General features: G+C 41.3%; 2 protein-coding genes and 1 long non-coding RNA gene across 12 annotated transcripts; all 3 read right to left on the bottom strand.

Moving 5' to 3' along the window:
* Positions 1-18,545: 18,545 nt before the first annotated feature.
* Positions 18,546-53,046, bottom strand: HTRA1 (HtrA serine peptidase 1). Its single transcript, XM_075155235.1, has 9 exons — positions 52,570-53,046; positions 36,057-36,156; positions 35,518-35,722; positions 25,143-25,337; positions 24,414-24,446; positions 22,996-23,110; positions 22,814-22,871; positions 21,848-21,943; positions 18,546-19,269 (listed from the first exon to the last, which is right to left on the bottom strand). The coding sequence occupies exons 1-9, from the start codon at positions 53,030-53,032 to the stop codon at positions 19,101-19,103; spliced, it is 1,434 nt and encodes a 477-aa protein (XP_075011336.1). The 5' UTR covers positions 53,033-53,046; the 3' UTR covers positions 18,546-19,100.
* Positions 53,047-54,574: 1,528 nt separating this feature from the next.
* Positions 54,575-64,130, bottom strand: LOC142084461 (uncharacterized). Its single transcript, XR_012674376.1, has 5 exons — positions 63,693-64,130; positions 58,746-58,882; positions 58,065-58,167; positions 55,382-55,505; positions 54,575-54,831 (listed from the first exon to the last, which is right to left on the bottom strand). It is a non-coding gene; the product is annotated as an uncharacterized LOC142084461 (long non-coding RNA).
* A 202-nt stretch (positions 64,131-64,332) lies between these two features.
* On the bottom strand, positions 64,333-103,091 carry PLEKHA1 (pleckstrin homology domain containing A1). 10 transcript variants are annotated; one of them, XM_075155230.1, is made up of 15 exons: positions 102,901-103,091; positions 102,525-102,636; positions 89,648-89,758; positions 87,157-87,317; positions 84,490-84,546; positions 83,012-83,057; positions 80,876-80,973; positions 78,091-78,222; positions 76,282-76,425; positions 75,648-75,716; positions 72,387-72,451; positions 71,489-71,552; positions 70,176-70,265; positions 68,970-69,040; positions 64,333-66,851 (listed from the first exon to the last, which is right to left on the bottom strand). In XM_075155230.1, exons 4-15 carry the CDS (start codon positions 87,295-87,297, stop codon positions 66,626-66,628), a joined length of 1,203 nt encoding a protein of 400 aa, XP_075011331.1. In that variant the 5' UTR covers positions 87,298-87,317; positions 89,648-89,758; positions 102,525-102,636; positions 102,901-103,091; the 3' UTR covers positions 64,333-66,625. The 10 variants fall into 10 exon arrangements, with proteins under 10 accessions (XP_075011331.1, XP_075011332.1, XP_075011326.1 ...); XM_075155231.1 differs by lacking the exon at positions 89,648-89,758; XM_075155225.1 differs by lacking the exon at positions 68,970-69,040 and having other exon boundaries at positions 102,901-103,089.
* Positions 103,092-109,647: the final 6,556 nt, after the last annotated feature.

The raw sequence follows: 109,647 nt of genomic DNA, 5'->3' as shown, positions 1-109,647 counted from the left end.
TTGAACACGCCTCCGACACACACCTAACTGTGGCCAACGAGGGCCACTTTTTGAAAGCATCCCGATAATCCACAGTGGTCTTCAGTGGTGGGAGGAATGAAAAACACAATCTTTGAACACGTCCTCAAAACAGTTTTTTTTTAGGTAAACAAGTGGTCATTTATTGGTTGCCCAGAGAGGTTGTGTGTGCTGTCCCTGGAAACATCCAGGGTTACATCGGAGAGGGCTCTGAGCCATCTTCTAGGCGGTGATGTCTCTGCTCATTCAGGAGGGTTCGAGTAGATGACCGTTAAAGGTCCCTGCCAACCCAAACTATTCTATGATCCTATGATCCTATGTTTCTATGATTCTTCTTGTAAATGGCTGCTTTTAGTGAGTGACTAAATTTGACAATGCAAGTGATGATAAACAAATTCAGATGAGGTAAGTTTTCCCTAGAGAGATGCATCTTTTGGGACACGGTGCAAGCCACCTTGGAGCTTTGCTCTCTCCAGGTTTGCGTGCCACACGCTCAAGAGCCCCAAGGGCCTGACTGGCAGACCAATGCCCTGCCCTGGGGCGTGTGCTTCACAGCACCATGCTCATACCTGTCCCACCTGCCTCCGGGCAGCTTCAGACCCCCCAGCTGGGATATTAACTAGCACAGTCCAAAAGTAACGCATGGACAGAAAACAAGGAAAATGCAGACACCTCTGAAGATGACCTCTCCCACATCCATAAATTTCACTTGAGGCAACTCTTTTACAAATGAAAAACAAAGCAGCGGTGAGGAACTTGTTTCTAAGGGGACATACTCGTTCCACGTGGTGACTACCACAACAGCAGACTGAGACTCACAGCTTTGGACAAGAGAGACGAGAGGTGTGGTGGAGATTTGTTGAAAAAGGAGTTTTAAGAAAAGGGTGTGGTGCGTATTTTGCCCACTGACATGCGTCCACTGGGATATAGAGGCATCCCTTCCTCTAGGACATTAGTGGATTACTAGATTACATTAGGAATCACTTTTTAAAACTTCTTTATTTATCTGCTAAGGACAAAACTTTGCTATTAATATTTGCTGTACTTCCCTGTCTTACCACTCTTGGGATTATGAAAATCAAGGGACAGAGCCTACGCATTGTATGCATGCATAACAGCGACAGTAATTAATTTAGCTCTGAAAATATATAGATAGATACATATATATTGGGGCGGAACAAATGATGGTTGACCTGACTCTCAGAAATGGTCTTTTGCATTTTGTTTTTCTCTTTGCTCTGATGACATACGTGTTGTTCTTTGCTGTGTGATTTGTCAGATAAATGCAAGACTATTTCCTGCACTAGCTCAGGTCAGGCAGGACTTTGGGTAGCCACAGCAAGTCTTGAAAAGCTCCGAGGATGGGGATGCCCCGGCCTCTGCGGTCGAGCTAGGTAGAACGTATGTGTCATGTTGAAAGATTTAACTGAAGTTTAAGGTAGCTCCCTTCTGTCAAACTCAAGTGAACGCGGCTAATGTGTTCAAAAGACGAGGGGAGGGCAGTGCCCCGCCGTACGGTCAGTCTGCCTGAGGGAACCTCTTACAAAGCATCGTACAAGCGTCACAGCAAAGTGCGCTCTTGTACCTACAACCGTGGCGCAAGGTCTCTGGGAAATGCGAGGCAATTAGTGGTGCCATATTCCACAAGGGCTTGGTAGTCTCCCAAAATTAGCTTTTCAATTAATAAAAGACTGTAAACAGATACAACGGAGGGCAAATCTGCCATCTAGCAAACTGATCTTTCATACGTGCACGTTTGGATTAATGTTCTGTTAGACTAAAGAGAGTAGTTTGGATTTTTGACTAGTATTTGAATTTTCTGTGGTAATTCTTAGTGTGTATGTGGTAGCAATAATGGAGAGAAGGTGCTGTGTGCATTGCACAGGCTTACTGTCTTCATAATCAAAAGAAACAGTCAAAGTTTACAGAAACACATGACAGGAATTAGATTAGGGAAAATTAGGATAATATAAAATTACAGTAATTCCTATTATATTCTAATAATTACAATAATAATAGGAACAGGGACATGTGCCATACTTTTTTTATCTAAGGCACTCTGATATTAAACACCAATTTGTTCGTTGTAACTATATACTTAATCAAATACAAAATGGTTCGAAGAGCACCTCACACTTTTTAAAATAAACATGCATTTAATCTAGAAAATACATATTAGTCTTTAACTTCATTACCCCAATACAAAGATTCAGAAAATTATATCATTGCCTTTACAATATATTAATTTGAACTAGCCTCTTTACAAAAAATGTTGAGAACAAAAATTTAAATTCATTAAGCAGTTTTAATAAAAGCTTTTCAATTAATGGGTATAACGATCGATTTGCTCAGGTTACAGGTTTGACCTGCTCATGGTTTTTGAAAGAGCTAAGCCGTGCTGCTAAAACCTCTTTTACTGCTAAATCTCAACATTAGCCTGATGTGAAATATAGCTATGAAGGTGATCAGAAGTGAGACTTTACCTGCATCCACCTGAATTGGAAGACTTATCATCATTATCATCCAAGACAAGATCATGGTGGCAGCCATCTCCTTGGAGCTCCTGATACAGGAGGGCACCAGAATTTATAGGCAGAGACACTAAAGGGTGTAGCTCAGCAGACCAGTCTGTCCCTTCAGTAAGTCAATACCAAGGAGTTACTTCCCTAGCTTCAATGACGATATGTTTGATTTGTTACCCAACACTTATAGCTTCCTGGTTCTACAAGAAGACAGCACCTGACATCTTCCTCAGAGAAGGTAGAGATCAAAAGTGGTTGCAATGGCTGCTATTTTTCCATCCTGTCCCTCCTTCAGCTGTGAAGTTCTATTGCTGTCACAAACCTAACATGTCCCTTTCTCGGGTTTGAGTCATATCTGAGCCAAAGTTCCTTTTTAAGTCTGTGTAGCAGAGCTTTCCTGCAGATGTGGAAGGGTAAGAGCGTGGTGGGAAACAATCGAGGGGCTTATGGAGATCCTTCTGACTGGCCTGGACTCCCTCCGGGAGACACAGCCACCAGCTGCTGGGAGGGCATCACCCAGAGACAACCGTCATGTCGCCTGTCCCTTAAAGTTGTGAGGGTACAGTTTCAGGGACTGAGTCAAATATCACACATAACTTACTGTCATGTATTTCTCAAATATTAGTTACGCATTAGTTAACTTTCCGGAGGTAGAAGAGTTTTGAACTAGGACGCTGAGCTGCCTTGCATTCTCCTAGACTACTCCTACGAGTACATCTGTCCCACTAGATGTCCCATAAAAATGCAGTAGAAAGTGAGTACATTCATCTTTCTGATCTCCCCTGTTCATCCTTTACTGGGATATATCTTTACCATGGTAGCAAGACTCAGACAGTACGTTGAAGCTCTGCAAGTCATCTACTGCAAATCTGAAACCATCAAAGCAATCTTTTGACTTTTGTCACAAACTCAAGTCAAAATTCAGTGGCCGTACACTGTTAAACTGTGCAAACCTTCCCAGAGAACAAGGAGTTTAAGCCCTTGACACAGTCCTCCCTCAGGGATTTACAACGTATTTAAGATGACAGATAAATAATGGGATCCAATGGAAGTCTACAATGGATTTTTACAAAGAAAAACTAAATTTCAGATCATTGTCAGGTTTGAGTGGATCTGAGTGCCCATCAAAGAAACTGCATTTGCACAGCACTGCAAAATTTGGCAACACTTAAACAGTATACAAAACCCCGGAATCACAGAAAGATTTAGCCTGGAAGGGGCCTCTGGAGGCTCTCTGGTCCAACCCCCAAGTCAAAGAGGCGTTATCTTCAAAGTTCAACCAAGTGGCTCAGGGTCTTAGTTATTCTTGTAACACAGAATTCCACATTTTTTTTTCCTAGACAAACTGTGCAAAAACTTTTAATTGATAAAGATTTGACATGGTGGTTGTTCCTGCTGCTAGATTTAGTTAGGTTTGGATTCATTACTGATTGGTAATCATATTCCTTCTCAGGAACTCAGAAATGTGTTTCTTGTGCCTCATGAAACATAGAACACAACTGTCCTGACCCAGAACCGCCAGCACCCAAACTCAACCTAATACAGCAGAGGAGAGTCAGAAGACGACCAAGGGGAGAAAGGAAGCACAAACTCCGTAGTGGGAAGGGAAAAAAAGAAAGGGTTACTTTGTTAGACATGCAAACAGTTCACTGACTCTGTAAACATGGGTAGTCTTCTCTTATCATGGTTTTGCAAGCCAGATGGAAGAAGTGGTCTTTCGGAGGGATTGAAGGAAGTAAGGGAGGTGGCTTGGTAAACAGGATGGGACAGCTGTTGCATACCTGGAGAGATGAAAGAAAAGCAAAACCAGATTAAAAACATTGAAAACTCAACAAAAGCTGTTAATATTTGAATGGAAAAGGAGAACACGTGAGACAACTCCAAAGATTAAGTCTGAGGCAAGCTCAGACTGGCTGGTCCACACAGGCCCCAAAAGTTGCAATGGCAAGCATCACCGTACGGCCATCCTGCTTGGGGACTGGCATTCACTGCCTGAGCCCAGTGTCTCAGTTCTTCTGTCCCTAGATAAAAAGAAAACAAGTGTGGTGGATTGACCTTGGCTGGATTGACCCAAGACACCCACCCAGCCCCTCTCTCATTCCTCCTCCTCTACAGGACAGGAGGAGAAAATAAGGTGAAAAAGCTCATGGGTCGAGGTAAGGACAGGGAAACCACTTACCAGTTATTGTCACAGGGAAAACAGACTCAGCTTGGGGAAAAAGAATTTAATTTATTGCTAATTAAAATAGATTTGGATAGTGAGAAACACAGACAAATTAAAACAACACCTCCCCATTTTCTCAGGCTCAGCTTCATTCCTTCATTCCCGACTCCTCTACCTCCCCTCTCCCCGGGTGGCGCAGGGGGGATAGGGGGAAGGGGGAGGCTGCGGTGACACCATAGCACTTTGTTTCTGTCCCTCTGTCCTCCTCACTCTTTTCCCCTGCTCCAGCGTGGGTCCTTCCCACAGGCTGCAGTCCTTCAGGATTAGCCTGCTCCAGCATGGCCTCTCCATGGCCACAGCTCCTTCAGGAAATGTCCCCTTGCTCCAGCACAAGGCCCTCCATGGTCTACTGGGCAATCTCAGCTCCGGCACCTGGAGCACCTCCTCCCCCTCCATCTTCTCTGACCTTGGTGTTCGCAGGGCTGTTCCTCACACTTTTCCCCCCCTGAGTCCTCATTCCCTGGGGGGTGTTTTGCTCTTTCTTAAATATGTTTTCCCAGAAGTGCCACCAGCATGGCTGGGCTATGCCCTGAGGTGGGGGCTGTTGCAGGGCCGGCTGGAACATGCCAAAGCACCAGAGACGCCGGGTCAGAGATCAAGACGCTAGCTGGCACAGGACGAAACCACTCCTTCCGTTTAATGTGCTGGATTGCATTTGCTCCATTTGTAGCGGTCGCTACATGATACTGCAGAAAAAAAATCCAAAGAGCCAGTGGCAAAACCAGTCCTTTGGTATTGACCTGTCTTTTGCACAAAACAACCTTTCTTCCCAGCAGGTAGGATGGCTGATGGGGGGGGCTTCTTTGTTGACTCTTGGCTCATTTTGCCAGAACTGGAACTTGTTGAGGGTGTGTGCAAACATTAGCTTCAGTTTGGATCCATGCTTGCTTTAAAAGTCAGCTATGCGATAAAATGTTTGCCTTTTGGGTGGGAGAAAGGATGTAAGTTGTTGACACTTTTTTATTAATTATTATTATTGATCAGTTCCCACTAACTCCTTTAAATTCAACTGATACCATAATTTCTATTGCAGCGTCAAATGGGGGCATCCCTAGCATGGGGCAGAAAGGACGTCCCAATCACTCAGCCCAAGCTGAGAGAGCCTCCATGGCACACACCTTCCCCTGATCCCCGTCCTCTCTCCCATTTGTTCGCTCTCCTTGTACCTCTGTCTAAAGCTTTGTTTACACAAGTGTTACCAAAGCAAATTGCAAGGCCGGAATGGTTTTGTTGCATAATGAAATCAAGCTTTATGATTAAGCTATGTTTGCTTGGAACAGTGAAGATGATTAATTAATTCAGTCAGCAACTGGAGACAGCCATGCAGCTTGACCATGGGAATACTGGCTTCTCTCCTCGTACAGAGGCCTCCTGCCACCCCTCCGCCACACTTGCTTCCAGTAATAGCCGTTTCTTGGTGACCGTTAAGGAACAAATGTGTACAAGTAAGGTGGTGCATCTGACAATTTGTAAACAATAGAATATGGTGTCAAATTGACTTTCCTTGTAGAAGACTTGCTTGCACTCCTCAGTTCCCGTCCTCCCCGGCTGCTTTGTTCAGCTGTACAGCCCTTTAGCTCATACTCCACAGCTTCCCTCAGCACCACTTCTGCAAGCTTGTTCTTCAGTTCACCCCGTTTTTCACGTTACACAGCTCTGGCTGTGTTCGCTATGGATGTCTAGAGCCCACACGCAACTAGAACAGAGCTGATGGAAGATCTTACTTGATTGCAATGTACCAGCAACAGAGAAGTCACAGCTGTGGGCAACTGCATAGACACTGCAGTCCCCACCACATGGCTATGTGGGGCTACCACTCCTCTTACTCACCCTCTTTCTCTTGGTTTACTGTTCCTTTCCCAGCCCTTTTCTTCTCTGCTCCATTGCTGGCTCCTCCTTCCCCAAGAAGAATGGCATTTAGATCCACAGTAATAGCTCAGAAGAGGGCTCTGCAGGAGAGCCGCGAGTGTTTGGCCAGGACCCGTGCCTGGTGTGGCACAGCTGAGAGTATCCAAGTAAGCAGGTGAGGACAGCTCTTTGTGAGAGCCAAGAGCTACGTGAGGAAATAATTGTACTGATCTTGTAATACTCAGGATCTACAACATGTTCCTGAACAGTAACCGTATCCCTGGCTGGACTGAATATTTTTGAAAAATGGGAAGAAAGAAGGCTCATCACAAATTCAGGTCAAATTCAGCAAATATTTCAGCTCACGATTTCATGTGAGCAAAATGCTAAAGTGTAAAAAATTTCTGTTCTGTACCTGCCATAATGAAATGTTTCAAATAAAGTTGTTGGAAATTGACCCAATCTATTTTTTAAAGCTTGAAGAACCTGAGAGCAAAACTACACTGTTCTTTTGAGGCAGTGTAAGATTGCAACTGAAGAATTTATTATTCACCAGCTCTGCTATTATTTAACTGCTTGCCCGTGCCTGAAAGAGGTGTTGAACTGTTGAGGAAGAGAGGGCACTTGGGATTATCTGGGAAAGGTACTCGGCAGATGGTCATAAAAGACACAAAACTTGTGCCTAGTCTTCATTTTGTGTTCCTGTTGGTTGCCCCTCATCTGCTCCCAGCTCCTCTCCCTCTCCCGGACCTCCACTGACTCCAACCTACCCCGGCTAACGAACACCGACCTCTTCTTCGCACCCAAGAGTTACGCAAGCTCATTGCCACATCTGCATGCAACAAGATCTGTTTACCAAAGGTCTGTATGAGATAACAGAAATCAAACGCTTTTACCTTACAGTGAGGGGACATTTTGCAGAGCAGGAACTGTTTGATCCCTGTTTACTTGCTGATAATAAACACCCCAACGTATCATACAGCGTGTCAGAGCACGAGTTACCCCTTATGTGAACATACACTCTTCACTCCTTAAACCAACACACTCAGCCCTGCAGCTGGTAAAGACAGATAAAGGCTCAATGGCAAAGGAAAAATAAATGAAAAATATAATCTCAGAAAATATCCTTGTCACTATGCAGTCTGTATACCTAAGGCTTACATAAACAGTTATGGGAACAGAGACAGTAACGCGACCTGGAGCAGGGACGAGGACTGAGGCTTGCACGCTTTTAAGCAGCCTTCAGCCACTGCTAAAAAGCTGCTCCTCAGCCTGCAGTTCTTTGTGTCTGGCACCATGCAGGAAGAAGCACAGAGACCTCTCCTACCCTGGCCAACCAATAGTCAAGTGTTTTCTGGGTTGAGATAGATGGATTTGACCCCTTCTCACCTTGGGCATCTCCTTGCTGAACAGATTAACTCTTAAGCCATTTGAAGATGGGAACCACCCATGCTCAGAGGGAAAATGGCTTCTACTTTCCCATCTGCAAGCAGCTTCATCCAGTCACAGCACATAGGGCACTCGCTGAGATCACCCACCATTTCAGACCCCTTAGGCAGGTGCTAAACGTCTGATTCCCAAAAACCAAATTTAAGTGCCTCCAAGGTTGGTGGCAACAGATGCCAGCAACAGATAGGGAAGGGCGCTTCAGCTTCCATCCATCTAAGATCTCCCTTGAATCTTGCCTTGTGCTTTTTGAAGAAACTTGATCTAATACCCGACAAAACAGCAGTTGGAAAGGGCGAGCAGTAGCTTGCAGAAGAGGGATGGGTCTCTTATTGTTTGCTGAACACAGAAAGGAAAATAATTAGTAGAATGATCCATTAAACCACAATCCCATAAAATTTCATTGAAAGGTAAAAATGTTACCATAAACTTAAGGGTAACCAGAAGCATTTGACAGATGTCACAGCTTGAAATTTCACATTTTCTTGTAACCGAGAACCCCAAAACCAATTTTGGTGCTAACGTTCACAACCTGTCATGAATTGCTTCACCCCAAAATTGCAAAACATTTTGTTTTGTTATTAAATAAAGCTTAATGTTGCTTTGACACAAATATTGACAATGTTCCCACATTGTTTATGCAGCGGGAGAGAAACTAACAGTGCTATATATTACTAACGCATTCTTTTGTCTATACAGTTTGGCCAACTTCCTAAACAATCCATCCCACCTAGTTTTGAATTCAGGGCAACAGTTTCTTGAAATCAGCTGGGCTGAGCTGGTCACTGCTAGTTCTAAACTTAGCAGTTATGCCTCCTTTTCTCAATATGACTTGTGATTGCATCAAATACTTCTGCCATCCTGACAAAATAAATAAGCCCACAGCCAGACAAAAAGTCAAAGCCAAGGGCATTTCTATTAAAAAGGAGAAAGACTGTGCCCATAAAGACATTTAAAAGAAAAAAAGGAAACCACAAAAATATGCTTCATGAGGGGAACGGCTGTTTGACCAGCACAAACACGACTGCATTCTGCAGTTGTGTCCTTCTTCATTATTCTGTTTTCCAAAATACCGCATAGTACTTGCCGAGTGTCCTCCAGCCTCCTGAGTACTCAGAGCAATATTTGGAGGCAAAATTGACTTCCAACACCAAATGCGAGAAACTCGGACATGTAAGGCTGCACCCTGGGAGTCTCCCACTCAGCGAAGCCCAAGCACTTACCAAAGCCACGAATGATCAACAGCGCCCAAATACAGGTCCCTGCTCTGAAGGACCAGCCCCTGGTAGCGATGCTCTCGGTGGAGACAGCCCCAGAGCCCCAGCTCTCCTTACCCCTGCACTGCCCTTCTGCAGGAGGTTTGGGATCAGATCAAGGCAATTTTCTCTGCCTTGGGTTTCTGTGCCACTTCCCATTCCTTGTTCTTCAGAGTCACTGCGCAGTGTCTGGGAATAATTTTCCGTGGCCTTTGTTTTAAATAAATTTATTATATTTCTTTGCTGAAGCAGACTCTCCTGGAAGCACAATTTCCGTGCTGTGGCTGAGGGTTGGCAAGGGTCTGATTCAGAAACAGAAAATCCCCTAAAGCAGATCCCAACCCCATTCCCTGCAGGGCAGCAGCTATGAGAATCGCAAACACCATTTTACAAAAAACATGCAGGCAGCATATCACAATAATGAGGTGCCAGGCAAAACTCAGAGGCAAAATTCTCCCAGAAAACCCTATTTCTTACCAACACCCAGCCCTGCCTGACCCTTCGAATAGGACTTTGCGTCCCAGGGGAACTCCAGGGTGGTGCCACCCCACTCGTTGCACCAGCCGTCAACCCAGTATCATGCTGACCTACTTCACTTTCAATGACACCTGCAACAACAGGGCACCTTCACCAAGTTCCCATTCAGGATCTACCACAGAATGGCTCAAACAACATAAAAAGGAAAAAAAAAAAGTCATAATATGATGCATTTTTGTAAATACAAGGCTGTCCGACTCCTGCAAAGCCCACCCCAGACTATACGTCTTGGTGCCTTTCTGAGCAATGCCCACTTCTGTAGAAGAACCTATATACTCTTGACCTGGACATCAGTTCATCTTGGAAAGACTGATTTAACCCTTCTGAGTTCTTGTTGCCTGTGAGATATGCAGGCAAAGAAAACAGACTCAAGAAAATGAATTGCCATAAAACAAATTTTCACGTAGGCATCCTGACATCCAGAAGCTAACCTCGTTTGGTAGGTTGCTTGAGTTGTTTTACTGTAATGAGTGCAAATTTCAAGTTTTAGTAGCAGCAGCATAGTTAACATAATACAAGGGGCAGATGTAATTTTGACCAAAGGGGTTTGCACAGGCAATTATCATATTTGAATGTAATAATTAATGGTTGATTCTAAATAACAGGATTTACAATTACATAAAATAAGTGGTTAATAGCATGTTATAGCTATTTGATGGTTATATGAAAATTATGTAAAGATTTCCCTACAGTAACATCTGGATATCATGACACCTAGATCAAGACAGATGATAAAATAAATAACCCTTTCAATTTTAGCAACAAACCTTCTACCACGTGATTTCTGTTTAAGCAAGCCTAGCACTTCTGTGATAAAGATGAGAAGGTACATAGCCTTGTTCAATCTTCAGTTTATCTGACGGCCAACAACAGCGTGGTGTAGCTGCAGCTGCAGGGGAAAGCCCGTTACGTATAAAGATTTTCTAATATGGGAGATTGTGTGCGATGCCCTAATTTGCGAGGGAAACAGCTGAAGAAAAAGTGAGTCAGAGATACAAGAGACCAGTTCAATCAGCACAGACCGCCTGCAGAAGTACCTAAGAGCAGACAGACTACCAAGAAAGAAAACTATCCCACCAGAAAACATGTTATTTGCAGTAATATGGGTAGTATACTTTTTTATATATTAGTATACTGTATGTAATTTAATATGGAAGCTATGTAGAACTGAGCAGTAAACATAAGATTCTTTGATAATGTTTTACTGCTGAGATGATGTGAACTATGAGAAGTGAGACACAAAGGCCTCTGTTCTCATGAGATCACACGTAAAATAAGGTGTGCAATATCTCTTCTTGAAAATGGATTAATAATTTACTGAAAAAAAAAATTGTAAATTGTATTATGCATTCATCAACTTACTACTACATACCCACATTGCATCAAAACAATACCGCTAAATATTTAACATAAACAAGGTAAGTCTAGTTGGATGGTGCCAACGATCAGTGGGCACGGTGCCACAGATACACGGGGTACACGAGCGCTGTGAGCCAGCACAGCAGCTCCCGGAGAGGGGAACCGGGTGCCAAAACTGGGCTGGAATTTCAAACCCTCACAGACTGAAGCCAGAATTAAAGAATAAATATTATCCTATACAAAAATCACTCCACTGCTAGCCACAGACAAATGAATTTTCAGCCTCTCCTGAGTTGCTAGAAGGTGCAGGCGGACCATTGCGCGTGGCTGCACTTCATCCATATGGCTGCAAGTGATGCCCCTTGGCCAGGCACTTCACTTCAAGAAGGATTTGAATCAACTGAAAGGAGCCCAGTAATGAGGACAGGTGTAGAAAATGTGAACTGAGATTTAAAAAAAATTAAAATAATTGCTGAGGACAATTGTCCTCCATCTTCAGAGGAAAAAAGCCCAGAGGGGGGATGCGATAGCAATCTTCAAATATACAGTCGGTTGCTGGAAAGAGGAAGCAGACCACATGCGATGTCCATGCTGATAGCAGACAGGGTAAGTAGTAAAGCTTTTCAGTAAAAACCTGAAGGATTATTCAGTGTCAGGAAAAAAAACCTAACTGTACAGCTGATGGGAGTCGGCAAATTTATGGAAACCTCAGACAGGATTGATTCAAGTGCAAATGACTGGACTGTGCACAGGAGATGCATCACCTCTCCAGCCACGTGTGCCATGGAGATATTGCGTGTGGTTGGAGGAATATCCCTTGTGACTTGTCAGGCAACAGCCCTGAAGTTGTTCTGCTGTACACAACCGAGCTGGCGACATGAGGCTCCAAATGAGATAAAATGGCAAGGGATTTAAAGCTGCTCCCACTTCCTATCTTGAGTTGTAGCAAGAGAGGAGCTGCAGTATCTAGCATTTCTAGTAACAAATCACACAATGAACATCTGCAGCACGGGATTTGATTTGATCTTACTCTGCGTGTTCCCCCAGAACAGAAACAGTGTTGAGCAGAGAGCTTTGGTAGGCTACCTTTTAACAAAAAAAAAAAAAAAGAAAAAAAAAAGTACTCTGTTCTGCAGGCAATAAAGCAATTTGAGCAGAGGAAGCCTTTGTGCATGGTGGCAAGGTTTGCAGTGTCCCTCAGTGCTCGCAGGAAGCCGTTGCACAGGCTGGAACCGATCCCAGTAGAGCTCTTCCTTCTGCACAGCGCTCCTGCCTTCTCTCGTGAAGAGCTTTTTTGTTAAAGAAACGAAAAAAACCACTTAGCTGAGGATAAATAAAAGCAAAACTAATAGATTGCAAGAAAGAAATAAGATGCACCTCATAGCTTCAGTGTACTGTTATTCTTTACATAAGTCTGTATATGTAATGGTGACGTTTACGTGGCAGTAAACCCTTCTCTGTTACATCAATAAAATGTTCATCTCCCGCTAACCATGCTGGTGAAAGGCAGCATTCTTTTGCCAATGACTAGGTGTTCCCCTCTTCAAAAGGAAGGTTTCCTTTCAAGATCCCAGCCTCCAATTCGGACGAGATGTACCCCCTCAACCTCAGATGACGACTAACCCTGCTGCTTACTTTCACCAGCCCCATCTCATAAGCGGCCGGAGCAACGCTGCGATTGTGCTGGCACAACCACATTCCGCAATTCAAATTGCAGTTGAGCTCTCAGCCTCCCCTGGCCTCACCGGCACCCTTCTTTTCAAGCAAGATACTGTCTCTGACCATGCTTTCCGATTCAGATGTGAGGAAGCGTCCTCATTCTCCAGTTAATTACAGGTGTGTTTTATTACAGGGTTGTTTTGCACCAGAGGGTGCCAGCTAGAGCTTCTTTTCTGTTATATTTGCCTGTTTCTGGTTGACTTGCAGGTTTGGTTTGTTTTTTTTTTTTTCCTATAGGAGCAAAGCTGTACAGGATTTTAAACCAGTCACAGCATCCTGAAACTTTCTAGGTTTCCAATCCAGACCGTCAACCCTCTTTCCTTGCCAGACACGTGAACTTACCCAAGACGCAGACAAAACCCACTCTCTCCTTGCCAGACCTGCCCAGTCCCTCAGAAAGTTGGAATCAACTCTGTTACGAGAACAACTTGCAGCTCCTTCTTTCTGAACACTCAGTTCAGGCTTCCATGGACATCTGCTCTTCCCCCTGCATCACCTGCGAGCACTCACCCCGGCTCAGCACCGCTGTACACAGCACCAGCAGAAAGGGCAACCTCCAGACACAGCATGTGCAGCTTCCACAGAGATGGTGGTGAGTGTTTAAGCTTCAATTCGCCCCCTCGTGGACTTACCTGACCAGAGGTTCTTAGAAATACCTAGAGGTTCTTAGAAATCTCCTGGAGATGAGCCCCATGGGCTGCTGCTCCTCTCTCAGCTTTGGCAAATGGGGACAGCCAGGCGGACACAGCAAGACCCCACAGCTACCGCACAGACACAGCCTAAATCACAGCTTGCTCCATCAATAACACCTCACACCTGTATTTTCCTCTGCAGAGCAGTGATCTGCACCATTAGCTCCAGTTTAGAGGGGAAAGGGAGGCTACGCTTCCACTGGAAGCCGCCACAGCCCATGAACGGGAGTCACACAGCCCCACGTGTGCCACCTGCCCCAAAAACTCAACAGGGACAAGCAGGACGATGCAAAACTTCGCTTCTCACGCAAGCGCTGCAAAAGAATCGTCAGCTGGGAAAGGTCTCAGTTCGCAAGTTTACCTTGGAGTTCAAAAGAAAATGGGATTAATTAGTCCTAAGTAATGGGGCTTAAACTCTGCCCGCTACGGGGCTTCAAATGAAAGCAACTGAGCACATAAGAAAAATGCAAAGTCCAGGACCAGATTCAGTGCTATGAGAAGCCTGTTTAATAGCAGTTAAAAGTGTAAACCTAAGAAAAAAAGCAGTGAAAGTGAATTGAAATTATGAAAGGAATGGAATGGAGGAAGAGAAGGAAGACTGGTCTGGTTTTAATAGGAAGATGGACCAACTGCTTTAATTATTCAGGGAAGGTAGTTTTATGTATTTGTACATGAGTCTTTGAATAGAAAATCCTTTCTGTACTAAAAAAAAACAGAAAAAATTAACTGACGTGCTTTTCCATAACCACTTTTCATCTCGATCGGCTTCGAAAAAATTTCTATTTATCAGAGACATCCATAGGAAGTTGCTGTGTGGAAGATCTGGACCCTTTGAGCCCTGTCTGCGCAGTGAGTCCAGCAGCAACGGGTGCAGCTGAACCAAGCAGCTGCCATCGCGCAGCGCCCTACGCCCACCGGCTGCCGTCACACGCTCCGTTTCCCTCAGATATCCACATTGCAAGCTTTCTGAAAATCACTGTGCTCTTTGCATAAACACTGAACAGAAAAGGAATGAACAGAACAAATATTTAATTTTCCTCTCCAGCACGTTATGCAGTATTTCCAAGCTACTAAAGTTAATTCTTTACCAAATTCAGTAAATTTGACTCCCATGCTTTAGCTCTGACTCATTTTCTCTCTAATCAATTCCTAATTATTATCCACTTTCCCAGAGAGTTTATGGGGACGGATATTGCAGTACCATGACTACTAAACAAAACCATGAAAATTGGAGGAAAACTTTCCAGAAAATGCTGATTAAATTGAAAAGCTGCTCTGGTAGCCTTCTTCCTCACTTCCTCCGTCCAATTAGTCGAATTACATATGCACTGGTTTTAGCAGTAATTTTGTGCGATAAGTAACACTTAACAGATCAAGTTATTTTGCATGTTCACAGCGTGACAGTGCAAAGAGGCTAAACTGGATTAATTCCTGGGGCCCAGTGGGTCCAGCCCTGCCTTCCCAGCATCTTGCACAAGAGCATGGAGTTTGGGGGTTGAGGGGAACAAAACAGATGGAGTGTGTCAGACACCTGTACAGCACAGCGGGACACACAGTGTAGGATGTACAGACGTACAGCGTACAGACACTAAGAATGTAAAATCAGAGAATGACGATGCCCTTCAGATTATGAGTCATGCTACCAACCCCTTCGCCTCCGCATGACTTTATCCGACACTGGTTGAATTTTGGGATCTGGGAGGTTGCCAGGCTGAGGTTTGCACCCTAAAGTCACGGGTACAGCAAGATGAGGCAGACCTTTAGCCATCACTTCTCTGCCTGGCTCCTTTCTGTCTCTTGGGGATGTTTCTCTCTCTCGGTGTGAAGAAAGCCTCACAACAGCTCCCTGACATTTAACTTCAAAGTCTGACTTAACATCAGTCAGATGTTTCCTTTCCAGTCATCAGCAGTGCTAACGAGGAGGGAGTTAGCGCAAAGGGAGGGGGGGAACTGAGTAAAGGATGCCAAGTCACATCCTTATTTTCTAGCTGGAAGAGGAAACGGCGTGAAATAATACGGGAATTTAGGAACAGCAGGAATAATCTCAAATATAATTCAATCAAGGAGATCCCTGGAACCTCCAATGAACATTTCTTCATTATCACTCTAAGGATGAAAAGGACTCCTGCAGTGACCTACCATCGCATGTACGTAAATACTCAGTGGCACTCCTCATTCACTGCTCTGGGTTGGTGACTGCTAACTTCTTGATCACCGCTATTTCTCCTGGATATTTGATATTTGCAACTACAGTTTTAATCACCTCTACAGTATTTTGCTGATACACAATAAGAACATGTATATAATCTAATGTCCTACTAGATGTGTCTCTCACTGTAATTTGGAAAGATGTAGTTTTAAAAACGTCCTCAACTTCCTTAACATAAATACAAAAGAGTTATGGGGAAGGATGGAGGAAAAAAAAAAAAGAAAAAGAAAAAAAAGTCCTCTGGTATTGAAACCACAGGACTTTGCTGCTTGGCATACAAGCCACAGAAACCAGACAATTGTTAGTCATGATCATTTCTTTTACAGCTCAAGACATTTCCCTCATGGAATAAGTGAACTAGCTTTTCAAAACTACCTCTGAGGGTAGCCACACGTAGCCATCTACTCGGCATCACATACGCAGCAACTCCAGTTTCCATTTCAGACATTCCAAAATACCGAAAATCAAGCCAGAATGTCCAATTTCCCTGATTTAGCGTCCAACACTTGCTAAAATTTCCAGGAAACTGATAGTTATACAAACTGTGCCAAAGCTATTCTGTACAAAGTATTTTCAATTGCACTTTGGAAAGAACTGTGCATTGAAGCAACAAATAATAAAAACCATTCCAAATCTACAACCCAATAATACATCAAAAATACATGCTAATTAAATGCATTAAAGACAAACTCTGCTTCTGTGTCTCTGCTTATCAGTAATCTTATTTTAAATGCTTCATTTAGAGACAATTTTGATTGTAAGAAACCATTTGGGCAGCTGCAAACATGGTTGGATACTAGAAGAGTAAATTCTACACATTTTTCAGGATATGCACGTGGTTCTGGATATCTGATGCAAAGTAATTAATTATAAATAAAAAAGGTAAATCAGAAAACCACTTTCAAATCTATGACGGACAAGGACTGGCGGCAGTAAGAGACCATCTCGCATCCCACTAGATGGAGCTACGGGCCTTGACTAAACAGCTTAGAAAGCTGGTCAAATATTTCACTAATCCCAGTGGTGAAAGAAAACCCTTTACAGCAGTCAAGTTCATTTGCCTCTTTCCTATCGCACCTGCAAACCCGAGCCGCTGTCCTGCGGCAGTTATGCCTCACAGCAGTATCTATGTAAAGCACAGGCATAAAGATGTGCTGTGCTAGGGACTTCATTGCTAAGCCCAAAGCGGCTAGCTAGAAACCAAGGCAAAAAAAAATAATTAATGGTTTTGCATATGAAGAGACCACAACAACAAACAACAGGAAGAAAGAGAATCAACCAGCTCTGTAAATTATGCAACTACTTGTTTGGAAATAAAAAGGCAGATGAAAAATAACTTCTGTTTTAAACACAATTTCCTGGCTTCGGGAATTTAGCTTAATTTTTGCTAGCTGGGTTAGGTGCAGAAGCAGAAAAGGTAGGTGAGATTTTTTAATTCATTTTTGCCAAGAGCTGTATGTCACCACACCATGCACTCCACAGGGCATGGATGGTCTGCAAAATATAATATCACTTCAACAGAAAGCTGAAGTGTTAACCAACGTCGGTAAGATGAACTTGCAGTGCAAATATACTACAAAGCAACTCGGCAAGATCATTCTACTTTGCATCTTTCATGCTAGAAAGTATTGTAGACCTTCAGCACTTGGCACCATAATATCTTGGCAGATTTTCAGACAGGTGATTTAGCACAGCGACGGAACAAGTAAATCAGCAATGAGGTGTTCAGTCATGTCAAGTGTCAATACACTGTATGACTGTGTAAATTTATAGTGATTCCAGGTGAGTAAGCTTTTTTTTTCCCAGGATTTACAGAGGCTCCCCAAACTGGGACAAGCTGGCTGAAACAGAACTGAAATGCAGCTGGTGGGAGAAGGAGCACTGTCAGGGATCCGGGTCTAGAGCATTTCTTGCTGTAATTGTGTGGAATACAGCCCTTTCTTTAAAAAATCATAAACTGCCAGCTACCCAGCTGAAGAGTTTTGCTAAGAAGCAGTTTCCAAAAGAAGAGCATGTTTAGGAATGACAGTCACCAAAGCTTGAATATAGCCCTCGGATTTGTTCTCTGAGATACATATTTCAACAGAGGAAAAGAAAAGCTGCTTAGCCTATTGTTTACCCAACGAGCAATTACACTGTAATTACATTTGGTTGATTGTTCTACTTCACAGTAAGACAATCCCATTCACTACCCAAGCTTCAAGGGCATCCATAAATATATGTATAAAGATTAGTCTCTATGTTAGAGGAATGCTCGATATCTCAGTCAAAACCAGGTCCTATCATACCCACACCAGCACTCAAGATTGTGACTAAAACAGCCTGTTTGAAAGAACTTGAGGCCAGATCTACCAGAGTTACAAACATCCTAATATCTGAACTAGAATGATATAGGATCTGTCAGCCACAATATGACAATTTCTATAGTGGGCAAACAGATTTCAAGCATTGGTAAAGCTGTAATTAAAACAATAAGGACAATGTATTAACACCTGAAAAACAGGCAATCTGCGATAGCCAACATGACAAATTCGAGCCAGCCATGCTAAGAAAAGCAGATGCACAAGAGCGCAAATACAAGCACATACTGAAAAATAAGTGCTTCGGTTTACGATGATAAAGAGGAGACCATCAGGACGTCCTTCCAGGCAGATGTGCTGTTCAAAGCAAAACACCCCACAAGAGGAAGTAAAATGAATCACTCACAAAAAGTAGTTCTGTTGAATTCTTTTAATAACACTAGGAAAAATATCATAGTATTAAAGTCCTGCACGGGGTCCTCAAAAGGTTATTTTGGTCGGGATTTCTTTGTGTTTATAAACCGAACTTTTTTTTCCCAATTGTGTTTTCTTTTAAACCAACTACTCCTTTACAATGGTATTTCCAGTTAAAACACAGCTAACCTATAAATACCTGAATACCACAACACACATTGTGTGCGTAGGTTTTGTGTAAATCTTAGCGGAAATAATGGTAAATCTATTCAACACAGGGAAGCAAACATCGATTTGTTAAGCGGGGAATGTAACAGCCGGTAAAAGAATACATTGCATACATAATACAGAAGGAAAAAAATTATCATCTGGAGTATGTGAAATTACACTGATTTTGTACCTTAAATCTATTAGAAGTTACTCTGTTGGCCAATACTAATCCACTGAACAAGCAGAATGTTGGTCAGAAGTCTAACGTTTCCTGTACCAGCACAGAGAGAATATAAGCAGTCCAACGCTGTTAAAAGAAAACATGAAATCCAGCTCATGTTTCTGGTTAGGGATCGATTTCTTCAGGAACTACTGTTAACATAACATCTTCGTTGCCCCTGCGTACAACCATGTTCAACGTACTGTCCTTTTTAATAATGTCACTGACATCACTGGCTGAACTTATCGACTGTCCATTGATGCTTATAATCACATCGTTGTCCTTCAGGCCACCACTGAAAATACAAAGCAGTAACGTATTATTATAATTGCCGTTTTATTATCTTTACAATATTGTTTAAAAAAAAAAAAAAAAAGATTGCTGGATTTTTCCTATTTCCCACCCAACGGCAGTTGCACAGAGACGCAGCGGGCGTGCAAAAAGCAATCAGAATTTACGAAGCAGTGAAGATCACAATACAATGCAGAAGCCTCAGAAAGCGGATGGAGGTACAAGTTTGATGAATCCCATATTTCATTGACTTCAAAGGAATTCACTATTGCAAATAAAATAGTGCAGTAATTCTGCAATAAGGCTCCGAGATGTCGATTCGGTAGAAGAGACAGAGGCATATTTTTCTTTTAAAATAATTGCAACAAGGCAATTTAGAGGGGAAATCTTCCAAGCTTATATTCATGTATACATAGCAAAGCAATCTGAGTGGCACTGTGTGTTAACACATGAGGAATTTCAGTCCCGGATCCGTGCTGTTCTCCATGCATAGCTTATTGCAGCCACTTCACCTTACCTTCGTGTTTTAAACTTAGGCAGAGTAACACAGGCAGCGATCTAGCCCAGTCACCAAAAATGCCTGCGTGTCCTTCCCCTTGCCCGCCTGCCCATAGCCCCCAGAACCCCTTCTCCTGACCTCAGCACCACACGCAAACTGAAAACAAAACCTTCCCGACTCAAAGCAAGACGGGGCAGAACCGGAGCCGGCACCGCAAGGCTGCCCTGCCCGGGGCCGCGGGTCTCTCCCCCAGCTGGCTGAGACTGCTGCCGGGACCGAGAATCGGGGTGGTGAGGGATACCATCGACCACAATGTCTTGCCCGGTCTTGCACAACGATCTGGCTCCAAGTTATGGAAATATTAACCAAGTAACCAGATCAGACATGATTCAGCCCTTCAGCATAATCCTTCTTCACAAAACCACAGAGCAGTCATCGGCCTCTTCCGCCCGCAGAAAACGCCTTACATGAGCGTCTCCTGCAAGCAGGACGCCTTGGCCAACGTTTGCAACAAATCTGGTTGCCCATTGAAGGCATGGCTGAAAACATTTTCATGGGATAAACCACTCCGGATTATCTTGGTCTCTCACGCAGCCTCTCCTCTCGACTCATACCCAGGACAGGTCGCTGCAGAACTGCTCCGATCCCCTACGCAGCAGGTCTACGCAACGCGCCTTGGAGAGATCAGCAGAATGGGGAAATCCATAGGCAAGGGGACTGGGAGCGGGGGAGCCAGAGCAAACATGGGCTGCATTTTAATTGCCAGGCCAGCCTTCGGGTGAAGCGTCCTGATTTGAGTTTGCCTTCAAGTTACAGGGCTACATTGCCTCACATTTCTTCTACCTCTCTGATGTCCTTCTCCCACTCTCTGCTAACTATGATCCGTACTCCTATAACGATTCTTCTGCACCTTCAGATCGGACCTGCATGTCGAGGCAGCAAGTTCAGTGCCACAATGGAGCAGCCACATTATTCCTACGCTAACTGCACTTTAATTTCACATTACAGACATACACCCGTATTCTGCATGAACAGCGCTGCCAACAAGAATTATCTACACAAAGCAGCAATAACTTGGAAAGCAAGCCAGACAGCTAACACTGTATATGTCTTACAGTGGCATCAAAACTGTAACAAAAAGATATCATCCAACCATCCTCGCAGTCTCCCCAAGAAATAACATATGCCTGCTCCAAGCAGCTTTCTGCCCACACACCTCCAGTGCTACTTACACCTTTCTTGCCACAAAGATTTACTCTTCTCTTAAATGATCTCTAATTTCAGAAAATGAATAAAGTTTCCTGTTTTCTACCCTGGATTACTACGCGGTTTTGTATTAACCAAACTCTGAAGGGAAAGTGTCTCCAGCAAGAGCCAGTCAGACCAGTGCCGGTGACCACAGACCAGATGCCGTACTTCAGCCAGGCATCTCGTGAAGTGTGGTACCAACCAGCAGGTGAGGTTCTGAGCAAATACTGAGTAATACGAAGAAAAAGACCAGCTGGCCAAAACCAAAAGCTCTTCCCAGTAACGCAACTCCTGACAAAGCTCTCACATGGAAGAGTACCTCGTGCCAAGAGAGGATTTCACCCCCGATGGAGGCACGCCAGGAGAGCTGGTGGGTTTGCCCAACACTGAGGTGCTCGGGCTGGGATGGACACGTCTTCACGAGGCGGAAGCAAAGCTTCTCCCTCGCTCTCCTACAGGAGTGACCAGCAGGGCCGTGGGGAGCGTGCACAAGCAAACGTCTTTATTCAGCACTGGCATCGGTACAACAGATGTCTTGGAAGCAGTCGCTGAGAAAAATGAAAATTGAGTTTTCACACCCACTGAATCCTTGCCCTTTCGGCCGGGAACGCCGACAGGGCTTCGCTGCAATACCCTGATACGTTCGCAATATTGCCCATCGGGGACTGGACTGAAACCACAAACTGATTTCCAGCAGACAACCTAATAGCTATCAGATGGTTGTAATTTTGTTAATTTAGGATAATCAAGATAGCCAGTTAAGCAGGGAACATTCTCCATCATTACCCCCTTAAGTCAGTGGCAGTGGTTTTGAGAAAAAAGTAGTTCAACTTACGCTTCAGCTGGCGTTTCTGGAATTACTTCAATAACATAGGCCCCAGAGACAACATCAGGAAAGTCTTTATGGCGATCCTTCAGCTCTCTAGCTTTGCTGGAAAACGAAGAAACAGCAACAAAAATATTTTGACAAGATGAAAAAAAAAAAACCACCCCACGCATTTTTACTTAGTTAACTCACTGAACATTCACTAGCTGAAGTATTTTACACATGTTGACGTGACACCTCACAATTCGTTTTAACCCTTAAAAGTATTTCAAGAATTATTACACTTAATGCCTATTTCTGGTAAAGATAATCATTTCAATAGATACAGAGGATCTGAGTTAAAACATTTCAAAACTTGGTCGTTATTTTAGAACCAGAAGATCCTGAACACCTAAAAAAACCCCTTCGATTTCCAATGCTTTGTTGTACCTCTGATCCTGCACCTGCACGTGTAAAAGCTTCTAGTTACTTCCACAGGACGTAGCATCACCTGCTCATGGCCTTTTCTGGTTTGAGTATGAATAGGCAAGTCCACACAAAAGTTTCATTTTACAGTGAATGGTTTAATGGAAATAATTTTATATAAATGGAAATATGCATGTAGCTGCTGTAATTCTTGAAAACACACTGTCCTGTTTTCTCCTCGACCCTCATGACAGCAGAGGACAACACTAACAGAGCCCCAGGACAAACTAACGATGCCAACTATTCTCTTCTGAAGCATTAAGGAAAAGAAAAAGCCAGGGAGTTGTTTAAAAATTAGCTCATAGAGTCTACCTATTAGCTCAGAGTGTTCAACCACGTAGCAGATGCAAAGAAAAAGGCAGCAAAAACCGGCTGCGAGTTTTCACCAGCACCTACAGAGGCAGAGGCTGCTGGTTCGAACTCCTGGTTGTTTCTGCAGGTCGTGAGCTTGATCCAAATGCATGCAGTGACCACACTTCGGAACGGTGAGGAACCCCCACCTTTACTTACCTAGGAGTTAGAGACATCATTCGAATGCCAATGTATTTCTTTTTGGTTATAGCTTTTCCTATGAAAAGGAAAACAGGTCTTGATCAATTGCTCTTATCAAAAAGAGAGCCTCAATAGCTGTTGACTTTCTGTTTTACTACTATTTTCATGTTTTTCTCTTTCAAAGCGGTGAAGTACAGTACCTTTAGCTTGTCTGTCATGGGATTCAGTTAGGAACTTCTTGATTTTATCTGATGGGATAGCAAATGAGATCCCTGCTGTAACTTTTAATGTGTTAATTCCTATAACTTCACCATCCTGGAGAAATAAGAAATTGTTATTAGCAAATGTGAAATGTCTTGAAGAGAAATGGATGATTTCTTCCAAGCAATCACAAAGACAAATTCATACAACACGTTCCATAGTTGGTTTTCAATTTTCTAAATGGTTTCTTTAAGTCCAATTTCTCTGAATCATCTATTGATAAAAAATTCTTCTACAATTTTGGAAAACCAACGTTGATATTCATATTGCCACTGGCAGAAGAGAGATCAGAATTGGGCAGCAGACCAGCAGCGCACTCTACAGCCACTTTGGGGCTGTTTATCTCAGCAGGCACCTCGCGACCGGCCGGCAAGGTGCTGAGCAAATATCGCATAATTGCATAATAATCTAAAGAAATATAATCTAAAGAAAAATGACAGTTCACCAACAATCAAAAGCTCTTCCTGGTAACAGGACTCCAAGAGAGAATTTCAGATTAAACATCTCTGCTGACACCTGATGATTGGAACACTTCTGAAATCTCAGCAGCTTCCTTCCCTGATCTATCCCAGACAAAAACTACCCAACTACTATTTTTTAAATGGAAGTTACTGGTCCTGAAACTGTACTGAGAGTCGGGTGGGAAAAAAAAAAATTGCCAAATCTCCAAGGCAGCAGCTCTGACTAGCTCTTTCTTCCAACCTGAGCCATCCCTCACTGAGGACCACTGCCTCCCCCCGCTTCGACCCCGCGTGCCGCCCGGAGAGCTCTCACGCAGCAGTTGGGTTTTGCAGCCTGCTTCGGTTGTGCTCTCTTGGGCTCCTCCGAGCTGCTGCAAGGTCAGCTCTGACCACGTTCTACAGTATCAGCAAATAAGCCCTAATATCCTGATAAATACGTGGGGTTTTCACCCCCCCCCCGCAGTGTGATTCAAAATAAAGGGGTAGCTACGTTTTTGAACCATTAAGTACGCAAAAAAAAAAATACTGCCGGCTGCATGGCATACAGTGAGGGCAAACGCCTCAACTTTAAAATGTGCTTTTTACTTTTCGCAAGGCATGGGCAAAAAAAATTAGGCATTACACTTGCTCAAAACTATGCAAACCGTAAACACCTCAAATATTGAAATCCAAGCGTATCTTGCGATTTGCCAACATAAACACAGACAAGTGATTAGTAAGAACCATGTGAATTTTGTGTAGTCAGCCAGATATCGAATGCTCTGAATCACATTTCTGGTGTGGGGTTTTGTTTGTTTGTTTGTTTGGGTGGGTGGGGATTTTGGTTTTGTTTTTAAACTAAAAAGGAAAAATTAAAAAGCTTAACACGAAGCAAACAAACGTAAAGAAACGCTTACCAGATTTACTAGGGGTCCTCCGGAGTTTCCATACTGAAAATAAACATATGGCAAGAACACGTTTTAATATCTACCTCTTAATTCATGGCAAGCAAAACATGAAAGAAATTTCTGAAATATTTCTGTAGTAATTTTTTCATTGTCTATTAAATATGTGCAATAGAACAGTCTTACCATCCAAACCCATTAACTACACTTAACATCACCCCTTTTAGCTGAGCTTTGCAAACACTTAGTCCTTCTTCTCTTGCCAGAGCAAGTTAAGAAAGCCAAGGTTTTTCTTTTGTTTTAACAGTACCACACTAGCAACTTAGAAGATTTTAGGACAGCTCTGGGAGCTGTTAGTGAAGATTTCTTACAAGGCCAACAGTAGAAGTACAAAAACTATTGTTTTGCCTTAATGCAGAAACAAACTTGATCCTTAAACTAAGCTTGGCTTCTTTTTTAGAAAACATGATGGATTTCGAAAAAAATACTTATTTGCCAGAGAATATTGCCTCCTCCCTTGTAATTTGTAAGAATTTTGAAGTGAAGGCAGATATTGTACTTGGTGTGGTTCCTTGGGGGATTTTTAAATAACAATCAAGCGCAGATGTCCATATTTACATGGAGGAAAGAAAAGCCAACTGCGCTCACTGTTCTCAAGAACTATATCACTAGCGAAATTTTCAAAGCAACTATTCAAGAAATTTAAGAGCTGAAGGAGACGAGGCTCAGAGCAGGACGTACGTTGATGATGGCATCGGTCTGAATATAGTCCATATCGGAGTTGCGGAGCCCCAGCTCCTTCCCTCCACGCTGAGTGGTACTAACGATCCCCGTAGTCACCGTGTTTTGAAGAGAAAATGGACTTCCAATCGCGACCACAAATTCTCCTGGCCTCAAGTCTGCAGACTGACCAAGCAGAAGAACTGGCAATTTACCCTACAAATAAAAATAAAATAAAATAAAAAAAAAAAAATTTCCAAGTGTTGTTAAGACACTACTACACTGCTAGAGCAAATTCTACAGAAACATGAATACATTAATGGAGCAGAGGAAAAAAGAGAGGCTTTTACCTCTCAGGGATTTTACTCGCTCTGTTTTTTTTGAATATTTCATGTGGCTCTGTACAGAAACATCTCAATGAACTTCTGCTCTAAAGAGCGGGCTCTTTAGACCGTAGGAGTACTTTTTCCACAACAGGTACCCATTAAATCAAAAACAATTAAAAGACCAAAGGAATATCTATGCTCTGCTGTACAAAGCAAACATCTGATGATACTAGGAATGAGTTGTTTCCAACAGCTTCTTGAAATAATTAGCCAACAGCTGCTGAAGTAAAAATAATGTATTGTTTAAGAATGAACACTGAAGAGTCATGAAAGCCACAGACGAAGTGCATCAAACATGCATATGTATAGTTAAAAGCATTTTATATTCTCAGAAGACACCAGCTAATGTTTCATCTCACTTTTTTGTCAATGGAGTATCTCTTCTAAATAATTATATTGCCTCCTACATACACTGATGTCTTCTTCTGAAGATGTTAGGATTTAAAGACTTTATGGGATTTTTCTGTTATGACAGTAGGGGATACCATTATGTTTCCCTTTCAAGATCTTATCTCTGAACGTATTAACTATCATGTTATTGAAGACATTCCCACTAAGACACAAAACATTCTTAACATCCAGCATCAATAGAGATCACTGCAATTTACAGCAATTAAAAAAAAAAAAAAGGGAGGGAAGGTTGGATCCACACACCCTTGCCAATGCAATGGATCAAGGGCACCAAGTATGGTTTCTCCAAGACAGTAACTGCACAGGAACTCAACTGGCTGGATAACAGATGATTCAAACTGGACCAATAACCCCCCCGCAGCAATCAGAAAATAGCTGGGAAGTTCTTAAGGCCTCTTACTCACCAAGTAATTAAGAAGGGTGTTCTGAAACAGATCATATTTTAAATAAATCCTTTGCTTTTATTTATCACCTGCCTGTAAAATACACATCAAGATCCATTGCTCCTTTGTGTCGCGTTTTTAAAAATCACTCTTTACCCTTTCAGTGATGTTACACGGTTTTTATTCCTTTTATGTTTCATCTGTTGTCCAAATGATCCTGGACAAGAGGACAAGAGGAAATGGCCTCAAGTTGCGCCAAGGGAGGTTTAGATTGGACATTAGGAGAAATTTCTTTACTGAAAGAGTGGTCAGGCCTTGGAACAGGCTGCCCAGGGAAGTGGTGGAGTCACCATCCCTGGAGGTATTTAAAAGACGTGTAGATGAGGCGCTTGGGGACATGGTGTAGTGGGCATGGTGTGTTGGGTTGACGGTTGGACACGATGATCTTAGAGGTCTTTTCCAACCTGTATGATTCTATGATTCTATGACCCTCCTCAGGTATTTAACTACATATTTAATCATGTCACTGGACTATTTCTATTACCATCAATGGACCTGGACATGTATAATTTCAGGTTTCCACTTAAGGATGTGGAGGATTAGCAGTTACTGAACCCAAAATCAAAACAGAAGTAGTCTGAAGGGACGTATCTTTTGCTTGGCAAACTTAACTTTAACATAGCTTTCCTCCAAGCTCACCCCACTTCAAAATTCTTCCCTTTGCTCAACAAACCCATCCCCAAAAGGAAAAAGGCATTAGTATAAACTTTCAAAACACGCCAGTGATTCTAGATGCAGTGGAAGCCCCACTTGGAGATTAACTTAAACCAAGGAGTTTACCTCTCCGTTCCAAGGAGTGGGTAACATAGTCACTTTATTAAAAACCAGGGTACCTTCAAGGTATTCTTGAGCTGTGTACCTAAAATGGAGGTACATATTAGCTTAATATCCCTCCTCGTAACTCATTCCTTCTGGAAAACTTCCAGAAGGTGCCTTTTTCATCCCATACTGTTCCAAAGCACACAGATTTATGCACCTGTACTTGATGGGATCCAAAAGGTATATACTGTGTGCTCATGCAGCAAAGAAACAAGGTAATATTTAGTACGCCTTGATTATCTGTACAGATTCCCAAGTTAGTGATAATTTTTTTTCAGAATTTAATAGAAGCTGAATCTTGACTAAATTTTGGCAAAAAGGGAAAATATTACGTGTTTAAATTGGAAATTGAGAGCTAGCTCTTTAGGGGTCTCTTGTCACCAGCAGTTTGAAAGCCTGTATTGATAAGTCACCCTTAGGGACAAAAATCCACTAATATAAACCAACCCAAATGCCCATCACTTTGTATTTTTCACCTACAGTTTTACTTCAAATGTCCTAGGAGATACAGAATGTCTGTAAAGTAGAAAGTAAAGAATAAAGGCATCCGTCATCACTATGCGCTGCTGCAAATACAGAAGTTATGGTTTTAATATGTAACAAGCCTGGTCCTGTGTATCCTTTATCCAACTTCGTTACAATTCCACCAGCAAAATTTTACTCAGATGAACAGATTGTTTCAATAAAACTCATTGCCAAATCCCAGACAGGATAAGATGCTCGATGGAAACTTATCCTTCAGTCTCCAGACAGCAAGAAAATAATTAACCAACAGCTTGTTAAAGAGAATCAGTTGGAAGAGCAACAGAATAGGCAACACAGTGAGGAGAAAAACATTTCCCTTTCTAATGATCTTTCAGAGGAAAGTCTTCACAACCAGCAATGCCCTACTATTAAATAATAATTATCCGTGGTCCCTATCAGTGCCACAGCCATAGATAAACCCAACCAAGGCTGTGGTTTAATTCTGAGAAGGATTGAACGGTGATACCCAGTTTCCCCGTCGCGTTTGCAGCGCGGCAGACAAGCAGCAACATCCCAACGCAACACGGCTCAGCAGTTCATCATCTCCAACCACAGCCCCGACTCCAAGGGACCTCTCCAGTACAGCGGGAAGAGGCAGCCACGATTAGCTGTGCTGGGAAGCACGCAGCATATGCAACACAAACAGCCCCATATGGGTATTGTTTGGATGGAGGGAGCACCCTGGCCCTTCTCTCGCCAGATGCTATCAAGCTTACGTCGCACGTGTTTTCAAGATGTCGTTGGTCAAGAAGTGCATCTCTTTTTGGCACTGCTTTTCCTTACTAAAAAAAAAAAACAAAACACAACACCACCACAAAAAGTGGCTTTTGTTTGTATCCCAGTGCACTGAAAATGGATACTTTATAGAGAAAGAGGACATTTATCAGCAAATGAAACATAGACAAGCAAAAGAAAACAGAAATCTTTTTTTTTTCATTAATAACAAAAAAAAAAAAAGACCGGTCGTGTACAAAGTCAAAGATTTATACAATGTTCCTGAGTTACAAAAACAGTCACGAAGCCAAAATCGCATTTGGCAGCAGAAAGAAAATACATGAACAATCTCTGACTAATACAATTACTTTTGATTGTGCTGAGTTTTCAAGCCTGTGCCTATACTAGCTAGGCTTCAGTTCAAAGTCTAACGCTGTATGGATTGGCTGTGGGTCATCCGTGTGATTCAACACGCCTTCTGGAAAGAGTTTGGCTAACCTTTCCTTTGCTAGGAACAAAAATCAATTGCAAAAATCGCCTCACATATTATGAAACATAGCTTTGGAAAACATGTTCTCTATTCCTTATAATTTCGCGGTGTGGTGCAGAGCAGCCTAACAGCACTGCATGTAAATGCTCTTATTAGTGCCTCTACAAGTAAATGCCATAAAGAATTGATTGTGATGAATATATGCATTGTGGTGGATTTAACTTTGGGGTTTTCTCTCTAAAAAAGCTTAAAAATAACATTGCCACATTCAGGGCAATAAACTTTCCATTATCAAAAAACTCCAAGTATTTATTTAAATTGCAGAGGTGGTTTTGAAGCGCAATGGGTATAAAGGCAATCAAAATCCCTGGGCATCAAGGGATCGGGTGGGAAGTATGTCCTTCTGCAGCCCACAAGAGGAGCGCTGGAAATGCAGAGCAAGCACTTAGAGCAGCGGTTGTATCTAGAATTGTACCAGAACACCCTGCCTGTGCCCTCACAGCCTTCCACCGGCAAGCTCTTGCCTAGGATGTTAATTGTCACTCATTGTAAACCAAGCTTAAGTGCTTGGGTCTAGGGCCCTTAATAACTATACTTAATAAACGGGCACTCTTCAATTTTTACATAACATCTGATGGTCATCAGGATGACGTAACTACTGGTACAACTCGTGATTCTCTTCGGTTAACTATAGATTTGCCGCAACAGTTAATTAAAATCCCAGGCAAACGAGCATGCCTTGCAGCACAATGAACAGGGAGCCAGAAACACCCAGCACCTAAACAGCTTTCCCAGTGACTCACTGCATGACCTTGGGCAACACATAACGTCTTTTCTTTCCCTCCGTTTTTCATTTGATGAAGCCTCGGGGCTCTGCTGGGATCCGTGTTTACTCAATAAAACAAATCTGCAAGCAGGCATTCTGCAAGTACACAGAAATAGGACTAAACATGCAAAACCATAAGTGGCACATGACTCACTGTTTACACCCAGCCGGAGAAGGAGCCATTAATTACTGTTAATATTTTAAGCCTTTCTCATCCCAAAGGGCTTCAGACATTTTTATATATGGATTTGACTCAAACCCTGGATAAACATAACTCCCACGAAATGCAGAGCTGCACACCACCACAAGAAACAGCTTCATCCAACAATAAGACGCAGCTATCGTGGCACGAGAGATTAGGACAAGTACAGAAGAAGAGCATCGTCGGCCAGGAGCCAGATGTTCACCTGATGTACGTTAGCAACATAGCTCGAGTTGGGTAAAATAACCGGAGCCTTGACAAATCAGCTCTGAAACTAAAGGAAGAGGGAGCACGTAACCACCACCGGCACAGCCGGTGCCACAGAGGAATAAAAACCAAGAGACAGACGACCATAACCAGTAGGTATTTCAGTTGGAACTTTTTCATCCATGAAATAAGTGAATCTGTTTCTACATTGGCACAGAAAACAAGCAAATCCCTTCTCTGTTCTGTAATCCCCTTCGTTTGTGGAAGGAAGATCATGAATTTGCAGGAAGTAGTTCAATAAACTGACGAAGAGGAGACAAATGTTCAGAGTTCAATTTGTTTTAAATTGCGACAGATTTCCTTCATGCTTTTTATTTTTAGGTGGAAAAGAAACAGATGCTTGTATGGTACGCTAATTCAGCTGTATGTAACTCTGGCAAAGCACGTAACTTCCCTGGGAATTGCATTTCTGTTCTCATTAATGAAACTATTTAACTCTCAGAGTACCTTATGGCAAAATAAAAACACAGGCCATGAGCATATAAAAATGTAGAGTATCACCTACAATCTAGAAACCGCTTGACAAAACGCCAAAGAAAATGAAAAACCCAAGCTGAATGCATTACAAACCTCCAAAAGTATTTCATCTATAGTTAGAAAAACAAAACCGAGTCTCCTTATCTAAATATGGAGCATGGGAAGCTTGCAGAAAAAAAAAAAAAAGAAAAAAGGATGAAGCGTTGTTTTGCTATGTCACCAGGATTTCAATTATCTGGCAAGATATTGCTGTTCTCCCTCAAAATAAGATCAAATACCCACGCTGGAGGTGTGTGAGCATTTTGCTGTGCGGGGAGCTGGACCGGCGTATCGTCCCCGCGGCGAGGGCTCCTAGGAGCTGAAGATGGCAGGAAACCACTGCTGCCTAAACTGGTGAGTAAACAGGAGTTAACATGCAAGCTTTTTACAAGCTATTTCATTTCTATGGGTCCTGAAGACTTCTGGAACCAATATGTGGGCTTCCTCAGGCTCAAAAGAGGAAGCAACGTAATATTCAGCGACAGATTTCAAAGTAAAATAGCATTTTAGAAAAGCCACTTACATCTGGTATTCAAGTAGTTTGGTTTTTCAGAATGCAGGCTATTAAAATATTGATACATAAACAGGAAAGTTTGCTTTCCTGCTTCCTCCAGTTTGTATACACGGGGAAAAAAAGCAAATCCCCTCTGACCACAAAGATACAGACGCTGCATTGCCTCACGAAACCACCGAAGGAATGAGGGCAGAAGGTCTTGTTGATTTACAAGTGTCAAACTAAGTGGTTATTAGTAAAATACGGGAAAAACCTGAAGCAAAAGGGCTGAAATACCACCGCAAATTAGAGATCGGTCACAAACCCACTGCTGCTGCATCAGTTAGATGCCAAATCCCGCCTGGGATACAGAAGCCAGTAACTGGTCACACTGAGGAACAAAAACCTTCAAACCCTGGCATGTTTTCCATGACATAGGTGCTACTTCAGAGTCGATGGCAAGTGCCTCATGGCTGGTTTTTAAGCACGTAGGGGGAAGATACACCTCAAAATAAAGTCATTCACCATGCTCCCCCCTTCTGTACTCGCTGCCAAACCATAGGCACCTGCCACAGAGATAAATTTCTGCAGAGCAGAGTCCAATTTCCAGAGGTGAAAGGGGTTTCCAGGTAAAAAGCTACCTCCACCTTCCGCTACTTTTGGCTTCCAGCTTTGGTTTGGGCGAGGGCACAGGGCTCTTTTATAATTCTACCCTTCCTTAACCCTGACATTGCCCATTCAACCACCCCTAAAATTTTCTTTCCTCCTTCTGGTGTTCAGTTTTCAGCAGCTGTATCACACGTTCTCATTTAACAAGGTAGTTATTTGTCTTGAGACGAATTTCATAATCCAGCTTTGCCAGCTCAAAAGCATCTGCTCGCTTTGGAGTGTTGTGCAATATTTTTGATGGGTTTCAGGCTCGCTGCAGTATCACACGTGCCACACAGGATGGATTATTTCACCAGCCTCTGCCTGTGCTGCCGAAGTTCAAATTTTTCTAGGGAAGTTTTATAAATTTCACATGTTCATATCCAAATTGTCTGCAACCGGCTCTTTCTAGTATTGCCGCCTCCTCAAAGCTGTTTGCATTTGGAGGGATAGTTATATTGCCTTCGCATTTACCCCACGACTCCAATCTTACTTCCTCTTTTCAACACTTCAGCAAACCGCTATGTCTCACTATGGACACAAGAAATATAGTTTTTCTCTTCTACAGACTGTAAAAATAAGCATATTTTAGGATTAGAAGAACAATTCCAAGATTTCTATTCCTCATTGACTGCAATATGTTCTTCCATGGAGAAGAATTTAATCAGGGAAACGGTTCATTCTTACCGGTGCCTAGATTTTACCACTCTCTTTCAATTCCTATTGCACTCGGCAAAGCCAAATTAGTTCTAGCAATGTCTTTGGCCAGATGTTCACAGCTTACAGAAAAACAGCACGCAGGCTGCTGCAAAATCTTAACAGTTTTAGGAATACCAGCTGACAGCCGAAACTCGTACTTCAAGCCCAGCTCTGTTCCTAACCACAGAGGCATTCTTCATCCTTCAGATCCTGCCTTACCATGCCACAGAAAAACAGAAGAAAAAAAAATTTCTGCAACTTTGATGTCACCTTCAATTAATTTATTCAAAAGGAAGAACTTCACCTCTTACTTCAGAAAAACGCTTAGGGATGGTTTTCATGCTATATCCAGATTTTTAAAGGGTTATTTGTACCGTCACATTGACTGCTTTAGTCATCAAATACATTTCAACTTCCAAAAAATTATTACCTCTGTGATTTTAAAAAGCCTTTTACAAATCTGAATGACCACAAGGAATTTCAGTACAAAAAGGAACGCTCAAACACCGAACCTGATGGATATATAGAGTGTCACGTGAAAGTTCAGTCTGAAAATCAACTTCTCAGCTGACCGCGTTTCCATTTCAACTTTTTCTGAACACTTAAAATTTTGTGTTTCTAATTCTCCAAGTGCAAAGCATCATTTGTCCTGCAAACAGAGGTGCCTCAGACCACACCGTGGATTGGGATTTCCCAGTGCCGTGTCACTAGAGCTAGCTGGAAAACTGGTCTCTCATCCCAGAAAAAAAACAAGCAATACAAGAAGTTTTCCCCAAGTCTTCTCAAAATGATCCTGAGATGCACAGGCAGGGGCCGGGGGGAGCAACACACAAGGTACTGGATTGTACATCCGACAGGACTCTTACCAAGGATATGTCAGACCCAAGTTTATATCCATATTCTATCTAATTTAGAGCAGAGACGTGAAATTTGATGTCCTGCTACCCAGACGGATGTGCTAAGCTGACATTACGTGAGGAGGACAGGGGGGGCCCGCTCACCATCTTCTGCAAGAGCTCAGCCGCCCGGCACCGAGACACTTCCCAAAGTTTCATTAAAACCAACCCTTTTTCTCATAGACAACTGAATACTAAGGGATCAATTCCCTCCCCTCTCCACCCCCAAAAAGAAAAATGTAGCTGATTTGGCTCTAGATAGCTCTAAGACAGAAAAAGTTCCTGCCTTAAAGAATTTGCAAATATATATATGTAAATGAATTAGGCTGCAATGTTGATGTGCCATTTGCAAAACAGGGTCACAACTATGTTCAAAAATTAAACCGATGGAAGAAGACGATGACTATCGTTTAATTACACAGCAGTAATTTTTAAAAAAGAGTAGTATCTGCCATCTTGCAAGTCATAACTAGAATTGCCATTCCAGTCCTGTTTAGCAGTGGTTTTCACTGCAGACAACTCATCTGGCTCAATTCTCTTTATTCCAAGCTGCTTCCAGTCTTCCAGGTTCTCCCTTCCCGCAAGCAGCTCACCAATTTTGGAGCCATTTCTTTAGGCTCTCTTCTTAAGTCCGCAGAACAATCTCTCCCATCAGGTCAACGTCTCCTCTCCTTGACTCACCCAGCTTCTCTCGTCTCTGAAGCTCCCCTTCCTATCGCTTTAAGTCCTTTCCTTCTCACCATCATTTTCTGACCTACTTTCCCCACCACGTTGTGCTTCCAATTTTAAATCACTTTTCCAGCTGCCCTTCACTCCCTGCCACATACTACTCAGCCTAATGCTGCCAGTTCTCATCCTGGGGATTTTTCCCCTTTGTTTTGTTACTGCAGATCTGCTTTTGCTTATTTTAATATAAAAACGAGAAAATAAACGATTGGTAAATGTGTAAATAGGTTACCTCAGGAAAACAGAGGAAAAAACAGCATAGCAAAAAAACATTCTTGGTATTATGAAGGTTTTTTGCCACGTTGCTGTTAAGAAGCTTTTAAATAAGAAAAAAGAAAGAGCTTTTAAATGACAAAGGTGGCAAGGGAGCAGCAGGAGCACTTCATATCTTGGGTCATCCAAGAGTTCTGCGTTAGACGTCTGATTCAGTCATGAACTCTGGCACAAACACTTTTGACCTCGCTGGGGAATAGGTCTGAACTAAAACAACACTGCGAGATCTACATGTTTTTGAGTCATGTGTTTCAAACGAAACATTCTTGCCCGTTAAATTTGGAGGTCATTAACTAACAGTCCAAATAAGGGAAACCGACATGAGCAGCACCCCAAGCAATCACATACACCTAATTGCATCTACATTACACAGTATTTTGACACAATATTCCACTTGCACTACGTTGCCGACACGTGCAGGACCGCGTGACGGCTTCTCTGCTGTTACAGGAGGCAGAACAACGCTGACAGCTGTATGTTTGACAGGGAGGAAGACTATGGATGGGAAGCTGCATTCCTCTTTGTTCAGAAAACCACTTGCAGTGTAAGAGCATCTTTCCAAGCTGGCGTTAATGTGCATGTTAAAGATGCTTCCTGAGATATTTTTCCATTTTAATGCCTACCGCAGTGTGGTACAGCCCTTCACAGGCACAAATGTATCTTCTAAAAGCAATTTGTGACTTCAGTATAGGCAGACAAGAAAGAGGGATACGTCCCTCTACTAACTACAAGGGAACAACCCCCATTTCTTCTCAGAGGGAGAGAGTTCGATCAGCCAATGCGTGTGTAAACCAGCCAGTAAACGATGTTTTTTCTTATTTTGAGGATGCAGACAAAAGTGCGACGTACTTGCTTGCACTACGCTGACAGGTGATAAAATTAACCACTACCAACCACAAACTTTTAAAAATGTGTATCCATCTAGCTCAAAGATTCTCTATAAATCCATTTTAGACCACTAAACTACTAGCCTTTCCTTCAAACGTGAAAATTAGCAATAGCTTTTGGAAAGGAGGATACTAAATTAAGAGGGATAAAATGCATCTTGCTTTAACGACTCACCTGAGAATCTATTTTAATTAGTGCAATGTCAGCTTTTTCATCAACATCTTTAATTTTAGCTTCATATGTTTCACCGTTTTTCAGTTCCACCTTCACCCGGTTTTTGTTGGTGACGACATGGGCGTTTGTCACTATCAGTCCGTCTTCTGAGACGATGAACCCTGAACCGCTGGCAACAGGAATCTCCCTCTTCGAATAAGGAAGTCTAAAAGACATGGGAAATAAACATTTATCGCTGCAAAAAGTTGAAAGATCACAAATCATTCCAAATAATACACGGCCAAAAAGAGTTTGGTGTTTTTTTAATACTTTAGGATATCTGCTGTTACTTACTATCATTAAGAAGATAATGCACGTGCATTAGTTTAACTTTTTTTTTTTTTTTTGCCAGGAGTCTTAAATTATCTTTAACTCTTAAGCATGACAAATATTTATAATCTCAAAAACCTCTTTGCTATTACATGGCACCAGTCAACATTCCCGGCACAGTGGCAGCTGTTTTCAAGAATACAAAAATCAAAACCGGGCATCTTGTTTACTTGCGAAATAATTCAATGTGAACCACAGCAGGAGCTATCTTCTCCACCACATCTGCAATAAAGTTGTATTTGTGCCGCAGGCTATTAGGATGTTCTTGGCCTGAAATAGAAACAGAAAACATGTCATGAGTTCTTCAAGTGACAGGAGAAGGGTCATTGCAAAACACCTGAATTAAAAAAAAGCTCCAAGTGGCTATCTTTCCCCTCCTTAAAAGTCATCTGCAGCATAGCCCTTGCCCCCAGATTTCCCCTCTGCCTCTCTGCAGAGAAGCGGCAGCACGCTTTATCATCAGGACAAACGGATCCACGAAACCTTCTTGTTTCAAGTGCACGTAACCTGGCCGCGGGGCAGCGGATCTGCGGCTCCGAGGGCGGCTGGTGCAGCACACCCCGCCGCGGGCAGCTCCCGGGGCTCAGGCTCTGCAGGGTTCCGTCCGTGTCTGCACTGCCCCGCTCTTCCGTTGCGAAAGGGATTTGCTACTCCGGTTCTGCTCTCACCTCTTTTCTGGATCGTCTGTTTAGCTTGTATGGTCTTCTCAGATTAAATAAACGGGCTCTGTTCCTCTGCCAAAATACGCCGCCTTAGTGGTTTTTGAAGTCTCATGCTGCTGCATTTGTAAAATGCTGAGGACAACAAGGTCCTAACCCCAGTGTAAGCCTACAGCAGCCGCTGTGAAAGGTCATCTCGGGTACGAGGTTTGGGCTGCCTCTCCCACCGCTGTCCCCACACAGCTTGAACCACCAGCCTCTGCCTGGCACCTAAACGTGGATGCACATTACATACGCTCTACACAACCATACTCAAGGCATCCTTTCCACTGCCACCACCTGGGGTCCATCAACCCACAGTGGGTCCCATGTACTTTGGAGTTACTGAACCCCCTCAAGGCTATAAAATAGATACGCGCACGAAAACAATGGGACCACAAAGCTCTGCATTCCTGGGCAGTGCTGTAACACAAAAGCTCATGGTCACTGAGTATTCAAGAGAGGTCAGCGGGATTTTCGAAAGCAACTGGATACCAAACTCCCATTGTGGCCAACAGAAAACCTGTCTGCACCATCAGATGCCTAAAAATCTCTGGAAAAAACTCACAATTCTGACACAGCTTCGCCTTCTCCAGTAGTTCGAGGGCAAAACTTTTTTTTTTAAATTGGGAGCAACTAAGCAATTGGAACACCCCAAAGAGTTATTTTGTATTTCCCTAGAGGCAAGAAACACCCTTTGCTTTCATTAGTCTTCCCATTTTATCTGATGCACCCATCTCACGTTATAGAGGCACAAGCCAAATCTGCAATTGACTTTCAGATGAGTATTAATGTGCTGTGCTGCTCCCATCCACCCTTGCCATTTGGCTTCCAAATCCATCCAGAGATTAAAGCTGTAAGCAGCTTGTGGATGCTCTAAGTGCCTGTGATGGTGTAACACGACGATTTATTTGCGGAATTGTAGAAGACGACACGGGACTCTCCTAGAAAAGCATCCTAATACCGATACCTGAATCACCTTCATTATCTGAAAACCAGACTGGAAAACTATGCAAAGTACAAACTGGAGGGGAAAAACCCAGGGCAGGAGATTCAGAGGAATGATTTGGGAACAAAACACTGCTGCTTTTAATACTAAGCAGATACTGGTGCAATTCAGGGGTGAACCACGGGTTTCAGGTGACTTACCAATGCCAACTAGCATATACTGCCCTCATGAGCTGGGTGGATGCTCCACCCCAGCAGCTCTGATCACTCAAGAACATGGTTTTTTTCCCCCACTTATACCCTGTGAAGCATCTCAAGGGCTTTTAAATGCAATCAGTCACGAACAGCAGCCACAGCAGTAACCCCATAATCCGCTATGCGGTTTCAGATCACAGTTCGGAGACGTTAATCTGCTTTATTCTGCAGGAATGTTGATCAACAGACTTGTGTCCTCAAAAGCATTCTGTGCTTTGTCTGACTTGCAGATCAGCTGTTATCCTTGGACTTTTGTGTCAGAAAGGCGTAAGGGCTTGCTAACTGACAAAAGCAATGTACCAAAGGATTTATGGTCTCTTCATTAGAAATATCCAGTACCAAATGAACCACGTCATGGCTGTAAAGCTGACAACCATAATGGGAGTGTTTTGGAAAACGGGTAGGAGAATGAGAACTGCAGTTTGGAAGTATTCGCTCACGTTAAATAGGAGCTTTGACAGATTATCAGGTTGGATTAATGTGACGTTGGGATCAAATGCCACAGGGCATCACTGTATCCATCAGTAAGCTTTTTGATCACTGCTTCTAAAATGATTTCATCTCAGTTACAATGTTGTAGACATTCAAAGGTCACATCCTGCCCTAGAAAAAGGGAGCTCCCGGCGATGAGGGAACTGCACAGGAAACACACAGCTTTTTTTAACGCCTTCAGTCTTTTTTGCATTCAGCTATTCAAGAAGAGAAAGGATGCCTAAGCTGTACATGGTGAGACTACTAATACTTCATCTCAGAGCTTCCCTTTGAGTCGGAGGCTACGAACGCCAAGACTTCAGAAGTGACAGTACCCTGCGTATAATCCGCCTCCTCGCCCAGTCCCAAACTAAGCTGCACAGTTAAAAGGTCAAAACTTCATACTCTGAAAAAGTTAGATAATAAATACTGATTCATGGCATACTGACCTAAAAAGCTTACAACAGCTTGCCACGCCTGCCTGTTGCTTATGTATTAGGAATTCTTGCATTGTGTAACACAGTTTTGCAACAGCTCTTGAACAACTGCCCACTTAAATGGGAAACATACCTTTTTTAAGCAAATAAACAGAAGTCAAAGTACCATTCAGATGAATTCATTGACGAATGCTAACAAAAAAAATTCCTATCAACTGGTCTTTACCATCATGTGATAATATAAAATCTGAAGGCTATAGTAAAAGTATTAATATGTTGAAAATTTCTTCTATCACTGAGAAAAAGTATCATGGGGGGAAAAAATGAGACCACAACGAACACGTGTGCATGCATACCATCTGCCCATTACTGACATACTTAATGCTCACCATAGCTAATTGCTCTTTGGGATGACTGAGCAATGCACGTGAGAGCCGAGAGGTGCTCTTGTCTTTTCTATAAGCAACCACCACCGTGTAAAATCTTATCTTAAATTTGAATCACCAGTAGGCACAGGCTACTATGTGGAAGCCTAAACTGCCATAAAAATGCCAATAATACAAACCTAATATGATCAGATGCTCATTCCTCAACCACCATACGGTAGTTTCCAGCCATCACCAGCCACTGTAGAAGACAGTAGTGAAGTTCAGAACCTCTCAGGAGATACTTTCCTCTTCTCTGTAACACACACATTCTTCCAGCTGTACTGATAGTTCAGGGTTTTAGTAGAAAATACAGTTTTAGGAGTGGAATGGGCATCATGCAACATCTTCCAAGTTTTCAGGTTTTAAGAGCTGGAGACTCTGTGCTTGACTATTAAGCAACAAAAAAGCAATAGCTTTAAGTTTTGATCGATGATATGGTTTTGACTATTTAATCCCCACTGCCGGTGTACTCCGACACATACATCTAACCACAATGCCCATCCTGACTTACCCCACAAGCAGGTGGGTAGCTCTTTAATTCCACACTAATACTGGTCCCCAAAATGCAGATTTCTCAGTTTAAAACTGCTTCTTTGGTATAACCAGTGTTGAATCCATGTGAATAAAGTTTCCCTAATTTTCTGGCCTTTTTCTTCCTTTTTTTTGGGTGTTGTGTTTTTTTTTTTAAAACCACACCCTTCTGGAGTTTTGTTCTTAATAGAGTCTTTTCATTGTTTTTTTTGGTTTTGTGTTTGGAGTTGGGGTTTTTCGTTGGTTTTTTCTGAACATTGAGAGGTGGGCTTGAATAAAGCTCTAGTTCCTAAATACCTTCAGGCTTTGATGTTCAGATCTTTGCAGCCTGTTCCTCTTTCTATTTATATGCTTGATTATTTGTGTTTTGTAATGTTTTTATTGAACTATTGCACAATGCCCTAAATGCCCATGAGCATGGTTAAGAAACCTTTATTAATGACATTATGAAGATGATTGTTGTGAATTCAGTTAATGATCAAAAACTGACTTAAAGAACCATAAATAGGTTACAGCATGAAAAATTCCCAAGGCAACTAATTTTTCAAGGACTTCAAAGGTGTGCTGGCTGTCAGCCCTCGAATGAAAACGAAAACTTCTGCCAACTGACATTAATAGGGCTAATATCAGTAAACAAGCTGCTAGGAGGCAAGACAGAATTCCAAGCCATGGAAAAAAAGCACACCCGGCTGTAAACAACTGAAATAATTTGGTTTCATAAAGATGAACCAAAAAGCATATTAAGATCCAGGTTCTGATTAGGTCATTACTCAAAGTGGCATTGATGCTTTAATGCTCATACATGCTGCTTTTGGTAATATTTTGAGCTAAACTGAAAAGATGCTTTGGAGATAGAAATCTCATAAAAGTAACCTCTCCCCTTCAGCTGTGAGAACTGTATCTGCTGTTCTGGAAGGTCTTCTCTCAGCGTAGGTCCACCTCTCATGAGAACAGCTCTTCACACAAAGCTTTAGGCACATCTCAAGTCAGAAATGGATCTTTTTCCCCATCCAGTTTTCATGTGTTTTCCCCCTTTCAAAGAAGGGGGTTCTGCTCTCATCCATCAGGACCAGCTCAGCTCGCTGCCCATTCTCTTCTGCATCCTCTGCAGTTTGCCTGTGCTACGGCATCCTCAACACTCCCGCGTCTCCTTTCCACTGTCTGAAGTTAGAACCAATACCATTATCTCATTCTATGGGACTTTTTATTCTAGATACAGGGAGGGGAAAAAAAAGGCACACCCCAGCAAATACCAGCAAGTCTCTCCCTCCCACCCTCACTTGATGTGACCACACCAGATATCCTCACGTCCTAAGTCAAAAAAACTCAGATTCAGTCTGGAATCGAGCCTTCCATTTCTTTAAAAACAGCAAGAAACTTTCATTCCCGTTAAGATTAAAAAAACCCCACAACTTCCCATGAAACAGTAATCATCCAAGACAGCTGCAACTATCAGTATGTGTAATTTTAGAACTGTTAAAGAGGATGCTCACATGCAAATTGCAGGCAGGGTGGAGCAGTGGAGCACCGTCTCCAGGTTCCTCATTAAAGATGCTTCATATTTGAAAAGCGCAACGCCCCTGCCCTTCCAGGGGAACCAAATTAAAACCTCCCTTGGGTTTGCTCCAGGCTTGCAGCCGAGCCGCGGCACGCTCAGCCGGGAGGGCTGTTTCGCCCCTGCCCTGTTCATCAGACCCAGCGTTACCATCCCAGCTGGTGGGGTCCGGGGTCTGCTAACATCGGTCCGGTGCCAGCAGAAGAAAATGGGGCTCGGATCCAGGGATCTATGGTTAATCTATTGTTTCCCGTTAACTCCATAATGATCAGAAGTGTGTCTACAAAATCCTTGCCCAGTAACAGATACGAGCAGAGCCACTGCAACCTGCTGAAGTTTATGGGCTAACTAAATGTATTAAGCTATCCAGGTTGCTGAAAATAGATGATTACTTCGTCCTGTACTCGCTGCTTGCTTAACGTTATATTCAGATACACAATCCCGGTCTGAAAGAACAGCTTGGGTTTGGGTTTCTCTGCAGAACGAAACCAGAAGGGCTGAAGCACTCACGAAACCTCTGGGCTGGCAGAATCGGTGACTACTAACGCAAACCACAAGACCGTAAAGTTTTACTTGGAGAACTTCCACCTTCCCAAATAAAACTCCAACCGCTGGTGTTTGTACAAACTCCCATTCATGTCATATAGTTAAACGTTAAAACCTCTGACGCTGCTACGGAAACAAAAACTCCAGCAAAGGTGCTTAGCTCACACTGAAAATGGTGGTATCGGCGAGCTCCGCTGGAGAGGCGCGAGGAAAAAGTGATGTATGGGAATCTGCTGCCGCTCTTTTTTTTTTTCTAAATTACATAAAACTGCAAGCCTAAATATTCCACTTCCTATTCAAGGATAAATTGTGTAATACACCAAAAAAGGATATTACGCAATGAAAACACGAAGGAAATATGAAACAACATTCTACGTATTGAGATGATTTGCTTAAGAACAACTTTCGGATCAATGGAGGGAATTTTGAGAGGCCTAAACCACAGCACCTTGCTAATAAAGCTACTGTTACATCAGTTATTTTTTCCATGTGTAATCCAAGGAGAAACTAAAGACACTTCACAGATTTCTGAGAATAAAATCTGTATTCCTGTGACATCCCTAAAAGCAAAAATATTTTCATAGCGCTCAATAATGGAGAGATTTCAAGCAGTTTATTCTACCAAATAGTAAATGGCACAAATCTGGTATTCACTTAAAATATTTCCTGCGGCAAGAACCACTGCAAGATTAAAGTGAGGATTTAAAGTAAAATTGCTTTTTGGCATGAATGCAAACTTGCAAAGGGAAAATAAAGTCCATTTTCATCATCATCATAATTTAGATGATCAATTCTTTCTTGGCAACCTTTAACAAGGACTCTGTCATGTACACCAGAGATCTTGCAAGTAACAGGCTTTAAAATTTGTATTTTCCCTGCTAATCCAAAAGCCTGAAACCATTAATTTTAATCACTGATTTTAAACAAACAAAAAAAAAAAGCTGCCAAGCTAAACAAAATAGGGAAACTATACAAAGTCTGTAGAACAAACCAAATTAATGACAATATCATTATTAATGATAACAAACCAGTTATCAGACCAGCGTGTGGTCACTCATATAACATAGCGCTTTTGAGTACAAAAATGAAGGTGAATAAATTGCACGTTGTAACTGATATTCTCAAGAACAAAAGCTGACTTTATTGATTTGCAGGGAAAAGGGTGACAAAGAATAGACAAACCCCACCAAGCAGCAGGATGTTCCTGCTGCGGTGCACTGGATAGCTTGGTCTCGGCGTGCATCCTACTCCCAATTATTGGCCACAGATTAATGCTTACCCTGATCAGAGTTTGAGAGGGCAAGTTACTGAAAATGCATAAGTAAAAGTATTGGTAACAGTGGTAACACATGAATGACCTGGCTACATGAAGAGAAAACACATACAGAGCTCTTCTGCATTTATAAAACAAAAAAAAACCCCAAAAGTATTTGAAGATAATTAAATTGTAAAGCACAGAGACTTCAGAACTTTGGTCCAGCTTCTTTCTTAGTATGAAATGGACCTCTTTGGCATCCAGTCCCAATGTAATTCAAGATTTTCTTGGCACTGAAAACGGTCAATGGGCAATGTCCTTGGGCAACGTGCCCACGGCTTTCGTGTAGGAAGTTCCTATAGAACTTCAGATACAAAACTTAAAATTTTAGCCAAACAGGAACTTTTCCTACCACTTGTCTACAAAGGCAGAATAAGTAGTAAATTAATAAGATACAGAGTGTCTTCTGTTGCAACTCAACTACTGAATTGCCAGATAGATGTCAAATGGTTGGAACGTTGTGCAGAAGGAGGAACACCAAGGATGCGTGTGTCTCGGTCTAAGCCGTGTTACTTGGTCTCCACGCAACTTGTGAAAAGTAATTTGAATCTTCAGTGTCTTAGACTTGATCTTTAAAATGGGCATAACCCCTATTTTCTCTCACGGGAATAGTCTCGGGCTTTATCATCCCTTGCAGATCCTCAGAGGGAGAAAATATGTATACGAAAACTCTCAGAAATGCCAGAAATTCTTCTATAACCCAAGTGCCCTGGCTGCCCCTGCAAAAAAGTCTCAGAATTATAGCAGCAGCGAGCAAAAGCAATAGACTTTCAAGCTGATGAGGCTAAAAAGCAATTCGGCGTAAGCAGGGAGGGCAGGCATCCAGAGCGGAGCGACAGCTCCATCTAACACAACAGGAAACTGCGATTCCTTCTGTAAACACCGGCGGTGAGGTGGGAGGAAACCCAACTTCTGCATAAACAGCCAGGCTGGAGCGGCGGGCCGGAGGAACGCAGCCCTGCGAGGAGGAACGCGCTGTTCCCGGAGCTGCATTACCATATTAATACAATGCTGAGCCCGGGCTCATCGGGGGAGATGACAAATTAATTGCAACTCAGCAACCCGCGGTCAAAGATGCACGGCTCTGGGTGGCCATGTCAGCGACGCTCCCTGCGACTGCAATGCCCTGCACGGGTGCACCCGTCTGCCCGGGGGATGAGGAGGGATGGAAGGGTGCTGGCAGATGCTCAGACACCAAAAAAAAAAAAAGGTGAAGAGCAATTCAGGACAAGGGCAAAGAGTGCTGAGCTCGAAAACATCATTAACAGTTGTCCTGTCTGAACTGGAAACATTAAGAAATATAAGTCAGGTAGTTATGGAAAAGAGTCTGCCTGATTTCCTGCAGACAGATGAAAAGAATATTTCAGTCAACAGGTTAAAGCAGACGTGGTATTCTCTTCTCTGCAGAAGGCTGAAAATATAACAGATGAGTCAGGAATAATTTCTCCTCTCCTTTTTCCAGCCCTGCTCAGTTTACGTCCCTTCCAATTCAGGTCATCGCCATGCTGTACCTCCCAGCTCCACGCATTGCAGGCGGAGAACCAGCAAAACATCCCCAAAACGCCTATTAGGTAACAACGATGTGGTAATTCCTATACCCTGCGTGTAACTGACGGCTGCCTGATCTTGAAAATTCCTCTTAACATTATAAAACCATTAAGGTCTTATTTTAAGTATGTGAGAAACTTTTGCACTGCATCTTTAGGAGAAATCCCTGCTTAAGAGAGACTTAGTTTCAACTTCCAGGAACCCTGGTATGAAGATACCAGGGAATAAAAACAAGTTCTTGTTTTCAAGCTTTTTAAACATTTTTTTTCTCTAACGAGAAACCTAAAAAAAGACTCTTAAGATGCAAGCCTGAAAAAAGCCTCCTAAGACCTCCTAAGATGCTGCTTCTCTGCAGCTGGAGAAGGCACCGATTTCACCACTTTGCTGTGGCAGGACTTACAGTGACACAGAGATGATACACAGAAACATCAAATCTATAAAAGAAACCTCAAAAGAGTAATTAACCACACGCCCCTCCCGCTCTGGGGCTTCATAATTGTACAATACATAAATCCAGCATAACTATATCACAAAAGCCACAATATCTACATATTGAACAAATCCCCCAGCCTCTGGCAGTATTTTCTACACATGTCTTAAGAATCACTCCAAGACCATCCAGATTTATTTTAATATAGACATCAGAAATCCCTGAGTGTTTGGGAAATGAAGCTGGAGTAATGCAGACGATATTTCTGCCACCCTATTTCAAGCATTACAGAAAGGCGGTGGCACTGCCACTGGCGAGACAGCCACCGTCACACAGCGCCCTGCTCCACTGCACGTATAGTTTCTCCTTAAATGTTAAAAGAGCAGCAGGTTTCTATTTCGCTCTCTCGAATATGCATATTTTTATGATATTTAAGAGTTCTAATCATTATATTCACTGCTCCCCTATCACCATTAACTATTTACATAGTGGCTTTTGTATCCGCACATCTATTCTGCTTTATTTGATGGATCATCTGAATATTTTTCGTATTTTATTTATAAGTGGTCTCTGCTTGCCCACTTCTACTGTCTGAATACAAAAGAAAACAAGGGTTAGCCGAGCTTTACCTTTCTAGATAGAGGTCTACATACAGATCTCTGATACAGAATGGGCAGACATGCCAAACAGTGCATATGTTGTCTTGGAAAAAGGAATGAATCATCCTTTTACCACTACAAATGTTGAAGTATGAGATTCCTTGGGGGCTGTGTTTATTTTGGGGGTGGGATGGTGGGAGAGAGAGTTCTTTGGGTTTCTCTCCCTTACTAGTGCTCGGTCCACCCACTTCTTTCCTTCTCCGAAATTACTTTCTGCAGATGTAGATTGACAGATCATCGATGCAGTTTGCAGAACGAAGCCAAAACTGCAGTCTGCAAGTTTAAGAAATAGAGTAATGGAAAAGAAAAGTAATGGAAAATGGAGCGGCAACGCTGGCAAAGGGCAGAAAAATGAGCAGGGACTCATAAAACCTCAGTTTGCTCTCAGCTCTGCTACTGGCGTACTGGCTAACCTTGAGCAAAGCTCTTTATCTTCCCCTGCCCTAGATTCGCTATCTGTAAAATGGCGTAATGACATTGGCCCCTGGAAAAACGTTGTGAGCCTCTCCTAATGCTCTGCTATATAAACTATTTCAAATTTTAGACCATTGGATAATTTCTATGCACGGTTACTAGATTTAATATGCATTATTTTATCCGTCGGTTGTTTGCCAGGATAACTATGTGCAAATCCAATTGCTATCAGAAACATGAAGTGTTTGTTTAGTCTGATGATCAATATTTCTGGTAACAAGCCTGTAACACTGGCTATAGGAACTATTCACTGCGTATCCGACTCTCCCATCTCACCAAAAAGGCAGCTTTGCAGGAGCAGGGAAATGGAAAGACTGAGAAACCCTGATAGAATTTGATGGGAAAAAATGACAGACAGGAGAACGAGGCTTGGGTAACTAGTAACACAGGAAATTTTAAGGGGGTGCCTATAGCATAGCTATGCCATGACACTCGGCACAGCCCCAGCACTGGTGCCATTAACACGCCGCTGCTCGCACCGACAGGACCAGCTACCGTCCCGGTGCCAGCCTGCAGAGTTAGCGTGCAAAAAAAGCAGAGGCTAATGGATCTACTCACACATTACACACATGTATGTATTTTTTTTCCAGTGTGTGTCCATACGCATGCAGACATTTTTGTCTCCAGAAACAAGCTCTTGGCAGAGCACTTGCAACAAATTGCACAACCCAGCGGGCATCCAGCCTTGTGCTTCGTCTTATCAGTGCACCGGGGTATCCGATATTAACCCAGAAATTCAAGAGCTACTCTGGCTGCCTAATTCATCTCCAGTCACTAAAATATGGTAGCCAAGATCTTCTCAATTCACTAAATTTTAAAATAAAATAACTAGTCACCTGTGTCCTTTGTTACAAGTTTAAGATATTATAAGTCTCCTGCTACCTACAGATATGAGGTCAACATCAGCAGTCAGTATAAGACCTATGCATTATTTTATAGCCCTTCGCTATAGGGGAGTTGAGACTTGTTTTTTAGTTATATTCTTCTGTTTGAGGCAGGCGAACCAATTTGGGAAGCACAATGACCTGTATCCAGAAGGCAAAATAAAGTTTTTTTCCTGAACGCAGCCTCCAAAATAACACTAGATATTCACTCGGGCCCAGTTACAAACGCTGTGGGACTTACTGCCAAGTCCAGCCAGGGATCCTAGAGGCCCCAGCAGTTTATGGGAGTGAGGTATGACTTTATTTGCAACAAAAGTTAAGTTCCACAGTACCCCAGTTTCTATTTCTAACATTGCTTTCTTTCACTCCAAGCACACGTAAATTCACATTTGAAAAATATTTTCCAGCTTCTCCTATTTCTTGGACGGCAGAGTCTTTCCTTTAGCTGCTCAGGATAAGCTGCCTCCATCACATCCAAACTCTACTTAATAAGACTCCTGCTGCTTACTCATGGCTTTAAGTATTCCTGTCCAGTCCATAGGTACCTTTAAATTTCAAAGGCCAGAAGATGAAAGGATTGAATCTTTCCTTGTTCCAAATCTGTATTTACCGACTTGACTGTTTGAAGTCTAGAGACTACAGAATTACTGCCGGCTCCCCGGGAAGGAAATCTAGATGTGGAGAGGGGAAAAGGTGAGCTTCTTCAGACAAACCACTTCTTACAGTCCCCTCCTCTCAGAGCTGAATACTTGGCTTTGGAAAAGCTTTTTAATCCCACACTTGGGAATTGGTTCTCTTCTGGAAATATGTTGCTATTTATTTCCATTGCCTTCAGCTGCCTCTTCCCTCCCTCCCCTTCTCCTGCTGCTGCAAAAGAGACTGAGGAAAGTCAGAAGATAATGACTTTCAGACCACCCAAACACAGCAACTGAGGGAGATGGAGGCGGCTAAAAAAATGAACGGCACCGGAGCGCTCATTTGTGCATCCTGGTCCCTAACACCTGGTCCTCCCAGGTCAGTTTTAATAGACTCAACCTGCGAAGGTCTCCCAACATTTCTTCAGCACACTAACCATCGTGTGCCCGCTATTATCTTTCAGGAAACAGCTGAACGCCTAGCTCATAACAACAGTATCAACCTTCCTCTTGATAAATATCTGGCTTAGTTCCTGACCTTCCCAGATTTCTCAGCAGAGTTTCTCTTCCTGCCCTGGTTATTCATTCCTGCACGGCTTGGCACTGCCAGCCCGGGAGCCCGATCCGTACTACAGGCAAAGGAATTCAGGCAGGTCCATCTGCTGCTCCTTCTCATCCTCTGCCGCAAGGATCTCATTCTTAGGCTGTTTTTAAAGGACTCAATTAATGACAAATGGTTTATTGACTGCGGAGGTCCTTTTCTTCTGCCAGATAATTACACAGAGTCACTTGGATGCAATTTCGCCTGGTGCATTTCAAAATACAAAGTCAGCCACTTTGCAAGAAACTGAGTTTGAGTGATGGATTTTTTTCTTCCCCTCGTCTCTGGAACTATGAAATGATAATGTGATGAAGAAAAATAGCAAAGCCTGTATCTGTTAGTGATACACACCTTCCTAGAACGGAGAGTTACCCCTGAACTCACCTCCGCCTTCCCCCCAGAGCAAGCAGTAATGACCTGCTTAATCTAAACCAGAAGAGCTCACATCGAACTCCAGATATGACATCATGGTGCGAGCACGCCTGCGACAGAGAAGTGTGAACCGCCTGTGACAGATGCTAGAGTGCTGAGGACTGCTGAGCTTACTGGGATACCACATTAGGCATAGTAAGCCTAATAAAAAATATGAAAACATAAAAATCCGGTTCAAAAAGGGGCAGAGGAAAGTTAGGACCTGAGAGCAACCACAGGGAACTTTCTTCTTCTTACTCTGGTTAAAGGTGAAAGGACAAATCCAGGTTAGTTTGTATTTTACAGAGCACCACATGGAGAGAAGGGCACAGTATCCTAAAGAGCCTGCCAGCATTTGCCAGGAGAAGCGAGGAGGGGAAGGAAGACTGGTTTAAGTTGCGTGTTGAACATCCCGAGCCGCCTTCTCTTGGTCAGCAGGAGGGATTTAAGAGCACCAAAAACATATTTGCAGAAGAAAAAGAAAACATCCTCCCAGCACGTTGAACCTCATCACACAGAATATTGAGGTCTCGCTGCCCTGACCTCACTCCCGGGTGTGGGATGGTCTTTACACAGTCATGGTTTCTGCTCAGAGGACGTTCACCTTCTTTTTGTGCCTTTGTATTTTCATCGGCACATGCTTTGCAGGCCTGAACACCCTCTACCAACATCTCTCATGTCCTGCATGGAAAATGAAGATTTCTCAGCAGCACTGCCCAGGCTGGTGCAGGAACAGCTTGCAAGCGCTCGTCCGCCAGCGTTTTTGATATGAAAAGCAGGGCTACATCATCTGCCGGAGGCAGAGGGAAGATCTGCCCATGGCACCTGGGGAGGCTGCCCACCGCCGGCAGGACGGGTACCACCGGTTACACTGCCTGTGGCCACACCGCAGGAGGGGAGAGCTGGAAAGGGCGCAGCACCCCAGACAGGGATGCAGCACTAATGAAAGGGGTCGGTCGGCCACCGCACCGTGTGTCACCCTGCTCATCCCCTGCCTCGCCGGACTTTAAGAGAGGTGAGCCCAGGCAGAGCACGCTTCAGCCCTGCTCCCATCCTGTGCGCTCACCGTACCAGTTTAACCGATGCATTTCCTGGCTAAAAGCCACAGCCGGGCTTTCCCCTCTCTGGGATTTCTCCAGACAGAGCCTGTTTGCCCTTTCTGTGCGCCTGGCTCGCAGAGCGAGCCGCGGGCTGATCCTGCACCCCAGAGCACATCAGCATGGTGCAGGAGACCTGCTCAGCACCTCGGTGCCACACGCCTGCACCCTGCCACCACCCCTCCTCCCAGCAGTGTTTTAGGGCCGAGGCTATGTGAAATTTTGCTTGTGTCAAGACTCACGATTCTCATTTTGCATAGGAAAACATCCCCCTTACGCACACAGACCCAGAGCACCCTCCCCCTGCCTCTCCCGCATCCTCTCATAAACACGCCTGCTATTTGAACAGATGCACTGGGAATCACTGAAGGACAAAAGGAGCACCGGGAGTGGACCGTAGTATATGAAAATTGAAAAAGACAAAAAGTTTTACCTTATTTTATGCAATATACACAATATTGTACTTGACCAGCTACTAAAGTGAGGTGAAACTTAAAAACAACAACGAAAAGTGCTTTCCAAACACTTTCTCTACATCCCCGTTCCCTCGTTTCCCTGGGCCATTGCACTGTATTCACCAAATTATTTATATAGATATGTTATTACGAAAGCATAAAAATATTTTACCAAAGATAACTCCATCTCTAGGTAGCAAAAGCACTCCTGAAAATGAACTCAAAATAAAATTAAAAATTAACAACTCTAAAGGGGTCGCATATTAGGCAATGGCTTTTCAAAACGGTGGTTCAATCTGCCTCCAGGGAACTGGCTTTACAGCCTACTCTCCATTTCTTTTTATTTTAGGTTCTTTACATATGAAAAAAGCTTTGCTTGCAGCAATGTTTGCTCTGGTCTAGGGATAAACATGTGCTACTGGCTGGCTTCTCTAGTACCTTCCTTCTGTCCCTAGTGATGCAGAAAATAAGCATCGCTCCAACCGGAGGTGCAACAGGGCAAAATGACTGCCTGGATGTACACATGAGGTATCTACTACAGTGGAATTTTCCTATACAGGGTCTATATGCAGCCTATACATTTTCTGTACAACCTACTGGAGGCACGTATTACTCTCCAGCTCAAACACAGCCCGAATTCTGCAAACGTTCAGCAGAAAAGACTGAGAAAACAATATCGGCTTCATGAATTGAAAACAAAAATCACAAGGCATTATATTATACTGGACATCAGGAAACTGCAGCGTGAAAGCTTTAATTGTCTCCAATGTCAGTAAATGCCAGCAATGTTCCACAGAGCACAACGCAGCTTTGAAACCCAGGGAAAACCAGTGGTACAAAAAACCTGATTGTATCGATACCAAAGCTGTAAGTTGATCTGTAATGCAGGATCAGTATTTTGCCCAAGCTGAACATATAGTCACTATACATCAGAATATTCTTCTGCTGGAGAGACGATGGCTAAATCTAGAAAAAGATCTGCTTTTAAAGGGAGAAGTGCAGAAATGGTACAACCTATACCAAAAGAATCAATCCTCAGTGAAACACCACTAACTTACTAAAAGATGACTCCCGCTTCAGAAACGAAGGCTTAATTCGTGCTAATTTTTACATATCACCCCCTAAACACGCTGAATGGCTTGGAAGAAATATGCAGCCTTAGCTTACAAGGTTCAAGCCAGCCTGTATTAGGGGTTGCATTTTGTAGAGATCATCCCATGTTTATGCCTAGCACGGTTTTGCCTTGCTGTGTCACATCCTGCACCCATCATTCCTACAAGACTGAACGCTTCACCGGGCTGTTGAGTCCATCAACTCCATCTGCGGAGCCAGTTTCATAACCTGGCAACGTGTCTTTATATGGTTTACAAATAATTAGCATCCGTCCCGCAGCTGAGTACTCGTTACATCCGATTCAACTAAAATAACAACTAAATAATAATAATGCTGAAGGAAAAATACTACTAGTTATATTGTTACTTCTCGACGGCCACTCCCATCCTCCAAAAAAAAAAAAAAAACACCAAACAAAACACCACCAAAACCCTGAAGTCAGCTTAACACGCTGTTTAGTTACAAGCATCCCCCTCCCTAGCAAATCTATTATTAATAATCAAGCGCATCTGCTAAAACGGGCAAAGGCAGCCAGCTGCCTGCTCTTGCCGACACGGACACGCCGCGTTCATTCGCTGCGATCAGATTTTAACAGCTTCTGCATTCTTGGCTTTATTTCCCAGGGCATTTCTTTGTGACACAGCGCCCGGATGGGAGCGCACTCAAGTATTTCTCCAAACTTTGTTGAAGCCGCACAGCCGGACTCGGGTCCTCATCCGTACCGGCTTCTGGAGTTTTGTAACCCAGTTTTGAGGCCAGCATCGCTTCTCTGGGGGGAGGGAAGCAGGAGGGAGGTGTTTAAAGTTGGATATAGGGTTCTTTTTCCCCTGACACTTGGCAGACGAAGACAAACACTGCATTCTTGCTCTAGTTTCTCACTGAACTCGAATACCAAACTTGAGCCAAGGCCAGCCCTTTTCTTTGGTCCTCTCCTCGTGATGGCAGCCACCAAGCGGGACGGGATGCCTTTCTGCCGCGGAGCTGCTGGCACCGGCGCGGCGCGACCCCTCTGCTCTAGACCCCTCCGCTGCAGCGGCAGCGCCCCAAGCACGGGAGTCCTCATCCAGGCGGAGCGGGCAGAGGACGACCGGGCCAAACCTCGACGCCCGCGAGGTCCCGGCTCCGCAGCGCCCACCGGGACGCGCCCAGCCCGGCTTCACCCCCCCCGGCTGCCCGCGGGGGCCGCCCTTACCCTGCCCGCAGGCTCCGCGCTGGATGGCGATGATGGGCGGCTGGCGGAGGCGCTCGGCGCGGCGGCTGGCGGCCCGCAGCTGGCAGGGGCTGGCGTAGGTGACGGCGTCGCTGCCGCAGACGGGCTCGCTGCTGGAGCACTGGCAGCGCCCGGCGCCCGCCCGCTTGCGCACGGTGGCCGAGGCGGGCACACCGCCGCCGGGCGGCACCACGCACTCGAGCCCCTCGCCGCAGGGCGGCCCGCCGCCGCCGCCGGGCCCACCGCAGGGCTCGCCCTCCTCCGCCCCGCAGACGCGGCAGCAGCCGCAGGCGTCCAGCACGGCGCCGCCGGGGCAGGAGGCGGGCAGCGGCGGGCAGCGCGACCGCTCGCAGCGCTCCGGGCAGGCGGGCGGCGGGGCGGCGGCGGCGGGCAGCAGGGCGGGCAGCAGGGCCGCCAGCAGCAGGCTCCAGCCCCACAGCGGCATCGCGGCGGCGGGCGGCGAGACGAGGCCGGGCGAGGACGAGGCGTGGGGCGCTGAGCGCGGCCCGGCGGGCGGGCGGCTTTAAGCGGCGGCGCGGGGGGCGGCGCGGCCGGGGAGGGCGGCGGGGCGGGGCGGCAGCGGCGAGAACACCCCCCCCCGGGGCCGCAATACCCCCCCCGGCCAGTAACAAACCCCCCGGGGCAATAACACGCCTCCCCCGGCTAGTAACAAACCCCCCGGGGCAATAACACGCCTCCCCCGGCCAGTAACACCCACCCCCCCGGGACCGTAATACCCCCCCCCCCGGATAGTAACACCGCCCCCCGGGGCCGTAATACCCCCCCCGGGGCAATAACACACCGCCCCCGCCTGCCCCGGGCAGTAATACCCCCCCCTGGACAGTAACACCGCCCCCCCCGGGGCCGTCATATCCCCCCCCCGGACAGTAACACACACCCCCCCGGGGCCGTGACGCCCTCCCCGGACAGTAACACACCCCCCGGGGCAGTGACACCCCACCTCGCCGCCGCCTTGTCTTTTTGGGGGCAAACTGAAGCGGTCCGTTACCGTTAAACTTGGCGTTGAAAGGCGCGGCCGCGATGCAGCACCAAAAACCCGACAGACGAATTAAGAAAGGCGGCTGATAACATGCTCCTGCCAGCAAAGGGGAGGTGGAGTTGAACGCTCTTCCCCACTTCAGGAATTACGGGAACGGCAATCTAAAGTAAGCGTCGATTACATTTCTGTCTGATAAGAAGATGGGTGGAAGAGCAGATGCGGAGGGCAGGGCCGCCAGCCCGTCCCCTGGTAGAAAGAGTAAAGCGATAGATGCAAATGTATGCAAATGTAAGGCATCCCGCCGGGAATGCCGGGTACTCCCGCATTTGGCGACCTGAGACATTCCCGGCTCGGGAAGGACCCGGGAGGCGATGGCCGGCGCTGAACCTCTGGTACCTAAAGGCACCGGGAATGGGAGGAAGGCTGCTCCCGGGTCGCTTCTGCTCGCCCTCTCGCTTCACCTGAGGTTCTCAGAGCCTCAGGGTAAGGTGGATACTAGCAATTAGCAGAAGGTTAATCAACCGAAAGAAAAAAAAAAAAACAACACAAAACTCTAGTCTTCCATCATCCCACAAGCAGGCTGATCCAATTTATCTGGCAGCTGTGCAACCGCCAGAACCCATGGACAGAGGCCTCTTCGCCATATGCTCTTTTAGCCCATACAAGGTGGTTTGAAAGGCAGTTTAATTACACACAAATACCTTCCGAGGGAAAAGACAGCGTTTCCAAAGCAAGTAGGGAAAGGTATAACAAGAACTAATAGCTGGAAATTGAGCACAGCCAATTTTTTAATTACGAGTTGATTAAACTTTTGGACAGACTACCAATCTGTAATTATTTAAGTGTATCTTTATCAGGCACCACCTAACGAACTTTACAAACCATTAAGCAAAATGAAATGCTGTTAACTGTTAGATGAGCCGCAACTAAGAAATTGAGGATACCAGCAATGCATTAATACAGAAGAATACAAAGTCTTTTCTCCTATGAAAAGTGGAATAATCTTTAACAAGGAGCCACCTGAGCAGGTGGAAGCAGCACCCCAAGTGTCAGAATTCAAACCTAATTGTTCCAGGGAACATTATAAAATCTTATCAAACCGTGACCACAAAACCACAAATGTGCAAAACTTACTTAACTGCTTGGTTAGTACCTGAAGGTGGGAAACCACGTAGACGCCAACATTCCCAATAAAAGCTCCAATACGAACCCCTTACATCTGCTCTTCTCCAATAACTTCTACGCTGTGCAAGACAAGAGTTTTCAGGAGGATTACTTGATTTCAGAAGTGACCAAAGTAGTAAAGTAGTAATCTGGAAAAATTCACAGCAAAACTTCCTTGGTATGAAAATCATTACAGTGTTAAAAAGTCTAAGAAAAAGTTTGAAAATGTTTATAAGTTTAAATATTTTTAAATGTATGTATATATATAAAAAAATATATATATAATATGGATAAATAGCATGGTAAAGTGTTTCCAAATTACTATTTGTTTATCCATTACTTATTGGCTACTTTTAGTAAGCTTCAGGGTTTGTTTTGGGTTTTTTGGTTTTGTTTTGGTTTTCCCTTTACTTTCAAACAAAGACAAGTCTTTAAGGAAAGATGAATAGTTTTTAGTAAAGAAAAAACAAACAAACAAACAAAAAACAGGTTCAGAAAAGATCTTATAAGCTCCTATTTGGAAGGAGGAGCAAAATATTCAAAGACCAGTGAATTATAGCGAACTTAGTCCTACCCCGCCTGGAAAGGCTATCTGCTTTTCGATCACGTTGCCTTTGTCAGATGACTTACTGTCTGGAGCCTTATCTCCGTAGGTAGGAAAAAAGTACATGGTGGGAAAACTCCTTGTTCAGTCATCTTCTCTCCATGGATGTTTGTGTCTTTTTGAGCTTGGCACCCTTTGATATCGGTCATTCTAGGGAGCAAAGGCAAGGCATAATGAGAGGCTCAAAATGCATTAACAAAAGCCCTGTTGACAGAAACCCGCTCGGAATGGTTATAATTCAGTAAGTCAATACCCTAGTTCAAAACCTAAGTGAATGCATCCTTACCTCAAGAAAGGATTAATTAATTAATGAAAGTATAACGTGTTTACTTAACTGTTTATCTTACAAAGTTTGCAAATCTTAAGCTAAATATTTAACTACTTCAAGAACTACTGCAAGTTTATAGTATTCTCACACAAAAGTTTGAAACACCAGTTGAGTATATTTATCTTTTCCATGATGTACGATTCTTTTTTTGCACAATTCAGCCAGCACTATCAGCTTCAAGCTCTTTCACAGACTACTAAAGACCTGTCATACACTAACCAATATTTTTTCTTAAATAAATAGCACAGAACAGGGAAGTACGTTTGTTGATAGATAGTCAAGGGTTAAACACTGCAAAGGAAATAAAATATATCCCCAGGTCTTATGTGAAAACCATTAATTAGGAGTTCACTTTCAAATAAGTGGACTAGTATTGAGGACCTTCTGTTGTTACGTTTTTTGTTTCTTAAACCAGGTAAGGATGTGAACTTCTACTGAGTATTAAAAATATAATATTTTATAACATGAATTCTATAGGTTTCACACAGGTGCACACAACTGGAAAAAAAACCCAAAACCATCTTGCTTTCCAGAATAACTGAGATAAGTCTTTGGGGAGTTTAATAACTTAGTTTATAGAAAAATATATTTGTTAATTACCTATCTAATCTGTGCAGAAGTGCCTTACACCTGAAAGGCGCTATAAACCCAGAAATTGTTATTTCTCATAACGTTTTCACACAAAACGGCTATCCAAGCCAGAAGACATTTATCAATACTCATAGAGGCTGAAAATGTGGTCTGAAAAATACTTACACTTGAGAGACTGACTAGTAAAATATTTCATCTCCTGCTTTTCAAACGGAACTCGACGATAGGAGGCTCCATCTAGAGATCACATACTACAGATCCTTCTGAAGGAATGGAAGTTTTGATATTGCTGTCAGGGATCCAGAATCTGCCCGACATTCAGCCTCAGCCCCGCTCACAGGAGGGGTCAGGACAGAAGAGATCAGCCTTTCCTGCAATATGACGGTATGCTTTATATTACCGATTAAGAAAGCAAGTTTTCCTGGCTGCCCGTGAAGATCTTGCCATGTTACCCAAGATGTATCATTCATTGCCTTTGAAATCTCAGTTTTGGAAAGCAGCAAAACGCCCTGTGGTAAGAGCTGCTACCTCCAGCGGCTTCCTGGGCAAAGGAGGGAGCGAGGGAAGCCAGCAGCACTTGCCGCAGGATTCTTGCGTTGCTTCTGCACGTGGGGGCCAAGGAGGTGGCTTTGGAGTAAGCATCTGGGCACACATGGAAAGGGTGGGAAGCAAGAAGCAAATAAAGGATGAAAAAACTTGCCAGGAGAGAAAGGGGTTAACATTATGCTCTGGGGCTAGAAGGATCCTGGCCAGAAAAGAGTTTGAGATGTCCAGAATGCCTATATTCTGAGCAAACTTAAACAGCTTGGACTTCGCAGAAAGCTTTTCTAGGTTTATTATGACTGCGTTATGCATTTTGCTTCATTCATTAACGGCTTTCTCCCAGATTTTCTGTGGGGAAAAAGTATGCTGTCCTGCATACTTTTGGCCAGGATGTAACACCCCCCAAAACCCCAGGACTAATCTACTTTATAGGACTTCTCTATGTTGTTAAACAAAGATTTACTTTTTTTTTTTTTTAAATAAAAAACCCCATCTTTTTAAAAAGGTATGCTGGATTCATTGCTACATACAGAAAAAATGCCATTACTCTGAAAGAGAATGGCTGCAAACCAGGGAATTTAAAACTACATATTCTTTTCCAGATATGAACTCAGCCCTGCTGCTTGACAAGCATAGCTGTTGGCATAATTTACAAAATAAACGAATGATCAGGGCGCCTTTTGTAAAGCCTCCCATGAAACCAAGCAACCTGCCCCAAGAAACAATTGCTAATCCGAACAAATTAAATATGGATGTGTGCAGACGTGGTGGTTTTTCCTTGATGTCAGAGGGCAGTCCTACAACTAGGAGTGCAAGCATTACATTACAGGCAGGGACTGCAAAACAAGCGTTGAAACTTCGTAATTAACTTTCATAATGCTACGAAAACATGCAGCTGACACCCGCCTATTGAGAACAGACATTACTGTTGTGCTCAGTTATCATTAGAAGAATGGGGGCAATAGGAATGCAGTGCAACAGAGTGGTTTAAATTCTTAAAAGGTGTGTTCACTATGCATATTGATATGCAAAATTACAGTGCCAACAGTCGTTTTAAATGCAAATCCCTAATTACAGTGTCAAAGGTACCACTTTGAAAAGCAATATTCTACAACTACTACACCACTACATAGTGCCTTTACAAATGAGTACCAGTTTCTTTTCCTCAGAGAGGTTGCACAGAAAATCTGAAGTGAAAAACCAAGGCAGACACGTGGGACATGATTCAGTTACAGAGTAGGACTCACACTTAACTTCTCCGGAGAGTAGCCTTCATTCCTTCACTGGAAGATCTCAGAAGTACTTCAGCAGCTTAACGGCTTGGAGAATCAAGTAGTTATAAAGGTTGTGCTCCAAAACACAGATGATTATTAAGACATTAAATAAAACTGATAAAAGGTAAAACTATACATAGCACAGAGGGCTTCAATTTTTTTACTTCATTTTAACTTTTAGACTAAAAATGCCCTGTCCAAATGTCCCCTTCTTTCATTTCTTCCCTCTCTCCCACCTCAAATTAATATGGAATCTTTATGAGAACATAATGTTTCTGTCCCACACCTTCAGAGTGCACCTTTTTGGTGTGCTCACTAATTTCTCCATCCATTACAATATAGACTTCCTAGAAAGCCTAAAAAAATTAGCCTTTGAATATCAACATTTTCTGTTGATATTCAGCCATTTTTATGACAGGAGATGCTCTGTGATGCCATATGCACTTTTAACTCATTTCTGTACAGAATTTTGACTTCTGAACCCATATATGCAATTGCAAAACCCCAAAGTCAAAAAGTAAAATTATTAAAATGGCAGCTCAGTTACTAAAGAATTAAGTTTCAAACTGGTTAGGTCCCCTCCTTCAATCTGCAGCCCCGATTACTCTGGTCTATCTCCAAACTTGTATCTTTGTGTCACATTACTTTGCCTACCAAAAGCAGCAGAGATGCTTCCTTTCCAGTCCAGTAGTTGAAGAGCTTGTACTCGAACGAGACATTTTAAAGGTCCTCCTGACCAGCTGCATCATTCTGGACAACCAGTTTCCCAGGTACGTGTCAGAGTGTTTCAGCTGCGTTAGCTGAAAGTCAACTAGCTCAGCTCAAGACTCTTAGTACAGAAAGTTACTGCCTTACCCTGCTAGATATACGTATGTCTTTCAAGCAGTAATTAAAGTTTTGAGCATGCACATTTTATACAATCACCTCACACGTACTTGGTTTTCATTCGAAAAAGGCTACTCTTACCAGACCGAATACCTAGCTATTTGCAATAGGTTTCTTTTGTACTGGTTTATCATGGGAAAACATCAGTTCTTTATCATTGATATATTTCATTAGCGCTGTGGTTTGAGTTTTGCTACTTTATAGTATGAAAAAGCAGATTCTCCAAAGTGTCAGTTCTTCAATTTCTTCTTTTTCAACTATTTTTTAATATACTGTGCCTGAAATTGCTTTCCACAGTCTGTAGCATCACGAGAAGCCTCACACTTTCATTATTCACTGGACAAGTTAACAGATTATTCACTTTTTTCCTACAACATCATAGCTTCCGCAGGAGTAAACTGGTATCATGAACAAGAACAGCAGGGAGAAAGGGCAACTTTGTTTTGTCGTCAACCAATTTGCTGCCATTGCTATTCAAAGCTCATAAGGAGCAAGAGTTTTAAAAAACTTTGAGTAGTCCAGTGACTTAATAATTGGAATTTCAAAATTAATTTTTAAGATTCAGAAACATACTTTAAAAGTAAATGCCTGACTCGGATCATGTTTAAAGCTAGAGCATGACCTCTAGGTGGTGCTGACATCCTGTTACTCCATGAGGTTAAGGCATATGCCAGTTTATTAAACCATATTCTGGACCGTTAGCCTTTGGCAGTTACCTTCAGGCACGTGGATTGCAGGTTCAGCAGTTAAATTTCTGCAAATTTCTTACTGTAATATGGTGGGTTTAAATCTATAACCACAAAGAATAATTCAGTTCCTTCTTCATTAAAGGGGCAACAGCAAGTACATAGCAAATGAAAATGTGCAAGACAGCACATAGCAAGACAGAGCATCCAAGTCATATCAGGGACCACGGTTCAGGTCTCAACGGGCTGTGAAAAATAACTTAAGATTTTTATGAAAATAATTAGAGGGTAAAAAAGTTGAAAGCTAAACAGCAGAGATGCATGCGATAAGATAGATGAACTAGAAATGGTATTTTCAGCTCCTTTAAATGAGTTTGAGTTGCAGCCAGTAACTGCATTTTATTCTGACATTTATTACTAGGAAGAACAAACTGTATTGCTGTACACGGATTAGAATCATAGAATAGTTTGGGTTGGAAGAGACCTTTAAAGGCCATCTAGTCCAACCCCCCTGCTGTGGGCAGGGACATCTCCAACCAGATCAGGTTGCTCAGAGCCCCGTCCAACCTGACCTTGAATGTTCCCAGGGATGGGGCATCTACCACCTCTCTGGGCAAACCTGAGTGTTTCACCACCCTCATTGTAAAAAATTTCTTCCTTATATCTAGTCTAAATCTACCCTCCTTTAGTTTAAAACCATTCCCCCTTGTCCTCTCACAACAGGCCCTGCTAAAAAGTTTGCTGCCATCTTTCTTACAAGCCCCCTTTAAGTACTGAAAGGCCGCAATAAGGTCTCCCCGAAGCCTTCTCTTCTCCAGGCTGAACAACCCCAACTCTCTCAGCCTTTCCTCATAGGAGAGGCGTTCCACCCCCCTGATCATTTTCATGGCCTCCTCCGGACCCGCTCCAACAGGTCCATGTCTGTCCTGTGCTGAGGACCCCAGAGCTGGACGCAGCACTGCAGGGGGGGTCTCACGAGAGCAGAGCAGAGGGGCAGAATCCCCTCCCTCGACCTGCTGGCCACGCTGCTTTGGATGCAGCCCAGGATACGGTTGGCCTTCTGGGCTGCGAGTTCCCATTGCTGGCTCATGTCCAGCTTTTCACCCACCAGTACCCCCAAGTCCTTCTCGGCAGGGCTGCTCTCAATCCCTTCATCCCCCAGCCTGTGTTGATACCAGGGGTTGCCCGACCCACGTGCAGGACCTTGCACTTGGCCTTGTTGAACATCACGAGGTTCATACGGGCCCACTTCTTGAGCTTGTCCAGGTCCCCCTGGATGGCATCCCATCCCTCAGGTGTGTCAACTGCACCACTCAGCTTGGTATCATCTGCAAACTTGCTGAGGGTGCACCCGATCCCACTGTCTATGTCATTGATGAAGATATTAAACAGTACTGGTCTCAGTACAGACCCCTGAGGGACAACACTTGTCACCAATCTCTGTCTGGACATTGAGCTGTTGACCACTACCCTCTGGATGTGACCATCCAATTCCTCATCCACCAAACAGTCCACCCATCAAATCCGTATCTCTCCAGTTTAGAGAGAATGATGTTGTGGGGGACTGTGTCAAAGGCCTTACAGAGGTACAGATAGACGACATCTGTAGCTCATGATGCAGTCATTACATCACAGAAGGCCACTAGGTTGGTCAGGCAGGACTTGCCCTTAGTGAAGCCATGCTGGCTGTCTCGAATCACCTCCCTGTCCTCCATGTGGCTTAGCATAGCTCCAAGAAGATCTGTTCCATGATCTTCCCAGGCACAGTGGTGAGGCTCACAGGTCAGTAGTTCCCAGGGTCCCGTTTTCCACCCTTGTTAAAAATGGGTGCAATGTTTTCCTTTTTCCAGTACCAGGGACTTCACCTGACTGCCATGACTTTTCCAATATCATGGAGAGTGGCTTGGCAACTAATCAGCCAATTCCCTCGGGACTCTGGGATGCATCTCATCAGATCCCAGAGACTCATGTATGTTCAGGTTTCTCAGGTGGTCACAAACCTGATCTTCTCTTACAGTGGGAGGGACTTTGCTCTTCCAGTTCCCATCTTGCAGGAGGTGTGGGAAGAGAGGTTGCCAGTGAAGACTGAGGCAAAAAAGTTGTTGAGTACCTCAGCCTTCTCCTCGTCCATTGTTACCAGTTTGCCACTCTTGCTCATCAGGGGTGGTACGCTTTCTTTGGCCTTCCTTTTCTGGCAGACACCCCTATAGAAGCCCTTCTTAATATTCTTTGCATCCTTTGCCAAGTTCAGCTCCAGCCGCTCCTTGGCCTTCCTGACCCCATCCCTACACAATGAGGCAGCATCCCTATACTCTTCCCAGGATACCTGTCCCTGCTTCCACTGCCTGTGCATTTCCTTCTTGCCCTTTAGTTTGAGCAGCAGGTCTCAACTCAGCCATGCCAGCCTCTTGCCTTCCTCTCCTGACTTCTTACACCTGGGGATCGAGAGCTCTTGCACTCTATGGAAAGCATCCTTAAAGATCTGCCAGCTCTGTCCTGCTCCTTTGTCCCCGAGGGCAGTCTCCCGGGGGGTCCTATTGACTAATTCCTTGAACAGCTGGAAGTTTGCTTTCCTAAAATTCAGGGTCCCGACTTTACTCTTTGCCTGACCCATATCCCTCACAACTGCAAACTCCAGCAGTACATGATCACTGCAGCCCAGGCTGCCTCCAATCTTGACATCACCAATTAGCTCACTTGCATTGGTGACCATCAGGTCCAGTATCGCATCCCCTCTGGCAGGGCTGTCTATTACCTGGCTTAAGAAGTTATCCTCAACCCATTCCAGGAGTCTCCTGGATTGCCTACAGCTCGCCATGCTACTTTTCCAGATGTCAGGGTGGTTGAAGTCCCCCAGCAGGACGAGAGCCTGTGAGCATGATGCCTCCTGTAGCAGGAGTAAGGAGGCTTCGTCAATAAGCTCCCCTTGATCAGGCAGCCTGTAGTAGGACACCAGCCACAAAGTTCCCTTTGTTGCCTCCGTCTCCAATTCTCACCAATAAGCTTTCAACCTGCTCATGGCTATCCTTCAGAGACAGCTCTTCATAGTCAATCCATTTCTTGATGTAGAGGGCAACCCCTCCACCCCTCCTTCCTCGCCTGTCCCCTCTGGACAGCCTGTAGCCATCAATAGCCACACTCCAGTCATGGGATTCGTCCCACCAAGTTTCAGTAACGCCAACTAGGTCACAGCTTTCTAGCAGCACAGTGGCTTCCAACTCCTCCTGTTTGTTGCCCATGCTGTGTGCATTGGTGTAGAGGCACTTCAGCTGGGCTGTCGGCCATGTCACCTTCTTAGAGGAACACCCCTTAAGGGTCCTTTGGGGTATTTGTCTGGTGTTTCCCTGTTGGCTCCTATTACCTCAAGAGCCACTGGCTCATCTCTGTAAGACTTCAAGTGTGCTCCAGTGCAGGCAGCACACCTCAGAGCAACAGGCTGAGGGCCCTTGCTAGCACCCCGTCCCTCTCACCTTGGTGTGTCATCCCACAGCTTGTCACCGGCAAGCCTGATATTATCCCCCCCCCTTCAAGTCTAGTTTAAAGCTCTGTCAGTGAGCCCCGCTAGCTCATGAGCAAAGACCCTCTTCCCCCTTTGAGAAAGCTGAATCCCATCTGATGCCAGCAAGCCCGGTGCCATGTAGGCCATCCCATTACGGAAAAACCCAAAATTGTGGTGGTGACACCAGCCACAGAGTCATATAGACTGGGTGCGTCTGTTTAGTATCTAACTTCGTACACCAACGACCTTACTGAAACATCAACTCCATACTGCTGCAATCAAGCTGCTTTTGGAACTTAGTGATGTTATGATAAGGCTGAAAATGTCTAGTTTAAATGGGGATGGGCTAACCAAAGGTACCGTTATATACACATTTCATACCAACTCCGGCCTGTGGTGCAATGGTTAAAACAGAAGCTTCACAAGACCCAGTGCAGTGACTCCGTGAGAAGTTGTTATGTTACGGAGTAAAATGTTGGGGGCAATAGCGTGCACATTTTGATACTAGTGTAACTGCAGATGTGTACATACCTGGAACAATTCAGTCAGGAGATGTCACAGTCAAACTGGAATTTGGGTTACTGTGTACAGGCTATATTAAATATCTTACTCACTGACCGTCCTTTATCTGAAGCTTGCATACCGTTGAGACAGACCGATTAACTGCGCCGCCTTACAAAAGGGAAAAATGGGCTCAGGAAATGCAGTCACTCAAGTGTGTCTGCTGTACAGATAGTGAGGTGCTTCCAGATGTCATATACGTGCCATTATTTCAGGAAAGCATTTTGAGAGAGAAATTTTGTTATGCAAAAACATGCCAGAAAAATGCATGTTACATTCTGTTGTGGTTTTTTTCCCTTTCAGACGGTGCCTGAGTGTTTCCAAATGGTTGACATTACTATGCATCATCTCTTCCCTTCCACTGATTAAAAAGAAACCTGATCAACTTCCCTTGCATAACATGTAACAATTCCACAGAAGAAACCGAGAACAGTAAAAGAAAAACAGCTCATTCTGTTCAATTTCTTTCTTAGGCTATGCAACCTGATCAGATTTGAAGTAGTAAAAAGACATTACAGCTGCATAAGAGATAATCTGACCTCTTATATGATAAAAAGGAATATATTGTTCTGATAAAATATTTAACATGGTGCAAGGAAACTCAGTCAGATGTTATTCTAAGTTACCCAAACTGATTTATTGACAATTTAAATGTGACATATTTACAGCACTGTTTCTAAAATAATTTAACAATTTTCATAGATTTATAAAAGTACTGATAAATAGGAGACCCTGACAATTACCAACCACAAATATTTCCCTATGCTACTGAACTACAACAGTAGTTCTTTTCTTTTTTCTTTTTTTTTTTTTTCCTCTTTTTATAAGTCCCATAACGGAGCTGCTTTACCTTCACCCAATGTGTAAAATTGCCAATACCAAAATATAATAAAATGAACATGCAGTGTGAAAGCTGTACCAGAGAAGTGATTTCAGATGTTAGACTACAGTAAAAATATTTCAATGCAAAGTGTCTTCCACACAGAACGTACTTGTGAAAAAATAAGCTTTTAAAGAGCTATTGTTTTATCTTTATAGAAGTTAAAACCTACAATACTAGTTCAGACATTTACAGTAATTTCCAATTCTGTGCTAGTTTTCACATATATCTAAAGAGTCAAACAAAACCAGTAATTTACAAACACCACTGCCTTAAGACAGTGGTTAGTTAGCTTATGGATAAAAAAAAAAGAAGGTGCTGATATAATTTAAGGTTTTGAAATTAGATTATATTTCATTCTTATATGACACCAATTATTCTATCCTTGGATCAACAAATTATTGTGGTAAAGCTATCCATATCTCTCAAGCAGGAAGTCAGTTTGGAAGTTGGAGAGAAGATGGACTTGTATGATATGTATCTTAGGTTACAGTAGACAAAAAAAAGTATCGTAAAGCTGGACAATCTGAATCACAATAAGCAGCAGCGTGAGATATTTGTGGGGTTTTGATTAAAGCAAACATTTTTCAAAAACAATGAAAAGTACACACTCAATCTAATCCAATACTTGAAATGTAAAGGTTCTTTTCATTTGCATCACTGAAGCCCCATAACACAGTGTACACAAACAACAAATACAAATACTCCTTTAAAAACATATATTGCACAGCTAGTAGGTGCAATACCAGAACACTGGTATCCCTAGCATAAGTTTTCTATTTTAAATAGCTGTTTTGAACTATGCTATTCAGAGCAACTCCAAGCCAACATTCAAAACCATCAAGAATGGTTTGTGTACGTAACTAATCCAAAAATGTTTCAACAATGTGAGAAAAAACACAGGCACTTAAGATTATTAGTGCACCAAAAGTTATAGGCCACAATTGCATGACTATGAACAGTTCAGTACCAATAATGACAAAACTAAAGCAGGAGGTCTTCCACTGATCAATATAAAACCAAGAACTGTTCACAAAGCACTGATAAGAAAACCATTCTCAGAACAGTAATCAAACAATACGTTTAGACATTTAAGAAAAATAATTGCTGCAAAGCCTAATGTAACACAATATAAACCCTACTTAGTTCAAAAGGTCTGAAGTGTCCAAATTCAAAAGTCCAATTTCTCTCCTCCCCCCTCCAGAACACCATTACATACAGTCTATTAAAATCCAAATGTGCAAAAAGTTATAACCCACCTTTAGGAGTGCATCAAAAATAGGCTGACTATTCAAAATATTATTTTAGTGGAAATTTTACAGCACCATAATTAGAATTCCAAGGGAGTTCAGAATTCTTGTTCTGGTAATAAATCAGTTGACACTGTTGATCCTAAAGAACAGAAGAAACATTTTGTGCATTTCCTGGTATCTGAAAGTCATGGAGAGAAACAATTCTCATCTATGCCTAAAATCTTACTGTAGTTCAAAATGAAATTAAGTAATCACATTTGTTGGCAATAAGTTCCCCACAATATAGCATTAGTTGTAAATTTAGTCAATTTGCCAGATTAGGAATGAAAAGTTGCTGGTACCTTGCTTACTTGCAGAAGTACTTTTTTGTTTTTGTCTTTTGCTTTTTTTTTCCTTCTAAATTGTGCAGTTTGGCCCCTCTCTAGTAAGTGATTTACTATTAGGCTTTGAGAAAACGCATAAGGTCCACTTCTGACCCTTAGCTGAAAGGCAATATACAAACACATTATATATACACATGTGTGCACAGAAACGCACACATACATATATATAAAAATCAGTGTTCCGGTTTTTTGTTCTCATTTCCTGTAATTTTCTTTGGTTAAAAGTCCGAGCAAGGAAATTAGAGGACCGAACAAATGGATCATTCTCCAAACACTTCCATCACTACACATCACTAACTGGAAGGCTTGCATCATCCAGATCCACAAGGCCAGGATCCTGTTCCTGAGTGCCATTTTTACTTTGGGGTTCTGAGAGGCCCCGTTCAGTCACTTTGGAAGCTGATTCTCTTGGAGCGACAACCTGGATCTTGTAGCTCCCTGGCTTGGCCTTGGTAAAAGATTCGTGAAATCCTCGCTTCTCCAAGGCAGGGTATTTGGCGTGAGGGTTTGGGACCAGAGGGCTGCCGTGAGCGGCTGTGGAATGTGAGGTGGCTGGGGCTGGGAAGGCAGAACGGAGAGCATGGTTGGATTCGGAAGAAGACTCGGTATGCTCCTGGAAAAGAAAAGCATGTGTCAGATGAAGTCATTGACGTCATGTTGGAAAGATGCAGTTTCAGATTTCACTCTCAGAAAAAAAAAATCAAGACAGAAAATACACAAAGCAAAGCATCAGCCACAGCAGCAGGAGGCAGGTGCTTTCTCAAGGCAGTGTATTATTAAATGTGAGCTTACAGCAGTATGTGACAGCAACATCAGTTTCTTCATTTGAGGAAATTAAATTTCTCAAATCAAGCTCAGCAGCTCTTTAGACTTTATAATATAGTCCAGCAAATTGAAGCTTCTCATTTTACTAAGATGTTAGGAAGCCTTTTGAAGATACACACTTTAAAGGCCACTGAAAATGACATTTTTCCAAGAGAAAAATGTATTCAAAAATATTCATATACATCAGGCACTCATATCCTAAATGTAATGAACATTTTACTGTTCCCTCTTCTTGGGGTACCAATCTTCCCAATTTGTTCCAGGGACCAAACAAAAACAGTAACTATTTTATGCTGTCAAGGCTGTATAACAATTTCCAAAGTTAATGGACCTAGAAAAGAAACTGATCTTTAAGCTATTCCTTCTAATTGTCAAGTTATTTTCTTGTGTTTATTATTGTTAACTGCCATTCTGTTGACCTTTACATAACTCTATTAGATTGATACTGTGAAAATAATCTTCCGCCATGTACTTACTGATAGAAACAAGTTCCCAGACTACCCAAGAATGATTTAGATGTCTAAAGCATAGGCACGGAGTGCCACTTTGAATGTCCTAGGATATCCTGCCTGACCTACAGCTCCATCTCCAGAACAGAAAATTCCTCAGGTTCTGCATCGTATCTTATCAGTTCTGTAAGGATACTCAGGGATATCGAAAACACCGCTGGATACAGTGTTAAATGACACGATCAAAATGATGTGCGATGATGCAGTGCATACTTCACTCTGCATGCATTAGCAGCTGCAGCTGCTGCCACTTCTGCCATCACCAGTGTTAGTACATGAACTAAAGAAATCTGTGAACCCATGCGTGTACACAAATCAAGTCACTCTTCAAGCACATTTGTTAGCAAAAAAACATCACAGATGTGTGTCCAAGATGCAAATATACATCCTAAATGAAATACTTATTTTTTCACAGCAGTTTTCCAGGTTTCTTTTAGAATGCTATGACATGAATTCATAAATATAATCATAACGGATTCTGCCAAGTACTACTGTATTTCTTTTTATAAATTAACTAATACTATTGGGTGAAGGAGCTGTGCAACTTTTTTTGGACTTCACGGAAATTGAACACAAAACTTAAGTATTTCACATTATTTACACTGCCTTATTTCATACCTGACTTGATACTCCACTTTAAGAGAAACCGTTGCTTTAGGAGAACATATGATTCAGTTATTTACCTACTATTCTTCTTATTATTAATAATTTTAGTTCAACAAATAGGACAAAAGTAAGGGGTATTAGGACAAGATCTCTATAATAAACTTTTTGCTAAATTGAACTGAAGGATACTCAGATTTTACTACCCACACTGACTGTAACTTCACAGTTAAGAGACTATGTTGCTGTATTACTCCTAAGGTGTACTGCTTTGAACAGTGTACAGATTATACACTATAATGCTTCTATGTTTGAACTAATAATTTCATGCAGAGACTTATAAGCCATGCAAATCAGGCTACAATATTATCCTTCCAATTGCTAGAGTTACGACGTGCATTTTTTGTGTGCACGCATCTGTATTAGTTTGTGGGTAGCTTAAATTTAATTTTGCTTCTGCGCAGTTTCAAAAAAATGTAAAGTAAAATGGAAATATGAACTCTCATGCAAATTAGTTTTAATACTTTCCTATTAAAATGACATCACATAACTTACATTTAAATATATAGTATGCTTTGAAGTATAAATACATGTTTTTGCCATTTTTAATTTCCTATTATTTTAAAAGTAAGAAAAAACAGTGCAAACCTGTAAGTGAATGATATAATTTACGAGTTAGTTTTCAGTAATGGTAATGACAACAGGTAGCGTTATTTTTAGTTTTTTATAGTGCAAATTAGTCTCTAGTCCTAGCCCTCTGTTAAGAAGGCAAGTTTACATGAGAGCCCACATACGTGCTGCATTCACCAGTTCTTGATGTATACCTCTGTATACAAGGATTCGACAGCCTTCTGGCCTGCCGCATCTGGAACACAGTGCAAAGCTAAGATTAGAGTAACCTATACTTGGGGAAAGAAGAGAAGAGAGGGAAAAAGAAAGAAGTGATGCACACAGTAATAGCTAGATTGCTCAGTTAGCCCCACAAAAAAAGCATACACAAAGAAAAGTTATCTGCATATTTTCATTCCCCCAAAAAGAAACAAAATTTATGATAGGAAGTTTTATTTGAAAGCATGAAGCAGCTCCCAGCTGCAAAAAATAATTGAGAGCTTAGATTGAGTTAACAGAAAAACGATATTAATGCAAATGTGTAGTCAAAAGCCAGATTTAAATTATTAGATTTCAAATTATGGGGGTAATGATATATTCAGCTTATTACAAAACATCCCACAGCCAGAAAGTGAAAACCATAGCTTGCAACATCTGAACTGTGAAGTATTCCATTTGTTAAATCTGGACATACTTGGGGAGATGCTGTGACACTACAGTGACCTTCACTATTCACAAGTTAAGGTACTTTGTACTGAACATCTAACACAGTTTAAATGCAAGTATGTATGAAATGCTGGCACCCACGTGGCTTCACAAATATTAAGATTTGTCACAGTGCCTCAGTTCAGTAATGCTAGATGGTGTTCACACTACATTTCCAATAGCAAAAACTAATTCATGCGAGCAGAGATCTCTTATAGAAGTTACTTTAAATTTCAATCTGTATCTGCATATACAATAAACTATCAACAATACAGAATGACAATTTAGTAGTGAGAGTTGTTAAAAACAAATTGGGATATTGTCATTTGATTGCAAAGTTCAGCAATTAGCAGAAACACCTCGCAGGAATTAGAAAGTTTATTTTACTTCCAAACTAGTAGCAGCATAGGGACAAAGATCATACTGAACTCAAAAGAATTTTTCTAGGTTAGCACTTGCATTATCTACATCTTCAAGACAATACAATGCACATAAAGTTACATACATGTAAGACTAAGATAAGTGCTCAATTAAAAACCCAAAATATTTTATGCCAGAAGTTCATGCAAAGATGCCACGTTACTACAGGACAGGGTAGAGGACAGGCGAAAGGAAAAAACTAGAACTTCATGTGCACAAGTGAACATCAACTTATCACATTTTCTCTGAGGTTCAGAATAACATACGGAAGCTGCTGATCTTCCAGGTCCCCGCTGTGCTACAATGGCCCCAGAAATTGCTTTTATCCAACTGTGCATGTCTTCTGGACTGTCCGCCTGGGTCAAACAGTATGCATTATATTTAACATAATCAGCTCTCAACTTTCCCAGTGTCCTGACCATCTGCATTAAAATGACAGCTTTACCCTACTTCAGTAGTCCGTTTAGCTAAAGCCATAGGGACTTCCATTTCTTAACCCAGACATTTCTCAAAAATCTTTCCCTGAATTTACTATTATATGTATATAGTTATATAAAATAGTAAGCAAGAAATAAGTATTTCCATACTATTTGCATTATCTAGACTCAAATTTTTACTTTCAGCAAACAAAAATATTAAAGCACCCACAGAAATTCTTACAGGAGATCTGCTGACCCCTCTTAGCAGACTTTGGCCGATGACATAACTTCTGTACTTTTCAGTCACTGTTGCACTTTACTTCTATGAGGTATTTACTGAAGAGTTACAGTAAAATAAAAATCAGTGTCTGTCGGGGGTCAGCTGCACATTTACTTAGAACAACAATCCAACAAAGATGCAATAGATTAACAGTGAATACCAAGAGATATCTGGGAAAAAGACAGATAAAAAGCTAAAGCTACCTCCTAATTAGGTTGCAACTTTATTAAACCAGCACATCCACCCAGCAAGAAACACCTGCAACATGTTACTTAATTACGTTGAGCTATAGGACAGCTCATAACTCAGCATCTGGCTGAGTTAGACTATACAGGCCTTTCTGATCCTACAAGAGAAACTCAAAAATTATTTCCAGCACTATAAGCATCACATTCCCACAGAGCTATGAAAAGCAAGTCTTTGTGATTTATATTATATCCAAACATTTAAAAGATAACATGGTAAGGATGCAGTGAATAAAGTGCATGTGGACACATATTACCAAACAGGTACTGAAATCTAAATGTTGCTTTAGTAGATATTTTAATGTGGCAACTAACTTGAATGTGAGAACTCAATACATAAAAATTTAGTACTTCAAAATAAAAGATTTAAAATATTGAGTTGATCCTACAGAATTTGAAGACCTGAATGCCAACAAAATCACATTTGGATTTATTGTTTATTGCTTTCATACACTACCAACATAACAGTTGCTACTGTATTCTTATATGCATCTTTCTGAAATGTAATGAAGATCACATTCCCTCTGAAAATCATGGCGTAGTTAAATACAACTTAAAAAGCAAAATAGCAGCACTTCTTTGCTTTGACTATGGCAGTCTCCTGGTTTTGCCCAAAGTTTAAAAAAAGAGATTACCTGTACATAAAAGGTTCGAGAAGTTGTTACAATTTCAAAGAGATTGTCTCTCATCATTATATCACTGTAAATGAAACACACAAAAATACTTCAACAGCAAGTACAACTTTCTATTCTAAAAAGACTCTAGGATGTGCAGAGAACCAGAGCATTTGTTGTCTGAAGACCTTTGCATTTCTTTATCACTCTGCTGTTGTTTTTTTGGTAAATACCAAGTAGAAAAAGAAAACCAGCATCTCTTACTCTTTTTAGTCCTAAGACTCTTCAGTTTATCAGTGGCATGCATGCTACTGTGTATGTTTTTGATTGGAACATTCTAAACCAGATCATATTAAGTTTAAAAATATTTACTGTTCCAGTGAAATTTCTGTAAAATTTTGCATTTTGTTATGTCTTCGCAAAGTATTAGTCTTAAGCAGTAGCCTGCTAAAAAAAAAAACCTACTACAAAGGCAATTAATTCCTTAGTATATTGCCATTTGGTGGGAGGGAAACAGCAGGAGTGTTCTCATCTAAATTCAGACATTTAACATAAGGTAATGTCCTCTAAAGGTTTAGAGATTATATAAGCAGAATAGAGACTCCTAAAATTGCTGCCTCAAATCAGACAGCACCCATGTACCTCTAACTCATGATTGCATGATACTCCTTTGTTCCACCCTTCTGCAATGCATTTACATTTTACTGTATGCTACAAGTTTGAAACACGCACTAATGCAGAACTCTCAAAACCAGTTTAATGCACAAAACTACTTGCTATCCTATAAGTAAGGAGTATCACACATGCATCCATCAACCGAAGTTATTAAAAAGTTCTCCATTGTTTCCAATAAGCAGTCTAGCCATGACAAAGCAGTGTACTGCATCCCATGTAACCACATCAGTGCTTCTCTCCTCACCTTTGTTTGCATTCCTGAACTTTATGGACCTCCTTAAGTGGAATAACCCTGAGCGGTTCCTTTTCCTGAAAAAAAAAAAAAAAAAAAGGCAAAAATATTTCAGTAGAGGATATCTAACAACTAGAATATAGTCAAAAAGCCAGAGGTCAGGACAGTTGACAGCAGCAGACTTATGTAAATGAGACTTTCAAGGCAGTCACTTATGCAAAAGGTGATGTCAACCAAAATTTAATTTGCTTTTTTAAGTATTAAACCAACCTTGGCACTTGCAACAAAGAGGAGGTGAAATCAAGAAGTAAAAAACCCAAAAACATTCCTTCACCTTACCATAACGGAGACAGACACCCCTGTCTCCTTCCCCTAACTAGATGAGAAAATTGAATCTGGCCTCAAGCAGCTTATTTCAGTAAAACCGTGATTATATTCGTTTGGTATGAAATGCTACAATACAAGACGCTTTGTTAATTGTACTACATGACATGGCTTTAAATAAGATTAATTGTATCCTATATTCAATACAATTAAAAATAATACAAAGAAATCAATCGCACCAAAACCTGTAAAAGAGCAAGTATTCTTAAAGCATATGAAAATTCTGTTCCCGTAACAAAAACAAGTGTTACAATTCTGTCAAAGTTTCAAACAACAGGAAAAAAATGAGAACATTCAAACAGAAATACTTTCACTTTTTCCATGACAACGTAATGTCATACATCCTATTATTTTCCTGTGGTTGTTGCAGTAAACAACAATTTATTTTGCCTCCTAAGGTGTTTTCTTTAAGCAATGTTACAATAGACCACTTCAGTTGGCTTCAGCTTATAGTCAAAACAAAAGCTGTCAGCTCTGGAATGAGTACTGTCTCTACAATTTTCATCACATATACTTAAGAGATTTATGTTGTTACAGCAAACAGCGAATGTCACCCAAATATAACCATTCTCAAATGTCAGTTTTCATTAGATCACTTGTCTCTACAGCAGATCAAATGTACAGAGTTTAGAACTTAATGCTTTCAGCTATTTTGCCCCTCTTCCCCCCCTGCTCTTCCTAGGTTCACTCATCCATTAACAGTGTTTTCAAAGTAATACATGAAATGTGAACTGCAAGATCATCCCTAGAATACAGACACCTGTTGCAGGGAAGACCTCAGCTCAGAAAATACAATTTTCCGAGTCCGATATTGCCTGTATTCCACTATGCTCCACCTGAAGACTGACATGGGCTCTTCCTCAAACTGAACAGAGGAGATCATTAAAAGCGGGGACACAACACCAAACCACCACCACAAAAAAAAAACCCAGAATCTACGCATTTTTCAATTAAAAAAAAAAAAACAAACCAAGATTTTTTACATTTTTGAGAGCAGAGTACTCAGCTATACTTCTATAGATGCAAAACAACAGCATCTCAAGATATCCAGTAAGAGTCATCTGAAGTACTGATGAGCAGGCTGGCTGTCAAGACAAGCTAACTTCAAGAAAGAGCCATACTTGCCTGAAGACTGCAGCTATTGGGAACTGAAGTCCAATAGAAAGAAGTTTTCCAGAATTAGAAGTCTGATGCTACACTAGCTGAATAGGACCTCCATGCCATAGCCTTCTTAACCACAAAGGCACGACAAATAATCGCTATTACTTTTTTCTTATCTTTGTATTACTCTCATTAGGAACAGGAGATTATTAAGGAAGCAGAGATCCCACACATTGCTCAAAGAAATCATTCACCACTTGAAATATTCAGAAGAGAGCACTTTACGCTTTTTGTGTTTGTAGGAGATAAATATAAGTCTGATGGACATATGGTTAAGTTCTTGAAGGTGTTTTCTTCTTGGTGGGCTGCTCTCTGTTTTGCTCTTGCCAGTACAGATTAAATGTCTCTCCAACATGTATGTTTCAGAAAAGACAGACTCCAATTGTTTAAAAAACTAGATGAAACATGATTTTCATGATTAGGTTTCCTAACCATGGAATTCTTTGATTAACTACCATAGTCCAATAAAAGGACACTATATTCTCTATCTATTCAGTACTTACTTCCCTGAAAAGAAGAGGGATGACTCTCTCAAAATGGAAAAAACTTAATTTCAGTAAAAAGTGTGAAGCAGGATCTACTTCCCTGTTGTCTGACAGCTGGTCAGTCCAGTACCTTCCTCAAACTGCAGCAAGAGGATATTAACCCGAAGAACAGAGGACACTACAAGATTTTATATTGTTTAAAATAGTTAAACTGGAAAGGAACATGATGAAACACTAAAAGCGTATGCATTTCTACCATCTTTCTAGTATACTCTCACACAGTACAATTCTTCACTGAGTTAGAATTTGCTTGTGAGCAATCTGCAGATGGTTTTTAAAAATAAAAATAGAGAGTTTATTATAGGCAATGAGTCAGAATTGTGTTATGCTGACAGTTAACAAAGATAATGATGCAAGATCAAACTCCTGCTACTGTTGTATACTCCCTCATTAAAAGTAAAGCAAAAGTTTTCTTTAGAAAGAGCCTGAAATTTAGGTTCTTGACATTTTACATCTTACAGTTGGCCTGTAAACTCAATTTTCCTTAATTTATAATACTCTACAACTCAGACTTCATTACTTAGGTACAGATTTTCTCATGTTTAGTAACTGTGGGATTCCTTTTTGGGGAAAACAGACTGTCTCCAGTAGCAGCCACTTCATTTTTAAATGAAGCCTGAAGGCACTTAACATATGGTCAAAATTGCCCAAAAGGTTGAAGAGTGATGACTGGGCAAGAAAGATCATGAAACCAAAACAAACTCTGTAAACATTGCTTCTGAACAGCAGAGTTCTTTGCCCGTCTTGGCTCCCCTGGTGAAACAAGTGTGTGGGAAAAGATTCCCTCATTTGTATGATAAAACACCCCATAATACTAACTTTAAATTAAGAATTGCAAGATTACAGTTTTGTCTCTCCACATAATGATCAGCTGTTTCAAGAACACAATTAATTATATGTGAGTACAAAGTGACATAAGATGCTAACAAAAAAAAGGAGGGTGATTGTAGAATATATCCTATTACTGTTCGCCAGTGCCCTACAGAGAGGTTCCCAAACAGAAGACTGAAGTCCAAGTTAACAGCCACTCTATTAATTTTTTGTTCTTCCCAATCATGAAAAGTTATTACAGTACAGAGTTAAGAGTTGCAGGAGCAGCACAGCACATTTTTCAAATACAAGCGTATGTCTTTAGATTTTCTTGCAACTATCACTGGAAAATAACACACATTTGGAAACTTACCAGTTCAGACTTGAAATATCCTATTGTGTTTTCATCTAACTGAAAGTATCTTCTCTTCCAGTTCTTCATCTGTTAAAGGAAAATAAATAAATATTCATATACTCAACATATAAAATACAAACATGTTTACATATCATATATTATTCATATATTCATATATTTAATAATATTTATAATTCTAGTTTATACTTATAATATAATATTGTATATTAATATTTATTATAATTATTTGCCTATAATGTTTGTAATTTTTATATATTACATATATTTATTCCTATGTGTCTTGTGTGTGTGTATATATATATAGTGCCCCCAAAATAATTCTGCAAAACTCTGCCCAATTAAATTTTCTTTTTTTTGAAAACTGCAAAAATCAAAAATTCTGGAAGCTACTATTTTCTATTATAAGAAATTTTCAACAATCTCCACTGAAACTGTAGCAACTTAGCACCACAAATACCCCGTAAGAAATGTTAAAAGACAGTACATTAAAGGTTTCTAGTTTATTTTTAACAAAAAAAAGGAATGTTACAAAATGTCTCTTTTTTTTTTTAAATCATCTACTTGTAAGTACAACTACCACCTTAGGACCTTTGTTCTTGATTAATGAAACACACTGATCTCAAATACTTACCACTGCTCCTTGTTTTACACAGTAGCCAGCTTTGATAACAGCATTATCTGGGGGATGCTTAGCAGTAAAATAAGGAAGGTGACTTTGTGACCGTTTCAAATAATTCCTATCACCCCCTTCACTGCACTCACTGATTTCTTCTTTCTAGAGAAAAGCAGGAAAGTTCAGAATACTCTCAATTTTTTCTAAAGGTCAAAGAATACCAATACTAGTTATAATAGGAAATAATTGTATCATCCCATGCTCACAAATCCCATTTCCAGTTTGTTTGAAAGGGTAAAATATTTCAACTGATTTCTAAAGACAACTAATGAGACTCTCCAAGGGCTCTGGTTGAGTACTTGCAAGCTCCATTTAGAAACTAAACTAAGAAAGTGCTAAGTATTCTCAAACAATATTGACAGACACTCAGTGAAGAATGTTACAGATCTGAAAACAAGATATATGCATGTATTTAGTGCAAACTCATAACATGACTTTAAGGCCAAAACACTAGAGGTGGCTACAGCAAAGAAGCAGCTATTTCTAGGACCATAAGACACATCAGAATTCACCAACTTTTTAAATGCAGTTCAGGTGTATGCATGTCATTTACATGATATTAATCCAATCTGTAACTATTTGCAGCTCAGGGAACCTCCAGAAACAGATACAGGTCTATATCTTTAACACTGTATAGATTCTTCTTCCATGAGCTTGTCCAATCTCTCAAACTCAGGAAAGTTTCTCGCATCCATGCCATCTTTTGGCAAGGAGTACCTTATGTTTTACTACTCACCATAAAAAGAACTCCCTCCCTTTGTTTCACCTGGTTACACCACTAGCCTTGTGTAAAAGCCCATAGCTCTCGTACTGGAAAAGACAGTTCACACCATCCACTCCTGCCGATCGTGATTTTGTAGAGCTCTTACATCCTCCTTTAGTTATTTCTTTTGCACACGGAAGAGTACTAGCCTACTCAATTGTTCCTCATGTGGAGATCATTCCACATGGACCAATCATTCTTGAAATCTTTCCCTGAACCTTTCCAGTTCTAGTTTCTAAGATGAGAACAAAACTGGACACAGTAATCAAGGTCTGGTCAAAGACAGGATTTACACAGCAACAAGGACGTTTTCTGGTTTGCTCCTTATTCTTTTTCTAGTGACTCCTAATATTTGTGGGGTTTTTCCTCCACTGTTACTGAATACTAAGATGATACTTTCATAGTGTAACTGTAACTCTTACCTCTCACTCAAGTGGAAATGGTTATTTCACAATCTAGTATTTTCTATTAAAAACTAGGATTGTTTTTCCCAGAATCCCTTACATCATATTTATTTTCACCGAATTTCACTTGCTGTCTTATTTGTCCAGACATGCTATTTCATAAGGCCCTTCTGCAATAGTTTAATCTGCTGTCATCCTTACTACCTCTAATAACATAGTGTATATGTAATCAGCTGACTTAATCACCTCCTTTTTTGCCCACTTTTCCTGGCAGTTAAAAAGAGAACTTTGGCATTGTTAACACCAACAATTCATTTCGCACACACAAAAAGACGTTTTCAGCATACTAACCGACATCTGTGAGCAAAAATCAATACTCAAGTAATTCTTTATAGTCTTGTATAATTCTCTATAATCTTGTATAAAGGGAATAAAATCCTCAAAAAAAACCCCATCAATAAAAGGTGCACATCAAAGTATAAGTCCTCTGAGCAAGGTGAGAAGCTGACAACTACATTGTGACACATAACCTATTCTTACCTGTCAAACAACAAAGCTTCCTCTACCAAATAACAGCCCACTTCTCTTTACAGGTATTACCTGGGTAGGTGTAATGATAGGAACACCGCCAACAATTTCCGTCCTGTAAGAGACTTGCTTCTTTCCACCCGGGCTTTCAGCTTGACGATTTGCATTATCCATTTGACAGAGAGGATCAGACTGCTTTGGTACCTGAAAGTGGAATATGATAATTAACATAAGTTTTATGAAGACCTAAAAAAACCCCAATCATTACTCAAGAATCTTTAATTTGTCTTCAACAGGAAGACATTAATAAACTCAACATTTAACAAATGTCCTCTAATTGTAAAAGGCTAGAAATAGCTTACATAAAAATTTGTTGCAATGGCTATGCTTTAGTTCTCAGAAGAAAACTTAGTGTCAATAAAGACATTTCACCAGGTATCTTGAAAACTAACAATCAATTCCCAGCTTTGCCATAAGTCCTACACTTCACCTTCAAGAAGCACTGCTAATTTGTACAAGAACTGGTTCTTTATTTTTCACTTGCTTTCAGTTTTAGTAAGAAGTGCTTTAGACTGGAGATGCCCCAGTGCCTGTAGAGCTAGCACAGTACGGCCATAAACACAGGGCTACAGTATTGAGACTTTTGTCAAATAGCATGCCTGACCAGTACGACATTTGCACTCACATTCCAACACTTGGCATAAAGACTGTACTGCCTCCATTAATCCTACATATATTGCTAAATTCTGTCCAAAATGACCCTACCTACCTATTTCTAACTATAATTGACTATTAGATAATTCTCTCAAATGTGGAACTACAGCAATCAAAACACCACAGGAATTTAATTTCCCAATAATGTTTTGATCTGAAATGTTTACTCAAATTCCTGAGTTTGTGCAAAAAGTAAACATCTGTAACCTAAGAAATGCACTAACTGGCTACCCAAGATATTTTCATTTATCATCTCCTTTCACCCCTAATATTAATATAGTAAATTTGAAGTGACTTCAGCAAGAAGAGATCAAGAGTCTCACACCAAAATATCTTAGCCAGCAACCTACTGGATATTTACATAGAATATCTAAATTCCTTCACAAAGAAGGGACATGCAAATTGTCTTTACACAGTGAATTACCATGCAAGACTGTGGCACATTCAAAACTTGAAAATGAACTGATCTAGACAAAAACAAAGCTACTTTATAGTCTGCTGTGTTCTAGTTCCTATGCCCAGAACTGCGTATTTTACAAAAAACCAGCCTGCAAAGAAGTACAAACAGTCCCGAGAGCACAAATGTCAGCCTAGGACAGCTTCCTCCCGGCCAAGTGAAGGTGGCACTCACAGCTTGCTCAGCTGTGGCGTCAGGCTCATTCTCCAAGTTCCACCATCCCCTTAGTCTTGCACAACGCCCAGCTTCGCTAGCACAGGTAAAAGGTGACCCCATTCACAGCCACGTCTGGTGCTGAAGGGTAAGACATTCTCCTAGCGCACAGAGATCATGGCCCTCAGCCATTAAGAGAAGGGGCTTGTAGGTACAGCTTTATGGGTTAAGTGCTTCTGCCGTCACAGACTCCTACTTAAAATGCTACAGACCAAACCCACAACCACCTTCTCATATCAATGCATTTTCAAACAGTACTCATAAATAGGTACACAATGTGCTAGACTGCAAAGGTTCATAGTTATTTTGAAATTATCAGTACTCAGGGTACTAAAAAATGCAATGAATCTTAGAGGATTACAATCTACAGCAAGTAATGCTCATATGAAAATTAACTGAACGAAATTAATTATTTGATTAAATAATTGGCCCTACTAAATAACCTCTGAACAGATTAGCAGTTCAAAGGCTTGTTCCTTCCAAGACAAAAAATACTAATGATTTCACCAGCCATCTAGAATGCAAGTTAAACATATGATAAACAGCTTTCAGACTAAATTCTAATTTCATGCCACTAATTCTTTATTCACTCTATTTCTTGAACTGGAAACAATTCAAGCCCGGTTGTGGTGTGTCCTCCTTATGAAAAACTGAAGTGAGAAGGCTTTGTGTTTCTCCTTTTTTTATCTATTAGTAGTAGTAACGTTTTTATAACTCTAAAGAAAGAGCGACATTAAAACAATGCAAACAACTCATGGAAACATCCTTAGATAACCTAAATATGAGAAAGTTATGACAACAAATACGAATGTGCACACTCATGCTCAGAACTCCTTTTCTTTGTAAGGGTATGCTCTCAAAACAGTTCATGTCATCACTTCCCCAAAACTGGAGAGAAAACAAAACCATAACTTCTGCCTCCTGAAAAGACTAAGGTAATACGTGGGGGTTTTTTATCGTGTGATAACAAGCTGTCCTGGTACAAACCAGAAAAGTAATTTAACACTTACCAGAAGAATGCATTAATGTTTCTTTGAATGGATGTTACTTGAAATCAGGAGAGCACCTTTGGAACATGGCATAATATGTTTGCTCATTATTTTAGTGATACCTTAAGAAATACAAACTTTTGACACCAGGCAAATGTATGTGTATCTTTTCAATGCTTGCAAGTGTCTTCTGGATATTTCAATTAATATTAAATGTGTATGGTTAATTTTAATTTATTAGAAAACATCATACGCTGTAACTATCTTTTTCATCACATTTTTGTCCAATTTCCAAAGCAAAAAGTAAAATAAACTCAAGTTTAGGGGGAGTTCTATACAGTTTCTCTTGGAAAGCCAAGCCAAGACTTGTTTGTAGAGATAAAAAGACTACTCTAGCATAAAAACTGGAGGCAAAGGTTACATTTAAGCACCTTGAGACAGTCATCATTTGAAAGCATTGCTAAATATCAACTAAACCACTTACTGTGATTTTGGTAGCTTTGTTCAGAACATTCACCCATTCAACTAGGTCCTGCTGATCATTGGCTTGTAGAAAGTATTTTCTCATCCCTGCATTCATAACTGTTAAAAAACATTACGAAAAGTTAACAACACTGAAATGTAAGAGCAAACTTAACACCATCATAAAAAGATTTGATTTCAGATCGAAAATCCAGTTGAAGTGTTTAAGCTCTCTGCTGCATTTCTTTTTATAAAGTCATCTTAAGATACATACATCCACTTGACAGGCTTGCTTTATTCTAAAAAAACCTATTCTTCTTTCCTTTTTTTTTTTTAAGCTCTCCACTTAAACAGCATCATATAGAATTTGTTAAATGATTTTTATTACATAGAAATAAAGCCTTGAATTTTATCAGAATTTTCTACAGCTCCATTTCCCTTTTCTCAATTTCCCTAAGCAACAAAGTTTTATACCTGGGGACTTCTACAATTTCTCCTTTTAATCTTCTGACCAGTATCTGTTATCCTTTGCAACAAACTCATTAATGTGACTATGATTACGGATTTTTTTTTTTTTAATTTGTGGAAAAATCAGTATTGATTACAAAGTATATGATGCTCAGGACCAAACAACTTTAAAGTAGCCAGAACATAAAACTTTATTTTACTTCAGTGACTTGGCAGAGAAAGCATATTTTCAGTAAGTTTATATATCTACCTAGCAACATTTAGCATACCTTTATCCAAAAAGGACAAACATATTTCTGTGTAACACTAAAAGTTTTCTCACAAGTTCTAAGAACTTATCTTGAAATTAGTTTTAAGGTGAACAGTGACTAAAACCTTCCCAGAACTTTGAAGCATCGCAGCTAAAGTCTGAACAGATTTCGTTGCTCTACCTATAACTTAACAGTTCTTCAGGTCATCGCTAACAGGAAACACATGCCAGAAACAAATACTTTTCACTCTTCTTTCTCCCCAAAGCGGATTGTTTGAAGTAAACATTATTAGATGCAAATATAATTCAAAATACAGAACTGTATAATGAGTTGACTGAAACAACAATTCCCAGTATTTAAATAAAAAGACAATAAATATAAATTTTTCCTCTAAAAAGTATCAAAACCGCTTTAATAAATATTTAATAAATATTAAAAGCTTTCAGCCAGCATCTTGGATCACTAAGGCTCGTTAGAGCTGGCCCACTGACAAGAGCAACTTTACAACTGATGAAGACAAACACCTCTACACATGCATGTGCAGAGGAATCTGTAGATGGCACTGAATTGACACGCTAGGTACTAGTCTAGAATGCCTGAAGCCTTACACAGGGGTGATTTACCAAGCGTTTCACGAGCTCCACCACAGACTGCACAAGTCCGTTGGAACTGCTTTCTCTGGGTCTGTACAACACAGCACATGGTAAAGGACACCTCAACTAATTGTCATAAAACCTTCAGGCATTTTCAGTACCTTCATCTGAGCTAAAACTTTCGTGAATGCAGCCATAAACAGCAGAGGCTGATTCCAGTCTCTACCCATACTTTTGTGAGTGCCAATTGTTTGTCAGAAAAATCTGGAATTATGGTAAATTCTGGACAAATTACTTATATGAAAAATCTAAAAAAAGACCATAAGGGGCTTTTATGATTATCTAAAAATTTACTCAAGTTTAAACAAGTTTAAGTATCAATAAACCTAGAAGGTACCCCAAGCAAATTCTTTTTCTTTGGTGCAGCAATAGAGGCTGAAATTTAACGTAAGAGCATTGGCTGACAGTATTTTTAGATCAATTAAATCAATTCTTTTATCAGTAATACAGATTAAAATAGTTACATTACTTGTCTTCACAGCTGACAGGCATGCCATGTTTCTGAAAACACCCATTATTTTTGATAAGGTTATTAATGCCTCAAAAGTTTCAAACATCTGAAAAACAGCTCTCATCTACTGCTCATGAAGCTGCATTATGAAAAGCCACAAAAACACCTTATGAAGAAGCCAACATTTCGCTCATACTAAAGGAGAAACAGCAAATACAAGCTATTTTTGAAAAATACACTACTAGCTGTATATAGTTACAGAATTCCAGAACATTATCTTTGTTTCGAATTTCTGAAGACTGTACTTGATGCACATGCTGCATGCAAGAACTTACCAAAACAGAATTCTGCCTTTGGCCTTAGCTTAGTTGCATCGCTAACCTAGTAGGGAAATGAAGATTATGAATATCACTGTGCATATAAAATATACATTAGATATCACAATTTTTTTCCTCTTTCAAGTGGCTAAATTTGAAGATTAGCAGCATAGGTTAGGTGTAAAGATATACAGATATAACAAAAAATACTATATAAAATTCAGTTCAAGATATGCAACCTATGGTAAGAAGACAGCTTAAGCCATATGTTCCTATTCCTCAAGTTTAAGAATTCAGTACCAGACAAATGTTGAAAGCTGAAAACATAACACTTCTACGTCTCAACTGAACTAAAAATTCAAGGACATTTCATACTGTCAAGGACAACAGTTGTATTTTGGTTCATTAACATCAAAAGAATAATAGCCACCTTTTTTCAGGAGTCTCTAAAATGTTGCAGTGTTGGGGGAGGAGAGAAGCGGGTGTCCTGTTTTGAGAGAGGCGTTGACATTTTTACATTATAGAGCACTTCCATCAAGGGTGGGGGAGAAGGCAAAGCAGTCTGTCACATCAAAACCTTTTTTTTGGCCAGAAACAAAAACCACGTACTATGTAACTAGAAGAACTATAGAAAGTTAGATGGAGTGTCTGCACAGGAGACACACATAGGTGACCACCCCTGCTCCCACTAAAAGTGAGATACAAGATTTCAGATTTCTTAAGATGACAACTGTGAGGTTTGGGCCAAAGTAAGCATAGAAGAAGGAAACCAGGAAGGACATAAGCAGGTCTCCACAGACACTTCTGTAGTCATGATATAACCAGCATCAATGACACCTTTTACAAGAATAAAAAAAAACAAAACAAGGAAGGTGGGAAGATGCAGTATGACAACAAGAAAAGCAAAGGAAGCACGAGAAATGAGCAGAAAGACAAGAGAGGGTCAATTGTTTTTCTCCACTTATTTGTTTATGCAGTATCTGCTGCAAATTTAACACGGAAACTTTCTTAGTTCACAGTTTTCTTTCAGACGTATTTGCAAGTGAGTGTATACAGAGTGTAATGAACCAAGTATTTTCTAGAAATTTTTCTGTTCTACCTATTAAAGATCATTATTACTTGCAGACTATCACACCCAAAGACTTACCTTCCATTTCATAAGTGGCCTATCTTTTCTCCAAGACTAATTGGAATTCAAATACTCATAAAGAACTGAAACATACAGTTCAGAAATATTAATTCTACGCAGCACAAAGAGCTGCCATTTGAAATCACAAAACAAACCTAGACAACATGGTAATTAGTCTATTATTTTAACCTGAATGTATTGAAGTGTTTGTAACAGTTCTCTAAAATTCAGGAGTAGCACACAAGCAAAAAGCTTCCCAAGCGCTACATAAGAGGCTTTTAAAATTGTCTGAAGTTGAGGCCTTCAGAAGCTGCCCTTGGTAGTCATCACCAAAATTTAGCAACAAGTGTCTTACATATTATCTTACCTTTGAAATATAGGTAAGTTTAATGACTCCAACAGGTGGAGATCCAGAGGGAAGATTCTGAAACAAATCATATGTTACAAAGTGAAACTAGTTTATTCTCATATCACAGTCAGTGTTTACGCATAAAAAGCAAATAACTCAATTCCACAAACAAAAAGAAAATCCTACGTGTTTTTATAGACAATACACAATGTATGCTTGAAACAGGATCTAAACGACTTGTTTATTATACACACATCTGTTAATCAACTAAAAACAGAAAGACTGCTAGAAACAATACAAATAGTAATTGTTTCAGAGGTTTATGTATTTTACTAGAGGAAAAAGGATTCTTGCAGGTCTGCATCCAGGAAATCCGGAAAGAATACTTTTTCCTTAACAGATGTTGGCGTCTTATGTATTTTGACCAGGGCAGGCGGAAGGGACAAGAAATGACATTCATCTATTATGTCAGATACTTCAAAGGCCGTCCCATGTATTTTCCAAAACAGATTGAAAAATCGTAGCCTTATCATTTAATATTAAAGTTATTGCAGGAAAGACCATGATACTTCCTAAAGTTGCAGTTAAGCCTAAGTATATTTACAATCCAAGAAGGAGCTGTCCGTTGTTTTTACAGCCTTGCTTAGCAGACTAGTCTTAACACTTACATCACTTTTCACCATCAGCTAGTAGTAGCCTAGAAATACAACAGTTAAAGAACTGAGCATCACAAACCATGGTTAACTTTTTTATTAACTGTTTCTAATGAAACAGCCTTCCTAATTTTATTCCTTTAAATAGAGCATTGTTTTCCTATACTTTTTTCCATTACAATTTTTACTTCCAAAATGGCCCTTTCTGTTACTGTATCATTCTTCCCACTACAGGCCTCCCTGGAGACCGTAAGAATGGTACTGCATCTGCTCGCTGATCCTTTCCCCAGCTAAAGTGCTCTTCATTATTCCGTAGCGCCTTATGAACCTCTACATCGCAAAGAGGAGCTTAATGCTACCCACAGAGTCAGAAAGACAGACAAATAATTGCTTTATACTCCATTCATATTTCAAAGCTAAGTAGTTTAGGTTTACTATAGACTGGTAACACTGAAATTAAAAAGTCTTCCCATTCTGCGCAAATAAATAAATTTAAGTTTTACTTTATCAGAATGGTTTTGACCCCAGCATACACCAGTTTTATAAGCTTTATATTAGGATAATAATGTGTGGTTAATGGTGCACTTAAAAACATTATTTCTTTGAACAGCTGAACTGATTTTCACAGATACAAATACAGCACTTCTATCAGCAACAAAGAGCCCACTGAGGTTCTGCACACACTGTAGACTTATCCTGTACGAAGAGTTTCTTCAAGGATTAAGAATGGTCTCCACACAGTGGCTCTATAAAAGCTCTGTAGTTCTTCAGAACTAAAGCAACAGTGGAAAAAAATCAAGAAGCTTCAACTTGCCCATTGCAAAGCACCCTTTCATTTGTGCATGAACTCTAACATTAAAAAAAAAAAGATAAAAAAGCCTAAACTAAAAACTTCAGGAGGTGTGCACTGCAAATATCGTTAGTCTTAAAAATTCCAATGAACTGCAATTTCTACGGCATTTCAAGTTTTTGCTCACATGCCCTGGTAATATCACAAGAGAAAGTGAAGAAAAGAACTACTTCATATCACTCGCTGAGATCAAACGTTTGAAGTCTCTTATTTCCAGATATTATTTCTTTTTTCTCCTCAGTAAGAACTTCTGAATGCTTCAGTCACAAGTCACATTCATTGAACTACATACCATTTAATTTTTTTTTCATTGGTTCCTTTGAACAGTAGACTTCTACCGCATTTTAACTGTGGTCTTCCTGGCAGAATGGTACATGAATATTCCTCCGGCAGACAGTTGTCAGCTGACCTAGATCCTACGCTTTCACTGTCTCTGTACCCAAACCCTAAGCAATTATCTGTTCTCCCCTATGCTAGAAAACACATTGATGCATGTACATTGTAAAAGTAGCTTTTATATAAAGGATGCTCTTCATCATGATGGATACAAGTTTTTCGCATTCACATGCCATTCACGCTGTATTGAAACTGCAAGCATCATCAGAAATTGCTTTTCAATGACTGATTCAGTTGAAGTAAAGTAACCTAAAACTGCTAACTGACCCATGTAATGCAAGGAAAACTATGTACTTCCACATAGGGTTAAAGGTGAATTAGAAGACCTGAAATAATGAAACTAGTATGCGATTCGGCTTATCTGGTTATATTATATAGAACTACCCAGTGCCTGCGAGAACCTCCAATGCACGTTTAAGACACTTGATAGAAAACAAAATAAATATAGGACATCATGATTCAAAACAAATAACTGATTTACTGTGGTATCAAATTCAGATTCCTATCTGATCCCCAGTTCTCCTGTCAGCAATTCACTGATGTTCGAGCTGTTTTTAATGTTTTACTACTAGTTGCAATTGGTAATGTTTTAAACAGAAATACGAATTACATCTTTAAAACATTGCACATATTAGCAAAGAGACACTGATGTGTATGTAACACCCCCCCCCAGCTTCCAGGTCCATAAACTAATATTAAATCCCATTTTTCTTAACTAAATTTGTTAAAAATCTGAAAAAGTTTAAATTGATAGAAGCCAGATAACTATTGCCAAGAACAACTTACCTGTGGGTTATCCATGTACCACACCAGACTGTCTTCTCGTGTGTCCAGAATGAAGTACCGCCGCAGAAATTTCCCACTATTCTCATTTTCTTCAATATCTAGGAAACCACAAATGCGATTCTGACGATCCACATAAGGCATTTCTGACCCTGAACATCACACTGCAGAACAAAAAAGCATAGAAGTTAAGCAAAGTTCCTCGTTACTAATTTTAATGTTCTGTGCCTACCCACAACATTTTGAGCAGTTTCAACTAGTAGCTTAAAGAAGTTTCTACAGAAGAGTAAGTGAAGCGTAGCTGTTTCCCTCCACTACCACCACTGAATTTTTAGATGTCTTTCTTACTTCTTTGAAGCATATACTTAGGATATCTAATACCCTCAGTGCAAAGACACAAGTGGTAAGTAGTAGATGAGCATCAAGACTAGCTTTTACAAGATCACTAAAGAATAATTAAAGATTCTCCCTCACAACTTGCACGAAGTTGAGATAATGCTAGGTTTACACTTCCTTCTTTGACATTGCCTTTCATGGTCAAGAAAGGATCTTTGTCAGCAGCTCTACTGTCCAATGTGATTTTTCATATTTTGCTTAAGCAAGTTCAACAAAAAGGCTTTTAGAAACATTGTTCACATTCTTTTCTCCTACAAAAAGAACTTCATGTCTAACAATGTCTAAGAACAGACATCTTTTCATCCTTATATATTAGATAGTCAAAATGAAGTTGTATGTGCAGCAGAGACGTGAACACACTTCATAGTCCAAAACTGAAATCCTCAATATCCACGTGGTACTCAGTTTTAAGGTGGTAGGCCTTTTCTTATTTTGTGTTTGTTTTTGTTTTTTTTTTTTTTTGGGGGGGGGGGAAGGTGGTGTTGCCTTTTTTTGTTTTGCTTTAAAAAAAAAAAATAAAAATCAGTACTGCTGACTACCTATTCCCATTTTGCCTGCTTCACATTTTATGGCTCTGTCTTACTGCAGGCTACTGCATCATTTTTTTTGCTTCCTTTTATGTTACGGGATAGTCATTTTTACCTTAAGAGGCAGCCTTCTAAGACCAAAGATAAATTTGCATACTTATCTAAAAATGGCAATAAACCAACATTTAAGTATGATAAAAATCAGGTCAATGCCAATCTTTCCCAGAGCAAGAAAGAAACAATTCAGTCTTTACATTTTGTTACAAAAGTCACATAGTACATATCCAAAAATATTAAGATGAGACATAAGTTTAAGCACTTCACATTTTTCATAACATTTTCCAGCTTTCACTGTGTAATATGGAAGTTTCTTTTTAATATTTCTTGAAATTGTTTTCCTTTGCTATTCCCTTGCTTAAAGTTACTTGATTTAAATATAGTTATATACACACACAATGAGACAGACACCTGATAACTATCTGTAGCTAGCTATTGATACACCACAGTAAAACATGATATATGGTTAAGCACATTTTAAAGTGTTTTGGGGAATCAGATATACAGATAAGCATGTATTTATTTTTGGGGATCAGATACACAAACACGTAGATATATGCTTCATGTAGATATATGCTTGTATTTACAACTGTCCTTTTATACAACTAATCAGAATACTAGTGAAATTTTGCTTCAACCACTTTGAGAAACATTTTTTTAAAAATCTATTATCATGATTTTGATACCATACTAGAATAATTTCTAGTAAACAGTTTTAAGTCATTTAACTCAATCTGTAAAATAGCTAACCTTTTTTTGTGCCCAACACCAAACTATTCCTCTGGTGTGAACTCCAGTCTGATACATTAAGTTTGGCATCAGGGACCAGATCTAACAATCTCATTTCAGCAGTATTTGCAAGAAGTTGAAGAGATTGCAATATCATAGTGATGACAGACTAGTGAAAATGTGTGTTGTTTTTTTTTTTAAATATAAGCTATTAATTCTAAAGTTAAATGCATTTTTGTGTACAACAAAGTTAACACACTTTTGTTTGAGAAGCAAGATGTTTTCTATATAGTTACAAGGACATTAAATGTATATAAGCCTTCCATTAAGCACTTGACTGATTTGTTTTATTTTCCACCTCCAAAAGGTAAAAGAGTCTCCATATTTAAGGCATGCAATGATGATTTAAATCTTCAAAGGCATAGGTTTATTCTTCAATAAAGTAACAAAATTTACTAAGGTAATGTAAATTTTATTGGTACGTTCCTCAATTTAAATATCACAGATCTAAGACAAGTTCTGTAACTGAGTTATAGTTATAAGTAACAGCAAAAACAAACACTTGAGCACTCTTAAGACAATGTCATAATCGTAACAAACATCCATCAGTAATTCACATGCTGGCTCTTGGGATCACTTTACACTGAAGTAACATCTACTATAAACACATATGTGGCTAGGGGCAGGCTTAAGGGTAGCTATCCTCTAAATTATACCTCTAAGCAGGCAGAACTTGGCATCACACATTGTTTTCATTTAAATGAATGAAAAAATTTGTCATTTACCAGTATTGTCCTCAATTGTGCCAGGTGGTCCCTCAACAAAATATACAGCACTTCCGGGACACCATTTCAGCTTAATATCAACAGTTTATGAAGCCCAGAAAAGCCTCGTGCCTAAAAAAAGCAAATATCAGTGGCTGGTTTCCTGTTTGAGCAGGCTTAAGCTGCGTCCTCTGCAGATGTGAAGAAAATGAAACAAGGAAAATTTGTTTTTGAAACAAGATATAAATTGATTAAGAATCCTGAATAAAATCAACCGAATGTTAAAGCATCTATCTTTCAAAAAACCTTTATGAAAAATGAAAGGAGGATACTCATAATACTCCATTATGAGCATACAATTAGCTAAAGTTGAACTACTCCAATACTTTATTTTTTTTTTCCAGGGCAAAAGAAAAAAATGCAGCAGCTTTCTCTTATTATTTGTCAATAAACAAATTTTCACAGGAAAAAACCCTGAAGTCATACAAATTTTCTATTTCAAAGTACTAGCAGCTAATTTCTAGCTTACAAAATAATACTATTTGCAGTTCCTTTGTCCTCTGATGAAAAAACAGGATAATTATCATTAATTTAAAAACTTAAGTTGTATAACTGCTATTTTCTTCAGATTAGTTCGAAATTCCTCACCAGATTACTGACATCTACCAGTCTGATGCTCTTAAAGAATAAGAGATAAAAAAACCCTCTAACTTTATTATAAAATTGAAATCAAACATGAAATCATGCAATTGTTTTCCAGTTTTAAAAGTCTGCTTCCATCATATTACACCTTGGCAAGATTCCACTGTAAATTAATACCAATTCTATTCAGCATTCATTAATGAACCACATTAAAAAAAAAATCAATTTGTGCCTTTCTTCCGGTTAATAAAGCAACTGAACACACATGACAAAACCACCACTACGACACTCTTCCTGACAATTCTTGACTGACCAAAAAAGCAACAAAGATGGAATTACCGCATTAATTCTAAAGATTCATAAAAGGAATTGCAGAACTCCAACATTAATCCTTCAGTGTAGGATATCTGTCTGGAAGACCACCAGCCTAACAATTCACCAGAACTGCAACTTAAAAGACTCTTCAGAATACGGATCCTGTCTTACATAGATACGATTTATTTTTCATGAAATTATTATTTCAGGCGATTATAAAACAAAAATCTCCAGGTCTGTGTATGTTTTACAGTTCTTATTACATGCACACTTAGTTATTTTCTGCAGCAGAATCTGCAGCACAGAACAGTGTAATAACTCTTCTGTCCACTTTTAGAATCAAATATTATAAAAAGATTACGAGTTCTTAGAGAGAAAAGCTGAAGGCATCAAACCTGTAACAGATTACATACAACTTAATTTTATTTTGCCTTCCCTCCCTGGAGTGGGAGGGGGGAAGGGGAGGGAGAAGACATGGGTCAATGACATAGTGCTACTTCAGAAAAAACATCCCTGTGACCCATTACCTCTTGGTTCTCGCCATAATCCACCAGCAGCTGATATATTTTTGAAAACCCATTTTCTGGTGTATATTGACACTCATGTAGGAATTCAGAAAACTCTCAGCTCCTTAAAATTTCTTCTTGGAGAGTTGTGTTATACTCCAAACAGGACGTCTCACTTATTTTTGAAGTCTTACATCCCTCTTTCCAGTGGCGGTGTACTAATTTAAGTAGGTACATACCTCACCAGCCCAGCTTCTCTCAGATTTCCCCTCTCACCACTCTTTTCCTCTTGGGTATACCATGTACCAACATTCTTCAACATTTATATCACAAACTGAAGGCTGCCTGGCCTCCTATAAATAAAAATCACAGATCACCTTCTCCCAGTCCATAACTGTCAATGCATGACTACACAACTAGAACCTGCAGAGGCACACAAGTATCTCGTTTTCATCATTTATAACAGACTGCTTAAACTCTCCTACATCAATTTCTATTTTTAGTTTCACACCAGCACCTGCTCTTGAGTTCACCTCCTTTACAGTTTGGTTGCAGCCTCCATACCTTCAAGTACAAAGTCTATACAGGACCATTCAAGTGGCATGCAAGATAACATTTCTATGGCCCAATCTCTCCTTTGACAGCTAATGCTTCATTTCCACAAGCAGGCATAAATCACGGACCGCTGGCTTACTAGAGAAAGTGGAACTTCATGTGAATAAATGACCATGCAATAGGCTTTGCACTATCCACATGAAAGCTTGATTAAGAAATACAGCAACATGAGCACTGCTCCTTAATACGTTTTAGCTCTACTTTACATGTGTTTTGCCCAAGCTCTGTGTATAGTTTTATCATTATTTTTATGTCTTTAATTTAGAGTAACACTTCTGCTTCCTGCTTTATTAGTGTATGGCCATTTTGAACTTTGGATTTCACTTACCACAGGAGATGACTTGGGGTTCTTTTCCTATTAGCTAAGAAGATTAAGAAACATACATTACTACTTACTCATCTCTATGAAATGATAAACAACATTCATAAAACTACACTTGATAAATACAAAATGATGCCATGAGTCATGCCCATCCCTCCTCCCCACCCCCCTTTTTAAGCTCTACTATTTAAACTAGCTCCATCACCGCAAAGGAAAGGTAAGCAGTATCCCCAGCAATCTCCAGTCTTTCCTGCAGTTCCAGGGACAGCTTAATTATTGAGGGCTCTTGGCTTTTGCCTAGGCAATTACTATCAGCTTCCTGCTGTAAATCAGCTACTCTCCAGTTGGTCATCTCTTTTACTGGCCATTTACTCCATTTACTGACTCCCAAGGGTAAGGGATGAGTTCAGACTGTCCTGCTTATACCTTGAACAACACAGCAATGAAAGCTTTCCTTCTTGCATACATCCTGGACAACAAAGAGGAGGGGGGGAAAAAAACCAACCCCAACCCTGAGACAACGTGCTCAGAACAGCCTCTGAAAACAAGTCACATAAATCTTCCAGGACCATTGTCCAAACTTCTTTATTTTCAACCCTTTGAAAACCTTCCAGTAGAAACAGAACACCATATAGATAATTTAAGCCAAGAGACAACATCTCTGCTCATCTTTCACAAACCCCTTAAAGTACCCAAAACATTACAGAAAAACATTAATCCAGAAGCTGAAGAGATGACTTGGGTACAATTCTGACAACAACCGAAGATAATTTAGGATTGACTGTTTTAAAATGACATACTGAGCTTTTCTATTTCCCAACGATCCTTCACTGATTTGTTTTTGTTCTGGAGGGCACAACAGACATTGTATGCTTCTGTTAAACATAGAAGACACAACTTTGATTTGCTAGAAGCATATCAAACTATTAGCAACATTTTAACTACATCTACAAATGAGAACTGGAAGTCTCCAGGATATGCTGACCCCTAAATTTAGATTCCTTCTCTAAAGTGGTCAAGAAGAAGGAAAAAAGCAGCTGCAAAAGGCCAGTATTCACTTGGAAGAGAATTCCTAAGCATAAGAAGTTAATCTTCAAAATTAAAAAACCTGAAATAAGTTCCAGTAGCACTGACGTCTCCTCCCCCTGATCAAACTAGGCATATCAAACAACTAGCATCTAATCCAACTTCCAAACAGGCCACAATATAGAAGAATCATCATTTGCACTGATGAATCATCTAAAAAAACAGCAGTCTTATCTTCCACTTAAGTCTTACTCAGTCATCACTCTGTCTTCAAAACGCATCTGATCTGCTGTTTTCCAGGAAGACTTGTTAAATCAGGGTAAGCCAACTATTCCCTTCTTTTCCAGTGTACCTCAGCAAGTCCAAACTATTCTATGATTTTAAGTCAAATGACTGTGATTTTATTCCACACTATCTACCACTTAAATGCTACAGCATTAATCCTGGGTGCTTTATTTATTAAAAATATTATATTATTAAAATACACATTTTACAACAGAAATGCATCAAAGCATATAGTTTGATATACCTTCTTTCAGTACAGACTGAATCCAGTAAAACCTGCAACACCCCAAGACTGTTGGTATAATAATACGCCAGTGAGAAACAGCTGGCTCTCTCTGAAGAGAGAAACAACGGAGATGAAGTTAACCACAAAAGATGCACGGAATTAATTAACACAGACCACCGTCTGCCTCCCTACTACACTGGCAGTTAAGGTTTTCCCAGCCATTTCGGTCTGCCTCCCAATTCCAGACACACTGCTTGCCAGAAAGCTGCAATCATTCACCACGGACAATGACATCAACCCATGCACAAGCTCTTCATCTTCAGGCTAAACTGCAGCACTGTTACCTTTGTCTAGGTAAAAGTTTCAGTACATTTGAGGGGAAGACTGGAGTTCTAAGGAAAATGTTCTGAAGTTACCTGAATCCATCACCCGCTGGCCTATTTCAAATACCCATCTACAAGTTCCACGATGGAACAGACCGGTACTTCCTCAACAACTTTTACAGGAATTCCTGCAAGTGATGTTTCATGCTCTTAATTTAACCCCCTTCCTCCATTTTAAGGTATTTGCAATAGCAGCTGAAGGCTTTGGGATATGATGAAATGAGGAAATGCACTGCACAGGATGCAAAATTCCTCTCTATCACTGATCTCTTAAGACAGCCAAAACAAAAAACCTCACCTATTAATGGTTTTTGCCTAGCTAAAACAAGTATTTTAATTGTCCCTCTAAATGCACTGAGCTAACGCAAATAAAAGGAAGCAACCTGTGCAATGAGGCCATTATAAAAGACACTCTTGAAATTTATCTATTAATAACTTACGAGTGATGAGTAGCCTAGAAAGCAATAAAGTAAAATAACCAAGTTAAAAGACAGTAAAAGAGTATGTTCAATAACGCAAAATTTTTACAACAGTCAGAAGTACAGTTTTCATCACTTCATATTAAGTCTAGGTAATACAAAGTTTCTCAAAATGAGATATAACCAGAGAGATGAGTACAACAGAGGAAAACAAAATATAGTTACACTAATTCACTTTGACTTATCTCATACAATCTCAAAACAAATTTTTAAAAGCTTATTAATTTCAGTTACAGACTAGTTAAAATGCTTAATAATGCAGGTTCAGAGTTTATTATTATTCACAATTATTTTTAATGTTAATACGGGCCTTTTCAAAGTTTTAAGTAAGTGCTGTATGTAAAACTCCAAATATGACAAATTAAGTCCTTGCTCTTGAAAATGCTTACATGCATTAGTCTACAGAAATTGTTCCATTCATGACAACTAAACCAAATTAAAAATTAAGCAGGGAATAAGCACATTACTTATTAGGATTACTTATTATTACTAGTTACTCATTAATAAAAAACTGTTTAATTGCAATTACTAGTAACTGTTTCATCTAGGCCAACCACTCTGAGAACTCAGATTCCACAAACTGCCAGCTATTTCAAATTCAACCCAAACTTGTCTTCAAATATGAAAGGGCAGGAGTCTCAAAAGCATCCCAATGACTTTGAAGCACTAAGACTATCTCCATCAAACTATAAATCCTGACGAAGCTCGTTTAACCTGAGGAAGTTCAATACGAAAAGGTGAGGCTGGTTAAAAGAAGTTTGCCATTTTTGAGTCAGTGTTGCCGATTTTCACTCTGAATCCTGGGTACAAACTCACGAGCACAAACAAACATACACCTTCTTCCAGTGAAGTATGCAAAAAATCAAAAGGCCAGCTGGTTAGGAAATCAACAAGCTGAAAACACCTTCTTCAGTATTCACAGAGTACTCTTACATTTATTAAAGGAATAGCAACATCTACATAAGAGTGTGTTAAATTAATTTTGAAAGTACTACTTAAAAAAAAACCAACTATCTGCCTTAGTAGCACCAAAGTGTTGTGCTGAAAACACTGGGTAGAAGCCAAACAGAGGGAAACTTTGAGAGTGTTGCAGTAGTAAAAGGTACCTTTTACATACAGATCCAAAGGCAAGTTCCAAATTCAAATGCTAGAATATCACATTCAGACTAATTCCATTAAACTGTACATTTAAGACACTCTAAAGCCAGCTCTGAAGAGCTGAATACCTGCAAACTGTGATTTCACATTACGTATGTCTACCAGTAGCACAGCATATTACAGGCCAGCTGAACACAAGTTTAAGACAACATTTAACAATTTTGTCTACAGTGAGCTCAGAACAAAGCAAGCAAGCATATTTTTTAGCGCTCATAACCAACTGTGGAGTCTAACAAGGCCTGTAAATAACTGATTTTTCAGTTTATTTAAAGTATCAAATAATGAAAAGAACACTATCAGATGAATATTTGGTTTGACCTTTTTTAAAAATGTAAAAAGATTTAATGAAACCAAAGCACACAAAGCAAGTCACTGATTATCAAATTTGATTTTCTAGAACTAATATAGCAAATTCAATGCAGAATAAAAAAAATGCACTGGTTCATCTACATTAATACTTTGGGCAGGAAAAATTGTTGCCATTAAGATTTCACCTCACTGTTATTTTAATACTGTGGGACTTCACAGTACAGACCATGTTCAGTTCATTGCACAAGCCACTATGCAGGCCAAAATTCCTGCTACTGCAAGGACTAGATGTGTCCTCCAGAATGTAGCTTACTTATCAACCATGTTAGAACTACACAAGGATTCACAGCAATTAGGACTAGTCTCAGAGCTCTTCAGTAAGCGCAAGTTTAGTGAAAGTTCTTTAGGAAGAATAAGGCTTTGTCTGTCTCATGTAAGTGAACCAATACTCATTTCCAGAACACATGCCAGCTCCTGTTTACCATAGTGGGAGGAGAAAATTAAGCTCCCACCAAATGGCAAGGTTTTCAGGTCCATACCTCCCCACCCTCCCTCCACTTTTTTATACTACTTAAGTTAAGAAAATGAAATCCCGCTCTGCTATATTTAATAAAAGTCTCCCCTGACACAGAGAGAAACCCCGTAAAAGAAAAGCTTATCTGCAATGACAGGTTTTGTAGCACAGTGCCAGCACGCTAACACTTCACTTGAAGCACACATTTCACTGTAACTTCTCACACAATTCACTTCCAGCAGCCTTCCTCCTTGGAAACAAGCCGTGAGCCCAAGGAATTGTCCTCACATCAGGTACTGGGCCATGTCTGGGCACTGACCTTCTTCCTTACCTTTCTTCTTATTTGTGCAATGACACAAATACCAGTTTACTGCACAGCTGTTGTTCTGCACTGACACTGGTTTTTCTCAAAGCGTAAATTACGATGCATATGGAGAATAATAACGCTCCACCTACAGAGTAATCCCAATACTACCAGGAAGTCATCAGGCTCCTGGCACTTTGCAGGATTGCTGCCTGACCTATACACAGCAAGACGGAAATACTCCAGAAGAATCGCAAGTCCTGCGTATGTGCAACAACATGCCTGGAAATCCTGAACTTACCATGAGTACGCAACAAACTGGTTTACAACATACTGTACTGCAGCCTTCCCCCAAGAAGGGAACAAATGGACCTCCCTAAGAAATCCTGCTCCTCCACGCAAAAATCAGGGCACCAGCACAAATTAGCAAGACAATATAAATGAATTACAGCACCTACAATGAACTTGATTTAAGGAAGAAAAAAAAAAAAGGTTAATGAAAAAAAAAAATAAGCAAAGCCAGAAGTCCTGAATAAGCAGGAATACTTCTGAAGCAAGAACAACCTTTAAACACTGCTACCTAACTTTGCAGCAGTAGCGCACATACAGCCACTGAGTCTATTAGCTATAGAAATAACTTGCCAGATGAATTATTAGTACAGCCTAAGTTTCCATTTGTTATTATAAGCCTCCCTAAAGAGTTAACCAGTATATTTAACAACATCTTTTGAAGTGCAGTTTTAAGAGGACTGCTCACTCTTACAACAAACCTGACATGCAACTGTTTTAGCTCTGAACAGAAGAACACTTAATTAAGTCACTAGTCTGAACAAGTTCAAACACATTTTCTTGGACATGGGATGTAAATGTAGTGGGTACCAAAGCACCCATGGAGAGCATACACATCAAAACAATTACGTATTAAACTAATGAATTTATCACCTATCTGTCAGCATAGAGAGACTGTTCCTGGGAGTGTTGACTCTCAACAATGAAGACATATTTGCAAAGCTTGATAATTGCTGTCTTGTCTACATTTTCAGTTTATAGCAATAACAATACCGTCTTACATTGGATTTTAAATCTAAAATACTTTTAGCTCTATGAAGTCACTAAAGACACTGCTTTTTAGAGGTGGCTGCAAATTCTTTTCCCCCTTAGGGGAGTGGGGAGGTAGAGAAGCTATCTTTTCTCAACCTGTTTCACATGAAAAGTCAATAAATCAGACTGAATTTGAGAGATTCTACCTATCATGCCAGCAGAACAAATAAACAAAATTGATAGCTATAACATTTGGATGTAACAGTTAGCTGGAATTAAAAGCATTCTCCAAATAAGAGAACAGCCAACAGAGGAACAGACAGCTTTGCTATTGTTCCCTGTGTGGCAGAATCATAACAGGAAAGATTTGCCTTGTTCATTCAGGTATTTTAAGCATTGTTTTTATACTTCATTAAACAAACAAAGCAATGCAGCGCTCCTTAAAGTTTTAAGGATTGGCTTTCTCTGTTTTTAACTGATCCAAGAGATTTCCAATCAAAACTTCCCCCCTCCCCTTATTTTACTGATTTCACTCCTTCCGCCTGGAGCTAACCCCCAGCTTTGAACCTGGGCAGTCTCTTCAGCCTCTCCCTCCTAGCACAATGGAGCTATATGCCCCACGTTACTGCACCCGAACACATCAAAACCTGATTGACATACCCTTGTAACACTTCTGCGATGCAGAGAGCTGCTACTGCTCTGCAGTTTCAGTATGAGAGCGGAGGGACAGAGAAGCAGCTTGTCCCAGGCCACACAGGAAGCTTTTGGCAACACAGTGAGCTGAACCTGTTTCCCAAGTCCCAGAGCAGCAACCTCACCATTGAACCACCTTTCTTCTACATAAAATACCTGAAACTATTCAGATTTTCAAGGCAAAGGCATATGTTCAAACCTGAAAACTGTTTAAACTGTTGAATGCCACAAATGTCTACCAGACCTGCAACTCCCTACTCGTGCAGATAACATCTGTTAAAAGTAAGTGGCTCATATAGTTCTGCACCAGAAAGCTTAATAAGTTCCTTCTCCAAGATTAAAGAAACACCTACACATTCTAGATGCTTCTGCAAGTCCCTGGAGGGAGAAAATGCTGCTTAGTGCTGAGACAATGAACCAAGCTTCCTTCCTCAACAGCAACAAAACCCTGCTGCTTTACCTAGCACTAACAGGAAAGTGTTATTTATAAAATTGAGCCATATATGATTACATATCTAAATGTTTCTCAAAATTAGGCTACAGTATGTATCAAGATGACCTTAGACTTACAAATTTTCAAAGTCCTAATCTGAGAGATCAGTGTAAGAGTAGAAAAAATTTTGAAACTGCTCAGCCGTATCTCCCATTCCAATTCATTTCAGTTATTCTGTGCATTAAAGTGTAACTTCAAAACCTGACTTGAACCATTCTTGTTACTCTGACCTCTTCAGCAGGCAATTTTTTTAAAGCAGCTACATTATTCCTATATATCAGATAAGCTCACTAGAATTTTCATATTTGTGCTTCTTATATAACTGTATAAAGCATTGAGAGCAATGCTTCCAGCCATGTCTTGTTGCATTTAGGCTCAAATACAAAAGAATACGTGTACTGACTGTTATATTTCTTGTATAATTTGTTTCCTGGCGACATCTACAGCACTTGCTCCACTTTGTAAAAATGTTTTATGCTAAAGCCAGTTACCTAAATTCCCATATTTTGGCACTGAAGTAAGTTACTATCCTGTATTTTCATGCAATTATCCAACTGCACAAAGGTTTATTTGGCTCCAAACCCCATTAAGTATTTTCTAAGAATGTTTCTATTGCTCATAATTACCAGGGTGAAAAAAACCCAACCATCTTGCAAGAAAGATACATGCCTTCGTATCACAAGCTATTGTTTAGACAAACACTGACCTACAGCTGGATACAAGAAAGAGCACACCACGGCATGCAAGGAAACTTCTCACTTACAACATGCATTCACTTCCCAACGCTGCTGGTTTACTGCATTTTGAAGAAAATACATTTACTATGATAGCTGTCAGCTTAAATAACCAGGAACATTTAGTAATGAAGACATTGATGGAATTCTAAACCTACTAAAATAGATTAAGAATTTGCAGGCCTGGCAGTTTGGGCTATCTCCAACACTACACTGGAGACCGTATTACAAGTAGAGATCTGTTCACATTTCAGTAATGTCCTCAAGTTCTTTCTAATCTGCGACAGTCTGTTACAATAAAAACTGACTTTTGCACTCTCTCTCTTCTCCACTAACACTCTGCCATACAGTCAGCCTTTATTTTTCCTGCTGATGTAGCTTCCTTGTCTTCTGAAAGAAGCCACAGCTATCTGGAAAAACCAAGGCCTTTTCCTGCATTCAGGTCTTCTCCTCATATACGTGCCTTCCTTATTCCCATGTGTGTGTGTGTCTTCTCTCTGTCACCCAGTTACTACTCCTGAGGAAGAATAAGTAGAGGGGAAAGGAGGAGGAGAAAAGCATTAAGATGCTTCCTACTTTATTCATACACCGGTGGTTCTTTGTCTATTCTCTAATTTATATGAAAGCATCTGCTCCTCTGAAACATTTAAACACTGCAACATACCTGTCAGTGACCTACTGTGCATCTTTTTCTTTATTTCCACCCTTGAAATGCATAGCTATACAATGGAACATAGGGCCAACGGCAGTTATAAAACACAGAAATAGCTTAAGAAAATAAATGTCATCCTTACAATTTACTAACTGAAAATTATATTTTCCACACTAACAAAGTAAAATCGCAATGTTTAGTAACTGCAAAAAGAACACAAGAGAGTCACACAAAGTTTTACTTCTGATGCAAAGCTGCCTCCAGCAGTCTAGTATTCAGTGATTTCTAGGATACACAAAAATCCCATGTATAATCTCTTGAATTATCACTTTCTGCAGCATCAGTGCTTATCTATCCCTGAATTAAAAGGCTCTCCTCCAAATATCAACCAGGCTAAGAATCCTTCTCTACCATGAGAGATTTCAGCCCACTTTTAACACTTAGTCATGTGACAAACAGGAAAACAGCACTTCTACACTTCTCTGCTTTACATACCTGACAGTTTTATGTATTGTTACTTGTGTGACTCTCTCAAGTAAAAATAACAACCAGAAGTAGGAAACAAGACTGCAGGGACCTAAAAGGCAAGTCTACTGTTCCAAACCCACTGTTAAGGCTTACTAGAATGCAATGAGTATCCTGTGAATTTATCTAACATGGAGCCTCATGAGAACAGGTGATAAAACTTAAAGAAGTCTTCCTATACATAATTGGATGAATAGACCTTCTCAAGGACTACTGAATTGCTTTAAAGCTGCACCTGTTACTCAGTTGTGAAATAAAATGACACAAGACTTCATCATACTTCATAACTACTTTCAAATCAAAAGTATTAAAAAGCACCATCCTTAAAATTGCAGTAAATTCATTAAAAGAGAGTAACTCATCATAGAGCAACCAGCCAAAGTTGCCATGCACAGCTCTATCTCAGTAAAAACTGTGTTTGTGCTGCATCATAATGAACACAGCCCAAGTATAAAAAGGAAGTGGACAAATCAAACAGGAAAAAAAAAAACCAAACCCTGCTGGATTCAACAGTGAGAAGCTATTCCTGGTACCTCACAGGCCCAAACTGTATGATCAAATATGGCTCTGTCTTCCAGTGTTATGTATGGGATTGGGTAATGGGAAGAGAAGAGAAAACATATCTTTACAGACATTATGGCCTCTTTTAGTAAAATAAGCAATTTGTTAGAAGGCAACAAAAAAGCTGATGCCATTCAGCTTACTATATGCAAGGATGTCTAGTAGCCTCTTTAAAAGCACTATGTTTTTGTAAGAAGGTGAAGCATGGAGAGATCTAGCTCATAAGAATCAAAAAAAAAAAAAGTAATTCTCCCTCTCAGCTTTACTCAGATAAGCAACACCATTTTGCTCATGCCTAATTCATACTGCTCAGCCTAACAAATTAATCACTGTTTCCCCACTTGAAGATAAACCGTTCTTTTTGCTTGTTTATAAACATAGTACATTGATTAGTGAAAACTAGACTTTTTTTTTTTAAAAAAGGCATCAAAACAGGAGCCTGTTCCCCAAAGAGAAATTGCTGTCCTCTTGATGTTACTTTGCAAACATTTTATGCAATAATATAATGCCTTTCATGAAGGTTATGCATTGGTTATACCTAAGGGAACTGCACAATACACACAGTATTTAAGTCTGTCTTAAGTTAGTAGCATGTCAAACACACATCTAGAATTGTACATGTGCTAAAAACTGCTACTATGACAATATTAGTTACAGTTTAACATTCATTTATAGTCAAGTTATCCATTTAAAGACACTTTGCTTCAGTAAATAACCAGCCCAGGTTACAGCTAAGCTAGAACACAACTCCGAGGCGCAGGCTTGCATTGCTAGCACAGGCAACAGCTTTCCGAAATAGCCCTCTTCAGAACTAGTGCCTTCAAAAGCTAAAAACAGACTAGCCGCTGAATGTTAGCCGTCCCAATCACACTCAGCTCTCCTTGAAGCTGCAGCTTGAGATTTCAATGCCAGACTCGAGCACAACCGAGAGAGGCCCGGCTTGGCGGCCGAGCAGGCGGGGTGCTCCGGGAGCCCACACCCTCCCAGGCACCATCACTGCAGGGCTCTGCCCAGATAAGATCGCTCCTTCCCATCATGCTCAAAGACCGAAGTTGAGCAGAAGAGAGGAGAAGAAAAAAAAAAAAAAATTACGGGTAATGAGATCATCCTCTTACCTCTGGGGATGTGACAGAGCCTTGTCTGCTTTACCAGGGCGATTATGCCACGGCCTCCTATACACTGCCCCTGAGGTGAAACACGGGGAGAGCCCCCACGCCAAGGCGGTGGCTTCGAGGGAAAAGGAAGAAAAAGGAGAGGGAGGAGGGAAGGGAAGCGCACGAAGCGGTTACGATCGAGGAGCTACACAAAGGCAGAGGCGTCGAGGGAACAGGGCAGTGCCCTGCCCGGTCAAACACCGGGCGAGCACGGAAGAGCATCAACCAGGCGCCTTCCCCACAGGGCCGGGCCGGGCAGCCCCGCCGCCTCAGCGCGCCCCGACCCCGCCGCCTCAGCCCCCCGGCCCCGCCTCAGCGCCCCTGCCGAGGCACTTACTGGAGTCCAGGACAGTCCGGGAGCCCCCGTGAGGAGAGCCGGGCCGCGCGGGGACCCGCCGCCTCCTGCCGCGCTCCCTGCCCGGCCCGGCCCGGCTCGGCGCAGCGGGCGGCCCTTTCTCTTCCCGCCCCCTTCTCCCTCCGAAGAAACTTCACCGCCTCCCGCCGCCACCGACCGCGGCGACACCGCCGAGGCCCACGCCCCGCCCCGCCGTGCTCATGCGCCGCAGCCCCACCGCCGGGCCAGCCCGGCGCCGCGGAGCCTTCTGGGATATGTAGTGCGGCGCGGGTGGCGCCGGCGCGGCGCGGCCCTGCGGAGCAATGCCTGACGGGAGTTGTAGTTCCCCGGCGGCGGGGCCTGGTGCTGCCCGGGCTGCTGAGGCGGAGCTGGGGGTGAAGGTACCGCCATGCAGAGGAGAAAGCAGCGTTACGCGAATACATGTGACACTGCTTATTGTCTGCAGCTGTGTTTTCTGAACATGCAATTACTTTGATTTTAATATTAAATGTAATGGAGAGGGACCCTGCCAGAGGGGATTAACAGCGTGGGTGTGTGGAGACTCTGCCCCCCCACTTCTCACAGGAGGCTCCGGGGCCGCCCCAAAGCTCTGCGAAGCCATCGGTCACCGTGGCGAATAACCATGTCCAGTAATGATACTTAACCGATTTTAATGGGAATTATCTTCTAAGCATATACTGTATTTGCATAAAATGCTTAGTATTTTCCAAAGTTTTTTTCCTAGCTTAAAGCCGTGATATCTTTAAAAACAGAAAATATTTGAACGCAGCCGTTGCATGTAAATACTTCTTTGTTTCAAGCTGGCATTTAACAACTGTACTTCACGGCGAAACAAAAGCTGTAATCAGAGCACAACAATAAGGCTGAAGTCAGCCGCAAACAATGCCGTACCATTCCCATGGCAACTTTTTCCTATCAAGCCCTGGCTAGGTCACACACTCTGCAGCTGCACGAGCCAGAAGCTTTTCAATCTGGACTCCATTCGCAATTATTCATGCGTTTTTTTGATGATTTTCACTTAACAGTGTTTTCCTGGGGTTAATGTAAGACAATTAACAGTAGCCAGCACCGTGTCCCTCCCCCGCTTCGGTCCTGATTTGACATTTCTCGTGCTGACAGAACTACCATGACTGTGGCAGCTCATTAAACGACTGCAGGATGTGGCCTGCCATTGCACTGCGCGTGGAAGAGCCCTTTGCAAAAACGATATGCCCTTTTTGCAATCAAAAAAGCCGTGCAATCAAAAGCTGTTTCATAACGGGCGTGCAGAAGGTGTCAGAATGGAAACCATGGCAGTCTACAGTCTGATATGCCTTAACTTTCAACTGCTTTCTCCAGCCTCCCAAACAAGGTTTGAATAACCATGTGTTGTGATAATAGGACTCAGGAAAGGAAAAAAAGGAGATGATTACATTTAAAAGGGGGAATATATTTTATTGGCATCAGGTAGCAAACCTCATATTGTAGTTTACCATAGCTTCCATCATGGAAGACTACTGCAACCTTCCTTTTGAGATGGCCTAATTCTTCCCCTGTTTGCAATTTAGTGAGGAGACAGTCAGGTGTATAAAGAACTATCTTTGCTTAAGTTGAGGTACAAACTTTTTAAAATAGCCAAATTCTGTAAGTTGCACTGTTCACAAAAGTATGGTCACGGAATATGCATGTGGGGAACCAAAAGGTGAAGAGCTCAGCCATTGACCAGTGTGAGATGGAGAAGTCAGCTGCCACCGATGCAGCTTTTCCCCCATGAATTACGCGGACAGTGCAGGTGAGCCCAACAGGGTATGTCTCCCTGTTAAACAATTTAGGTATCAATCCTTGATGTCCAAGACAACCTTATGTGTATACAAACATAAATATAGTCCCCTCTAATGCCTCGATTTAAAGCAAAACTTGCTTTCAGCAGGAGGCTGCTTATAGTTCTAGTGTTATGATATTGTACTGGTACACAGGCTACTTAAAGCTCAGCTGCGCTCACTGACTTCGAAGCAATTCAATATTTTCAGTATTCCTTTCTGTAGAGTGTGCAAATGTAACAATTGAAAGAAATTGTGGTGACAAACAGGTAAACTTCAGGTCTGAAGTGACTAGATCACACGGATACCTTCCCATTCTTCTGTAATACAAAGTAGGTGTGCAAAGATTACAAAGGAGAGAATCTATTTTTTACCTAGCCTGCAATGTCTAAAAATTTTCAAGAATAAAGTCTGCACTGGCTTCTGCCCCATGCAATGCCACTGACTTCAATTTAGAAGTTGGCTCAGAGCCCAGTATATTCCAGCAGAATTATGAGACAGGCACTTACTTCCTCTCCAGTTGTCTCTATTCATAGTCTTCAAAAGCTGGCAGGTATTCTCACAACAGTCGTCAGGCCTGGGAAGAAATATTGGCAGGCCCCTTCTGTACCAATCCTTCACTCAGGAGCTGCTTGTGATTCTCGTCACTGAAATGGGTAAGAGAGTTTGGACATCAATTCCGGCTAGGATTCCAGTTACCCAAAATACAGTCCATAATAAATAACATTTAGTGGGTGACCTGCGGCAATATGCACCTTTGAGAACACGTGTTTGTTTTACAAGGTATGGAAACTCCCTGTAGAACATACATGTATAACAGTAATACCAAAAGGAGTAATATGTATCTATATATATATGTATATACAGATATACAGATATAAATATACATATCACATATATACCCTGTATATATAAATACACATCTTGCATGTCCTGGCAATGAAGCAGAAATATTCAACGATTCCAAAATATCCCAGTTCTTAGCTTTTCTAATTGTATTTTCATGATGGATAATTTTATCCAGCAGAGGAAGTTCAGCAAGTTTATACACACACAGAAATAAAGCACTATGAACAAAACCTCACTTCATTGCTCTAAAGAAATTAATTCTGCCTTAGACAAAACGGTTTTGTTAAAACTAACAGTTATGTTACAGTGAAAAACAGGAAAAAGCCTGGCCAGTGAATTACTAAGTATAGAACAAAATGCGTTCTCTATATTCTTTTTTTATGGGTTCAATAATGCAAATTCCATCCCCATGCAGTGTGCCGGCTGTGCACTCCTAAAGAGGGGTGTTACTGAACTCAGTGGGACTGCTTTTCTTAGGGGCTATGGTCAGGCGAGGTCGTTACTCTGCTCACACCTTCAGTGTTAGCAACCAGGGAAAGCTTTTCCATCATTAAACTTTACCCCAGAGGATGAATGTCTGAGTTTTCTGCAATGACACGGAATTGATTAGGTAATATTTATTACCCACTTAAATTATTTACCCTAATGTAGAGATAGACAAAAGTTCTCCAAGGTTCCTGTCAGTATGACCTGGGGAAGAACCCCGTATCTCAGGGTTGCCATTAGCTGTGACTTCAAACACATGAGCAAGACGGACTCTAAGGTTGTCTTCTCCACCTCGGGAGTGCATCCCTGTTCACCTCCAGTTATGGGCAGTTTCTGAAGCCTGAGAAGATAACCACACTGATCCCTGAGCTGTCACTTAGCTAATGGGTAGTGAGGGAAAAATGTCCCCTCGATTGTTGCAGGCAATTAGCTAAAGCACTGAAGAAGGAGGTTTCCCTACAATCATTGCCTTACAGCAAAACTGTGTGTGTGATGGGCACCTTGAGGGCAACGCAGACAAGCCTCATCCTCCCAGGGGGAGGAAAGGAGCAGAAGCATTAAAATCCCTGCACATATAAGCAGAGAGTTTAATTCAGAAGCTGCTTTAAAGCATATTTACAATATGCATTGTAAAGCCTCCAAGTAAGAGCCAAAACTTCATCTCTTCTGATAAAATTATGTTGACAGAGCTTGGAAATTTAATTTCACGTGGAGGTTGAATTCATTCAGATTCAGCTTCCAGTTGTTGGATCTTGTTATTAATTTGATACTGAGGTAGAAAAGCACGCTGATGTAACTGCTGTGTGTAAGTACTGATATAGAGTGATGAAGTAATTTCTCAGCCTTTTGAGTTAAGTACTCTGTTTCCCTGAAAGTCATATTTAAACACTTCGAGCTCATTGGCACTAGGAGTTTAATATTCTTATGTTGCAGTTGTTTTCCTCATTCCCATGTGCATAGTATTCTACTAAAATATGTGATGATCCTTCAGTTTCTATCAAACAGTGCAGTTCTAATTTTCTTCCATCATTTTTAGATATAAAGTTTATTACTGAAAAACAAAAAGCCCTTTTCCCTCCTTATTCTATTTTAGCCAGAGCTCTTCCACTTAAAAAAAAAAAGTGAATTATTTTTAAAATACAGTGTCTCTGCAATAAAAAGTTTGAAATGTTTTTTTTCAGTTGGGGACTATCATCTCTTTCATTCCAAAGCTTAAAAGATGAGAGTTTAATCTTCTCCAGAAAAGGGCGTATTCTGCACTGAAATATATGCAAACCGCCCAGAGGGCTTTCAGCTTGCGCGGTTGTTGCAGTCACTTACTCAGCTCAGGACGGTGTTCTGCTTCTTACTGTCGTCGGGCTCAGCAGCGGCGTACCCTAGAGAAAGTCAGCACACAATGCTATAATGGTCTCGGGATGACGCTAGAAGGTCAAGACGCGCGAGCTGGCTTTCTGGCAGTGTCGCAGATGTGATGTGGGCTGCTCGCAGCCTCCCCGTGCCTTTCCTTCAGCAGATATCCTTCACCAGATGCTGGTTAGCAAACCTTCTCTTGTGAAGGGTTTGAGGTCTGCAGATGAAGGTATACAACAGTGTAAACATGATTTAGTACTAGAAAAAGTGATACTCTGTTGGAGCACGCAGAATGTGAGATGGAGGTAATGAGATACACTCTTTTATTTATTTAATTTTTCACTATGCACTATATTCCAGAGATCGTTTACATTTATATTAGGTGGTATAGTGCAGAGCAAAACAGATGGTTGAAGCTGCTCTCATTTGTACTTTTGCCTGGAACCATAGGTCATACTTTGCCGTAACAACTCAGAGTCTCGGAGCGACAAAGTCGCAGTCCACGATGGGTGGACGTATGAAAGCTTTCGTTCAGTTATAGCAAGATCCCAAAGTACTTTGCAATGTCCTGCCCCTGCCACACCCCCTGACTTAGCTGTGGCTCATATGTCCCGTGCTGGGGAATCCCTTGGTGATGGCGCTCTGGGTTTCTCCATCCGGTTGTGCCAGGCGGCAGGTCGAGGCGATGTGCCAGGCGACAAGTGTCCCACTGCTGGTGCCACCAGCCCTCGACCCCTCTCGTCGGTACCCACTTATGGATGTGCTCCTCCAGCATGGAGCAGCCCCCACTGGGATGCCCACGTAAGTGGCAGAGCCTTAGACCGAGGTTTTTAACAGGAAGAACAGCTCTGCAGGTGGAGATCCAAGCAGCAGCATCTAAAAATGTACTATTTAACAGCTACAGGGGCCCCCGGTACAAGGTCAAAAGTGCCTCAGCCCCATGACACAGAGCACAGCACCAGCACAAGCTCAGTTGATAATTTTGGATGGGGTCAACATTTTTCCCAGCTGACTTATGCCCTGGCAGGCGCCGTGCCAGATCAGGTATCACCTGGCACTCTGCAGCTGGCACGGAGGCGGCGTTAAAGCCAAAAGCTGGTGCGAGCTCCAGAGAAGACGCCGCGGCTCCTGCGGCTGCAATGTGCCCACACAGCCTAATCCTGACCCGGTCTGTGCCAGTGGGGGACGTGGAGCTGTGCCACCCGAGGCAGCTGCAGCCCAAGGAGCACCTCTCCGACGGGGCTTGATCCCGCTCTCTGGGGAGGCCGGAGGGGAGACACCCTCTGACATCCCTGGGGCTGGACTGGGCACGGGGGACATCTCTGCACGCAGCCAAATAAACCTTAGCCCTGCTCGGGAAGCAGCAAGTATCAAGAAAAAGGCTGGTCTGGCTTCTCGCTCCGCGGCAGGTCAAGGCACTGCAGGAGCCGTTCTCCTTTGGGAGCAAAATTCAGCATTGCCTTCAGCGCAGAGGAAACAGCCCTTTCTGGCCCAAGTCTGGTGGGCCAGTTTCGTAAGCCTTAAGGATATATGCTCGAAACGTGTTTTACTTTGTAAAAGCAAAGAGCTGTCTTGATTTCTGTATAGGCAGGGAACAATTTGCAGAGCTGGGAAGCAACTGATATTGGTGGCCATTAAAAAATGTACAAGAATTGAAGTGTATGGGGACCCTGGTTAACAATAACATTGTAACTTTTAAGCTCATAAAATAAAAAGCAAGAAGCAATTATTAAAGATTTATTAAAAGATAATGATATCCCTATAAAATCCACCGTATTACATTACACAACTTCAAATAGATAATACAAATTACAACTCTGTGCCTACATTTAAAAAGGAACATAGAAACATTGGTTGCCATTTCAGAGTATCTAGAAGGAACACAAAAATCTTTGAATGTTCAGATTTAGAAAATGTGTGAAATTCTGAGGTTCTGGTGACATTCCCAAATTCCAGCTTTTTAGCTCGTTGGTGTCCCGTTCCTAGGTTGTTCCTTGAATGCTGTTTTACATCTCGTTCAGAGCAATTCCTTCGTAATGTCTCAGGTTGTTCTGTTTCTGAGCAGATGCCTGTCATCCTTCTAGGACATTCTACCTCATTGCTTCAGAGGCGCTCCCAGTATCTTCCGGTATGATTTGCTTTTTATACCTCCCTTTGTGTCATCCTGCAAACTCTGCTGCCTTCAGTAATGTCCCTTTTTATTAACATTGGAGGAAAGATTAAAACTGACCATTGGGATTAAAAG

The sequence above is a fragment of the Calonectris borealis genome, chromosome 7, assembly GCF_964195595.1.
Source record: "Calonectris borealis chromosome 7, bCalBor7.hap1.2, whole genome shotgun sequence".
NCBI lineage: Eukaryota > Metazoa > Chordata > Aves > Procellariiformes > Procellariidae > Calonectris > Calonectris borealis.
The sequence above is the reverse complement of the archived record's forward strand: the minus strand, read 5'-3'. Positions and strand labels throughout refer to the sequence as shown.

Coding starts and splice junctions, on each gene's coding strand:
- HTRA1 (XM_075155235.1), bottom strand. CDS start 53,032: ATGCCGCTGTGGGGCTGGAGCCTGCTGCTGGCGGCCCTGCTGCCCGCC. Junction 35,723..36,056: donor CACATTGAATTATTTCGCAA/GTAAACAAGATG, acceptor CATGTCTTTTAG/ACTTCCTTATTCGAAGAGGG. Junction 25,338..35,517: donor TAATTAAAATAGATTCTCAG/GTGAGTCGTTAA, acceptor TTTTATTTGTAG/GGTAAATTGCCAGTTCTTCT.
- PLEKHA1 (XM_075155233.1), bottom strand. CDS start 87,297: ATGCCTTATGTGGATCGTCAGAATCGCATTTGTGGTTTCCTAGATATT. Junction 75,717..76,281: donor GTGTAAAACAAGGAGCAGTG/GTAAGTATTTGA, acceptor TTCCTTTAACAG/ATGAAGAACTGGAAGAGAAG. Junction 70,266..71,488: donor CTCGAACCTTTTATGTACAG/GTAATCTCTTTT, acceptor TGTTTGACCCAG/GCGGACAGTCCAGAAGACAT.